This window comes from Aulonocara sp. 'chitande type north' Nkhata Bay, linkage group LG7 (genome assembly GCF_057382095.1).
Source record: "Aulonocara sp. 'chitande type north' Nkhata Bay isolate Kocher_YH1m ecotype deep benthic linkage group LG7, A_spYH_male_GT1.1, whole genome shotgun sequence".
NCBI lineage: Eukaryota > Metazoa > Chordata > Actinopteri > Cichliformes > Cichlidae > Aulonocara > Aulonocara sp. 'chitande type north' Nkhata Bay.
The window spans coordinates 543,575-687,753 of record NC_141350.1 but is presented as its reverse complement, the minus strand read 5'-3'; the positions used below and the strand labels follow the sequence as shown (position 1 = coordinate 687,753).

Genomic DNA, 144,179 nt, shown 5'->3' with positions numbered 1-144,179 from the left:
AACATTGAACAAAATACGCAAAACAAAACTAGAATTAAATGAGATAATTGATAAAAAAACAAAATTCTTAGTACAAAGACTACACTTACAAAATTATGAACATGGTAATAAATCCGGTCAATTTCTAGCAAACCAGCTAAAAATAAATAAAGAAAAAACAACTATATGTGCTGTTCAAGATTCATCTGGGAACACAATATATGACCCAATACAAATGAACAACATTTTCAGGGATTTCTATAAAACGTTGTATTCACCACAAATAACCCATCTAAAAAGGAAATTGATCAGTTTTTAGACAACATAACTCTTCCAAAATTATTGGACACTCAAGCAATGACACTGGATTCACCACTGACACCAGGTGAACTCCAGGAAGCCCTGATAAGTATGCCCAATAATAAGGCTCCAGGTCCAGACGGCTTTCCTGCAGAATTCTACAAAGAATTCTGGTCGATTCTAGCACCAGTTTTCTACAGAACGTTGTTGGAAAGCAAAGAAAAGGGCAGACTTCCATCAAATATGAATTCTGCAAACATTAATCTCCTGCTAAAACCAGGCAAAGACCCTGTATATCCCTCAAGCTATCGTCCAATATCCCTTATAAATGTAGACCTTAAAATAATCTGCAAAGCTCTCTCAAAGAGACTGGAGAAAATAACCCCCCTCTTAATTCATCCTGACCAAACTGGTTTCATAAAAGGTCGGCACTCATCAACAAATACACGTAGATTACTTAATTTGATAGACTACTCATACAGTAAAAACCTAGAAACTACAATATTCTCTTTAGACGCAGAAAAAGCATTCGACAGAGTTAACTGGAAATTTCTATTTGCAACTTTACACAAATTTGGTTTTTGATCCTCTTTCATAAACTGGTTAAAAATATTATATAATTCCCCAACAGCTTGTGTTAGAACAAATGACCAGACATCCTCCAGCTTCTGTCTCTTGAGGGGCACCAGGCAGGGATGCCCACTCTCCCCTTCACTGTTTGCAATTTTTATTGAACCACTAGCAGCAGCAATTAGACAGAATTCAATAATTAAGGGCATAAAATGCAAGACCGTGGAACATAAAATCAGCCTTTATGCGGATGATGTGTTACTCTTTCTCCAAAATTCACAAACCAATATCTCTGGGGTGATTGAATTGATAAACTCTTTTGCAAGAATATCAGATTACTCAATTAACTGGTCAAAATCTACAGTTCTACCGATTAATTGCTCCCTCCATAATTCCTCTTCTACACCACTGCAATCGGGAAATATAAAATATTTAGGTATTAATGTTTCTCCCAAGCTTGCAGATCTAACTAAATTAAACCATATCCCACTTTTAAAGAAAGTAGAAGGTGATCTGGCTAGATGGAAATGTCTACCCATATCACTCATGGGAAGCGTTGCCGCTATAAAAATGATGGTCTTACCAAAAATTAATTATTTATTATCAGTGATCCCAACTAAACCGCCACAAGATTGGTTCAGATCTCTAGATTCATGTATGTCCAAATTCCTTTGGAAAAATAAACCCCCACGTATAAGCTTAAAAACACTACAAAAGACCAAGGATAAAGGAGGATTAGAACTGCCTAACTTTCAGCACTACTTCTTAGCCAACAGGCTTCAGTTTATCTCAGGATGGCTAAAACATACCCTCTTAGATGAACCTTGGCTAGATGTAGAACAAGCACTTTGCAATAATCTGGAGATTTCAGACCTACCATTTATCAGCTCAAACATCCAACGACATGAATGCTTTAAAAGCATCAACATCAGCTCTTCTCTGACAGCATGGTGGGAGTTTCTAAAATTGACGGCGTCTTCATTAATCCCATGCAAACGTACACCTATCTGGAACAACCCTGACATATTACAAAACAATAATATGATAAACTTTTCAGATTGGAGTGATAAAGGAATCAAATATTTAGAACATATACTAGAAGGAACAGAATTTATCTCATTTGACGGACTAGTTACACAATATGGGATCAACAAGAAAAGATTTTTAGAATATCAACAAATTAAATCCATAGTAAAAAAGAAATTTAAACCGGGTCAAGTTGAACTACAAACACCACCAAGTGTGGTTCAATTTCTTACTCTTAAAACCCCCAAATTACTATCCAAAATATACAGAATGCTTTCTAAAACAGATGAATCAATATCACTTCCTATTGCAAAATGGGAAGCGGATTTATCAGTTAACTTAGACCTAAACTTCTGGTCTCAGATTTGCTTAAAAACCTTTCATCTAATTAGAAATCCCAGTCTTCAATTAATTCAATACAAAATATTACATAGAGTGCACTATACAGGTCATCGGATGTTCAAGATGGGCTTTACGTCTACCAACAACTGCTCACACTGCCAAACCAATTCACCGGACAATTATATTCACGCTCTTTGGTTCTGTCCACCGGTTCACAAGTTTTGGCGCGAGATATGTGAAGACTTATCAAAGTGTCTGAAATGTAACATTCCAACTTCCCTCTTAGTGTGTTTGTTGGGCAGCTTAGATAATGTCACTACAGATAAGAATATCGCCCATATGGTTTCCACTGCCCTATGCATAGCCAAGAAAACAGTCCTCATGAACTGGAAAAATAAAAACAATCTTAATTCTAACCAATATAGAAATTATCTATTAGATCACATTAGTCTCGATCAGTGTTGGGTAAGTTACTTTAAAATAGTAACTTAGTTACATTACTAGTTACTTCTCTCAAAAGTAACTCAGTTACTTCAAGTTACTCGTTACTTTCAAAGTAACTAGTTACTAGGGAAAGTAACTTCGGTTTTACTCAGAATTCTCTTGTTAATGTGTTTCTTCCATAACTTTGCCAGTCTTCTAGCTTGCTTACTTGCCACAAGTGCACTGTGCCACCTACCAATAGAAAGGAAAAGATAATGTGCATATTCCCACGAGAGAAATCCCACGCCTGGACCGTCATTGACTGCTGCCATGATTCTAGCCTACATCACAGAGTCATGTGCACCTTTTACATCCAACACAAAAACTGCAGTCGTGGTGCTTTCGATTGTACTCAGAACTCAGAAATTCTGCCTTCTGAATAGGAAGATGTAGGTAAATTCAAATTCAAATTCAAATTTCAAATTCAAATTTTTATTTGTCACGTACACAGTCATACACAGTACGATATGTAGTGAAATGCTTGGACAACTGCTCGTGACCTAAAGAAAACAAAAAAGGAAAAGGCTATGAATAAGATAGGAAATAAAGATTGATTGATGATTGATTGATTAAATATGAAAAATTAAAAAGGGTAAATTTAACTAAGGAATAGGAATTTAACTAGGAAGGAATAAAATATAAATTAAGGTTAAAAATGAAATAACTGTACAACACAAATTAGAATGAAGGGTAAATTTAACTGGGAGAATAAGATTAAATATATAAATTAAAGTTGAAAATAAAATAACTGTACAACAAAATACACAATATAGAACTATATAAGAATGTATGAAGAAATATAAATAAATATATACACAATAACAGCAGCATATACACAATAACAGCAGCGTGATTTAAGTAATGAAGTGAAACAATGTCCAGAATGTCCAGTGTGTGTAAGAACTGTATGTGTGGGTCAGTACTGTGTGGTGGTGTGATTGAGAGACCGTATCGCCTGCGGGAAGAAGCTCCTCCTCAGTCTCTCTGTGTTGGTCTTCAGGGAGCGGAATCGCTTTCCTGACCTCAGCAGAGAGAACAGTCCGTTGTTGGGATGGCTGAGGTCCTTCACGATCTTCCTGGCCTTGGTCCAGCACCGCCTGCTGTAGATTGAGTGCAGGTCAGGGAGCTCGGAGCGGATGGTGCGCTCAGCTGACCGCACAACCCTCTGTAGAGCTCGTCTGTCCTGCATGGTGCTGTTCCCGAACCAGGTTAAGATGTTTCCCGTCAGGATGCTCTCTATGGTGCAGGAGTAAAAGTTCCTGAGCACCTTGGAGGGCAGTTGGAAGTCTCTCAAGCGTCTGAGGTGGTAGAGACGCTGTCGGGCCTTTTTCACCACGGTGTTGATGTGACAGGACCATGACAGGTCCTGCGTGATGTGAACTCCGAGGTATTTGAAGCTGTCCACTCTCTCCACTGGGCACTCGTTGATGACAGGGGTCTGGTAGTTCCTCTCCTGCTTAGTGCTGAAGTCCACTATCAGCTCCTTTGTCTTACTGACGTTTAGAAGGAGGTTGTTCCTCTGGCACCAGTTCTCCAGATTCCTAATCTCCTTCAGGTAGGCCGTCTCGTTGTTATCAGAGATCAGGCCCACCACGATGGTGTCGTCAGCAAACTTGATGATGGTGGTGGAGCTGGTAGTGGCCACACAGTCATATGTGTACAAAGAGTACAGCAGGGGGCTCAGAACACACCCCTGGGGGGCTCCAGTGCTGAGAGTGGTGGAGGCTGAGACATGTCCGCCCATCCTTACTGCCTGTGGTCTGCCAGTTAGGAAGTTGGAGATCCACAGACACATAGATGAGCTGAGTCCCAGATGCTCCAGCTTGGTGGTGAGTGTGGAGGGAATTATGGTGTTAAATGCAGAGCTGTAGTCTATGAAGAGCATTTTAACATAATTCCCCCTTCTAGTGTCCAAGTGAGTGAGTGATGTGTGGAGGAGATGAGAGATGGCATCGTCTGTGGAACGATTTGGACGGTAAGCAAACTGTAGTGGGTCCAGTGTGTCTGGTAGTGAAGAAATGATGAAGTCTCTGACCAGGCGTTCAAAGCACTTCATCACTACTGAGGTGAGGGCTACAGGGCGATAGTCATTGAGAGAAGCAGGGTGGGGTTTCTTCGGGACAGGAACAATGATGGACTCTTTGAAGCATGTGGGGATCACCGACTGAGATAGAGAGATGTTGAATATCTCAGTGAACACAGGAGCTAGCTGGTATGCGCAGTCTCTGAGGATACGACCTGGGATGCCGTCTGGTCCTGCTGCTTTCCTGGTGTTCACTCTCTTGAAGGCTCTCCTTACTTCATGCTCGGAGATGACGAGCACGTTTCCGGTGCTGGCAGTATCTTCCTGTCTGCAGCCGTTAGCGCCGCTAACACTAGCATTGTTGGAGTCCTTAGCTGCAGCCTCGAAGCGAGCATAGAAAGTGTTCAGCTCGTCTGCCAGAGTCACGGCCGCGTTCGTCATACCGGTTGTTGGTGCTTTATAGTCCGTTATTGTCCTTAGTCCCCGCCACAGGCTCCTAGAGTCACTCTGTTGGAGTTGTGACTCTAGTTTCCTCCCGTAGCGCTGCTTCGCCTCTTTCACCGCCCTCCGCATGTTATATGACGCGGCTTTGTACGGGTCCATGTCCCCCGTCATGAGTCCCGTGTTGTAGGCAGCGGTGCGGGATCTCAGAGCGTCGCGGATGGTTTTATCCACCCACGGCTTCTGGTTGGGAAACGTTGTGATAGTCTTTGTCTCCACGGTATCATCCGCTAGTTTCCCGATGAATCCCACAACCGCTTCCGTAAACACGTTGACATCATCATCGGAGCTGTTTCTGAACATGCCCCAGTCTGCGTCATCGAGTGCGTCCTGTAACGCGGCCACCGATTGATCCGTCCAGCGCGCGACCTTCCTCTGAACCGGAACTTCCTGTTTCAGCCTTTGTTTGTATTTTGGGATGAGGAAGATGGCGGCGTGATCAGATTTGCCAAACGGGGGGCGGGATTGTGCCTTGTAGCCGTCCTTGACTGTAGTGTAGCAGTGGTCCAGTGTCCTTTCACCTCTGGTGGGGCAGGAGATGTGTTGATAAAAGTTCGGCGCTGCGCGTTTGAGGTTGGCGCTATTAAAGTCCCCCGTCACAATAAGCGCAGCGTCCCGGTGTTGTGTCTGGTGCTGTGTGAGTGCCTCATGCAGCTCGCATAAGGCGGTGACCGTGTCCGCTTGTGGTGGAATATAAACGGCACTTATAATGACCGATGTAAATTCCCGAGGTAGATAAAAAGGACGACACATGATGGACAGTAGTTCCAGATTTGGTGTGCAGGAGTGTGTGAGAGGTAACACCAGACTGCAGATGAGCTGCATACAGGGCTGGACTGGGACAGAAAATTGGCCCGGGCATTTTGACTAGATAAATGGTAAATGGCCTGTATTTATATAGCGCTTTACTAGTCCCTAAGGACCCCAAAGCGCTTTACATATCCAGTCATCCACCCATTCACACACACATTCACACACTGGTGATGGCAAGCTACATTGTAGCCACAGCCACCCTGGGGCGCACTGACAGAGGCGAGGCTGCCGGACACTGGCGCCACCGGGCCCTCTGACCACCACCAGTGGGCAACGGGTGAAGTGTCTTGCCCAAGGACAACTAGAGACTGGCCCACCATTATAGGAAAAATCATAAAGCCTTTGAATGAAAATAAACACTGTTGTGACAGTGATGTACACTGTTTTGATGGTATATATGCATCAATCTATCAATCGTTTGTTGAAAGATTCAGATAATTATTTTTTAAAAGCTAGGCATTTTAAATGAGAATAAGAAAGAAAAGTATTTCTTTGTGCCCCCCATTCCCTGTTAATGCCCCACATGGACCCCTGGCAACACTTTGCTAGATCCACACCTGCACAGTTACCAGCTGTCAGCTACCTAAAAAAGGATCCTGGTGTTATTTGTCTCTCAGAAACAGTTCATAACTTCCCTTCAACTCATTCATGTCACCTAAAAGGTAAACCTGTTTCTCCATCACCTGTTCAACTCTGATGATCCAGTAAGGACATCTCCTGGTTTCATCTTCATGTTTCCCTCTCACCAGATAACCAAACCATATCATGACCAGCAGGTTTACAGTTGTGGCTCCAGCAAACATCAGCTGATACTAGAAATGAATATTAAATAAATTCTAACAACAGCTGATCAAGCTTAAACGTGCTGCTGTTGTTTAGCGCGACATCGGCTGGTTTTCTCTTTCGGCGCAAAGTGGGCGATAAACAAACAAGAGAGACGATCAGCTGATCATTGATCAGTTTTCATGATTGAAGTAGAAACGGGAGAGGGAGGGGGAGAGGATGAGAGAAGAAGAGGCAGCTGTGCAACATAAAGACAGAATAACTCCAGCTTTGTGCCTTTTTCATTGTAGCTGAATTACGGGAAAAACTGTTCCTTTTCACCTCAATAAGAAACGCGTAATATTTTCTCTGAATACCAGACGGGACGGTTGGCAACTCTAATAACTTATGAACAAAATAAAGTTCAACATCATTAACTTCATAGCACCCACCCAGCTGTATAGAAACTCCGTCATGCTAGCTAGCACGCAGTACGGAAAAAGTCAGAATAATGAAAATAAACTCCACCTAAACTTGGTTCATATCTGACCCAGATAGACTGCAGGTCATAACTTCTTACCTGAAGTTCAGTTCACACTTGGACCTGCGGCCGCCTCGGGTCTCTTTTCCTTCTGCGTCCCTTTTCCTTCATCCACCTGCTGGCCTCCACCACTTGCTAATGTTACTGAATCTGTGGAAGCTCCGCGATAGCCACCACACGAAGTAACGAGTAACGACCCTATCTAAATCCCAGTAACGACTAACGCGTTCCTGATTTTGGCATAATAACTAGTTACCGTGCTCGTTACCACAATAATAATGTAGTTACTGTAACGCGTTACTTAATAACGCGTTAGTCCCAACACTGGTCTCGATACAGCCTCTGCCACCACATCAGATCAATTGCTCTGGGCTCCTTTGATCAGCTCCATCACCTAGTGGGGGGGTCATAGTTTAGTCCCACCTTCGCTGTTGTGATTGGTGTGGGGGTAGGGACAGGCTTAGGGCGTCGGGGGTTCCCCAGGAGCATCTTCCTTGGGGGGCTCAACCCGGGGTAGCGGTCATGGCCTATTAATTGCTCAGTTGGCTCTTAGGTGACGGTTTCCTCGTAGCTGCGTGCAGCGGGGCTAGGGGAGGGTCTGTGCTGATGGACGTGGGTTAGTGACCTGGTAGCCTGGCTGCCCCTGGGTGGGTCCGGGACGGGCGTGAGATTCTGGTGGCACTCCGTCTCTGGGCTGGGGCCCTGGCTGGGTCTCGGGGGCTTGGGTCATGGTTGGTGTGTTGCCGGGGTTGTGGGCGTGTGGGTGTATGGGGGCCCAGTACTGGCGCAGGTGCATCGAACTACCTGGGGGGCTCCTCAACTGGTGGGGGAGGTTGTTACATCTTGCAGGAGCTTTCCTCTCTTCAGGAACTGACTGCAGGAGGGGGAGATACAGGAGAGGTGGAGGAAGATCTCAGCCTGGGCGTCTATTGTCTTGTGTAGTCTGGAAGATGAGCGGATGATGGGGTGGGTGCAGCTTTCTCTGAGGTGGGGGTCGGGTGGGCTGTCCCGGGCTCTGTGGGGCCGGGCGGCGCTGCTGTACTGGGCCCCAGTCCGGATGGGCCTGGGCCCCCTTTCCCTGGCGGGTTGCAGAGTATGGGGGTGCCTACTGGGGTCAGCGGGGGAGCTGGCCCCAGGGAGGGGTCACTTGCCCCTCCCTTCTTTCCCTCCCCATCTCCAGCTGCCTCCCTCTTCCCACTCCACCACAACCACCCACACATGCAGGGCCTTGGGGTAAAGGTGTGTCACCAGGGTGCAGGGGAGGCATCATCAACACTACATATGAGCGGGTGGAGGGAGGTTTGGAGTTTTGGAGGTTTGGTGGGTCTTTGTGTCCGGGGGTGGGCGTCCAGGTACACACTGGCTCACTCCTTGGTGGCTGCTTATTGGGGCCTGGAGCCTGGGGCTCGCTCGGGCCACTTCAGGGGTGGGGTGCCCTCGGCCTCTCGGCCTGGGGCTCGGTCACTCTGGCACAGCTGGCTGCCGGCGGAGCTCACGGTTTTGATCTCCTCCATACCTGCTTCATGCCCTGGAGGACGGGGCTGTGGGCCCCCCACACCCTCTAGCAGATCATTACATGAAGGAACCTTTTAAAAACAAGCGCGTCCATGCTCACAGGTGTACACACGGGTGATCACACCCACAAACTACACCCTTTTTGGCTCCTACCTCAAAGCACACTGTGCACTGTCGATCTTACGTGCTGCACAATAATGTTTAATATTTAGTATTTACAGTTATATTCCCATATATCATCGTGATGTTGTTTATTATGTTGCTCTTTTTGTTTGCTTGTTTTTTTTTTTCTTTCTCAACAGGTGAAATTAAAAAAGGGGGAAAAAACAAAAAAACAATAACATGTAATATTTAGTATCTACTGTTATCTACTGTTAGCTAGTTTATTGTGATGGTATTGTTTTTATTATGTTGCTCTTTGTTGTTTGTTTTCTCTTCTGGTTTTTTCTCTCCATACAGGTGATCCAGGTGTTTTGTTTGTTTGTTTGTTTTTCTTCCCCCCTTCTCACCATCTCTTCTCCCCTCTGTTTCTCTTTCTCTCCCTCTCCTTCTTTCATTCTTTCTCCCTGTCCTATCCCCCAGTCATGTCTGCCCCATCTTTAAAAAACAAAAATAAAAAAAATACATAATTATAATAAAGGTCAATCAAATGGACCAATAAGGCCATGATGATCCACTTGGTAAAGTAAATCCACTTGGCATCTTTCTTGGCCTTCAGACAACAATTCTGATGGCTAAAGATCCAAACGAGACAGGCAAAAAAAACATTCCCATTGTTTCTTTGTCTTCCTCTTTTTTGATTTTTTTCAAGAACACAGTGAAATGCCATTCTTCTGCCACCATCTGTCAAATGAAAATATTTCCATGCCAGCAGCACGAGTTTGCTACTCAAACATGTGTTTAAAACATAATATCAATAACTGAAACCTGTTGGGTAATCAGTTCATAAACTGTAGTGACAGTGAACCGACATATATAACCTGAGTGTGGCACAAATATCTTCCCAGTAACCTCCTTTTGGATTAAAAGGACTTGTTCTTATTTCACCAATTTTTCAGTGCAACCAGTTATGAATATGGACAAAACGAGGAATTAAAGATTCTGTCATGCTCCCCACCTCCCCCAGCCCCACCCTGAGTGCCACTGCCTGGCCGAAATGGTCCAGAAATGTCATGTCCTGCTGCTAATGAGGTGGAGGCGTGTGTGGGGGTGTGTCTCTGTAGGGGTAAGAGGAGTTTAGGGCTTGCAGGAGGAGTGAGCCCGCGCGCGCGCACGCACACACACACACACACACACACACACACACACACACACTGACATTTAGCAGAACCATAGACTCTGATTTTTTTTTCAGTGTCTGGCCTTCAGACTGCCTGGCCCTAATTCTCTTTCACACACACACACACACACACACACACACACACACACACACCTTACATGTTCAGTATATTTTTTTCTTTAGTTTTCTCTGTCTTTAATATTCTCTTGGCTTTGTCTTAGCCCTCAGATTGAACTCAGTGACACATCCACTCAAATACCTACAAGCAATCTGGATACCGTAAATCAAGAATGTCAAACTCATTTTACATCATCATCAAATGTTCAAAATGCTTCCCCTTCTTCACATTTTCCAAAGCCTTCCAATGGACCAGATCAGTCTTTACTGGTCCAATTCAGGCCCACAGGCCTTATGTTTGACACCCCTGCCATAAACCTATAATAAGACAAAACAGCATGACCTTATTTAGTTCTCTTCTCCCATTTAGAGCCACCACATTCAAACAGCCCAGATGTGGCCATAACAGTGACTGTTTGCAGCTTGACCCTCTTCCTGTTAGCACGGGATTCTGATTTAGTTTCATGACCTCCTGAAACTCTTTATTTAGTTTAAGGTTGATTCCAAAGCTCCACAGAGCCTCGTGTCTGTACAGTGGACCCACTGCATGTGTCAACTGATGCCCTGCAGTAAAGCTCTAAATGTTACAGCAGACACATCTTCAACCTTTCCCTCTCTCTGTCTGTAGTCCCAGCCTGCTTCAAAATAGCCGCCATCGTCCCTCTACCCAAATCCTACCCCATCATCTCATCACTGAACGACTGGCGACCTGTAGCCCTGACCCCTATCATGAGCAAATGCTTCGAGAAGCTGGTCAGGGACTTCATCTGCTCTGCACTACCCGACTCACTGGACCCTCTACAGTTCGCATACCGCCACAACAGGTCCACTGATGATGCCATAGCCCTGACACTACATACTGCCCTGTCACACCTGGAGAAGAGAGACACGTATGTGAGAATGCTGTTTGTAGATTACAGCTCAGCATTCAATACCATCGTTCCCTCGAAGCTGGACAGGAAACTGCAGGATCTAGGACTGAGCAGCTCCCTCTGCAGCTGGATCCTTAGCTTCCTGTCTGACAGACGCCAAGTGGTCAGACTGGGCAGCATCACCTCATCCCCCGTCACACTGAACACTGGTGCTCCACAGGGGTGTGTACTGAGCCCTCTCCTGTACTCACTCTACACCTACGACTGCACGGCCACTAACAACTCCAACATCATTGTGAAGTTTGCGGACGACACTACAGTGGTGGGTCTTATCACCAATGGTGATGAGAGGGCTTACAGGGAGGAGGTCAGCGCCCTGACCCACTGGTGTCAAGACAACCATCTCACCCTCAACGTCGCAAAGACAAAGGAGTTGATAGTGGACTTCCGGAGGTGCAGAGAAGTACACACCCCCATCACCATCAACGGCGCTGCTGTGGAGAGAGTGAGCAGCTTCCGCTTCCTTGGTGTACATCTGGCTGAGGATCTCACGTGGTCAGTACACACAAACAAAACAGTGAAGAAGGCGCAGCAGCGCCTCTTCTTTCTCAGGAGACTGAAAAGATTCGGCATGAGCCCCCGCATCCTCAGGACCTTCTATCACTGTGCCATTGAGAGCATCCTCACTGGATGCATCACCACCTGGTACGGCAACAGCACCGCCTACAACTGCAAAGCTCTCCAGCGAGTAGTGCGGTGCTCTGAACGGATAATTGGAGGTGAGCTTCCCTCCCTCCAAGACATCTACAGGAAGCGCTGCCTGAGGAAAGCGGGGAGGATCATCAAGGACTCCAGTCACCCCAGCCATAAACTGTTCAGACTACTTCCATCAGGAAGGAGGTTCTGCAGCATCCGGTCCCGTAAACCTCTGTACATTTTATTTTATTGTTTATTCTATTTAATTTTTAAAATATTTATACACACGCACACACACACACACACACACACACACACACACGTAGATATACATATTTAGTATACACATTCAGTAATATGCATACACTCTTATATTGTACATATATTTATTCATATAACTCTCAGATTTACCCAATCTTATATTTTGCTTGTTCTTCTGTTTTTGTAATTTTTCCACACCTCTGTTGCTTGTGAAGCTCGCACACAAGAATTTCACTCGCATGTGCTGTACCAATGTACCTGCACATGTGATGTGACAATAGAAGTGAGTTGATTTGATTTGAATATTCAAACGCACTCATGGGAAACACCAGTAAAGCATTTCCTTTGTATCACTATATGTGCATGCATAAGTTTTCAGCCTGTTGAGTGCTTATGTTGCTATTGCTGTAAACAATGTGTTCTTAGCCAGCGCGCCCAGTTAAATGAGATGTAGAAGAAAGTTTGAGCTTCACAGTTATGAAATGCTTGACATCTGTCTTTTTGACAGTGTGTTCACTTTGCAGCAATCTGCACACACTCCCTCGTTTCTCACCACTGTTGTTTCGACTTTGTACAAACGCGTGCACACACGTGCACACTTTCACTCAAAGGGAAAATAAAAAAGACACTGGAAAACGCCTTCCTGCCTCTCTCCATATGCTTTGCCTGCCCTCATTAAAAGTGATGGGTACACATCACACACACACACACACACACACACACACACACACACACACACACACACATCATACCCAACTGTCATATTAGTAAAATATTAATGGAGAGCACGCCTGCTTGATATCCTCTTCTTGTGTGTGTTTGTGCATGAGTTCCCTGTCAGACAGAGGCTTTCTGTGTGTGTGTGTGTGTGTGTGTGTGTGTGTGTGTGTGTGTGTGTGTGTGTGTGTGTGTGTGTGTGTGTGTGTGTGTGTGTGTGTGTGAGAATTAGTGGAAAAAGAGAGACAAAGATCTGAAACCTGTGTGGCCATCTAACATGAAGGAAGCCTGAAGTAATTGGGCTGAGACAGGAGGACTAAGACAGAGAGAGAGAGAGAAACAATATGAGAAGGAAGATTCAAAGAAATCTGAAATAGAACAGAGGTAGAAACAGGGAAAAGGGAACTAAATGGGAACTGGTGGCAGAGAAAGCAAGTGCAGAATAAAAACAATAACACAAAGAAATCTAAAAGTCACAAGAGTTTTCACTTGTGAAAAACAGAAACCTGCAAACGCCAAAGTTTATAATGGACAATGTGTAATTGTGTGTAATAATAATAATAATGTGTATGTGTTAGTCCCCGTAGGGAAATTACTAATCTGCATTTAACCCATTCACCAGTGAAGCAGTGGGCATCCACCTATGCAGCGCCTGGGAAGCAGCGTGTAGGAACGGTACCTTGCTCAGGGGTACCTCAGGGTAGCTGTTCAGTGGAGTCTAACCCCCGACCTTCCAATCATGGGGCAACCACTCTACCTACTCAGCTATCCCTGCCCCAGCATTTTTGTTTTGTTTTGTTTTTGTTTAAAAAGTAATGTGTGTGTGTGTGTGTGTGTGTGTGTGTGTGTGTGTGTGTGTGTGTGTGTGTGTGTGTGAGAGAGAGAGAGAGAGAGAGAGAGAGCTCAAAGGTCCTTGTGGCCCAAGAATGCCGTTGCATTGCAACTGTTGTCGTCCCACAACAAAATAAACTGTAACTGCTGAGAATCAAAGTATGCAGGATGAACTTATTGGACACTGTTGCCAGTGTTGGGAAGGTTAATTTTAAAATGTATTCCACTACAGATTACAGATTACATGCCCCAATATGTAGTTTGTAACGTGTTCCATTAAGTTACTCAATGTATGAAGCTTATTATGAAACATTACGAAACAGATGATATGTAAAAATGTTGCCAAAGTGCTTAAGATAGTTTTTTAAATTATCTTTTTTTTTCTTAAAGAAATCTACTACATCGTGTAATTTTTTTATGTCATGCATAATTTCCATTGCAAATATTACTCACAGTTAAATTAAGAGGGTACGGCAGTAAAAACTCCGGAGCTGTGATATCATCAAGTACACCTCCGTTCCAGCTGTAGAACGATCGCACTGCATTCTCGGGAAGTCTGGACTCCACTGTGAACTTACGAAGTCTGGACTTGTGAGAACGCAAGTACGGACTTGTGTACTTGAGCATTTAGAAACGGCCCAGTCTGCAGTCTATGACCCAATCTCAGCTAACGCCAGCTAACAGTGTTAGCTCGGCGGCGAGTCGCCTTCATTAATAGTAATAAATCACACAGGAACAGTACATCGAAGATACTGAAGTTTCGCCCATCCCATACTTCTTATGAAGGGGTATCAGAATTTCCAAGTAACAAATGCATTCCTGCCATGCACTGCTGCCCCTTTGTGCTTTCTCTGGGTCCATTGTGCCACCAACATTAACAGGACGCTTACATTAGAGTGTTACGACTGTGGCCATAAGAAGTCTGTGTGAGCTGTTTGTTTCAGTGTCTCTTTGCTGTGCTTAAGACTCTCTGCAGGTCCTTCCCCTAATGAAGAGTAGTGAGCTGCTGATTGGACCGTGGAACACGTGACTGCGTTCAAAAGGCCGCTCTGACAGCTGCTGAAGGAGAGAGAGAAGCGAGCGAGCAGATTTGACAGCAGACGCAGACCTGGCCCTGGTTTCCAACTTTTAGCGTGATTTTGTATCTGTGTAAGCGCGCTCTGTGAGAGCCGCCACTGGTGTGTAAACTCAGTGCTTATGCGTGCCTAGGCTGAAGCTGAAAGGGTGAGCCGCCTTTTCCTTTGAACAGTTTTCTCCTGTTTTCTGGGCTAGGAAGCGAGGGATAGTATTGTCATTTGTTTGTTTTGTGTCTTTCTTAGGGCTTAGTTTCCTTTGGCGGGACTGAGTTGGTTTTGTTTATTATTTTGGCCTGGGTGCACCCTGGAGCTATTCTTCCTGACAATAAATAAAATCACATTTTTACGCATAACCGGTTTTGGATGTTTGGCTTGGGAACTAGGACGGGTACTTGCCTCTCTCTCCTCCAACCTTATGTGCGTCTCTACACGCCCAGACAAGGGGCGTAACATAAATAGGGGCTCGTCCGGGATAGATATAAAATTGAAAACCCTGGGGGGCAGGTACTTTGTGGAATGGTGTTTGCTTTGAATGGTCAAAAAGGACTGAAAAAGCATTGCACACACTTGAGTGCCTTTAATTTTGCAATTGTAACAATTTGTCACAGGTAAGATCTCCAATACTAGCTAAATTCCACAACTGTCGATCATCAGAGCCCATGTTTTCTAGTTTCATTCAGTTTTAAGCATAATGTCATAACAAAGATCCTGCTGCATGACACAGCAACAAAATCAGAGTTTTCCTGTGAGTTTTAAGCTTTTACAAAAACCAGAACAACTTGCTGGTTTTTGTAAAAGCTGGTTGAAACTACACTACACACCAAAATCCTATACAAATCTCCTTGCGTGTTTTGTTTGGGGTTACACCAGCATGGAATTACCAAAAATAAAGAGGGGATAGCCTAACATATGAAAAAGGAAAACACTGCCATGTAATCCATTTATTTCAACAAGGTAACTGTAGTCTGATTATCACCTATTTAAACTGTAAAGTTTCTCTTTACTCTTTCCATCTATCGTTTTTGCTCTGTGGTTCACTTCAGATTCTGTGGAGGGCAGTTGTCATTTAGAGAGGGCTGCTGGGACTCCACACACACGCACACATGGACACACACACACCCACATACACAGTCCTCCCACATAGGTGTGTTTTTTTGTAACTTGTTGTTTGATTAGACCTCTTGTCAGGATCATGTGGGCGTGTATGAACTGTACTTGCTTGGTGTTAGTAATTCTCCAGTTAGTTTTGTTGCACCTCTCAGGACAGAACAACTTACCCTGTTACCAAATGGGCACAGAGCCTCTTTGGCCTGCCTTCAATTCCTTTTCAACACAGAACACTAGCACACACATATTTTGCAGGCCTTGTAGAGGCTGAATGATAATAGAAAAGGTTGGTAGGAAGTCTCTGCTAACACCTAAAATCTGTGAAAGGATAAAATAAAGTTCATCATAACCTCTCAACCTCCTGCTGCTGTTTGATTATCACATGATAGAGATGCAGTGTCAGACTCACGGCCATTGTGCTTTACGGCTTATTGCTGGCTTTGCAAATCACATACACTACTGTTCACTCCACATGGCTCTAAGCATTCCCATTGGTTAGCTTTCATATATAAATATAAATCTTTGAAATGTGCACAATTGGTGTAACTCTAAGTATGAGCCAAAAGATGGGAACAGTGCACTGGACACAAGTGCCACAGAACTGGATGTTAACCTTTAAAGTTGAGTAAAGTCAGTAAAAGCAGAAACATGTCACCAGCTAAAATTAAAAAAAGAAGAAAAAGATCATTTAATGCCATTATAATGATCAAAACTGACTGGCTGTGTTACCACCAGTGTTGGGACTAACGCGTTATTAAGTAACGCGTTACAGTAACTACGTTATTATTGTGGTAACGAGCACGGTAACTAGTTATTATGCCAAAATCAGGAACGCGTTACTCGTTACTGGGATTTAGATAGGCTCGTTATTCGTTACTTCGTGTGGTGGCATCGCGGAGCTTCCACAGATTCAGTAACATTAGCAACTGGTGGAGGCCAGCAGGTGGATGAAGGAAAGGGGAGGTGAGAGGAAGAGAGACCCGAGGCGGCCGCCAGTCCGAGTGTGAACTGCACTTCAGGTAAGAAGTTATGACCTGCAGTCCATCTGGGTCAGATATGAACGAAGTTTAGGTGGAGTTTATTTTCGTTATTCTGACTTTTTCCTGCTGCGTACTAGCTAGCATGACGGAGTTTCTATACAGCTGGGTGGGTGCTATGTTATTGATGTTGAACTTTATTTTGTTCATAAGGTTAATTATCAGAGTTGCCAACCGTCCCGTAAAAAACAGAATCGTCTCGTATTCAGAGAAAATATTACGCGTTTATTAATGAGGTAAAAGGGAGCACTGTTTCTGAGAGACAAATAACACCAGGATCCTTTTCTAAGTAGCTGAAAGCGTGTGACTGTGCAGGGGCGGGTCTAGCAAAGTGTTGCCGAGGGGGGGGGGGCAGGTAGGGCATTAACAGGGAGAGGGGGGCACAAAGAAATACTTTTCTTTCTTATTCTCATTTAAAATATCTAGCTTTTAACAAATAATTATCTGAATCTTACAACAAACGATTGATAGATTGATGCATATTGTTAGATTTGTATTGTTGATTGTTATTTATGCTTAGAAATATTTACTTATATATGCTTAGAGTTTTGTAATTAGTTGTAGATTGGTAGAGGTTTTGATCCTTGATAGTCTGCAAACTTTGTGTGTATTAGACAGCACTCTGGGAGCATGAGAGGTCGTACCGTGTCTTATTGTTTTATGGTAGGATTAACGTAGTTGCGTCTGTTCTAGTCTAAGTGCTCTTTGTTTAGATGAACTGCAGGACTTCCTCACCGTGTTATCTAGGGTGAACCATCTAGGGTGAGGGGGAGGCTACCCTCTTCCTCACCAAGGATGTTTGACCCTTTGATCAGCAGTACACACACACACACACACACACACATACACCCACATACACAGGCAAGGTACTCTTTGTGTGTATGTAGACGTCATATGTTAATGAACCTATGCATATTCATGTAACCACAATAAATTTCACAAATTACAGGCCTGTTTCTTTACTACCACAATTCTCCAAAATCCTAGAAAACCTGTTTAATAAACGATTAGACAAATTCTTAGATAAATATAAATTACTCTCTGACAGTCAATATGGATTCAGATCAAAAAGATCAACATCTCTGGCATTAATCGAATCAATTGAGGAGATTACGAATGCTATAGATCAGAAACAGTATGCAGCTGGAGTATTTCTGGATCTCAAGAAAGCATTCGACACAATCAATCATGACATATTAATTAATAAACTGGAACGGTATGGGATTAGGGGGGTTGTACTGCAATGGGTGAAAAATTATTTAAGTGACCGGAAACAATTTGTGAAGCTGGGTGTCCATTCCTCATCATGCTTGGACATTGCTTGTGGTGTTCCACAAGGCTCTGTACTGGGTCCAAAATTATTTATTATTTATATAAATGATATTTGTAAGGCATCTGATATATTAAAATTAGTATTATTTGCAGATGACACAAATATTTTTTGTTCTGGGGGGAATCTAAAGGAGCTGCTGGATACAATTACTTCAGAAATGTGCAAAATTAAAAAATGGTTTAACAGGAACAAACTATCGCTAAATCTAAGTAAAACTAAAATTATCTTATTTGGGAATTCCCTTAGAAATGCACAAGTGCAGATTCATGTAGATGGTGTGGAAATTGAAAGAGTACTTGAACATAAGTTTCTTGGTGTGATTATAGATGATAAATTAAACTGGAAGTCTCATATAAATCATATACATAACAAAATTTCAAGAAGTGTCTCAATCTTGAGTAAAGTAAAACACATTCTGGACCACAAATCACTCCACATTCTCTATTGTTCCCTGATTGCACCGTATTTGAATTACTGTGCAGAGGTTTGGGGCAATACTTACAAATGTTCGCTATCATCAATCTTTATATTACAAAAAAGGGCCATAAGGATAATCCATAAAACTGGTTACAGAGATCATACAAATCCACTATTCTTAAAATCAAAAATTCTAAAATTCACAGATCTGGTTCATTTTCTCACAGCACAAATTATATATAAAGCAATAAATAACCTGCTTCCTGACAATATTCTAAAAATGTTTTCTAAAAGGGAACGGGGATACAATTTGAGGGGGGAATTACATTTAAAACATCCTCGTATCCGTACAACATTAAAAAGTTTTTGCATCTCTGTGTGTGGAGTGAAGCTGTGGAACAGACTAAGTAAAGATATGAAGCAATGTCCAAGCATGGCGCAGTTTAAAAAGCGGTTTAAGGATATGGTTTTTATAGGGTACAGGGAAAAGGTAGAGATTTGATAGGGTGTTCTTGTCTAATATTTTCATGTGTGTGCGCATGCACGGGTTTGTTGGTATGGGTATATATGTATGTGTATGTGTATGTATGTATGTATGTATATATATATGTGTGTATATGTATATGTATATATGTAGATATATATATATATATATATATATATATATATATATATATATATATATGTATATGTATATATATGTGTATGTGTGTGTGTGTATGTGTGTATGTGTGTATATATATATATATGTATATATATATATATATATATATATATATATATGTATATATATATATATATATATATATATATATATATATATGTATATGTATATATATGTGTATGTGTGTGTGTATGTATATATATATATATATATATATATATATATATATATATATATATATACATATATATATATATATATATATATATGTATATATATATATATATATATATATATATATTAAATATATATAAAATTGTAGGTTGTGTATCCTTCAGGTGTTAATGGGGTTATTGAAAATGTGTATATGTGCGTATGTGTGTATATACGTAGGTATGGATAGATAGAAACATATATGTGTATATATTTAAAAAAAAAAAAAAAAAAAAATTACACATAACATATAATGTAATTACAAGGAGGTATTTCTGTAGTCTATTGATACTAGATAGTGGAAAAGGGGTGGGATTAAATAAGCTTATGCTTCTTCCTGCTCCTTTTTGAACATGGACGTTATTTGGAGTTGTGGTTGCTCGTTTTCCTTTTGTTTGCTTTGTTCATTTGTCTCTTTTAATTCTATTTTTTTTTTTTTTATACTTTTTCAACATGTTCAAAATAAAGATTCAATCAATCAATCAATCAATCAAAGGAGTGCTATGGGGAGCCTGGCTGAGAGTCTGATGGAGGTCAAGTGGTGGGACGACGCTTGGCTCCAGCCAGATCTCCCTCATGCATGAGTAAACATGAAGAACCTTGCCTACTTGTGTCTTGCTTTGCAGTGTAATTATATTGTCTTCAACGTTCCAGCGGATAGGTTCAAGCTACAAACCTATCACATACAATGGGGCAAAAAAGTATTTAGTCAGTACCGATTGTGCAACTTCCCCCACTTAAAATGATGACAGAGGTCAGTAATTTGCACCAGAGGTACACTTCAACTGTGAGAGACAGAATGTGAAAAAAAAATCCATGAATTCACATGGTAGGATTTGTAAAGAATTTATTCGTAAATTAGGGTGGAAAATAAGTATTTGGTCACCTCAAACAAGGAAAATCTCTGGCTCTCACAGACCTGTAACGTCCTCTGTAAGAAGCTTTTCTGTCCCCCACTCGTTACCTGTATGAATGGCACCTGTTTGAACTCATCATCTGTATAAAAGACACCTGTCCATAGCCTCAAACAGTCAGACTCCAAACTCCGCCATGGCCAAGACCAAAGAGCTTTCGAAGGACACCAGGAAAAGTATTGTAGACCTGCACCAGACTGGGAAGAGTGAATCTACAATAGGCAAGCAGCTTGGTGTGAAAAAATCAACTGTGGGAGCAATCATCAGAAAATGGAAGACATACAAGACCACTGATAATCTCCCTCGATCTGGGGCTCCACGCAAGATCTCATCCCGTGGGGTCAAAATGATCATGAGAACGGTGAGCAAAGATCCCAGAACCACACGGGGGGACCTGGTGAATGACCTGCAGAGAGCTGGGACCAAAGTAACAAAGGTCACCATCAGTAACACACTACAACGGCAGGGAATCAAATCCCGCAGTGCCAGACGTGTTCCGCTGCTGAAGCCAGTGCATGTCCAGGCCCGTCTGAAGTTTGCCAGAGAGCACATGGATGATACAGCAGAGGATTGGGAGAATGTCATGTGGTCAGATGAAACCAAAGTAGAACTTTTTGGTATAAACTCAACTCGTCGTGTTTGGAGGAAGAAGAATACGGAGTTGCATCCCAAGAACACCATACCTACTGTGAAGCATGGGGGTGGAAACATCGTGCTATGGGGCTGTTTTTCTGCCAAGGGGACAGGACGACTGATCCGTGTTAAGGACAGAATGAATGGGGCCATGTATCGTGAGATTTTGAGCCAAAACCTCCTTCCATCAGTGAGAACTTTGAAGATGAAACGAGGCTGGGTCTTCCAACATGACAATGATCCAAAACACACCGCCCGGGCAACAAAGGAGTGGCTCCGTAAGAAGCATTTGAAAGTCCTGGAGTGGCCTAGCAGTCTCCAGACCTCAACCCCATAGAAAATCTGTGGCGGGAGTTGAAAGTCCGTGTTGCTCGGCGACAGCCCCAAAACATCACTGCTCTCGAGAAGATCTGCATGGAGGAATGGACCAAAATACCAGCTACTGTGTGTGCAAACCTGGTAAAGACCTATAGTAAACGTTTGACCTCTGTTATTGCCAACAAAGGTTATGTTACAAAGTATTGAGTTGTATTTTTGTTATTGACCAAATACTTATTTTCCACCCTGATTTACCAATAAATTCTTTACAAATCCTACCATGTGGATTCATGGATTTTTTTTCCACATTCTGTCTCTCACAGTTGAAGTGTACCTCTGGTGCAAATTACTGACCTCTGTCATCATTTTAGGTGGGGGAACTTGCACAATCGGTGGCTGACTAAATACTTTTTTGCCCCACTGTATATACCATCAGAACAGTGTACATCACTGTCACAACAGCGTTTGTTTTCATTCAAAGGCTTTATGATTTTTCCTATAATGGTGGGCCGGTCTCTAGTCAAAATGCCCGGGACTATTTTCTGTCCCAGTCCAGCCCTGTATGCAGCTCATCTGCAGTCTGGTGTTACCTACATCTTCCTATTCAGAAGGCAGAATTTCCGAGTTCTGAGTACAATCGAAAGCACCACGACTGCAGTTTTTGTGTTGGATGTAAAAAGCACACATGACGCAGTGACGTAGGCTAGAATCATGGCGGCGGTCAATGACAGTCCAGGCGTGGGATTTCTCTCGTGGAAATGTGCACATTATCTTTTCCTTTCTATTGGTAGGTGGCACAGTGCACTGTGGCAAGTAAGCAAGCTAGAAGACTGGCAGTCTGGCTGGGTATCCAGTTATGGAAGCAACACATTAACAAGAGAAGTCTGAGTAAAACCAAAGTTACTTTCCCTAGTAACTAGTTACTTTGAAAGTAACGAGTAACTTGAAGTAACTGAGTTACTTTAAGTAACTAGTAATGTAACTAAGTTACTAATTTAAAGTAAGTTACCCAACACTGGTTACCATATCATCAAATGGTGGCAATTAAATGTAAAAATCTCATCAGCAAGCTCAAATTTGGCATTTGCTTAGCGTTTAAAGATAACTATATGGGAAAATTATTATAAACAAATGATGAGCCTGGGATCAAAATGTTGGTCAAAATGAAAACCTTTCAACTTATTTGGATTTTCTTTTTCTCCATTGAATCACAAAAAAACTGTTAAAACATCCAAGACACCAGTGCTTGTTCCAGGGTAGACATTAAATTTGTGAGGTGAAGCCCAAAGTTTCAGCCCTAAAAATTTCATAACACTATTTGTGTGACTGTTCATGTGTATAATTGCTGCTATGTCTTGGTCAAGCCTTTACCTGAATAAATACAGCATATACTGATAAAATAGGCAGGATGCTTTAAACGGATTCAGACACTTTGCACTAAGTATCGAGTATTTGGCATAGGCAAAATGGAGTACTGTTATGTTAAGAAATGGTCAAGACAAACAAAGGTGATTTAAGTGACTTTGAATGTGGCATGGTTGTTGGAGGCACAAGGGCTGGTTGGAGTATTTTGAAAAATTGCTGGTCTGCTGTGTTTTTACTGCACAACCATCTGTGAGGTTTGCAGACAGTGGTCCAAAAAGAGAAAAATATATAGTAAATAGCAGTTCTCTGGGAAGAAATGCCTCATTGATGCCAAAGGTCAAAAGAGAAGGGCTGCAGACTGCTTCAAGTTGACAGGACGGCAACTGTAAGGCAAATAACAGCTCATTACAGAGTTGGCACAAGAACTCTGAATGCACAGCACATCAAACCTGGAATGAGATGAGGCTACAGAAGAGGACTAAACAGGCTCACCAAATATGGACAACAGAGAATCTGAAAATGGTTGCCTAATTTGAAGAGTTGCAGCTTCTGCAGAATGTACGTATTGATCTAACCTTCCTCAGATAGGCAGTTTAGGGTGGCGTTTGCACACTTTGGGGCTCTTAGCATGAATAGAATATCATTTAAAAGGCTATCTGAGCTTATCTGAGTATTACTGCAGATCTGCTCGTTGTTTTATAAGCACAGTGCACCCATCTTCTGATGGCTGCTTATCCGGTTGTTCAGTGATGACACAACAAATCCTACTTCCGGGCCTAAAGTAGTCTGCGTTTCATATGGCTTTTGTGTTGTTAACATGTTTAATGTTTTGTATTTTCTTCTATTTGATCTCAAAAAGCTCCTAAAACAGTCAGTGATCCCTGTTGACCTCCCTCGGCTTTTATTACCGCTAATCATTTATTTAAGCTCAGTTTTTAAACCCTTAGGATGTAACTACAGCCCAGCCCATGCAGCAGTATATGAATGACTAACCTCGTATTGTGGATGGATTATCTCAGTTGTTCTCCTGGCTGAAGTTTGGTCCTTTTACAGCATCCTGCCATGCGATTACATTTGTTCCTGACCACCGAGAACACTCACGTTAACTTTTATCCAGAGGAAAAAAGTTAGCTTGTTTTGGGAAACTCCCACTAGGTTTATATCTGGGACTCTCCACCATTTGACCTTAGAACTGAAGAAGCTTCTCGGATGAGAGGTGAAACGTCTTCAAGTAACTTAAAGAAGTCCAGACGCTTTTCTTTGCAAGCTCCTTTGACTACGATGACCTGGATAACGGAGAACCTTCACAGACTTAGCTTGTTTATATTATGCCAACATAACTGTGTCGCTAGCGGTCACGTAGCACATCATTATATACCAGCTAGCCCAACTTCAGTAACCCTACAAACGTCACTGCTTTTTAGTTTTCTGTCTTCATTTATGCTGGAAGTGATAGCAGAGCTGTACGTTTTAATTTGTTTCCAAAACCCCGCAGTCAGGATATGCTATATTGTATTTAGATAGAAGCTAGCGAGCTACCTCCCTAATAACTTCTAACTCCGTTAAATGTCATAAATTCCGTTTTCATGGATGCCTGGATGTTAAACTCAATTGTTACACCTGGTAGAGCAGAACGCTGATCATTTTATTAAAGATGAAAGACTTTAGACAGTTTTTCAACTCTCAGTAATGCCATAGTGATCGTTTGATATATGGACCTGCAGTGGCGTTTAGGCCCAGACACGGCTAGTGACATCAGACTTAACGACCGGATAGCAGAGTAATGCACCATGTCATGGAGGATGATGGTGAAGGTCAGTGACAGTGTTCTCAAATGGCCTCCAAAGTCATCCATCCATCCATCCATCCATCCATCTTCATCCGCTTTTCCGGGGACGGGTTGCGGGGGCAAAAGCCTAAGCAGAGAGGCCCAGACCTCCCTCTCCCCAGCCAACTCCTCCAGCTTATCCGGGGGAACACCAAGGTGTTCCCAGGCCAGCCGAGAGATATAATCTCTCCAGCGTGTCCTGGGTCTGCCCCGGGGCCTCCTCCCGGTGGGACATGCCTGGAACACCTCACCCAGGAGGCGCCCAGGAGGCATCCTTGTCAGATGCCCGAACCACCTCAGCTGGCTCCTTTCGATGTGGAGCAGCAGCGGCTCTACTCTGAGCCCCTCCCAGATGGCTGAACTTCTCACCCTATCTCTAAGGGAGAGGCCAGCCACCCTTCGGAGGAAGCTCATTTCTGCCGCTTGTATCCGCGATCTCGTTCTTTCGGTCACTACCCACAGCTCGTGGCCATAGGTGAGGGTAGGGACGTAGATCGACCGGTAAATTGAGAGCTTCGCTTTTACACTCAGCTCCCTCTTCACCACGACGGACTGGTGTCATCACAGCACCAATCCGTCTGTCGATCTCCGGCTCCCTTCTCCCATCACTCATGAACAAGACCCCAAGATACTTGAACTCTTCCACTTCGGGCAGGAACTCATCCCGGAGTGGGCACTCCAACCTTTTCTGGCTGAGAACCATGGCCTCAGATTTGGAGGTGCTGATCCTCATTCACACTCAGCTGCGAACCGTTCCAGTGCGAGCTGGAGGCCCTCACCCGATGAAGCCAACAGAACCACATCATCCGCAAAGAGCAGAGATGAGATTCTGAGGCCACCGAAGTGGTCATCCCCTCATCCCCAGACTCTGCTTCCTCCTCGGAAGACGTGTCAATGGGATTAAGGAGTTCCTCGAAGTATTCCTTCCACCGCCTGACAATTTTCTCAGTCGAAGTCAGCAGCGCTCCGCCAGCACTATACACAGTGCAGGTAGAGCACCGCTTTCCCCTCCTGAGACGCCTGACGGTTTGCCAGAATCTCTTCGAGGCAGTCCGAAAGTCTTTTTCCATGGCCTCCCCGAACTCCTCCCACACCCGAGTTTTTGCTTCAGCCACTGCCCGAGCCGCATTCTGCTTGGCCTGTCGGTACCTGTCAGATGCCTCCGAAGTCCCACAGCCTAACCAAGCCCGATAGGACTCCTTGTTCAGCCTGGTGGCTCCCTTCCCCTCTGGTGTCCACCATTTGGTTCGGGGATTACCACCACGGCAGGCACCAACCACCTTGTGGCCACAGCTCAATGCAGCAGCTTCGGCAATGGAGACGCTGAACATGGTCCATTCAGACTCAATGTCCCCAGTCTCCCTCGGAATGCTGTTGAAGCTCTGCCGGAGGTGTGCGTTGAAGATCTCGCGGTCTGAGGCCTCTGCTAGACGTTCCCAAAGTCACCAGATCTCAATATGTGTTGGAATGCAAGATTTGCATCACGGCTGTGCATTCGACAAATCTACACCAAATGTGCAATGCTGTGCAATGAGGAATGTTTCCAGCATCTTGTTTAGTCTTTACCATGAAGAATCAAGGCAGCTTTGAATGCAAAACAGGGTCTAACCCAGTACTGGGAAGGCGTATGTGATAAATTGCCTGTGAGTGTACCAACCTGATGGAAGAGGTAGAAGCAGGGCGTTGAGTAATTTGAAGATTGTTGGTTTAATCCCTGGCTGCTTCAGTCTGCATGCCAAAATATCCTTGTCAGGGTACTGAACTCCAAGTTTCTCCAAGTGCGTTCATTAGAGTGTGAATGTGTGTGAATATTAGATAGTAGTAGTGCTTGTATGAATGCGTGTGTGACTGAGTGAAGGAGACTAGTGGTGTAGCACTTTGAGTGTGCAGAGTAGAAAAGTTCTAAATAAGATCCGTTCCATTTTCAGCGTAAGGGTCTAATTTGCTTTCAAATGTGTAAAATGTGTGTTTGCAGGATCATCAGTTTAATTCTTTACTAATGATGATCGTCAGGCTAAAAGCAACAGCTAATCAAAGGAGGAACAAACCAACTGGAAACTAAATATGTCGGAAACATCCAATGAAGCCTAACACAAGAAAGGAAACGTTATAGAGTGCATTCAAATGTTTAAATTCTGTTGGGTACAATAATATCTTTATTTTTACTGTTGCTTTGTTTGTTTCTTTGTTCCTCAAAAGCATGGTTTGAGGTCTTATCCTCATGGATAATTTTGTGTACCCCGCACATATACATGTACATGTTTACAGTAATACTTTGCAAAGATAAATTATTTCAGTAGTTGTTCTGCTCTGTTTTGTGTAAAATTACACATTTACTGCCGTGAACCTTGTCTATTCTGTCTGCACTAAGGTAGGTGGTTCCTTTGACGCAAAGGAAGTGCTTCAGATGACAGGGTAGTAAACATACAGTACATAATAGTGCTGAACTCTATTTGACAAGCAACCTCTGGGACACATGCAATATCTCATCAATGGTTACCCAGCAACAACAATGGTACCACAAGTAATAACAAGCAACCTTTCCAAGAAGCCTGGCCACAGGGGAAGCACCGAACCAAAAGGCGGCTGGTCACAACGTGCTGTAGGCAGTGTGAAGACATCCGATATTTTTCAGTAAATGGGTTCGTCACACAGTTAGATTCAACGTCATTGATTTATTGCTTATATATTGATTTGTATTTTTATGGCATTTATAGATAGTATGCTGTGCAGATTTGGCAGCACAGGCCAGGCAACACATGCATGTTTCCTCAGATCTTGCTCCTCCAGCCTTTTTAACTTATCTTTCAATAAAGTAAATGCATAGGCATATTCAGATGAAACAATGACATGAAATTCACAGCATTATTCACCTTCAAGCATCTGGCATTTCTTATCTCTGCGTGACATACTGGTTTCAAGAAGTTTTCCATGTTTGTTGCTCTTGAGCGATATGCTAGTTTTTCTGCATTTAACTTTTTAAAAGACCTCCAGATTTCAAAGCCATGCTGTGTCTTTGGTCTGGTTTGGTTTGGACCAACTCTGCAGTGATAACAGGCAGGCAGAAAGACACTACTGTAAAATTGCTGAACAACTCCTGTGGTTCTGATTTTTTTTCCTCTGGTTAGATCTGTTAGATGCATTTTGTATGAAAATTAAATGAAACTGTGAGTAGAAAAGAAATATTGTATTTCTAACAAAACCTCCCAAACTTGATCAGAGCGAATATACATATAATTCCCTTTTTTTAGACACAGCATTTAAATAGCTATTACAACTTAATTACCTCATCACGATGCAGCTCTGTGCTGGCAAAGTCACTTACTTCCAAAAACACTGAACTGTTCATAAAAGTATAACTCTTCTCTTATCAGTTAACCAGAAGCACAACACACATTGTCACTTGGATCAACTGATGCTTTACTCCATCGGCGTGGGACTGAGGCTGAATATCTTTGACCGATACTTTGGAGCGCCTTCTTTCAGAGGCAGCCCTATAGAAAAATAATAAAATAACAATGGGAGAAGAAGACAAGTCAAGTAAAGTAGAAGAAATTAAGAGAAATGGACAAAGGAAAATAGTTCCAGGGGAAGACGGAGAGAGAAAGATGTAGGATACCTTGAAGAAGCAGCACAGTTAAAGAAGACAAAGTGTTATTGCTGCTTGGTTACACCGCAGTGAGCGGGGGCCTCTCTCTTTTTCCTCTATGTCACACACACAAGTACACACTCGGGGCAGAGGGGATGCCTCTGTGGGTACCAAGGTCTTTCCTCTCTGTAAATTAAAACCATTAATAACCAACTGGGAGAGGAGCGAGAGGGGGCAGGAGGGAGATTGATACAGGCCAGAGAGAGTACCAGAAAAAGTGAGACTTGGGAATGAAAGACTGGGGAATGCATGATAAGCTGATGGGCAACTTATATAACTACGAGAAAGTGTAGAAAAAAGTGAGAGCAAAACAGAGATAATAAATATTTTCTATTCATTACCAGAAGCAGCACATACTTGTAGGTGGCACATTACACAGGTCAGCCCAAAGAGTGGGTTAAACAGACGAGTGGAAAGTATCTTGTTCAGTGTGTATTTAAAAAAAAATACTTCATGTTTCAGGGACAACCTGAAACTTGAAGTATCTGTTCATCACCTTTGTGATGAGTGGAGGGTCCCTGCAGACATGGCGGTTAGGTTTTGCCAATTTCTTGCTTGTTTTCAGGTATTTAAAAAAAATAAAACATTTTAAATGAAAGTCTTTCTTTGAATGTTACTTCGGTGTAACTCCAGTATAAATATTTAGATAAATACATTTTTCAAGTGGTACAATTTATTTAATTTGTGTCTTGGTAACAAAAGATATTTAAGTTACAGCTGAATACCAACTTAAAATGAAGCCATGAGGGTTCACTGGACAAAAATACTGCAATATCTATTGAAGGACTACGGTTATTATTATACATAGTTTTCTTTTCTTTTCTTTCAGTTATCAAGTCAAGTCAAGTCAAGTCAACTTTATTTGTCAATTCTGCCACATGTACAGGACATACACAGAATAGAAATTGCGTTACTCTCAAACCCTAGTGATTAGAAAAATGCAAATAAAATAATTAAAAAGTAAAAATTTAAATAAATACAATACAATTTTACGTATAACAAAAAAAAGCTATGCAATATACAATATACAATATTCAAGTAAGAAGGCATAGTGGTGCAAAATAGGCAAATAGTGCAAATGGGGATTTAGTAGTGTACGGTAAGAGATAGTGTAAAGTAGTGTACGGTAAGAGATAGTGTAAATATTGTGTTATATTTCCTTGAAAAGCTTTTTCATTGGTAGTTGTGCAGTTACTGTTTTGTTATTTGCCACGTGCTTTAAACAGGTAAATGTTCTAATGGTGTGGCATCTCCATTTTGGAAATACAACTGAAACAAGTCACTTTCTGATTGCTACTCAAATTGATCACATAGATATCATATTTACGTAGGCTTTTTTTATATGATCCAGACAACCAGCTTTTCTCCCCAGAGCATGAAGTGCACAGCATCTCCTGCCCAGTTTTAAAGACATTCACAGACTTAAACTTCAAGGATCAATAACTCATAAGGGAGAAGCTATAAAAACACAAATGTTTCTTTCTTTTCAGCTGTAATAAGAAAGACAATGATCTATAAACTTCCGCGGGACCGTCATTCCACTGGAATTCAGCCATAACCCAGCGTGGACCATAACAACGCGGAAGGTCACCTTTCGCGTTCCTGAGGAACACCTTGGGACATGACAAAACATTGGTATACTACGCCCTGGGAGTGAGAATGGGCTGCGATACCAAGTCGGCATCGGTATCGGATCGATCCTAGCCTGGTGAGATCGATTCTTTACTTTAAGCTCCGCTTTTCTCTGCAATGCTGTGGTTTCGGCAAAGACAAAACAGCCAGATCGCTGGACTCACCGCTCCTGTGTCAGCGCAGAGCAGGCACACTTTGCCCCCCCCCCCCCCTTTTTTTGTGTTTAGGTGTTTTTGTTGTTGAGGATTTTAATTGTATTTTTGTATTGTAGTTTCTCAACAGTACTTGTTCATTTTAATTTGTTTACTGGTTTGCATGCACTTTTTAAGATTTTTCTAAAAAAACCACTTTTTTTAAAATTGATAACTAAACCACCACGGCAGACCCGACAGCATTTTCATGCTTCCCAGCATCATTGTCACGGGGTCCTCTCCTAAACTTCTCCCGAACAAATGCAGGCATAGACAGGAAGCGTTCAGTGTGTATAGTTTCATTCTGCCGCCCTCCCAGGTCCACAAAAGATTATTTACAAAGAAAATAATTGACTTAATGCAAAAAAAACCAAGAAAAAATCTACATACAAAACACAAGCGGCTGAGCTAGTCTGCATGTTACCCTCACTGTAACATCTCACAGAATGCCCAGGGAGGCTCTGACGGCCTCCTTTTATGCCCCCTTGCCCCTCCCACTAGGCATAATAGTCATTAGTCATCCCTTTATCATTTCTTTCCCCAAAACACTCTTTTTTCCTCAGCATATTTCCAGCTGTATTCCTACAATAATTAAAATTGTAAATATATATTTTAACTCAAACGTACAGTTTTTAAATTTAATGTTTCTGAAACAACAAAGGGATAAAAAAATAAATCTGATGGAGGAATCACTCATCTTTGGAAAAGAGAGTTTATTACAGAGAAATGGCTCTTTCAAAATAAAAGCTATACTATACGCTTCTTCTGGGCTATATTCTCAGCTCTCCAGCGAGTAGTGCGGTGCTCTGAACGGATAATTGGAGGTGAGCTTCCCTCCCTCCAAGACATCTACAGGAAGCGGTGCCTGAGGAAAGCGGGGAGGATCATCAAGGACTCCAGTCACCCCAGCCATAAACTGTTCAGACTGCTTCCATCAGGAAGGAGGTTCTGCAGCATCCGGTCCCGTACCAGCAGACTGAGAGACAGCTTTTTCCATCAGGCCATCAGACTGCTGAACACGTCATAGACACCTCAGCTTCACTACTGGAACTTCAACATTATGCACTCCACACTGTATATAAATGCCACTTGTTTTGCACATATTCAACTCTGTATATTTTATATATTTTATTATTATTATTATTATTATTATTTTATTTTATTTTTTTACTATTTAATTTGTAAAAATGTGTATACACACACACACACACACACACACACACACACACACACACACACACACGTAGGAAAATATTTAGTATACACATCCAGAAATGCATACACTATTATATATTGTACATATATTTATTAGTTTCAGGTTGGCCATTCTTGTATTTTGCTCGTTTGTGTTGTTGAAAAGAATATCGAGGGAACAGTTTACCCTGCCCGGGATAGGGTTACCGGGGCCCCGCCCTGGAGCCAGGCCCGGGGAGGGTGCCCGAGGGCGAGCGTCTGGTGGCCGGGCCTTAGTCCATGGGGCCCGGCCGGGCACAGCCCGAAGAGGAGACATGGGCCCATCCTCCCGCAGGCCCACCACCCGCAGGAGGCGCCATAGGGGTCGGGTGCATTGTGAGCCGGGTGGCGGCCAGGAGCGGAGGCCCTGGCGGACCGACCCCCGGCTGCCAAGACTGGCAATAGGGACATGGAATGTCACCTCTCTGGTGGGGAAGGAGCCTGAGTTGGTGCGTGAGGTTGAGAGGTACCGGCTAGATATAGTTGGGCTCACCTCTACGCATTGTCTGGGCTCTGGAACCAGTCTCCTGGAGAGGGGCTGGACTCTGTCTCAGTCTGGAGTTGCCCCTGGTGAGAGGCGGCGGGCTGGGGTGGGTATTCTTATATCCCCTCGGCTTGCTGCCGGTACGTTGGGGTTTTTCCCGGTGGACGAGAGGGTTTGTTCCCTGCGCCTTAGGGTCGGGGAACGGGTCCTGACTGTCATCTGCGCTTATGCGCCGAGTGGCAGTTCGGAGTACCCAGCCTTCTTAGAGTCCCTGGGGGGGGTGCTGGAAGGTGCTCCACCTGGAGACTCTGTTGTCCTGCTGGGAGACTTCAATGCTCACGTGGGTAACGACAGCGAGACCTGGAGGGGCGTGATTGGGAGGAACGGCCTCCCTGATCTGAACCCGAGCGGTGCTTTGTTATTGGACTTCTGTGCTAATCACAGTTTGGCCATAACGAACACCCTGTTCGAACATAAGAGTGTCCATAAGTGCACGTGGCACCAGGATGCTCTAGGCCGTAGGTCGATGATCGATTTTGTAATCGTATCACCAGACCTGCGACCATATGTTCTGGACACTCGGGTGAAGAGAGGGGCTGAGCTGTCAACTGATCACCACCTGGTGGTGAGTTGGATCAGGTGGCGGGGGAGGACGCTGGACAGACCTGGTGCACCTAAACGCGTAGTGAGGGTGTGCTGGGAACGTCTAGCAGAGGCCCCAGTCCGCGAGATCTTCAACGCACACCTCCGGCAGAGCTTCAACAGCATTCCGAGGGAGACTGGGGACATTGAGTCCGAATGGACCATGTTCAGCGTCTCCATTGCCGAAGCTGCTGCATTGAGCTGCGGCCGCAAGGTGGTCGGTGCCTGCCGTGGTGGTAATCCCCGAACCAAATGGTGGACACCAGAGGTGAAGGGAGCCACCAGGCTGAAGAAGGAGGCCTATCGGGCTTGGTTAGCCTGTGGGACTCCGGAGGCAGCCGACAGGTATCGACAGGCCAAGCGGAATGCGGCTCGGGCAGTGGCTGAAGCAAAAACTCGGGTGTGGGAGGAGTTCGGAGAGGCCATGGAAAAAGACTTTCGGACTGCCTCGAAGAGATTCTGGCAAACCGTCAGGCGTCTCAGGAGGGGAAAGCGGTGCTCTACCTGCACTGTGTATAGTGCTGGCGGAGCGCTGTTGACGTCGACTGAGAAAATTGTCGGGCGGTGGAAGGAATACTTCGAGGACCTCCTTAATCCCACTGACACGTCTTCCGGGGAGGAAGCAGAGTCTGGGGATGAGGGGTGTGACCCACCGATTTCCGGGGGCGAGGTCACTGAGGCAGTTAAACAACTCCTTGGTGGCAGAGCCCCTGGTGTCGATGAGGTCCGCCCCGAGTTCCTGAAGGCTCTGGACGTTGTAGGGCTGTCTTGGTTGACACGTCTCTGCAATGTTGCGTGGAGATCAGGGGCAGTACCTGTGGACTGGCAGACCGGGGTGGTGGTCCCCATCTTCAAGAAGGGGGACCGGAGGGTGTGTTCCAACTACAGGGGGATCACACTCCTCAGCCTCCCCGGGAAAGTCTATGCCAGGGTGCTGGAGAGGAGGGTTCGTCCGCTAGTCGAACCTCGGATACAGGAGGAACAATGCGGTTTTCGTCCTGGTCGCGGAACACTGGACCAGCTCTTTGTCCTCTCGAGGATACTTGAGGGTGCATGGGAGTTTGCCCAACCAGTCTACATGTGTTTTGTGGACCTGGAGAAGGCATTCGACCGTGTCCCTCGGGGCGTCCTGTGGGAGGTGTTGCGCGAGTATGGGGTGTCTGGCCCATTGCTACGGGCCATTCAATCCCTATACAACCGTTGCAAGAGCTTGGTTCGCATTGCCGGCAATAAGTCGGACTCGTTCCCGGTGGGTGATGGGCTCCGCCAGGGCTGCCCTTTGTCTCCGGTTCTGTTCATAATTTTTATGGACAGGATTTCTAGGCGCAGCCAAGTGGCGGAGGGCTTTCGCTTTGGTGGCCTCAGAATCTCATCTCTGATTTTTGCGGATGATGTGGTTCTGTTGGCTTCATCGGGTGAGGGCCTCCAGCTCGCACTGGAGCGGTTCGCAGCCGAGTGTAACGCAGCGGGAATGAGGATCAGCACCTCCAAATCTGAGGCCATGGTTCTCAGCCGGAAAAGGGTGGAGTGCCCACTCTGGGTCGGGGATGAGTTCCTGCCCCAAGTGGAGGAGTTCAAGTATCTCGGGGTCTTGTTCGCGAGTGATGGGAGAAGGGAGCTGGAGATCGACAGACGGATTGGGGCTGCGGCTGCAGTAATGCGGACACTGCACCGGTCAGTCGTGGTGAAGAGGGAGCTGAGTGTAAAAGCGAAGCTCTCAATTTACCGGTCGATCTACGTCCCTACCCTCACCTATGGCCACGAGCTGTGGGTAGTGACCGAAAGAACGAGATCGCGGATACAAGCGGCGGAAATGAGCTTCCTCCGAAGGGTGGCTGGCCTCTCCCTTAGAGATAGGGTGAGAAGTTCGGCCATCCGGGAGGGGCTTAGAGTAGAGCAGCTGCTGCTCCACATCGAAAGGAGCCAGCTGAGGTGGTTCGGGCATCTGGCAAGGATGCCCCCTGGGCGCCTCCTGGGCGAGGTGTTCCAGGCATGTCCCACCGGGAGGAGGCCCCGGGGCAGACCCAGGACACGCTGGAGAGATTATATCTCTCGGCTGGCCTGGGAACGCCTTGGTATTCCCCCGGACAAGCTGGAGGAGGTGGCTGGGGAGAGGGAGGTCTGGACCTCTTTGCTTAGGCTGCTACCCCCGCGACCCGACCTCGGATAAGCGGATGAAGATGGATGGATGGATGGATGGTGTTGTTGTGTTTGCACATCTCTGTTGCTTGTGGGGCTCGCACACAAGAATTTCACTCGCATGTGCTGTGCCAGTGTGCCTGCACATGTGATGTGACAATAAAAAGTGATTTGATTTGATTTGATTTGATATCAGGTCCCCATAAGGAGAATCCTGTGCTAACGGCTGTCTAAATGACTCGGCTAAAGTTTGTAGCATGCGTGCTTGTTGTTTTTGTCTGCTTCCACTTGTCTTTGCACTAGGATGATGTCGGCGTAAATGTGCAGTCATATTCGTTGTGTTCCCACTAGTGCTGTCAGCGTTAATCTGAAATGACGTTAAGGCCACAACACGGCAAATCTCTGTTAACAAGTTACCGTGGACATAATGAGACACAGGAAACAAAGCAGAATATACTGACATAGGACACAGACTGTCAAAATAAAACAGGAAGCATGAGGCATTCACAAGGATGCAGACTAGACAGAGATGTGGAAACATGACACACTCTGGAACAGCAGGAACATGAAGACAAAAGTAACAAGACACAGGGAAGACATGAAGACAGAAGACTAAACATACAGAACAGAATTAAACCTTCACCAAGGACACCGGGGAGGCACAGAGACAAAACAGAAACCTGAAAACCAGGAACTATAAATATAATACAAACAAAAAAACATAATTCAAAGACTATAGCTTAAACAAGAAACACCCAGTGCCGTGACACTTATAGTACCACGTGACCTCAGTGGGGCTCTTTGCTATCTAAATACTGACTTATTGGGTGGTATTTAAAAGTAGAATGTGTCTTTTGTCCTATCTCGCTTCCCTCACCCTCAACCAATCGCAGCAGATGGCCCCACCCCTCCCTGAGCCTGGTTCTGGTGGAGGTTTCTTCCTGTTAAAAGGGAGTTTGTCCTTCCCACTGTTACCAAGTGATTGCTCATAGCAGGTCATCTGTTTGTGGGGGTTTTCTCTGTAATAATGTAGAGTCTTTACCATACACTATAAAGCACCTCAAAGAAATGTTATGATTTAGCACTATATAAATAAATGAACTGAAATGAACTGAGAAAACTGCATGCATCTTTCACCATCCCGTTATCCCGAGGTGGAAAAGGAATGTCTCACATTTTTAATTATTACAAAGAGTAATGTACCTGCAGTATACAACTGCAGAAGGTACGCCACAGTCTTTGAGCATACTAATTAGAAAAGTACTGATGATATTATAACGTCAGAGTGAGTAGAAATGGCTTTGGCTTCTTTAAGTAAAAGCTACATCTGCCCATCAAGGATACCGATATTGCCTAGCAACAACTACATCAGTTGTTTCTTTCCCCTCTTTGTTGTTCACATGTTCATTTATGTTCATTGAAATCTGCCAGATAGTTCACCAGTTTCATAAGCAGCCACAGCCTTGAGTCAGCTCACTGAGTTTTTTAGCTACACACACACACAGATGCACTTATACATGACTATTTGTGCACAAGCACACACACCCATTCACAAATGCACATACACACACCTCTGAATGTGTGTGGCTCTCACAAAAAGATGTTACAGAGTGTCAAACCAATATCTGTCTCTTCACTGTAGCCTGCCTCTCCATTTTCAGCTCAAGGACAGAGAAAGGGAGGCAGCAGGAGAAAAAAAGAGTGAGAAAGTGATGGAGAGAGCAAGTGACAAGAAGAGAGAGATGACGCTTTAATCTTAACAGAGGAAAGCTTTTCAGAAATAGAGAACATCCGTAATCACATATAAATACATAAAGGGTGCTCTGGCAATGTCAAGACCCTGAACACTTACCATAAAATTATATATATCCAGCTTACACTTTACTGGAAATTTCAGTACATAAAACCACGAGTAAACCAGTGGTGTATTTATGAATGCCAGTATAGTTGGAACAGGTGAGACTCAAGTCGGTTAATAACGTACGGGCTGATATCATTCCCTAGTTGGGTTGCTTGAATTTGCTAATCATATGCATGTATAATTCTTTCAGCAAAAGTGACCTTGAACGGATCAGCTATAGACACACCGCAACTGCAGCAGTATTTATGCAGCCTGGGGAAGCTATATCTGCTAAGTTAGTTGGAAACGTAATAACTGAGTGTCTGTGAAGGTTCTCAGTCATCCAGGTCATCGTAGTTAAAGGAGCTTGCAAAGTAATAACTGAGTCTTTAAGATAACCAGATATCGCTTTTAACGCATTTAAATAATATGGAGCTCATATTAAACTGGAATCTAAATCATCTGAAAGTATTATTTTAAAATGCAGCGCACAGGTGTACAATATGCCATTGTTCTCTTTTTGCCAGTATATACTTTTACCTTCTCAAAGGCAAAGTTTGTGGTTTGGTTGTCTGTAAAACGTTAGTTTGGGGGTTTTGCAAGACAAGTGAGTTTTTTGTCAGGGCTAGTCACTTGTATTTTTTTAAAATAGGGATTTTGCGCAGGCCCGCATGGTGGCACAGTTGCCTCACAGCAAGAAGGTCCTGAGTTCGAATCCACCATGTGGTCAAAGGCCTTTCTGTGTGGTGTTTGCATGTAAACGTGCAGTTAGTTGGTTGGTCATTCTAAATTGCTCATAGGTGTCCTTTGACTGGTGACCTGTCCACAATGTCCCCCACCGCTTTACAGGCTTCAGTTAATAAAATAAATACATTTTAAAATCCATCAGAAAATATATATCTGTCCACATGAAAACAGAAAAAAGAGCAACAGGTGGTGATCTAACCTTACTGCACAGAAACGCTGGCCGAGCTCAGAGTTTGATATAAAAAGAGGAAGATAAAGGCACACCTTTGATGCTGTGTTTCCCATCTCCACACATAAATACAAAACAGAGTTTTTCAGAAGGGCTAGTTTCAAGCATGTTTTTCATTTAAGCTAAATTTCCAAAATACCCATGTACTTGTGGAAAGGGTTTTGGTAAACAGCACGGGCTGTGTAAGTGCTCAAACGTAAGGGAACTGTGCAATTGACACTGAATTAAAAATTCTGGCAGGCCTACGAGCCTGAAAGGCTTGCCAGTTCATCCCCTAACCCTCGGCCTAGAGGAGGCTTACAGATATGAATCAAAATGCAAATCAGGATAGCAGGGGGGGCTTCCGCTGGACAAGAGGTTACAGCTTTGTTCCTCAAAGGTACTGACTCCATTTTAGGATATTCTCTGATATAAATAGATCAGGCTTGGGTCAATTAGATACTCATTAATTGTAGCTTTAATAGATGAAAGCAAGCATTTAATGAAAGCAAGCATGCCACAAATAAGAGCAGTAACATTACTCTTACCCAAAGGTTTGGGACAAAGCTAAATAATAAAAATGGACCAAGTGGCAAACTTTAGACCCTATAAAAGAAAAGAAAGAAGATATAACTGAGTCCCATATTTTAAGAAATCATTGTAGTTTGGGAGACACGGAGGATTATCAGTTTCACCATATCTCACCTGTTTAAATGTGCTGTGCATAAATTAGGGGCGTGGCTGCCATACGTGTTGAGTTTCCCAGGTAAGTACACTTTGTGCCCCACTCAGCAGTCTTAACTGTAACTCATCAGCTGTGCTTTTGTGCGCAAATATATTAACATAAAAATAAATACACAGCATAAAAAGGTGACTCACAATGGTTAAAGATGAGTTACTGTGCTTTCATCTATCTTTTATATACAGCGTACACTGCAAAACCAGTGGAGGTTGTTTTTGTTTGTTTGTATTTCTGTAAATGTTAAAAATTCAATCCAAAGTTTACAACAACCTGACAAAAAATCCTTCATTTTAAAATAATAAATGGTACTGTAAAGCTTTTTCAGTTTTTAATGCACATGTCAGTAGACTGAAATATAGTTTAGTAAATAAATATAGTATAGTTTATATGTTTAGTTTGTTACATCTGGAACTGAATCCAGTGTTGGACTTTGAATTCTTTCTCCTGATATTTAAAATAAACACGAGATAGGAAAACCAAATCCTGCAGCACCCACACGTATTATTACAGTGAAAAATGATAGATTAGAAAACAGAAAACTCTAATTGTTGAAAAACATTCAAGTGAAATTTGACTTGGAGCAGCAATTAAAACTCATAGCTTTGTGATGTTTCTCATTAGGTTATAGACTCAAAAGAATTCATTTTATTTTCACATACGATTTTATATGAACTGTCTGCTTTTAGCTTTTAATTACATGTATTTATTTTTCCACTTTGATGGTTAAGAGTGATTGTTTACAGCGGTGAAACTTAAACAACAGCTGCTTGGTTCTACAGCGTGATAAGAAAAAGGTAAACGTTATGAAATGTGCAGTCAGTGAAGCTTTTATCTGTTTGCTGTCGTTAACATTATCAGGCGCCTACAGACAGCTGACAGAGAGGTGAGAAAATGAACGAAGGGAAAGAGATCAAGTGATGGGAAAAGAACAATGAAAAGAAGATTAGTGGAGCTGCACGACGTCCATTAGCATTCTGCCAGCATTGTTTAGCAGTGACAAGACGAGCTGTTGTGTTTCTAATTATGTTATTAGCTTTTTAATACACATCCACATGCAGTCATTTAATTCTAGTAGCGTTTCCCGTCCCAGTGATGGGTCGCTGATTGCTGCACTCAGCCGTTTTATTAGGCCTAATTAAATTAACGTTATTTTGGTCCTGCCGTCAGCTACACACTCAGAGTTGAGGCAGTGTCATAAGGGAACCAAGTGTGTTTCTATGGATTTAAAAATACAATCTTTATGGGTTTTTTAATTGTAGAATTCTTATGGGTCGGTCCTGAGGTGTGTATGTATGTCACACAGTATTGACCCAGCAATAAGAAATATTTCCCCTTAAAGTAAGTGTCTAAATGATTAGAAGTACACGAGCAGCAGCTCATCCATAATTAGGCACACACAGAGTTAAAGTCAGGTTTATCCTTGTAGTGTGATCTATCATGATGACTTTTTCAGCATTAAGATAAAATAAGAATTTGCACATTCACATTTGTGTGTGCGTGTGTGTGTGTGTGTGTGTGTGTGTGTGTGTGTGTGTGTGTGTGTGTGTGTGTGTGTGTGTGTGCGTGCGTGTGTGTGTGTATGTTCGGTCACAGTTATTTCTCTGTGTGAGCACTGCAGTGACGCGCCATCATTACTCACCACCTCTCTCTTTCTCCACTCCTTTCCCTCCATCCTGGAACCTTTCCATTTCTTATCTGCCCCCCATGTCTTCTTCTCAAACTCTCTTTCCTGAGTACACACATTTTACCGGTTTCCATGTTTCCCACCTGCTGACCGTCTTTCTCCACATGCCTCAGCTTCTTTCTTTCGGTTTTACTCTCTTCCTTCTGTGCCCTCGCACCAGGGGTGTTATAGTGAGCAGAATAGTGGGACTAAATTAGGGCCAAAACTGGCAAAAAGAACAAAGGCAGGGGCCTCAAAGAGTCTGAAATTAAAACAATTATTTTTAATTAAAATGTTGAGGTTTTTTTTATTATTAGGAATTCATGTGTTGGTTGAATTAATGCTTTGGCAGACTGTTGTCGAATATCAGAACATTCTACCCTTTTCAAATATGCACACAGTTAAATATAATCCATTATTAGGTTTAACAAAAACAGCTTTTTGTTCTGTCGCTTTCTCACTTTTATATATATTTGAATTGTGCCTTTTGATGTTTTATTATGCTGCTTCAGTGTCCCGACTGTCTAAGCGGGCGCTTTTTAGTAACTAATTAACATAAATTCTGCAAAGAGAAAACATGATTTCAGTGATGTCTTCCTTATTTGGCTTTTATTTTGATTGAAATACCTGACTCATTCTTCTCAGCATGGAGTCAGACTGATCCTCCTAGAGTGTTTAAAGTATAACTAAAACAGTGAAAGAAATAAGAATGACATGTAAAAACCTCATATAGCCAACCAGTTTGTGCTCACACACACGCGTAGATAAATGTCAGACAAGTACAGGCTCATATAGCCACTGAAGGCGCCGTGTCTCGTGGGTGTCCCTGCTCAGAGACAAATCCCACATTCATCACACGCACACAGACACACCTATGGCCCAGTGTTCGCCAATGAAATGTAGACGGAAGGTAATTAAACAGGGATCAGGCTGCTCTTTATCAAGGGCTCTTCACTGCTGGGCTAAATTAACCTCTGCCCACACACACACACACACACACGCACGCACACACATTTTGCCTTAAGAATCCATACACACACATTAACACATGCACATTTTCATGCATACAAAGACGGACATATGCAATGAAAATCACTGGGACACCTCTGAGTACTGCTTGCTTTGCTCTAATGTATTTTCTAATGTAAGCTCATGTAAATCCTTTGTTACTTTTTCTCATTTAAAAAAATAAAGGCATTGACTAGTTTGTTACATTTATAGCTCTGATAGTAAAAAACAAACAAACAAGAAGCCACGTGAAGTCTAAACAATAGTTTAGTTTTATTTGTTTAAATAAATTATGGTTTCTAATCAGCTCTGTTTTGTCCTTTAATTGGGAAAAATGATTTTTCCTTAACCTACTGCACGAACAAACAAGACAGCGGTGCAGCACTGGCTCTGATCGCTGCTGCATGCTCAGGGCAGCACAGTGCTGTTTTGTGAAGTCCATACATAACAGCAGTGATCCTGCTGTCAGAGCAGTGTGTGGTACAAACTCACAAAAATCACAAGCCCTAAAAGGGTGTCAGTACAAACACACAGAGTTATACTCGTTTAAAATTTGGCCAATAACCTTCAGTCAATCACAGTTTTGCCAGGGCAGGGGAAAATGCTGCAATTCTTTAAAATCCACACAATGCTTCAACACTTCACAGCTATGACATAAAATTCAATTTAATTAGTTTATGTACATTATATAGAAACACACAGTGAACATGGGTTGGTTTGTGATGCAGCCACACATTCAGTGAAACTAGACACCACCAAAAACTATTTTCTGCAGAGTCACACTGGGTACAGATCTCAACTTATTTCAGTCCAGCATCCATCTACCACCTACAGGCAGGGAATGTAACAGCCACACGATGCTCCAGTATTTTCCAGTATTTGTGTTGCTCGGACAATCGTTTAAAGGCGGCTGTCCCAAAGAGATTTTGTTTGCCCACAAAAAGGAAGATGCATCCCTCGGTTCTCATGCGGTGGCTTCACAGAGAGGGGACAACCCGAGTACTCAAAGTTACCACAAGAAAGAGCAAGGACATGGAAACAGATCCACTCTCAGTCCAACAGCTGCCTTCGTCAATGGTAATAGTGCAGCTGACACTGTAACCTTGTGATTGTTGTGGTTTAATATGACAGAGTTTCTTTAGGAAAACAGCATTTTGACTGCACAGCTATCCAGCATTCACCCTTTGTCTCTCCTTTGTTCTTGGTGTTGCTGTGGTTTGTCTTGTCTTGTCCAGGTGCTCGTCAGGATCAGAGTACTTTGCTTCTCTGCCCAGCTGTTCAGCCACCTGTGGAGGTGAGACCGAAACAGAGAGGGATGAGTGCTACGGAAGCACACAAGGATAAAGAGATGGGGATAAATACAAACAGTGAAACAAAAAGGGAAAACTGGTAACAGAAAGAAGTGAAGGCAAATTTTACCTTTTAAACCACACTACGGAAAACAGTTGCAGCCTCGGGCCTCTGCGCTGTGTTTTCTGGCTTGAACCTTTGTATTTTAGCAGCAGATGCTCACGCTCGTCAGGTGATCATGGACAGAAAACTGAACAGCAACCCTGCAGAGATTTTTTTGTTTATTTTAAAAGGACATATTAATCAAACTCAGTTTAACATGAATGACACTCATGACAGTTAGTGATAATAACTGAGCACAGCACTGCGGCAGATTGGCAGCCTATTCAGGGCGTGCCCTGCCGCTCCCCCTGTGACAGCGAGGAGGAGCTTCAGCCCAACTGAAACCAGCCACCTTTAAGCCGTCAGGAACATGAGCATGATTCTCTAAAGGTGCCAAGCTAATGACTATATGAGATTCACAGTAGGATCCATGTATTGTGCTAGATGCCATCAGCATACTAAAATGCTCAACTATATACGATACCTCAGGGAGCGATTTGCCGGGGGGGATTCCTTCCCAGGGGCTTTTCTCTGCTTAATTTCTTTTATCCCACGTGGTATCTCGAAACAGTCGACAGTCCAAACAACAGTAAATTCAGCTTTCAGAACAAATCTGTGACAGCAAACATGACACTGCTTGAGGCGGGGATTTGGAGGGGGGGATGTTTCTGATCCTGTTCATCTTTTCATGGAGTCACTAAGCTCCACTGTTTCAGAGTAAAAACTACCGATAATGAAATAACGATAATGAAATAAAAGAGACTCGAAATAATCTTCAGTCTAAGACTACGTCCACACGTGCACGGGTAGTTTTGACGGAGATTTTCTGTTTTCGCTTTTTTTTTAAATCCCGTTGTTAAGTCAAATTGTTGAATGTTGTCATTGTGTTTCTTAAATTTGTAAAGTCTTAGTTTAAACTATAGGATCAAAGACATTCCTTTGCCTGACCACCTCTCCAGCCTCTCGAGGTTCTGTTTTATCACAAGCACATCCCTTGTGAAGGTTTGTTTGATGCTTGGTCAGCTTCCTGCCCTTTTATGGCTTCACTGTGTTGTGTATGGTGAACCAATACAGGAATTGAACCATATATTGGGTGTGGGGGAGATTACCCCCTTATGACCAAGGATGTTGTGATCAGGACGTCACGCACACAGATACACACACACGCACACGCGGACACAGCCTAAGAGTTGACACATATGTTCCAAAGGTTTTGTGAGATTTTAGAAACCACAGATTACCACGAAGAACTCTTTCATGTGCATAACTGACACATTACAGCATTTCATGTTGCTCCCCTAATGACCATCTAAACTAGGACAAATCAGATTATTAGCAGATTCATGAAGAGGCAGCTTGGATTTAACTCCAGCAAACACTCACATCTTTGATGTTCCACATTCAGCCCGAACAGCTTCACCATCATAACACAACTCTCTATTTTTTACAACCAGGTACATAAATGAATAGGTGAATGTAAACTTTATATATATAAAAAAAAAAAAACACCCAGCACGCCCATGCGGGCGGTTTATCCTTCAAGCTCGGGTCCTCTACCAGAGGCCTGGGAGCTTGAGGGTCCTGCGCAGTATCTTAGCTGTTCCCAGGACTGCGCTCTTCTGGACAGAGATCTCCGATGTTGTTCCCGGGATCTGCTGGAGCCACTCGCCTAGCTTGGGAGTCACCGCACCTAGTGCTCCGATTACCACGGGGACCACCGTTACCTTCACCCTCCACATCCTCTCGAGCTCTTCTCTGAGCCCTTGGTATTTCTCCAGCTTCTCGTGTTCCTTCTTCCTGATATTGCTGTCATTCGGAACCGCTACATCGATCACTACGGCCGTCTTCTTCTGTTTGTCTACCACCACTATGTCCGGTTGGTTAGCCACCACCATTTTGTCCGTCTGTATCTGGAAGTCCCACAGGATCTTAGCTCGGTCATTCTCCACCACCCTTGGGGGCATCTCCCATTTTGACCTCGGGACTTCCAGGTTATACTCGGCACAGATGTTCCTGTACACTATGCCGGCCACTTGGTTATGGCGTTCCATGTATGCCTTGCCTGCTAGCATCTTGCACCCTGCTGTTATGTGCTGGATTGTCTCTGGGGCATCTTTACACAGCCTGCACCTGGGGTCTTGCCTGGTGTGATAGACCCCAGCCTCTATGGATCTTGTGCTCAGAGCTTGTTCTTGTGCTGCCATGATTAGTGCCTCTGTGCTGTCTTTCAGTCCAGCTTTGTCCAGCCACTGGTAGGATTTCTGGATATCAGCCACCTCCTCTATCTGCCGGTGGTACATACCGTGCAGGGGCCTGTCCTTCCATGATGGTTCCTCGTCTCCCTCCTCTTTCTTGGGTTTCTGCTGCCTGAGGTATTCACTGAGCACTCGGTCAGTTGGGGCCATCTTCCCAATGTATTCTTGGATGTTCCTTGTCTCATCCTGGACTGTGGTGCTGACACTCACCAGTCCCCGGCCCCCTTCCTTCCGCTTAGCGTACAGCCTCAGAAGAAGAAGAAGAAGAAAGTGTACTTTATTGGTCCCCGTGGGGAAAATCCCTCTCTGCATTTAACCCATTCACTCAGTGAAGCAGTGGGCAGCCATTGGGCGCCCGGGGAGCAGTGTGTAGGGACGGTACCTTGCTCAGGGGTACCTCAGGGTAGCTGTTCAGGGGAATTGAACCCCCGACCTTCCGATCATGGGGCCGCCACTCTACCTACTGAGCTATCCCTGCCATCCCTGCCTCAGGGTGCTGGACTTGGGGTGAAACCCTCCATGCATGGTAAGGAGCTTTCTTGTCTTTATGTCAGTGGCTTCTCAATGGGGATGTGGCGTACAACACTAGAGGCCAACTCCAAGCCCATAGCACAAGTCACCATCAAGTCTACCAAGGAGATGCTCTGTCCCCACTGCTGTTCTGCATAGGCCTGAACCCCCTCAGTGAGATCATTAACAAGACTGGCTACGGATACCGACTACGGAACGGAGCAGTTGTCAGCCACCTCCTGTACATGGATGACATCAAGCTGTATGCCAAGAGTGAACGAGACATCGATTCACTGATCCACACTACCAGGCTATACAGCAATGACATTGGAATGTCGTTCGGACTGGAGAAGTGTAGTCGGATGGTAACAAAGAGAGGGAAGGTAGTCAGAACTGAGGGGGTTGAACTACCAGAAGGCAACATTGCAGACATAGAGGACAGTTACAAGTACTTGGGGATCCCGCAGGCGAATGGGAACCATGAAGAGGCCGCTAGAAAAGCTGCAACCACCAAGTACCTGCAGAGGGTCAGGCAAGTCCTGAGGAGTCAGCTGAATGGTAAGAACAAGATCCGGGCCATCAACACGTACGCGTTTTGTCTGCAAAGTGGAACACCCCAATCCTGTTTTCTATTTTCAAAATAATGTATTATGCAGGCTTACAGTGCAAAATGTATTTGTTGTCATTTGACTGCTGTGAGTTGTTTTCTTGATTACAGAGTTAAAAAAAAGTTAAAGTTAAAAAATACATGGAAGTGGAAGAGAACGTCTGGTCAGTTGAGAATGTCAAGAGAAAAGATTAGCATTTGTAATGAATTTATTTTGTCAAACCAGCATAAAGCTGGTTTGATGTGTGCATAAAGCATAAAGCATAAAGCTGCTCTACGATCACGTTCACCAAAGAAAACCAACATTCAGAGAGGATGAGAAGAATGCCCTTAAAGTGTTCACAGTGGGAGATTTCTGTCAGCCGCAGGCCAGTCTGGGTTTCAGGTTTGGCTGAGGAAGACCCAAGAGAGACAAAAACAGAGGGAGGGTTAACACACTGAACATACTGGAGAGTATGAGGAAGGAGGAAGCAACAATAAAACCCCCTTTTGTTGTCTGAGAAGTTGTGACCATAGTTTTAACTGTGTGCGTGCGTGCGTGCGTGCGTTTTTCAGTATGACCGCTGAGAGATCGCATCCCACGCTGGGCATTTCTGCTGAATCAGTGACTAGTCACCTCTCTTAGGAAGATAAACAAAATATTAACGCACACATACACATGTGCACAGGAGTGCACTCACAGGCTATGATACACACACACCTACAGTTACGCATCTTCATTGTGCAGAATAACAAACCATACATATCTATAAAGACCCAGCCATACACACTGAAATAATGTGGATAGAGGTACACGTACATTTGTGAGTGTCTTCTCCTGAATACTCAAAGACAATGAATTCTTGGGCTTTTATTATGACTTTTGTTACCTGTGTATTTGTCTTGTATTGATTCAAAAGGCAAATATGAACAAAACATAGGAAATGTAGAACAGAAATGCACGCCATGCCATTGCAGAAAAGGGATGATCCCTTCATCACTGCATGGACACTACTGCTGTTAGCGTTAGTTTGGTGGTTTAAGTGAGCTTCAGTATAACCAATTTCTAGTAAAAACAGCTTTTGCATCAGTGTTAACAGCATGTATATAAAAGTAGAACAATTAATTAGCATTGTTTCCGTATTCTCACAGTGACTGTGCCCTTTCAAGCTGTAATGTGTGGTTAAAGGATGCTAATGTTGTAGATGTGGTTCACATATTCATCTAACAAGCAAAATGTCTGTGGTTCAGTGCTGCGGGAGACACAAATCCCTTTGGGGTTGTGTCGGAGAGGGCATCTGGACAATCTGCCAAGTCAAACATGTGCTACCTGTTGTGATGACCCTTTGTGTGAATAACGGGGCAGCTGAAAGTAGCATACCGCTGCTGTCAGACTTTTGCTGCTGATCAAACCCTCACACGTGCAATAAGACTGCTATCTGTGCAATTCTTCTTCTGACGAAGTTGTACTTTTGTATTTTCTTACTCAGTTGTATATAGCATTTGTATTTCTATTTTATTCTATTGTATATATTATTCTATTCTATTTTATTCTATTGTATATAGCATTTTATTTTATTTTATTTTATTGCATTCCAGTGTTTTCTAATTTCTGCTACATAACTTTGCACTTTTGCTGTAACAAAACAAATTTCCCACCTGTGGGACTAATAAAGGTCATCTTATCTTATCTTATTACAATTAAACAAATTAAAAAAATCAGTGGTGGATTGGAGACAAGGTAAAGTGGTTATTGAGCTTCCTTCAATGACGTGAATACCACATTGTTTATAAACTCCTTATTAGAGTTAAAGACTGTCCCTCTACTGGGTGACAGGAGTGTTGCATATATTCAATATTTATCCAGCTGCAAAGTAACAGTCATATATTCATTCACCCTTCTCCTGTGCTTGTTTACTGAAGATCATGAAAGGTAAATGTCAACTATGTCAGTGTTTCCATCCCATCTTTTCTCTTCATTCTTCAGTGCCTTACCCCAGGGAATATGTAAGTTATCTAGAAATCTGTGTGCTGAGTGACTCTCGATTAAACTTAAACTTTAATCAACTGTGGTAGTGATCTGGTGTTATATAAATAAAATAGAATTTTTGTTTTTGCATTGATTTAAATAGCCAGTAACTTGAATATTAAAGCCGTCTTTGTCACAGCAGCCACAGTAATTATAGCACCACCTCAGGGAACGCAGAGGGGAAAGAAGAACCCACATGTAGACTCTCTAACCCACCTTTAAACTGTCCAAATAAGTTCATACAAAAAGATAAAAAATATATAAAGCCACAAACAACATCCAAGCATGGACCACACAGAAAACACAACACAGACCAAAGGAAGGGCTGATCCATGACGAGAACGAGGTAATCAGGGGAAGTGAACACAGCTGGGGGAAACAAGGTAAACAGAATCTAGAGAGCAAGACATGGGGATGCAAAACTAAATCCAAGACACGACAGATGAATGACTACCAAATCAAATAAGGCAGTAACTTAGTAAACACAGAAAGGCACACAGAAACAAAAAAGGAGGAAGCAACAACAAAACACCTTTTCTTTTCTGAGAAACTGTCACCATGGTTTTAACTGTGTGTGTGTGTGTGTGTGTGTGTGTGTGTGTGTGTGTGTGTGTGTGTGTGTGTGTATGTGTGTGTGTGTGTGTGTGTGTGTGTGTGTTTCACCTTGACATACAAGGAAACACTCTGGAGACTAACCTCCAGTTAGCTATCCACAGTTTACAATAAATACCAAGGAAGAGTCCCGTGATGAGGTCTGTGAGAGGTCTAAGACCTGTGTGAGAGGTCTACCTATGACAGACAGTAATTAGCCAGGTGCACCTTCTGAATTTCTCATTTATGTTATCGCTGCGCTGATTAATCCTTACTTCATACTGTATACCAGACCCTAACCTTGTGCTCCAGAGTTCATCACTGCTCCTGGTTCAGTTGTCCTACAGTATACCCTGTACTATTTATAGGAAACATAATTATTTTTAAATACTGGTTGTTTTTAATTGTTCCTTATTTTCGGAGACATCCTCAGCACATTTGCTTGATATGTGAAAATACATTTTCTACCTCTTTCACTTCATTATGATCTTCTTATGTTTTTTAATTTTTATTTCTAAACTTTATATTTTTCTTATTACCTGTGCTCATTGTTTATATCTTCTTCTTATTACAGTCCCAGTTTGCTCCTCTGCTAATAATTACCCATCTCTGTTTTCTACTGATTTATCTGTCATTTTCACCACGCCTTGATCTTCTTTTGCTTTTCTCCTCTTCAAATCTTATTGTAGCTCTTTTTTTTTAATCTTGCCAATTTCATTTTTTTATGTCTGGCTTTCCAATTTTTCTTCCTGAAATAAAAAATTCTTACTCTTACTCTCTCATCCTGTTGGCAAGCCTTTGAACCTCAGAGAACCACCCTGCACACATGTTTTTTAATTTGAAAAGCAGACATTAAGAGAGATTTATTGGTTCCCCACTTATATCATATCACATCAGTGCAGTCTGCTACCAACAGACAGATTATTGGTCGAAGAAATCCCAATGGAGTGGTACTATGTTTTATTGCTTATGTAATGCTAATAATGATAATAATAATAATCTTTAACTATTTATTCAAAAATCTTTATCATGCATACTGAGATCCTAATCTCCAGTCCTTTAAAAAATCAACCAGTGTATACAGTCTGACCCATGTGGCTCAACTCTGTAGCTCAGATTTCGTAAGGGTCTGTGGGAGGTGCTCAGAGTGGGTGATGGTTGTACAAGGCACATTACTCAACTGCCTTAAACCTGCATTCGCTTTCAGTGACCAGCGAGGTGCAACTCTGGAAAGAAATCTGTGGATTGATATATTATATTCTTCATTCAGCAGATCCCTTTGGGGTAAATTGTCTCATTTAATCTCATCCTATCTCTTGGATCATCTTCTTTCACATGAACCTCCTGCACGTCTTCCTTTAATATATCCCTGAATCTTCTCGGTGGTCTCCCTTCTTTCCTCTTGCCTGGCAGCTTCATATTCACCATCCTTTTCCCAATATTCCTCTTCTGCACATGTCCAAGCTGTCACAGCCTTGCCTCCTGAACTTTGTCTCTAAAATGCTCCAAAAAGGTCCATTCTGGTTGCTCATAGTGAAAATCTTAACATCTTCAACTCTGCTGCCTCCAGTTCCACACCAGATACACTTCCTGACGCAGCCCTACCCTTTTATGCATGCTTTGGACTGGGACTACAGAACACTGGCATGCAGTGCTTGTATTTTGGTTATAGAGGCATGTTTTTTAACAGGCACAGATGTGCAGCGTTCATTGTTTTTGTTGCAGTAATTGTAGTTTGGCACCCAATAAAAATGAAAGTGCTATATTTATTTTTCCAATCAAGCCAACTACACGATAGCATTAAGACATTTTACACATTTCCCTAGCTGGGACCACATCCTCGGTAACAATGGACGATGAGGGAGTATGAACTGGTGCTGCGGTTTGGGGAAGGCCTCGAAGGGGACTGGCGACGGCTCCGGGGCCGGGCAGATCCCGTGTACTAACGAGAAGTGAATGAAGGAAAGGAAGAGAGGAGAAGAGGAGAAGAAAGGGAAAATGGGGGGGAAGGGTGGGGCATGCAAATGAGAACAGCAGGTGAAGGGGGGCTTTTATAGCCTGAGGCCAGAGGGGGCGTGAAGGAGGAGTGGTCCCGCTCCTGGAATTCAGATGATATTCAGGTAGCTCCATGCCCTCCTGGGTTTTAAATGCACCTTAGAACACACATGCATCAACACTACAATGAGCGGGTGGAGGGAGGTTTGGAGTCTTCTCTCACCCCCGTTCTCTGCGGCCTGCTGGAGCGGGGGGGCTAGGAGGAGTTGGCCATCCGACTGCGGTCTGGAGTGTGGGGCCTCCCTGCTGCTACGGAGTCGGGGCGGTCTGCCTCCCCCCACCGCAGGGAAAAGGGTAACACCACCTGGGTCTGGGTGCAGTTCCCCCCTCCAGGGGCAAGGGTACCTAGACCCGGTTTGTAGAGTACGCTTGGGGAGTGTGATCGTGTGTACAGCGTCTCTTTATGTCTGTCTCCACGTTGGTTGAGTGTGGAGTAAGTGTATATGAGAGCATGAGGGTGGGAATGGATGTTTGTGTCTGTGTGTGCCTGTATGTCTGTGTCTATATGTCAGGTTGGGTATCAGACGCCACCTCTCTGGGGACATCTCAGGCCCTCCAAGGTTTGGAGGCCTATCTCCACCCACCACCACTTCCCCTGCCAGTGGCGGACTCCCTCAGGTGTCGGTGCGTTGGTGGTTCTTTGTGTCCGGGGGTGGGCGTCCGGGTACACACCGGCTCACTCCTTGGCTGCCGCTTATCGGGGCCTGGAGCCTGGGGCTCGCTCGGGCCACTTCGGGGGTGGAGTGCCCCCGGCCTCTCAGCCTGGAGCTCGGTCACTCAGGCACGGCTGGCTGCCAGCGGAGCTCACGGGCGCGTCACTGCAACTCCCCCTGGCTTCTGCTCCGCGGCTGCTGAGTGAGCCCTCATCTGGGACTCTCCTCAGCTCTTTCTGGGACAGTGGTGCGGCTGCCCCTCTGTTGGTCTTCCTTGGTCTCTTGTGTTCTGGGGGCCTCTGGATGTCTGGAGTTTTGATCTCCTCCATACCTGCTTCATGCCCTGGAGGACGGGGCTGTGGCCCCCCCACACCCTCTAGCAGATCATTACATGGGGAAACCTTTGGAATGCAAGCATGCTGATCCACACAGGTGTGCACACAGGTGTACACACGGGTATTCACAGACGCGGACTACAGCTTTCTTGGCTGCTGCCTCAAAGCACATTGTGCGCTGTCTATCTTGCATGCTGCACAATATCGTTTATTATTTAGTATCTACTGATATCTACTGCTAGCTAGTTTATTGTGATGGTGCCGGTTTTTTTATTATGTTGCTCTTTGTTGTTTGCGTTCTCTTCTGTTTTTTTTCTCCATACAGGTGACCCAGGTGGTTTTTTTTTTGGTTTTTTTTTCTTTCTTCCCCCCCTTCTCACCGTCTCTTCACCCCTTTGGTTTTCTTTCTCTCCCTCTCTTTCTTTCATTCTTTCTCCCTGTCCTATCCCCCAGTCATGTCTGTCCCGTTTGTAGCAACTGAAAATAAAATAAATTCATAATTATAATAAAGGTCAATCAAATGGACCAATATGGCAAGGCCTGCAGTAAACGCCAGGACCGCCTCCTACAACGCGGGTCTCGCCACTGGCGATATGAGCGCCTACAAAGCGGCCTCATACGGTGTGCGGCGCGCGGTGAGAGATGCCAAACGCCGGTACCGGGAACGTGTGGAGTCCCGCTTCCACCAGGGCGACACACGGAGTATGTGGCACGGACTACGCACCATTACGGACTACAAAGCCAGGGACACTGCGCCGATCAACGCCGACTCTGCATTCACCAACGAGCTGAATCGGTTCTACGCCCGTTTCGAGGTTAGCCAGGCGGCTAATGCTATCTACCGCCTGACTACCGAGGACAGTGACGTCATCAGCGAGAGACCGGTGACCAGCATCGCGGAGCATGACGTCCGAGCGGCACTGAGGAGAGTGAACACAAGGAAAGCGGCGGGGCCAGACGGCATCACCGGCCGTCTGCTGCGCTGCTGTGCTGACCAGCTAGCAGGTGTGTTCACTTACATCTTCAACGAGTCCGTGGCGAAGTCTGTGGTCCCCACATGCTTCAAAAGATCCACCATCATCCCTGTGCCCAAGAACAGCAACCCCTCATCCCTGAACGATTACCGGCCAGTTGCACTGACCTCGGTAGTAATGAAGGTGTTTGAGAGGCTGCTGAAGAACATCATCTCCTCCTCCATCCCAGACACCACAGATCCGCTGCAGTTCGCCTACAGATCCAACAGATCCACAGAGGATGCCATCGCCCACGTCCTACACACCACTCTCAGCCACGTGGACAAGAAACAGGGTAACTATGTGCGAATGCTGTTTGTTGATTACAGTTCAGCGTTTAACACAATAGTGCCCTGCAGACTGTTCACAAAGCTGAGGGATCTGGGACTTAACAGCCGTCTGTGTGCATGGGTGTTGGACTTCCTCACTGGCAGAACTCAGGTGGTGAGGGTGGGCAGGTGCTTCTCCAACAGCATCACCATCAACACAGGAGCACCTCAGGGATGTGTCCTCTCGCCACTGCTCTACTCCCTCTACACTTCAGACTGTGTGGCCACCCATGGCTCCAACACCATTGTGAAGTTTGCTGACGACACAGTGGTGTTGGGTGCCATCTCCAACAACGATGAGGCGGCCTACATGGATGAAGTGAAGAATCTGGCATCGTGGTGCCAGGACAACCACCTCCAGCTGAACGTCAGCAAGACCAAGGAGCTGGTGGTGGACTTCAGAAGGGGTCAGCACAGAGACTACAAGCCCATCATCATCAATGGAGCTCCAGTGGAGAGGGTGCAGTCCTTCAAGTATCTTGGTGTCCACATCTCCTCAGACCTGACATGGGCTGCCCACATTCAGGTCCAGACCAAAAAGGCTAGGCAGCGCCTGTATCACCTACGACAACTGAAGAAGTTCAGGGTCTCTCCAAAGATCCTCAGGATTTTCTATACAGGCGCTGTGGAGAGCATCCTCACACAGAACATGACATCGTGATTTGGGAACAGCTGTGTGAAGGACCAAAAAGCTCTCCAGAGAGTGATCCGTACAGCAGAACGCTGCTGCAGGATTGCTCTCCCCCCGCTTCAGGACACCTACACCAGGAGATGCTGGACTAGAGCAGCGCAGATACTGAAGGACCCGTCCCATCCTGGCAACAAACTGTTCCAACTTCTGCAATCTGGTAGAAGGTTCCGCATCTTCCGGGCAAGGACAGAGAGACTCAAGAGGAGCTTCTATCCCCAAGCCATCCGTGCCCTAAACACACACACCCGCCCTCTCACATCATCTATAACTGACTGAGACAGGACTCTTCCAGACACTCTAAACCAAGGCACAATGTACATTTCAATTCCTTTAATTTTAAATATGTTTATATTGTCTATCCTGTAAAATAGTCAGATGTCTATTCATATTAATGTTCAGAATTCACCTGCTTGCTGCTACTACTGCACATTCACCCAGTGTATATACTATATGTATGTATATATATATATAATGTTCTTCCTCTACAGCCCCCCCCCCCCCAATTTTTGCACATGTCGAGGAGCGTGTCAGGCTACATTTCACTGTGTGTTATACTTGTATAACTATGCATGTGACAAATAAAGAACCTTGAACCTTGAACCATGATGATCCACTTGGTAAAATAAATCCGCTTGGCATCTTTCTTGGCCTTAAGACAACAATTCTGATGGCTAAAGATCCAAACGGGACACAAAAAAAAAAAAAAAAAAAAAAAAGAGAACAGCAGGTGAAGGGGGGCTTTTATAGCCTGAGGCCAGAGGGGGCGTGAAGGAGGAGTGGTCCCGCTCCTGGAATTCAGATGATATCGCCACTTAAATTTTCCTTAGGAATTAAAAGTCCTCTGGGAACTGATAAAAGTCCGGTCTTTTATCAGTTCCCAGAGTCAGAACCAGACACGGAGAAGCTGCATTCAGCTTTTATGCTCCTTATATCTGGAACAAACTCCCAGAAATCCTCAGATCAGCTGAAACACTCAGTTTATTTAAATCCAGGTTGAAGACTCACCTGTTCTCAGCTGCATTTGAATAAAGCACCAAATCCACACTTTTAAGCTTAAATTTTAAAACTAACATTTTAACTATTGATTTTATCTATTGTTCTGATTTTATCTGTTTTGATTTTATATACAGGTTTGTTTGTTTGTTTGTTTGTTTGTTAATTAGTTAGTTAGTTTGTTTGCTTGTTTAAATCAATTTTAAATCCTGCTTTTTATTTGTTTTTGTTTCTAATGTCTCTGTAAAGCACTTTGAATCACCTTGTTGTTGAATTGTGCTAAACAAATAAACTTGCCTTGCCTTGCCTTGCCTTGTGCGTCACTACTTTAGTAATCCAAAATATCTCTCTGTTAGCCTTCTTGGTTCCGAATCATCTTCAGCTTCTCATCAGCGGCGTCCCACAGGGCTCAATTTTAGGGCCACTGCTGTTTTTCCTGTATTTGTTGCCGCTGGGTTCCATCCTTAGAAGGCGTGGGATCTCTTTTCATTGTTATGCAAGTGACTGCCAAATTTATTTGCCACTAAAGCAGAAGGATGGCATCTCCATTAAACCTCTCTTGACATGTCTAGATGACATTAAAGCTTGGTTGGCTTTAAAGTTTTTACATTTTAATGAAAAGAAAACAGAGATGGTATTGTTTGGACCCAGTGGTCCCTGTGAGTCCTCCTCTGTTTGATTTGGGACCCCTGGAAGTTTATTTTAAACCTGTTGTTACTGACCTTGGTTTTAAGTTGGACAGTGATTTTAAGTTAGATAGCCAAATCAGAGCAGTGGTGAAGTCCAGTTTTTGTCATTTAAGGCGACTGGCAAGAGTAAACTTTTTTTTTCTTTCTAGGCAGCACTTTGAAACAGGATCAATGCTTTTATTTCTTCCTCTCTGGACGACTGTAACTCACTTTCTCAGCTGGTTCAAAATGCCGCTACACGACTGCTAACAGGAACTCATAAAAGAGAGCATATAATCCTGTGTTGGCTGCACTGGCTGCCTGTGTCTTTTAGAGTTCATTTTAAAATTCGCATGTTTTTTTTAAATGCTTTCACAGTCTTGCCCCGTCTTACCTCTCTGACCATCCCTACACACCCTGTTGGTCTCTTAGGTCAGCTGCCCAGCTGCTCCTGGAGGTACCAAGATCCAGGAGGAAGCTCAGAGGGGGCGGGGCATTTTCTATCGTGGCTCCTAAATCTTTTTTTTTTTTTTTTGCCTGTCCCGTTTGGCTCTTTTGCATCAGAATTATTGTCTAAAGGCAAAGAAAGATACCAAATTGACCATCCCAGCCTTGCCGTAATGGTCCATTTGATTCACCTTTTATTGTTTATTTTATTTTCACTTGCTGAATACGGGACAGACTTGACTGGAGGAAAGAAGGGGAGAAAGAAAGAGGGAAAGAGAAACAGCTGAGAAGAGGGACGGGGGAGAAGGGCAAAAACCAAAAACCAACAGAATGAGCAGAAAAAAAATGCATATATCAATCACCTGGGTCACCTGTTGAGAAAGAAAAAAGAAAACAAGCAATGATATATGGGAATATGACAGTAAATACTAAATATTAAACATTATTGTGCAGCACGTAAGATCAACAGAACACAGTGTGCTTTGAGGTAGGAGCCAAAAAGGGTGTAGTTTGTGGGTGTGATCACCCGTGTGTACACCTGTGAGCATGGACGTGCTTGTTTTTAAAAGATTCCTTCATGTAATGATCTGCTAGAGGGTGTGGGGGGGCCACAGCCCCGTCCTCCAGGGCATGAAGCAGGTATGGAGGAGATCAAAACTCCAGACATCCAGAGGCCCCCAGAGCACAAGAGACCAAGGAAGACCAACAGAGGGGCAGCCGCGCCACTGTCCCAGAAAGAGCTGAGGAGAGTCCCAGATGAGGGCTCACTCAGCAGCCGCGGAGCAGAAGCCAGGGGGGGTTGCAGTGACGCGCCCGTGAGCTCCGCCGGCAGCCAGCCGTGCCTGAGTGACCGAGCCCCAGGCCGAGAGGCCAGGGGCACCCCACCTCCGAAGTGGCCCGAGCGAGCCCCAGGCTCCAGGCCCCGATAAGCGGTCGCCAAGGAGTGAGCCGGTGTGTACCTGGACGCCCATCCCCGGACACAAAGAACCACCAACGCACCGATGTCTGAGGGAGTCCGCCACTGGCAGGGGAAGTGGTGGTAGGGGGAGATAGGCCTCCAAACCTTGGAGGGCCTGAGATGTCCCCAGAGAGGTGGCGCCTGACACCCAACCTGACATATAGACACAGACATACACAGATACAAACATCCATTCCCACCCTCATGCTCTCATATGCACTTACTCCACACTCAATCAACGTGGAGACAGACATAAAGAGACGCTGTACACACGATCACACTCCCCAAGCGTACTCTACAAACCGGGTCTAGGTACCCTTGCCCCTGGAGAGGGGAACTGCACCCAGACCCAGGTGGTGTTGTGGCTCCTAAATCATGGAATAACTTGCCCTTGCACGTTAGAAAGAATCATTCACTGTCCACTTTTAAAACATGTCTTAAAACTAGTGCTGTCAGCATTAATCTCATTCATACGACGTTAACACCATAACCACATTAACACAGCAAATCCCAGTTAGGGAGTTAACGCGGATCACCCCGTGCCAGCACTGCACGGCGCTAATGCATTAACAAGCTAACCGCATTAATGCGGCAAATCCCCGTTAACGTGGTATTAACGGCATTAACGCTGACAGCACTACTTAAAACCCATTTTCAGTCTGGCTTTTGACCTCAGTGAGACTTAGTTAATAACTAATTTAATTACAAGAGAAACTAACTAATTAATTTACTTTTTTCTTTTATTTGGCTTTTATTTCTATCTTATATAATTTTATTATTTAATTCCAGTGTACAGCACTTTGCGTTAGCTGTGGTTGTTTTAAAGTGCTCTATAAATAAAGGTGATGATGATGAAGTATGTCTTAAGTTAATGAAGTAATAAAATAAATAGATATGAGTCCGTTGTTTAGTTGTTTTTATTTAAACTTTTCATGCTTTCAGAAGCTATGCATGCCATCCTTTTTCTGTTGTTATTGTCATTGGCTTTATCATTTAACATGCTAACTAAGGCCTGTAGAGCTCTTGGGAATTTTATTTAAATCTCTCTGAGCAATGCATAATCTAACCTTGAGGAGAATTTGCTGGGACATCCACTTGTGGGAAGATTGGCAGCTGTCGCCAATGTTTTCACTTGTGAATTATCTTTCTTGCTGTAGATTGATGGACCTGAAATTGTTTGAAGATAGCCTTATAACCCTTTCAGCACTCATGGGCAGCAACAATTGCAATTAGTCAATACACACACTGCTCACAATGCTCCAGACCACCACTGCTTAACCAAGCACAGTTGATTAGCAGCACCAGACTGCTGCCTACCCTCTTTATTCCTCTGGGAACAACAAGGGGTTTACTTAGTTTTTCATACACTGTGTCTCCATTTTGAATTAATGTTTGTTAAATAAATTATTTCTTCCTTTCAGTTTTAGACTGCTCTATAAGTAAATGGACTGATTTGTATATAGCACTTTTCTACTCCCCCAGAGTACTCTAAGCGCTCAATACAACATGTCTCATTCACCCAATCACGCCCATTCTCACAAGCACTTTATCTATACATAGTGCTTTCTAAGTACATTCACACACATTCATACTCCGATGGATGCATTGGAGAGCAAGTTGGGGTTAGTATCTTGCCCAAGGAAACGTGACATGCAGACTGGAGGAGCCAGGGATCGAACCACCAACCTTCCGATCAGTAGGTGACCAGCTCTACCTCCTGAGCTACAGCCACCCTCTAGCATTTACCTTTTGGCAAGTTTACTTCATTAGAAATTACAGTGATTCAGTCGACATTTTAAGACAATAAGCAGAATTTAAATTTCACATTGTTTAAGACTTGTACTTGTTCACAGTAACAAATATTTGTCAGCTGTCAACAGTTATTTTGGGAAAATGACCTGGTAAGAAAACCATCCCAAACACCAAACAGGTACCAGTAGCTCTGATTTTATTCTAGGCGTCATTCATTGTCCTTTCATTGTTACTATTTTTGCTGGAAGACAGTGGCACAAATCATAACAACACCATCATTTTTTCCAAATGATTTGCTTGATTAGGCTGAACTTTCTCCTGTTTCATTTGATGGTACAGCTTGAGGGATGGAGTCAAATCCCTTCTGCAGCTTCCAGCTAATTGGGAATCAGTGACCTAGTGTAACAGAACTGATAAATATTGCATTTAGGAAGTTAATGTGAGCTGACAGAAACCAGCATTAATCAGCTGGACCGTGATCACTGTGTCATGCTGTCCTACAGGCAAAGAGCCTAAACATAAATGCACATGTGGAATACGATGTATGCATTCAGGCAGAATGGATGGATCACAGATGTTGTTCATATTTACTTGTATGTGTTTGGTATATCCCTTCCTAAACATGTTCTTAGACATATTTTGTAGGCTAGTTTTTAATCAAACACAGTACTACCTGAAACAATTTAAAAACGTTGAGTTTGTGGGTTTAAACACCATTTCAAATCAAATCAAATCAAATCACTTTTATTGTCACATCACATGTGCAGGTACATTGGTACAGCACATGTGAGTGAAATTCTTGTGTGCGAGCTTCACAAGCAACAGAGTTGTGCAAATGTCTTCACTGTAAATGGTAAACTACCATGTTAGCATGCTGGGAATCTTTGCTATAATCAGTCAGAAAAAGTTCTTCAAGCGTGATTTTCCTCTTTAATGTGGCATTTACTGCCCCCTGACATTTTTTCATCGTTTGATTCAATAAAAATGAATTGAAAAGGGAGAATAAGGCTCTCAAGCAGCTAGCTTCCTAAGTGTCATAAATAGCACTGGTAAGGTCATGGGCAGATTAACCTCCTAAGGGACCCCACTGTACACATCAGTTTCGTTATTTCTCCAGACACCCAGAAACCAAGAAATCTTCTAGAGGTGAAGAGACCAAGTTGATTAATTAATTAACAGTGTGTAACCCAGAGTAAAATCTGTTTTACTAGAATTTAGTAATTTCCTGCACTTATTGCCTGCCAATGAACGCATCACAAATACATGACTCCAACCACATGACTTTGCTCAGCCAATCGGATGGCATGTAGGTCATAGTAAGCCTGTCCCGGCTTTCTCCCGTCAGATGCGTGGAGGCAAGCCAGGTGACAGAGCTGTTGCAGGTTTGTATTGGCAAACACTTGCTTTTCCCGTTTTAACCCTCTGGGGTCCAGGGTATAATTGGCAAGTTTTTGACAAATTTTGATTTTAACTCTATATTTCACCTTTAAAATATGTTTTTCTTGCCTTGTTTGGTACCATTATTTTCAGCACAACCTCAAATATCTGAAATTTGAGTTATTTTTTTCATTTTAGTATACTATATTAGCACAGTTGATCTAAATTAAGACAGAAAATTCAAAATCCGAGTAGAAAAAAGTTATATTTCTTACTGTAAAACCCACAAACATGTTTAATGAATCATTGTCATAACTTGAAATGCAAATAGAAATTGTACATTTCTAAAAATTATGCACAAGTTTTGCAAACAACAAAGTTATATGATACTATTTACCTAAAAATGCAGCCAAGGCCTCAGGCGGTTTTTATATAACCATTTAAATCTATTTCCAGAACAATCAGGTGTGCTGCATCAAATAAGAAGGCACACAAATTATTTGTGCCAGTCCAAAAAATGTAGTTTGTGTTCAGTATAAGACAGAGGAGAACACCACAGGCCTAAACCTGCAGGTCTGACAGCAGGAGGTGCATCAGTCCAGTTTTCCATGTGGGAACAGCGTTTACACTGGAATCTGCCTTTGACGGCTTTTTTTTGGAGAAAATGTGAAATTCAGCAGTATAACTGACACACAATACAAAACCATAACTACATAACACACTAACTACAGCCTCCAAACACGCTAAACGTCACTAATGTCTCACATATGAAAACTCGCTTTCTCTCTGTCTTTCGCTCGCCCGCTTTCCGTCGCGGGTGTCACTCCTAAATCTGTCCCCTCTTCCTAAACAACCAAGTGTCACATGTTGCCATATCATTTTTTTGATTGGCTGACATAGTAAACTAACACCAATAGGGAAGAGGTGTTTTTTCTTTTTCTTTTTTCACTCGCAAGCGGAGAGTGTTTGCTAGCGCTGTCTGTAGAAAACGCCGTTTTTACCATTCTTCCTGCTGTAAACACTGTAATGATAAGCAGCTGTTTCTGTAAGTTAACGTAGTTTCATGCCATACCACAAGGTGGTTGTTGTTGGTTGTTTTTTGGCGTGGTGGACAGAAAAGTCAGGGAACGGCTGCTGAGAGACACTGACCTGACGCTAGAGGGAGCCATATGGATTTGTCAAGCGTGTGAGTTGTCACAGCAGCATGTTAAGACTTTCAGTGAAACGGGTGCCATTGCCATCGGTGACAGCGCTACTGTGGGAGCAGTTTCCAGTCAGAGAAAGAAACGCATACTGCCACAATCTGACAGCAGGATGTTGGATTGCAAGCGCTGTGGCCTGAAGCACATGCCCAAAAAGTGTCCAGCTTATGGTAAAATATGCTCCGCCTGCCACGGAAAGAACCACTTTGCCAAGCAATGCTTCTCAAAAGGTAAAGAGAACAAGACAAAACGACCAATAAACACAGTTGAAGATGCTGATCTCAGCGACACATTTTTTGTTGGTCTGGTTAACTGTGAAACTGAGCCAGACACAGAGATAAATGCCGTAGTGGAAGACAAATGGACAGTGCCACTGGCGATTAATGGGATGCTTGTCACATTGAAACTAGACACTGGTGCTAAAGCAAATCTGATCAGTTTATCTGACATCAAAGAAATGAAAGAAAAGCCCAAAATACAAAAAGCAAAATCGGCCCTGAAAGACTACAATGGACAGGAGATTGAGAGTTTTGGCACATGCAGACTAAAAGTGACAGTAAAGGATAAAGTGCACCACCTGTGCTTCTCTATCGTTGCTGAAGCACATGAGTCACTGCTTGGTGACAAAGCCTGTGAAGATCTTGGATTGGTGAGACACGTGTATTACATCAACGCAGATGTGGACTCGCCACCTGACTCTGTAGGCGACATAGTTCAGAGCTTTGCAGATGTTTTTAAAGGACTGGGCACCTTACCCTTCACATACAAAATCTCACTGAAGGAAAATGCAAAGCCAGTTGTGCATGCTGCCAGAAGAGTTCCTGTGCCACTGAAAGATAAGTTGAAGAAGGAATTGGACAGAATGACAGCCCTGGGAATGATAAGAAAGGTTGAAGAGCCAACCGACTGGGTCAACTCCATGGTGTGTGTAAAGAAAAAGAGTGGTGACCTGAGAATATGCATAGATCCGAAGGATCTAAATGAAAACATCAAACGGGAGCATTACCAAATACCTAAGAGGGAGGAGATTACCTGTGAAATGGCGGGTGCCAGGTACGAAACTCACAAGGTTACTGAACACAAAATGAAAAACTGCAAAGAATTGCAGTTTTTCAATGCAGTGCAGTCTTTGACTTCTCAATGAAACAGATGGGGGTTTTTTGGGGGGGTTTTTGTGTCCCGTTTGGATCTTTAGCCATCAGAATTGTTGTCTTAAGGCCAAGAAATATCCCAAGCGGATTTATTTTACCAAGCGGATCATCATGGCCTTGCCATATTGGTCCATTTGATTGACCTTTATTATAATTATGAATTGATTTTATTTTCAGTTGCTACAAACGGGACAGACATGACTGGGGGATAGGACAGGGAGAAAGAATGAAAGAAAGAGAGGGAGAGAAAGAAAACCAAAGGGGTGAAGAGACGGTGAGAAGGGGGGGAAGAAAGAAAGAAAAAAAAAAAAAAAACACCTGGATCACCTGTATGGAGAAAAAAAACAGAAGAGAAAGCAAACAACAAAGTGCAACATAGTAAAAAAAACCGGCACCATCACAATAAACTAGCTAGCAGTAGATATCAGTAGATACTAAATAATAAACGATATTGTGCAGCACGCAAAATAGACAGCGCACAATGTGCTTTGAGGCAGCAGCCAAGAAAGCTGTAGTCCGCGTCTGTGAATACCCGTATGTACACCTGTGTGCATACCTGTGTGGATCAGCATGCTTGCATTCCAAAGGTTTCCCCATGTAACGATCTGCTAGGGAGTGTGGGGGGGCCACAGCCCCGTCCACCAGGGTATGAAGCAGGTATGGAGGAGATCAAAACTCCAGACATCCAGAGGCCCCCAGAACACAAGAGACCAAGGAAGACCAACAGAGGGGCAGCCGCGCCACTGTCCCAGTAAGAGCTGAGGAGAGTCCCAGATGAGGGCTCACTCAGCAGCCGTGGAGCAGAAGCCAGGGGGAGTTGCAGTGACGCGCCCGTGAGCTCCGCCGGCAGCCAGCCGTGCCTGAGTGACCGAGCCCCCGGCCGAGAGGCCGGTGAGTGGAGATAGGCCTCCAAACCTTGGAGGGCCTGAGATGTCCCCAGAGAGGTGGCGTCTGATACTCAACCTGACATATAGACACAGACATACAGGCACACACAGACACAAACATCCATTCCCACCCTCATGCTCTCATATACACTTACTCCACACTCAACCAGCGTGGAGACAGACATAAAGAGACGCTGTACACACAATCACACTCCCCAAGCGTACTCTACAAACCGGGTCTAGGTACCCTTGCCCCTGGAGGGGGGAACTGCACCCAGACCCAGGTGGTGTTACCCTTTTCCCTGCAGTGGGGGGAGGCAGACCACCCCGACTCCGCCGCAGCAGGGAGGCCCCACACTCCAGACCGCAGTCGGACGGCCAACTCCTCCTAGCCCCCCCGCTCCAGCAGGCCGCAGAGAACGGGGGTGAGAGAAGACTCCAAACCTCCCTCCACTCGCTCATTGTAGTGTTGATGCATGTGTGTTCTAAGGTGCATTTAAAACCCAGGAGGACATGGAGCTACCTGCCAGAGAGCAGCAGGTAAGCGCATGGTCCCTCCTGCTAGCCCTCAATGTCTACGTGGAGATTATCCCCACTGCGAGAGTCACCACATTCCCAAACCAGAAACCGTGGATGGACAGATCGATCCGCACTGCAGTAAACGCCAGGACCGCCTCCTACAACGCGGGTCTCGCCACTGGCGATATGAGCGCCTACAAAGCGGCCTCATACGGCGTGCGGCGAGAGATGCCAAACGCAGGTACCGGGAACGTGTGGAGTCCCGCTTCCACCAGGGCGACACACGGAGTATGTGGCACGGATTACGCACCATTACGGACTACAAAGCCAGGGACACTGCGCCGATCAACGCCGACTCTGCATTCACCAACGAGCTGAATCGGTTCTACGCCCGTTTCGAGGTTAGCCAGGCGGCTAATTCAATTCAATTCAATTTTATTTATATAGCGCCAAATCACAACAAAAGTCGCCTCAAGGCGCTTCATAGATACAGAGAAAAACCCAACAATCATATGACCCCCTATGAGCAAGCACTTTGGCGACAGTGGGAAGGAAAAACTCCCTTTTAACAGGAAGAAACCTCCGGCAGAACCAGGCTCAGGGAGGGGCGGCCATCTGCTGCGACCGGTTGGGGTGAGAGAAGGAAGACAGGATAAAGACATGCTGTGGAAGAGAGACAGAGGTTAATAACAGATATGATTCAATGCAGAGAGGTCTATTAATACATAGTGAGTGAGAAAGGTGACTGGAAAGGAAAAACTCAATGCATCATGGGAATCCCCCGGCAGCCTACATCTATTGCAGCATAACAAAGGGAGGATTCAGGGTCACCTGGTCCAGCCCTAACTATATGCTTTAGAAAAAAGGAAAGTTTTAAGCCTAATCTTAAAAGTAGAGATAGTGTCTGTCTCCCGAATCCAAACTGGCTAATGCTATCTACCGCCTGACTACCGAGGACAGTGACGTCATCAGCGAGAGACCGGTGACCAGCATCGCGGAGCATGACGTCCGAGCGGCACTGAGGAGAGTGAACACAAGGAAAGCGGCGGGGCCAGACGGTATCACCGGCCGTCTGCTGCGCTGCTGTGCTGACCAGCTAGCAGGTGTGTTCACTTACATCTTCAACGAGTCCCTGGCGAAGTCTGTGGTCCCCACATGCTTCAAAAGATCCACCATCATCCCTGTGCCCAAGAACAGCAACCCCTCATCCCTGAACGATTACCGGCCAGTTGCACTGACCTCGGTAGTAATGAAGGTGTTTGAGAGGCTGCTGAAGAACATCATCTCCTCCTCCATCCCAGACACCACAGATCCGCTGCAGTTCGCCTACAGATCCAACAGATCCACAGAGGATGCCATCGCCCACGTCCTACACACCACTCTCAGCCACGTGGACAAGAAACAGGGTAACTATGTGCGAATGCTGTTTGTTGATTACAGTTCAGCGTTTAACACAATAGTGCCCTGCAGACTGTTCACAAAGCTGAGGGATCTGGGACTTAACAGCCGTCTGTGTGCATGGGTGTTGGACTTCCTCACTGGCAGAACTCAGGTGGTGAGGGTGGGCAGGTGCTTCTCCAACAGCATCACCATCAACACAGGAGCACCTCAGGGATGTGTCCTCTCGCCACTGCTCTACTCCCTCTACACTTCAGACTGTGTGGCCACCCATGGCTCCAACACCATTGTGAAGTTTGCTGACGACACAGTGGTGTTGGGTGCCATCTCCAACAACGATGAGGCGGCCTACATGGATGAAGTGAAGAATCTGGCATCGTGGTGCCAGGACAACCACCTCCAGCTGAACGTCAGCAAGACCAAGGAGCTGGTGGTGGACTTCAGAAGGGGTCAGCACAGAGACTACAAGCCCATCATCATCAATGGAGCTCCAGTGGAGAGGGTGCAGTCCTTCAAGTATCTTGGTGTCCACATCTCCTCAGACCTGACATGGGCTGCCCACATTCAGGTCCAGACCAAAAAGGCTAGGCAGCGCCTGTATCACCTACGACAACTGAAGAAGTTCAGGGTCTCTCCAAAGATCCTCAGGATTTTCTATACAGGCGCTGTGGAGAGCATCCTCACACAGAACATGACATCGTGGTTTGGGAACAGCTGTGTGAAGGACCAAAAAGCTCTCCAGAGAGTGATCCGTACAGCAGAACGCTGCTGCAGGATTGCTCTCCCCCCGCTTCAGGACACCTACACCAGGAGATGCTGGACTAGAGCAGCGCAGATACTGAAGGACCCGTCCCATCCTGGCAACAAACTGTTCCAACTTCTGCAATCTGGTAGAAGGTTCCGCATCTTCCGGGCAAGGACAGAGAGACTCAAGAGGAGCTTCTATCCCCAAGCCATCCGTGCCCTAAACACACACACCCACCCTCTCACATCATCTATAATTCAAATTCAAATTCAAATTCAAATTTTATTTGTCACGTACACAGTCATACACAGTACGATATGTAGTGAAATGCTTGGACAACTGCTCGTGACCTAAAGAAAACAAAAAAGGAAAGGCTATGAATAAGATTAAAAAGGGTAAATTTAACTAGGAAGGAATAAAATATAAATTAAGGTTAAAAATGAAATAACTGTACAACACAAATTAGAATGAAGGGTAAATTTAACTGGGAAGAATAAGATAAAATATATAAATTAAAGTTGAAAATAAAATAACTGTACAACAAAATACACAATACACAATATAGAACTATATAAGAATGTATGAAGAAATCTAAATATAAATAAATATATACACAATAACAGCAGCTGTACAAGTATTAACTGGAAATGAAGAATATAGTGACCAGTGTTGTGCAAAAACAATGTCCAGAAAGTCCAGTGTGTGTGTAAGAACCATATGTGTGGGTCAGTACTGTGTGGTGGTGTGATTGAGAGACCGTATCGCCTGCGGGAAGAAGCTCCTCCTCAGTCTCTCTGTGTTGGTCTTCAGGGAGCGGAATCGCTTTCCTGACCTCAACAGAGAGAACAGTCTGTTGTTGGGATGGCTGAGGTCCTTCACGATCTTCCTGGCCTTAGTCCGGCACCGCCTGCTGTAGATTGAGTGCAGGTCAGGGAGCTCGGAGCGGATGGTGCGCTCAGCTGACCGCACAACCCTCTGTAGAGCTCGTCTGTCCTGCATGGTGCTGTTCCCGAACCAGGTTAAGATGTTTCCCGCCAGGATGCTCTCTATGGTGCACGAGTAAAAGTTCCTGAGCACCTTGGAGGGCAGTTGGAAGTCTCTCAAGCGTCTGAGGTGGTAGAGACGCTGTCGGGCCTTTTTCACCACGGTGTTGATGTGACAGGACCATGACAGGTCCTGCGTGATGTGAACTCCGAGGTATTTGAAGCTGTCCACTCTCTCCACTGGGCACTCGTTGATGACGGGGGTCTGGTAGTTCCTCTCCTGCTCAGTGCTGAAGTCCACTATCAGCTCCTTTGTCTTACTGACGTTTAGAAGGAGGTTGTTCCTCTGGCACCAGTTCTCCAGATTCCTAATCTCCTTCACGTAGGCCGTCTCGTTGTTATCAGAGATCAGGCCCACCACGACGGTGTCGTCAGCAAACTTGATGATGGTGGTGGAGCTGGTAGTGGCCACACAGTCATATGTGTACAAAGAGTACAGCAGGGGGCTCAGAACACACCCCTGGGGGGCTCCAGTGCTGAGAGTGGTGGAGGCTGAGACATGTCCGCCCATCCTTACTGCCTGTGGTCTGCCAGTTAGGAAGTTGGAGATCCACTGACACATAGATGAGCTGAGTCCCAGATGCTCCAGCTTGGTGGTGAGTGTGGAGGGAATTATGGTATTAAATGCAGAGCTGTAGTCTATGAAGAGCATTTTAACATAATTCCCCCTTCTAGTGTCCAAGTGAGTGAGTGATGTGTGGAGGAGATGAGAGATGGCATCGTCTGTGGAACGATTTGGACGGTAAGCGAACTGTAGTGGGTCCAGTGTGTCTGGTAGTGAAGAAATGATGAAGTCTCTGACCAGGCGTTCAAAGCACTTCATCACTACTGAGGTGAGGGCTACAGGGCGATAGTCATTAATAATAAATCAAATCAATAATTGACTGAGACAGGACTCTTCCAGACACTAAACCAAGGCACAATGTACATTTCAATTCCTTTAATTTTAAATATGTTTATATTGTCTATCCTGTAAAATAGTCAGATATCTATTCATATTAATGTACAGAATTCACCTGCTTGCTGCTACTACTGCACATTCACCCAGTGTATATACTATATGTGTATATATATATATATATATATATATTAAAAAAAAACACCCAGCACGCCCCTGCGGGCGGTTTATCCTTCAAGCTCGGGTCCTCTACCAGAGGCCTGGGAGCTTGAGGGTCCTGCGCAGTATCTTAGCTGTTCCCAGGACTGCGCTCTTCTGGACAGAGATCTCCGATGTTGTTCCCGGGATCTGCTGGAGCCACTCGCCTAGCTTGGGAGTCACCGCACCTAGTGCTCCGATTACCACGGGGACCACCGTTACCTTCACCCTCCACATCCTCTCGAGCTCTTCTCTGAGCCCTTGGTATTTCTCCAGCTTCTCGTGTTCCTTCTTCCTGATATTGCTGTCATTCGGAACCGCTACATCGATCACTACGGCCGTCTTCTTCTGTTTGTCTACCACCACTATGTCCGGTTGGTTAGCCACCACCATTTTGTCCGTCTGTATCTGGAAGTCCCACAGGATCTTAGCTCGGTCATTCTCCACCACCCTTGGGGGCATCTCCCATTTTGACCTCGGGACTTCCAGGTTATACTCGGCACAGATGTTCCTGTACACTATGCCGGCCACTTGGTTATGGCGTTCCATGTATGCCTTGCCTGCTAGCATCTTGCACCCTGCTGTTATGTGCTGGATTGTCTCTGGGGCATCTTTACACAGCCTGCACCTGGGGTCTTGCCTGGTGTGATAGACCCCAGCCTCTATGGATCTTGTGCTCAGAGCTTGTTCTTGTGCTGCCATGATTAGTGCTTCTGTGCTGTCTTTCAGTCCAGCTTTGTCCAGCCACTGGTAGGATTTCTGGATATCAGCCACCTCCTCTATCTGCCGGTGGTACATACCGTGCAGGGGCCTGTCCTTCCATGATGGTTCCTCGTCTCCCTCCTCTTTCTTGGGTTTCTGCTGCCTGAGGTATTCACTGAGCACTCGGTCAGTTGGGGCCATCTTCCCAATGTATTCTTGGATGTTCGTTGTCTCATCCTGGACTGTGGTGCTGACACTCACCAGTCCCCGGCCCCCTTCCTTCCGCTTAGCGTACAGCCTCAGGGTGCTGGATTTGGGGTGAAACCCTCCATGCATGGTAAGGAGCTTTCTTGTCTTTATGTCAGTGGCTTCTATCTCCTCCTTTGGCCAGCCTATTACCCCAGCAGGGTACCTGATCACGGGCAGGGCGTACGTGTTGATGGCCCGGATCTTGTTCTTACCATTCAGCTGACTCCTCAGGACTTGCCTGACCCTCTGCAGGTACTTGGTGGTTGCAGCTTTTCTAGCGGCCTCTTCATGGTTCCCATTCGCCTGTGGGATCCCCAAGTACTTGTAACTGTCCTCTATGTCTGCAATGTTGCCTTCTGGTAGTTCAATCCCCTCAGTTCTGACTACCTTCCCTCTCTTTGTTACCATCCGACTACACTTCTCCAGTCCGAACGACATTCCAATGTCATTGCTGTATAGCCTGGTAGTGTGGATCAGTGAATCGATGTCTCGTTCACTCTTGGCATACAGCTTGATGTCATCCATGTACAGGAGGTGGCTGACAACTGCTCCGTTCCGTAGTCGGTATCCGTAGCCAGTCTTGTTAATGATCTCACTGAGGGGGTTTAGGCCTATGCAGAACAGCAGTGGGGACAGAGCATCTCCTTGGTAGATCCCGCACTTGATGGTGACTTGTGCTATGGGCTTGGAGTTGGCCTCTAGTGTTGTACGCCACATCCCCATTGAGTTCCTGATGAAGGCTCTTAGGGTCCCATTGATCTTGTACAATTCTAGGCATTCCAGTATCCAGCTGTGGGGCATTGAGTCATAGGCCTTCTTGTAATCAATCCAGGCAGTGCACAGGTTGGTCAGTCTGGTCTTGCAGTCTCGGCTGATTGTTCTGTCTACCAGTAGCTGGTGTTTTGCGCCTCTGGTATTCTTGCCAATTCCTTTCTGTGTCCCGCTCATGTATTGACCCATGTGCCTGTTCATCTTAGCCGATATGATGCCATGTAGTACTGAGGCAGGTTATTGGTCGGTAGTTGGAGGGGACCGGTCCCTTCTTGGGGTCCTTGGGGATCAGGACCGTCCGGCCTTCAGTTAGCCATTCCGGGTGTCTCTCGTTAACTAGCAGCTGGTTCATTTGTGCTGCCAGACGCTCGTGGAGTGCAGTCAGCTTCTTCAGCCAGTAGGCGTGAACCATGTCGGGCCCTGGTGCTGTCCAACTCTTCATACTGGAGACCCTTTCTTGGATATCTGCCACTGTGATGGTTACTGGACCCTGTTCAGGGAGGTCGCTGTGGTCTGCCCTCAGATCCTCTAGCCACTGAGCATTGCCGTTATGGGTTGCATCCTTCTCCCATATGCTCTTCCAGTATTGCTCCGTCTCCAGCCTTGGTGGTGCTGTTCTCTTATTGTTCCCTTGCCACTGAGAGTACACCTTTGCTGGTTCTGTGGAGAACAGCTGGTTTATTCTCCTGCCTTCTATCTCTCTGGTGTACCTCCTCAAGCGGCTGGCCAAGGCTGTGAGTCTTTGCTTGGCAGTTTCCAAGGCCTCAGGTATGGACAGCTTGCTGTATTTCTTAGGCACCTTATTTGTCGCACCTTTCTGCAACTCCGTTAGTTGGCTAACCTCCCTCCGTGCTACTTTGATCTTGCCCTCTAGCCTCCTTCTCCATGGAGGGTACTGCCCCTTGTCGCTGTTCAACTTGTAGCCAAGCATCTCACTGATCACTGTTGCCGTATTGTAGATGAGCTTGTTAGTGTCGGTAATCGTGGTTGTAGGTATTGCCCGTAGTGCTGCATTAACATCATCTAGCAGACCTTCTGAGGGTACTTCACGTAATCTTGGTAACCGGCTACGGGGGATCCAGGTTTCAAGCTTGGCCATGATCCTATTTTTCAGGTCAGTTCCTCTCGCACTCAACGATCCTTCTCCTATCGCACTTGGGGCTATGTACCCAATCTCGGGTGATGATATCTCCCCCCTGACCTGGCGTCCTGACTCCTCCTTGCCGTAGCATTTGTGTTGTACCTCGTCAATCTCTAGCTGTGAGAGCAGTCCCTTCTTTCGAATGTTGGAACACTGAGCTACTAGTTGTTTCGCCGTCATTGTGGATGTTGGGTATCGAAGAATCCATAGGTCCCTCATCCTATTCATGTAGCCCCTTCCGCCAGGGTTACTTGCGTAGTAGCATTCCAACAATGCCCTGTTTTCGTCTCTTGCCCACCGATGCCTTCTTGTTCCAGTAGCCCACTTTTCGTCAGGGTGCCCTGGTTCCTCAACACCTGACGCGGACCTTGTTGATCCGGGCGACGTCCGAGCCGGCATGCCTTCATATTTATCTGTCTCGCTCATGTCTGCGGTAGGCTTGCTTAGCATAGGGGGTCTAGCCTTAGGACCCTTACTGGATACAGACGCCCCAGGCAGGAATCGAACTTGCGATCCTCTGTTCCAAAGGCGTGTAGTTTAACCACTACGCTATCCAGCTGCTCTATATATATATATATATATATATATATATATATATACATACACACAATGTTCTTCCTCTACACCCCCCCCCCCCCCCCCCCAATTTTTGCACATGTCGAGGAGCGTGTCAGGCTACATTTCACTGTGTGTTATACTTGTATAACTATGCATGTGACAAATAATAAAGAACCTTGAACCTTGAACCTCTACGTGTATTTAACATTGGATTCCGTGTATCGTGCCCACCCCCAAGATCCTATATGTATGTGTAATGAGAGTGTGAGTAAGTAATGTGAATGTCTAAGTTGTGGGATAAAATTGTGGCAGAGGCAGCCAGAAGGGGACAGGGGGGGGGGGGGGGGGTAGCCTCCTCTGCACCCTGGTGACATACCCCTACTCCAAGGTCCTGCATGTGTGGGTGGTTGTGGTGGAGCGGGAAGGGGGAGGCAGCTGGAGATGGGGAGGGAAGGAAGGGAGGGGCAAGTGACCCCTCCCTGGGGCCAGCTCCCCCGCTGACCCCAGTAGGCACTCCCATACTCCGCGACCCGCCAGGGAAAGGGGGCCCAGGCCCATCCAGACCGGGGCCCAGCGCAGCAGCACCCCCCGGCCCCACAGATCCCGGGACAGTCCACCCAACCCCACCACAGAGAAAGCTGCACCCACCCCACCATCCACTCATCTTCCAGACTACATGAGACAATAGACGCCCAGGCTGAGATCTTCCTCCACCTCTCCTGTATCTCCCCCTCCTGCAGAGAGTTCCTGAGGAGAGGAAAGCTCCTGCAAGGTGTAACAACCTCCCCCACCAGTTGAAGAGCCCCCCAGGTGGCTCGACGCACCGGCGGCACCCTGCGCCAGGGCTGGGCCCCCATGCACCCACCCGCCCACAACCCCGGCAACACACAAACCAGGACCCAAGGCCCCGAGGCCCGGCCAGGGCCCCAGCCCAGAGACGGAGCGCCCCCAGAACCTCACGCCCATCCCGGACCCACCCAGGGGACAGCCAGGCTACCAGGTCAGTAACCCACGTCCGTCAGCACAGACCCTCCCCTAGCCCCGCTGCACGCAGCCATGAGGAAACAGTCACCCGAGAGCCAAAAGAGCCCCCAACCGGACATGACCGCTACCCCGGGTTGAGCCCCCCAAGGAAGATGCCTCCGGGGAACCCCCCGACGCCCTAAGCGTGTCCCTACCCCCACCCCAATCACAACAGTGAAGGCGGGACCAAACAGATGGTTTTTGAAAGCAAGAACTTTAGAGAGTTTAGCTCCATCCAGTTCCATGAAAACCTTCTGGAAAACGTCAACGTTGTAGCTCAGGTCCGCAGGGTAGGCAAGGTTTAATGCATACATGAGTCCAAATAGCATTATCACAGCAAATGCTACATTATCCAAATTCTTCGCCACCCTGATGCCTGCAAGGACAACTCTTGTTCATCTGCTGAAGCTTGCTCTTTAAGGAGATAAATTCAAACAGTGGTGTCTTCAACAGTCTCACTGATGGCACGTTCTTCCATGTTAGTCATTTCATGCCAAGCAAGTAATATGACACTGTGGAAAGTCCGAAAAAAAAGAAAAAAAAAGACAAGTACATACCACATACTCCCGGATAAGCATGCCAGGGTCTTCACCCATGTAGATTTCACTGTGTGTTATACTTGTATAACTATGCATGTGACAAATAAAGAACCTTGAACCATGAACCTTGATACACACTCCCTTGACACACTCAGCATCAACATCTTCACACTGAAATGAAATGTATGTAATTAGCATCTTCATTCAGCTCTTGTCCTTCATTTAAGTTTTAATAGTGTACTTTACATGAATGTTTTTAAAGTAAAGGCACACAAATTAATAATAGATTTACTGGCAATTAATAATAAGTTGACAAAGTGAAGGTTAAAAAAACAAGCAGATATAAAAATACAAAATGAGAGAATTTATCATGGGAAACATGTCTGTGAAGGTTCTCAGTCATCCAGGTCATCGTAGTCAAAGGAGCTTGCAAAGAAAAGCGTCTGGACTTCTTTATGTAGCCGGCGTATCAGAGAAACTCAGGAGAGTTTTCTCCAAGCATGACATCCCAGTGTATTTCAGACCCAGCAACACGCTCAGACAGAAACTGGTTCACCCGAAAGACAAAACGCCAAAACACAAACTTAACAATGTGGTGTATGCTGTACAGTGCAGCGAGGAATGCTCAGACCTCTACATTGGAGAGACCAAACAGCCACTTCACAAGCGCATGGCACAACACAGAAGAGCCACCTCCACAGGACAAGACTCAGCAGTCCATCTGCATCTTAAGGACAAAGGACACTCTTTCGAGGATGCCAATGTTCACATTTTGGACAGAGAGGACAGATGGTTTGAAAGAGGAGTGAAAGAAGCCATCTATGTCCACTGTGAGCGACCATCTTTGAACAGAGGCGGGGGTTTACGACACCAACTCTCTGCCATCTATAATCCAGTTTTGAGATCCCTTCCCAGACGCCTTAACGCCCACTCACATCCTGGGCCATCTGACCTCAGGAATTTGCATGATAAGGTGGGGCCAGGTTTCACAATGAACACACCCGAAACTCTGGCTGATTGGGACCCACGCCCAGTTTCCCACCTTGGCTCAGGCGATTAGAGGATCATCAGGGGGTCCTTTTGTCCCTCTGTGGGGGGTCACTCCCACTAGGTTTATATCTGGGACTCTCCACCATTTGACCTTAGAACTGAAGAAGCTTCTCGGATGAGAGGTGAAACGTCTTCAAGCAACTTAAAGAAGTCCAGGCGCTTTTCTTTGCAAGCTCCTTTGACTATCATGGGAAACATTTGAAATCTTCCACAATTATAAAGTTTCATCCAAAGAGGATCATGTTAAGTGAATGTTGAGGCTTAATCACTTACATTATCCATTCATGCCACAATTCTTTTCAGTATTAGTCCAAGCTCTGCTCTTCTGTTGACCAACTTCACCAGGTTGTCCAGGTGGAGAGCCAGCTGAGCCACGAACTTTGTCTGAGGGGGGATGGTGGCAATTCTCTTAAACTCAGTGTTGATCTGAAAACATGAGCACAGAGAAATGAGCTTTAAATCAGAATCAGAATCAGAAAGGGTTTTATTGCCAAATGTTGAGCAGGTTTACAACATTAGGAAATTGCTGCGGTGCTTCAGTGCAAACATACTGTCATAAAAATATAAAAATAAGAATAAGAATTAAAAGTGCTAAGTGGATAGATATATACATGATATATACATGAGTGCAGGTGGTGATCAGTGCCAAACATGGAATGATGCAGTGAACACAGCGTAGGGTCATGTGTTAGTGGTGGGAACAGTCATACGGTTATTGTTCATGTGTCCGACAGCAGAGGGGAAGAAACTGTTCTTATGGCGAGAGGTTCTGGTGCGAATGGACCGGAGCCTCCTGCCTGAGGGGAGCAGGTCAAACAGACTGTGTCCAGGGTGAGAAGGGTCAGCTGAGATCCGAGCTGCACGCCGCAGTGTCCTGGAGGTGTACAGGTCCTGCAGAGATGGGAGTCTGCAGCCAATCATCTTCTCAGCAGAGCGCACAACACGCTGCAGTCTCTGTTTGTCCCTGATAGTGGCTCCAGCGTACCACACGGTGATGGAGGAGGTGAGGATGGACTCGATGATTGCAGTGTAGAATTGCATCATCGTCCGTGTTGGCAGGTTGAATTTCTTCAGCTGCCTCAGGAAGTACATCCTCTGCTGGGCTTTCTTAATGACGGAATTGATGGTGGGCTCCCACTTCAGGTCCTGGGTGATGGTGGTACCCAGGAAGCGGAATGAGTCCACAGAGGTGATGGGGGTGTCAGTCAGGATGATGGGGGGGAGTGGGGCTGTGTGCTTCCTGAAGTCCACAATAATCTCCACTGTCTTCTGGGCATTCAGCACCAGGTTGTTGTGGCTGCACCAGGACACCAGACGTTCAACCTCCCTCCTGTAGGCAGACTCATCCCCGTCCGAGATGAGTCCGATAACGGTGGTGTCATCTGCAAACTTGATTAGCTTGACAGACTGGTGGGTGGAGGTGCAGCAGTTGGTGTACAGGGAGAAGAGCAGAGGAGAAAGAACACAGCCCTGAGGGGAGCCGGTGCTGATGGTCCGGGAGTCCGAGACATTCTTTCCCAGCCTCACGTGCTGCTTCCTGTCCGTCAGGAAGTCAGTGATCCACCGGCAGATGGGATCAGGCACATTCATCTGGGAAAGCTTGCCTCGGAGATGGTCTGGAAGGATGGTGTTGAAGGCAGAGCTGAAGTCCACAAACAGGATCCTGGCGTAGGTTCCTGGGGAGTCCAGATGCTGCAGGATGAAGTGTAGGGCCATGTTGATGGCGTCATCTACAGACCTGTTGGCTCTGTATGCAAACTGCAGGGGGTCCAGGAGGGGGGCCGTGAGGGTCTTGAGATGGGAGAGAACTAGGCGCTCAAATGACTTCATGACCACAGATGTCAGAGCCACGGGTCTGTAGTCATTTAGTCCAGTGATCCTAGGTTTCTTGGGGACAGGGATTATGGTAGAGGACTTGAAGCAGGCAGGCACATGACATGCCTGCAGTGAGGAGTTGATAATGCCAGAAAACACTGGGGCCAGCTCGTTTGCAGTGTCTGAGGGTGGCAGGAGACACACCGTCTGGGCCGGGAGCTTTTCGAGCATTCAGACTCTTAAACTGCTTCCTCACATCTGCTTCATGAATATGAAGAGTTGTGGTGGGAGGAGGTGGTGTGAAATCCTCTTTTGTGTGGGGTGAGGAGGGGGGTGTTGCAGGTGAAGTGATTGAAGGTGGTGATGGCTCTATGGAGGGGGGAGAGGTGGGGGAATGAGTGTCCAAAGTGTCTCTATTGTTGGGGCCGTTGGAGGTGTGAAGGCTGCCTGATGACTCGTCAAAACGGCAGTAAAAGTCGTTAAGGGTGTTGGCCAAGAGCAAGTCGTCAGTGGAGTGGGGGGTTTTAGGCTTGTAGTTGGTGATATTCCTAAAACCTTTCCACACAGAGGCCGAGTCATTCTCTGAGATCTGCTGCTGCATCTTCTCAGAGTGCTGATGTTTAGCAATGTCCACTTCTTTAGTGAACCTGTACTTGGCCTCTCTGTAGCAGTCCCTGTCTCCGCTTCTGAACGCCTTTCTCTTTTCAAGCCACAGCTTTTTGAGTTTAGGAGTAAACCAGGGTTTGTCATTGTTATAACTCACCCTGGTGCGTGATGGCACAATGCTGTCCTCACAGAAGTGGATATAGGAGGTGACAGTGTCCGTAAACTCGTCCAAGCTGTTAGAAGCAGCCTTCAATGTGTCCCAGTCTGTGGTCTCCAAACACGTGCGAAGCTCCTCCACAGCCTCGTTGCTCCACAGTTTTTTGGTCCTCACGACAGGTTTGGAGAGCTTCAGCCTCTGTCTGTACGCAGGGATTAGGTGGATCATGACGTGGTCAGAAAGTCCGAGTGAAGCGCGGGGCACCGCACGATAGGCCCCGCTGATCGTGCTGTAACAGTGGTCTAATGTCCTCTCCTCTCTGGTCGGGCATTTAATATACTGCTTGTATTTGGGAAGCTCATGGCTCAGATTGGCTTTGTTAAAGTCCCCAAGAGCAATGATGAGAGAGTCCGGGAATGTCCGCTCCATGTGCAGTATCTGCTCCGCGAGTGCGCACTGAGCTGCCTGCGCATCCGCATCTGGCGGGATGTAAACAGCGGCCAGGATGAATGAAGCAAACTCCCGCGGAGAATAAAACGGTTTAATACCTGGAAGAAGGCTGCAGTCACTCATGCTGAAGAAATGGGCTGTCAAATAACAACTGTGCCTTAACCATTTTAGGCTAATACCACAAGAACACCGTGTATGAGGCAAACCTTACCTCATGGAAATCAAATAGATCAGGCCATCTTGCCATGAAAGCCTCCACCATTGGTGCATCACGAACAACTTCATGTCTTCATGTCTTCTGTATGAAAAAGTTTTCTGTTACTCTTTTTTATGTCCATGTGGTGGGCTTTGGCATGTCAATAGCTTTAAGAGTCCCTTTGTCTGCTACTTCTGAAACTGAGGTGAGGTTAAGAAACTCATTCCCAAACAAGGAATCCATAAACTGAAGTCTGAAACTGCCCTGAAGACAACACTGTCTCTTGACTTCAACGATGAGATCCTCAGTTGATTCAGGCGCTCCATTAGAGAGTGAGCCTTCGACAGGTTCCGTCAGCCAAAACAGTCTTTAGGACCATAGGACTCCCCATAGGACTCTGTAGGCAAAAAAGAATTACATATTCAGAAAGAATCCTTTCAGTTTAGTTTTCATAAAGCTACCCATACCCAATAGTCAAAGTTATAAAGATCAGACGTAAAAAAAGAATTTATCTAATGAAATACATGCCACTGAACCTATTACACTTATATGAACACCTTTTAATTCTATATGCCTTTTTAAAGTCACAATGTGGACTGATCCAATCTCATAGTCAACCAATGGATAAGTATCAAGGAATTCACAGAGTGAAATGAGAGTGAATATTCTTGTGGATACTGGGCTGAGCTCAAAAGCTCTGTCGTGCTCTCTGTACCAGCCACCAAGCTCTCTGACAATGTAGAATATGCTGTGATACAATGCAGATATGGTTTTTCAGTATTCTGGCAATCCACCTGCTGCCCTTTAGGCCAGTACCATTCCATTTCTATAAGTTATGCCCTTTAATGTCACACACTGTGCAAGGTTGACCTCTAGAATGTCAGGGAATATGTACCTAATGACTTAAGCTATTTCCTCTTTAAGTCTTTAACTCTTTAAATCCACTAGAAAGGCCGATACAGCTGAGCCCTCTAATTCAGAATTGCCAAGAGATGGGGAGTTTAAATGGTAAGCTATCATCATCTGATGTTTTGACTTCTGTAATCATAAAGGTAAAAATTCCACCATCACAAAAAACATTAATTTTAATTGAAAAAAGGTATTCCAGTCCAGAAGAGCATCAATGGTTTTTTAAAGTACCAATTTCCCCCTCATTTATACATAATGTTTTGAGAAGCAGCTCACATATGTTCTACACAAAGTAGAAAAAAAAAAGGGGGGGGGGGGGGGTCCTAATTTTTGTTAGGACGATGTTGGAAAATTCACAATACATCACTTAATAAGACATAGTCTGTTGAACAAACGTATCTCCTTGTAGATATCTGCTGTATTATTTGGGCTTGACCAATAGAATAGTCAAGTAAGTGACACTTCACCTAAAACAATGACTAAATGGAAAAATGATTTGGCATTTATGGGCACAGGTTCTTAAACCCACGTCTAAGGTGGCAGGATCCTTATTATAACTCGAGTGTGTGTCAGCAGCAAGAATTAAGGTATGGCACTGTGGGGCTCTCAGCTTCTTAAACTCTGACGGTTACAGCCGGACTAATTAGCCACTGTAGCCATAACTAGCACGAGTAACACAAACACTACTGCGCTCTCTCAGTGACGTTTTAACTTGGTAAGCCATCAAAAACGTCAGTGCTATCTGCAGAGATGGGCAGTAACGCGTTACTTTTTTCAAGTAACGAGTAAAGTAAGGGATTACTATTGCAAAAACAGTAATTAGATTACCGTTACTTCCCGTAGGAATGCTGCGTTACTGCGTTACTAAAACCGTGATTTTTTGCGAGAATGTCTCATTACAGTGAGTGCGCCATTCGTGACAACAGCTGTGTGCAGATCAACAATGGATCACATATCGAGTGCGGGAGAGAGTATGAGCGTGCAGCGTTTAAAGCGTGGAAGTACTGACCCTACTTTGAGTTTGATTCCATAAAATGTGACAAAAACATTAGTGTCCGCTGTGCGTGGGAAGAAAACTTCTTTTTACAGCGAAAAAAACCCCTAAACTTCCAAGCAAGTACCGAGTAGCTACGACGTAATGGGAAACTCACAGAGAAACTCGCGGATTCTTCCACTGACCGCGGCACACCTGCACCAGGGTAAACCTCCGCCTGCCCCACTCCTGCTTTACAGGTGAAAATAGAGCAACAGGACCGCTGAGTCTTTGACTTTATTTATTTTCTGCTGTGTTTTACTTGCATCTATTTGAAAGACTGTGTGTAAACACAAAAAATATTTTGTTTTATGTGCTGGAATGTGCAGAAAATAGGTTTCAATGTTAAACTAATTTATTCAAGTCAGAGAATGTTGCATATAATTAAATTTTTGCTTGATGCATAAAGTTAAAAGATTAAAACTAATAAAACAAGTTAAAAAAGATACTTTTCCATTTGATTACATTTTGTATGATGGATTATGCAGAAAAAGTAGAATTGGGCTGAAAGATCTGTCACTTTATCACCTATTCAGGTTGTAAATCGGGTTTTTTAAAAGTAACTAAGTAACTAAATAATTAATTACTTTTGAAAATAAGTAATCAGTAAAGTAACGGGATTACTTTTTGGGGGAAGTAATCAGTAATTAGTTACTGATTACTTTTTTCAAGTAACTTGACCAACACTGGCTATCTGTCACATGCATAAATTTCGACCGGCAACAGCTGCAATTTGTTACTATTTTTCAGTTTTAGCCACAAAGCTAATACCAACTTTAGCTAGCACTGTAAAAACAACATGTAGATGCATTACAGATCACTTTTTATATAGCATGCACTACAACAATTCTGTGAAAACGTACCCAACTAAAACAAATGTATTTAAATTACTTACCTTCTCAGTATGCCTGACTCAGTGCCAAAGGTTGCATGTGGCTAAACAGTCTTCCAGAATCTGGCGGTCAATCGCGCTCTCCTTAAATTATGTTGTTGTCTTATTGGATAAGACTCTAGGTCTTATTATCCAATCATATTTAGTTGTTGTCTTTGAATAAATTGCATCATTTCCGGTTGTGGTCAAACATGATTACAATGGTTTTAGTATTCTAATTTAGTCACTTTAAATCAATGCAAGAAAAATGAGTAGTCTCAGTATTGTTTATAATCAAGTAAATGGTACTTTATTTAATAATGTAAATAAGAGAAACATGAAAGGCTTGTGTAGCATTAACTAAATTCATTTGTGCAAATTCAAAAGCCTGCCAATTCCCTTTTTTTCAGTGTGGTTTTACGTGGCCCATCGACACAATTCAAAAACTGGTATGTAGTTTGAAGTCTTTCGACCCAAGTTGAAATGGAGACTCTGACATGCTGCATCTTGTAGCTGTGCCGTCTTAAATTGGTCATGTGATTTTGAGGCGCCGGCGGGTCAGCTAACTTGTGCTGATTACGGTGAGCCAGAGCCATAATGTTGTTGTGCACTGAACAGAACGGAATTGGTGAGTTTGAACTTTTAATTGACTGTTTGTATTGCTACCAGCTGACGCTAATTGGCTGCTGCTGGTCCAAACAATTTGATTTTGATTTTTGATTTGACTGATAGTTGTTGAATAACAAATGTTGTGAAGCTATATAATATGTATATAGCAGTTGAAATGTTTTAGTTAAATCCTTATTGGTACTGTTTGTTTATTTATTTATAAATTGTGTACACAGGAACAAGAATAACTTAATGTATTTAGCTTAACTGACTGACATTTTGTATTATTCTTGTGATTTCTTATTGGCCTTGTTTATTTAATGCAGGCCAGTTGAACCTTTTTGGGTATGGAAAAGGATGGCGAGCCAATGAACGGCTAGGAGCAGGACTCATTCTGCATTGAAGCTTCCACTGGACTGGTAGGAAGCTATCAACGACGACGCTCTGTCCCCATTTTCTGAATACACTGATTTCCACAATCATACACTCCATTTCCCCCGTTTATGGACAACAGCGCTTGGTATGGAAGCCCGTTTCCGCCACTAAATAAAAACAAAACAGCTAGTATCCATAACTCGAGATTTTGAGTTATTTTTCTCAAAATTTCGAGTTAGCTTTGCCAATCAAAAATATACGTGAATGAGGTCGCTTTCTTGTTACCCGGAAGCATATGGCGCAGAGGAACGCGCACTCAAAAACGGATCCCAACAAATTGGCGCTTTCGCGAGTACGTTTGCTAATAGTAACACCATGTGATTCAGCTAATAACACAGGGATTTCATCATTTGTGAAGCCTGTGAAGCCTGTATTAATTCATTAGCGCTTCATCAGTGTTACAAGTGGTATAACAGGTCAAAACTAGAAATCAAATAGATAAAGACACACAACCCTCAGGGATGCACAAAATCACCAGGGATGGTGCAGAAAGTGTTCGGTGCATGTGAACAGTGGCTTTAAAGCCTTGTGTTAGGGGTTAACATGTGAGTCATAGCACAGGTGGGATCTACTGTACGCTTTCCTTCTTACCATTAACAGGCTGTGTTTTTACAGGGACTGGGTGATGGACTGATAGGAAAGAGAGATGAAAGATCAAAGACACACAGAGAAAGAGAGAGTGTGTACCTGTGACTGTGCAACAAAGAGATTTGGAGAGTAAGATGCTATCATTTAGAAACCACAGTGCAGGGAAGAAAAACTTTGGCAGATGGTCGCTCAGCATCAGCCAGTCTGCACTCTTCCCTGTCAAATATCCCTCTCTCTGTCATACTGTCAGCATCCTCCTGTCTTCTCTCGAGTGCACACTTCTGATTGCATTGACTCATTTAAATCTGTGTAAGAAAAAAATGTGCAACATCCCATAGATAGATGTACATGTGTGCGCGTGTGCTCGCATGTTCTAATGAGTTATTTCTGTCTCATGTATTTTTCTTTCTAAATTCATGCAATGACTCAAACCTTCAGATAAAGCCGGCAGCATAAATACTGCCCATGTAAGGTGACCAAAAATCTACTTATAAATGTTTAAGTCTAAACAACAAACAGTAGGAAGAAGAGCTCAAATGAAAGACATAAAGTCCATGAGCTGGTAGCTGTTAGCCTGAGGCCGACAGCAGCAGAGAGAATAAAACTAAAGACGTGGTCACGGCTGAGAGTGAGTGTGTATAAAGGAGAGCTGTAACCTTGTCTCTATGGGCAGTTTTAATAAAATCATTTATCTCTGTTCTTGAGGATGATAGCGCTCTGTGAAAATTTCATTCCCAGCTGATAAATGTTTGTTTGCTGCAGCAGAAATTCTAAAGATTTTATGTTTAAAACAGAAATAGAAACGTGAGCTCAAAAGGTTTCTCATTTTTGATTCTATGTTGTATTATGTGACTCACCAAGTTCATCAAAACATCTGTTAACAACCCTGTTTGTTGAGACCTTTGCTGAAAACAAATTAAACAGCAGCAAAAACTTTGTCTTCCGAAATGCTCCAATCATAACTGTACCACCGTTTTATGTGACAACCCTGCAGGAAACAGCTGGCATTTTCGAAACAGGAAACGAGAAGTTGTCTTGTGTGATAATCCTCAGCACTTTCCTCGCCCACTGATCCACCTTGACCTCCTCTGTACCCTTTGCTTTCACTTTTGCTGATGTCACATGTACTACTGCTTTAATTGGGGCACATACTGAAACAAGTGACTTTTTCATCTTGAAAGAATAGTGTCCAATTCCGTGTTTGTCTCATTTAGGGATAAAAAAAAAACATAAATGCAAAAACACGAAGGCACCGTCTTGTTCTCAGGAAGCTTACTCATCGTCCCTGCGCATGACCTATAATTCTCTGCGTGCTTTCACAGGCAGGTACAGCTCGTTCCCCCACCCACTTTCTCTCACACAAAACACAGGAACAAGGACGCCACATGAAAGCAGAAACAGCAACAAAGTGCTTGACATAAAAAAGAAAAATTAAATAGAGTAAACTTAATAGAATGGAGCAGCCTTAAACTGACTTTTCAAAGCAGAGGTTGTTGGTTTGCTTCCAAGTATCGAGAGTACTGAGAAGACAGTGCCGTCTTTCACTGACAGCCTGCAGATACACATAAAGTTTGGCTTCATACATAGATATGGATTCACAGTCCTCGCAGACCCAGACTTACTTTGTCGTGCTTCTTTCTTCATCGCAGTCGGGGTCACATCTAAATGGATTCATCAGTAGGAAATGTTGACAAGAGGTGCTGGCTGCTGTGTGCAGCTTTGTGTAGGTGTGTGATTAGATATTCAAGTACAATACATCTACCTTAAATTCTGTTTCACACTCAGTAATAAGTGCTTAACCTCTGGTATCTTTATGTGTTTCTGCAGTACAAGTAGTTTTGTTCATGTTGCATAAGAGAAATGTCTTTATATGAAATGTTTCAGGACACACACGTCATCAAATGATTTACTTATCAGATAAAACTGATGTTCTTATTCGAGATTCAAATGAATGTGTGTTTGTTTTCTCAGCTTACTGACTGCCTAACGGGATTTAAGTTTGTTTTCAGTGTAAACGGGTCCTGAATCTGCTCATGTGTTTATACTTTGTAGGAGTTGAAGATTAGACTTGCCTGCTCACCAACTCTGCCCCTCTGACTTCAGCAGAAGTGTTAATCCTTCTGTTTTGATTTGGGTGACATCTTTGGTGTCAAGCTGTCATTTATCAAAGCCCCGATAAACAGATGGTATAATGGGTGTCAGTGTGACGCGACAGATAACAGTATGAGTCACAGAGAATCTGATCGCTCTCACACACTGACCCACAGGCAATAGTCCACACACACACTCGCACACACGCCTGTATTTGACTGCAGCACTACAGTTGCTCACTCGTTCATCTTGTGTTTACTCTGACATATTGTCCAAAATAATACCGTCTTTCCTAGTTCGTCCTTGGTCACTATGACAACTGCCCAGGTAGCCTGCTACGTAGCACTGTGTGACTGTTTTTAAATCGATGCAAATAAAAAGTGCAGTAAACGGAAAAATCCTAGATCAAATTTTAGTGCGACTGCTTGTCACGGGTAAAATAGCACCGGTTCACAGTTCTTCAAACTACTTGGCTGGTAGCTTGTTTCAAGCATCTTGGAGGACTCGACACATTTTGCTTTATTTGCTGTCGAGCCATCTGTTGCAGGAATACTTGCTTTTAATCACGTAGTTCTTTATGGCTGCATTTGTGGTTGTTGTAACTACCAGGAATGACATTTTGGTAGAATGGCATCAGAAATCTGGACGTCCTTGATGTGACTGTACAACTTCAATTCAAATCTATACACTTTGATGTATTGTTGCTACAGATTCTGCTATAAAGTGGTCCATTAACTGAAGCATCTGGAACAAGAAGACATGTTTGAAATCGTTATAATTACAAAGACAATGCCAGTCTTCCTCCTTTTACCTTCGTCCTTATCTCTTTTATTTTCATATTCACAGTCATCTCTCATTCTTGCCCTCTCTATCCAGTTTTGTCACCCTCCCCGAGCTCTCACTGCCTCTGTTCTCATCGCTTTTCATCTCTGTCCTTCTACCCTGTTTCGCTCTCTTCATCTCTGCACTCTGTTCTCCAGCTGCTCACTGAGCTGGGTGTTTATTTGACATATTGAACTGTTTTGAAGCCAATAACCTTTCTGTGTATCTTGGACAGTAAGTACTGTTCAAGCTTGCGCACACACACATTTTATCTATAGATCATCATGTTATTGGCCATTACCACATATAAGCATTATAAAATCTTAGTACACATTTTATAGATTACATGTAACCAACACAGTTGTGCACAGTGTGAAAACGTATACACATAATCTTTCAGCGGGCAGGACTTATTTTCTTCCATCTAAAATCTAATTTTCATTTCCTTATGTTCTTTGGCATCACATCTGAAATCAAAGGCAGGCCCGTAATAGGATCATATGGTGAAAATATAACCAAATAATTTTCCTGCATAAAATTTTATGCATTTAATCAACACTATAGACTAAGACATTACTAATAAAGTGTTACAGAGTGTGATTCCAGTTATATTAAAAAATTAAAAATAGTAATAGTAGTTAGTGATAATCACGTGTTCACTTATTCTTAATTTTTCCATGTGTTTATTTGTGTTAGAGGTGGACAGATATAGCCCAAGGTATATTCACTTTACCCCAGATGATTATGATGGTGATGACGACAACAATGATACCTCCAATGACTCTGGTGGTAGGCCTGCTGAATGCACTTTGTCATGGCCCAATAACATGAGAATATAGAATTCCTCTGTGCATTTTTGCCAAGTACATCTGTGGTCCTAAAGAATAGGGATATAGGGACCCATCACAGGGAGACAGTTTTTTAAATTACTGTGATTAGCAAGTCCATCTAACCTTTCCTGCAACATATCCAGGTCTGGGTTGTGGGGGCAGCCAAAGAGATGCCCAAACCTCTCTTTTCCTGGCTTTCGCTCCTCTAGCTATTCCCTGGGGACGCTGATGCATTAGTGATAGCGGAGAGATGTAAACTTTTCACCATGTCCTGGGTCAACACCAGAGTTTCCGTCTGGAAGGAGGTGCCCAAAACACCTCACCTAAGCAGTGCCTAGGAGTATCCTAATTAGATGCTTGTCCCATCACATCTGGATCCTTTTGGTATGGAGAAGCAACTCTGAGCAGCTCCCAAATGACAGAGCTTATGATCTCAAAGGGTGAGCCAACACACCAAAGAAGGACATTTCAAGTGCTTATAGCCACAGTCTTATTTTTTCAGTTACTACCACGGCTCCTGGCCAGCTCCTTCACCACCACAAAAGACCAGTACAACATGTGCATGTCTGTAGATGCCACAGCAATCTGTCTTCCAAGATAGTTAAAGCTTGGGATAGAAACTCCTCACTGACCTGGAGTGGGCACTCCATCCTTTTTCTCCTGACGACCTCCTAGCCTCACCTTTGGCAGAGCTAATTCTCATTCTTTAACATTCCTATTGTTTGGCTTCAACATGCTCCAGTGAGCGCTCCATGTCCCTGGTGGATGAAAACAAAAGCACTACATCATCTGTAAAGTGCAAAGAGATAATCCTTGGGCCACCAAACTGGAAATCTTCCATCGCTTGGCTACATGTTGACAATGTGTCCCTAAAAGTTATGAAGCCAGTGATCGTAGTCAGTAGGTAGTCCGGGCTGAGTCCAACTGACTTCAAGCCAAGTCAGAGCTGGCTAGTAAGCTAAATGACTGAAGCACTGTGTGAGATTATTTCTGGTTTCTCCGGTCTTCCTGTTTCCCATTCGGCCTTTTAAAGAGTGTTTGCACTGTTCTTCACCTCCTGTTGTTTTTTTTACCATTCCCGTTGTGGAGCAGTTTGCACTTTGACTTACGGCGAAATAAAAATATTTTTTACAACACAGCAAATGTATTAAGTCCTGCAGCATCTTCCTTTCTGGACTTTCACACTTACCTCAATAATAGGTGCTGTCAAAACTGCTTGCTGTTGGGCAAGGTCATTATTTAGCAAAGCAGATTTTGGTGATAAATTCAGCAACTACCCACAACATGAAACGCTAGCAGCACTGAGTAGTGGTAAATAAACTGTGTATAATTATCTCATTACTCGATGGTTTATTAGTGTATTTGTAAATCAGATTTTCACTGACAGGAGAATTTCCTAGAATTATCTTGACTTTGCTGCATATTTTAAAATGCAAAAGTGACTCAGGTTTGTTGTTTGGGGGGGGCGGGGCAACCGTGGGACTACCTGCTTTTTTTTTCAAGATTCTTTATTCATCACATGCATAGTTATACAAGTATAACACGCAGTGAAATGTGCAAAAGGGGGAGAGAAGAAGAACATTATATATTATATACATTAGGTGAATGTGCAGTAGTAGCATTGTATGAAGCAAGCAGGTGAATTCTGTACATTAAGTGAATTAAATAAGAACAGACAATCTGAACATTTTACAAAATAGACAATATGAACATATTTAAAATTAAGAAAAAATTTGAAAAGTACATTTTGCCAGTGGGTTTAGAGTGTCTAGAAGAGAGCCCTGTCTGACATACTCTGAGAGAGCCCTGCAGTATAATGTTTCAGTCATGAGACCCGAGTGACATGAATATATGAATCCTGCTTTAGGGTGCAGTACAAATGAGGCTTACAGGTTTGTCTTTATTTCAAAGACACAGTATTTGAATAGTGGGACAGTGTGTCTCTGGCCGTAGATGCATTAATGTCTTCGTTGACACCCAAGGGCACCGTGCCTGCTGTATATCATTACTGTTAAGATCTGCATAAATCTAAATAAAGCTCTAATTTGATCTCTCAGCAACCAACAGGTCCAAGTTCAGTCCTGACCTCTCCCTCTCTCCCTGGAGCTCATTTTCTGCTGCACATTTGCATAAATGAAGGATGATTTTGAATATGTGGCAAATATGCAAATAAGCCAATTATGATTGATCAGCTGATTGATTGGTGTTGTCTTTGCCAGTGCAACCTGTCTGCATGTGCTGATTTTTCTCTCTTTGCAAGTAGACCTTAAATTAGCACAGCAGACGCTTTTGATGGTAGATGTCTCTGATTGACAGGTGTGTATGTGTGGCCAGAGGTTCGCGATGGTAGAGGTCGCGTGCACATGCCCATACTCTCGTAAACCCATCGTTTGGATTCAATACGGGTGACAGATCAACAAAAAATAATAACTCAGAGGGGAAAAATAGAGTAGGAATAAGAAAATGTTGGTTTTAATCTTGTAAGCATGACAAACACACACGTGCAAGCTAGAGTTATTGAAAACCTGTCTCTCATACTAATGCATTCAATCTGCAGAGGCTTTTGATTCTTTCAAGGACACACCTGAACACACGCCCCCGCACAGGCACACACAATGCATACTCATACACACAGTGAAAACGCTCTCGCTCAGTTCAGAGGAGAAGCCAGGCCAGTGTCTAGTCCTGGCCTGACAGTGGAGGGAGGGCCACAGAGGTGAGTGGGAGTTGATTGAGTTTGCTCAGCTACAGCCCATGGGACTACAAACAATATTACAGGACTCACACTCTCCCCCACACACACACACCTGAAAAGCGGCCAGCTACTACACACTCAATTTAATCAGGGCTTATGTCTATGGAAGTGAGCATATGTGACTTCCTCTGTTTCCACGCCCCCCCCTACACCTGCCTCTCTGTCATTCTATCTGTCTATCAATGTATCGTTCTGTCTTTCTCACGGTTTGCTTCTTCTGCTTTCTGTCTGACTGCCTGTCTGCTTTGAGACATTTTACCTTTTTCACAGTTCGTATAGATCCACCTTTAAGAGATGACAAGGGATGTGGTTTTCAGAAAGCAAAAGCAAAGCCCATTAACTCATAGATTTAACAGGAAAAGGTGCTGTGTGCTGAGGCAGGGCTCTTAGATCTTGGGCTGGCATGTTATATACTCAACAACGAATTTAAAGGTTCTCAGACATGGCTTGCATTGTGATTTCTCTGCTGTGCTCAATGAGAGAGCAGACAGTACATAAATTGAGAAGAGTTTGGACAATCAGTAATAATTCTAAAATCAGGGAATGAAAGCATATTAGTAAAATGTCTGATATAACAAATATAACGTTAGAGGAATTTACAGGTCAGCCAGACTCACAGACTGAGTTTCTGGTTCTGATCTGCACATTTCTAGGTTTTATAGCTTTATGTGCAGCTAATTCCTGTCTCACCTGATCTTTTAAAACAGGCTGAAAAATAGACATCTGTACTTTTGTAGTTCTCATGAATCAAACTGGTTGTTGTTTGCATAGCTACTGTAGTTGGGGGGGGGGGGGGGGGGTGTCAAAGCTGATTTAACATATATGTTTTTATTTTTATTTCTAAGATATACATGGGACTGTGTGACAGTGTGTAAGGATATCTGCTGCTTGTCTGTGCTAACACATACTCTCTGGAGGAACAGAATTGCAGCATTCAGGTTACTTTTCCCAAAAGCCTCCAATTAACAGAATCAGAGAGATGACCTCTCCTTCCTCTTATCTGCCCCTCTCTTTTTTATCATACACACAACACTGATCATCAGTAAGTGTGACCACATTTCTAAAAGCAGAACTCTTGGCAGTATGCTGGTCTGAAGCATTCAAATGATTGTTACGATGACACAATCTTCCCAGAAGTGGCGCCTCAGCAAATTCACAGTCTGACTTGTACAATGGTCAGAGTAACTGCAAAAACCTAATGTCTGCCTCTAGGACTGTACAGTCCTCAGTCAGCATGTAAATGTTAAAGTTCCCAAGAGTGCAATAAGAGAAAGGCTGAACATGTAAAGCTTATTTGGAAGGGTTGCCAGGATTAAGATTAGGTTTGCAAAGTTACATCTGAACAAACACAAGACATGTGCAGCAGTATCTTTTGGACTGATGAGTCCAAAAAGTAGAGATGTTTGGCCATAATGCCCAGCACCACACTGGTACAATGTCCATTTCCATCAAGAGTGATGCACAGTGATGAAGCAGTGATGATTTGAGCTTGTTTTTCAGTCAAAGAGTGACTGCACTTTGTTATTCAGAGGAGTTAATGGTTAAAAACAACAAAATACTGTAGAGTCAGTTCTACCGACATCTGTCTAACTGCTAAATCGTGGCTGAAATTGAGTCAGGACAGTAAGTGAAAGCACAGCATCATCTACAGGGTGGGCCATTTATATGGATACACCGTAATAACAGAGGAATGGGTGGTGATATTAAAGTCCTGTTTGTGGCACATTAGTATATGTGAGGGGGCAAACTCCTCAAGATGGGTGGTGACCATGGTGGCCATTTAGAAGTCGGCCATCTTGGATACAACTTTTGTTTTTTCAATAGGAAGAGGGCCATGTGACACATCAGACTTATTGGTAATGTCACAAGAGAAACAATGGTGTGCTTAGTTTCAACGTAACTTTATTCTTTCATGAGTTATTTACAAGTTTCTCTTTGTTCACAGCCATTGACATGTCGAAGAGGTTAACACGTGAGGAGCGGATCAAAATTGTGTTGATATCTGGTGAACGCAGTAACCGGGTCATTGCACCAGATTTCAATGCAAGACACCCTATGAGACCACCCATCTCCCATGCTACAGTTAGCAAACTGCTTGCTAAGTTTCGTGAAACTGGTTCAGTGTTGGATTTGCCAAAATGTGGACGCAAGAAAACTGTCACTAATGAAGAAACATCAGTGGCTGTCCTAGCTTCATTCAGCAAGAGCCCACAGCGCAGCACTCGCCGCATGTCACGAGAGATTGGCATTAGTCGAACATCCCTTCAGTGGATATTAGCTACTCACAAATGGCACCCTTACAAACTCCAGCTACTGCAGCATCTCAACGAGGATGACCCAGATCAGCGCACAGAATTTGCAGAATGGGCAAAACCAAAATTGGAACAGGACCCTCAGTTCACGCAGAAGATTTTGTTCAGTGATGAGGCAAACTTTTATGTGAATGGTGTTAACAAACAAAACCACCGCTATTGGTCTGACACTAACCCACATTGGATGGATCCCTCCAAGACTGTTGGCACAACAAAAATGATGGTTTGGTGTGGTATATGGGGAACAACGATAGTGGGTCCATTCTTCATCAGTGGAAACCTCAAGGCCACTGGATATTTGAAATTGCTACATGATGATGTGTTTCCCTCTTTATGCACTGAAGCTGGCACGTTCCCTGAGTTTTTCCAGCAGGATGGTGCACCACCACATTATGGGTGCAGGTCCGAGCATTCCTAGATGAGCAGTTTCCTGGAAAGTGGATTGGTCGTCGTGGGCCAGTTGAATGGCCCAGGTCTCCCGATCTGACCCCCTTAGACTTTTATCTTTGGGGTCATCTGAAGGCAATTGTCTATGGTGTGAAGATACGAGATGTGCAACACCTGAAACTACGTATACTGGATTCCTGTGCTGGCATTTCTCCTGCGGTGTTGCTATCAGTGTGTGAAGAGTGGGAGAAGAGGGTTGCATTGACAATCCAACACTTCTTCTTGTACTTAGCGGGCGACCAGCAGCGGTGGTCTGCCGCACAACCAGTACGCTGCTGTAGGTGCCGCAGGTTCTCTTGCTTGACCAACGATTATCTTCCACGCTTTTTGATCTAAGGCGATGGTTCTTGCCTGCTCGAGGTCAAGTCGAAGGGCCTTAAAATCATCCTGGATTTGTTTCATCCATGTCTTCTTTGGTGCATTTCGATGCACCCTCCAATCGGTGGGGCGGGTCAACCAGAGTAGGCCATGGGGTAGCGGCTCGGGTCCATTCGACAAATGTGGCCAAACCAACGGAGTCAGCGGCGCTGGATTAGGTCGCCGATCGTCAGTTTGCTGCCGCAGCTGGTGAGGATGGTGTTATTCGAATGATGGTCGCAAAGGGAAACGCAGAGAACGCATCTAAGGCAACGCATTTGGAAAACTTCGAGCTTGCTCAGGTCGTGTTTGAGCATTGTCCACGTCTCCGCGCTGTAAAGTAGAATGGGCAGGATCAGGGTTCGGTAAAGGCGGATCATTGTCGCCAATGAGATGTTCTTCTTCTTCTTCCAGACACACCAGCACAGGGAAGCGAATGCTGCCGCCGCCTGCCCAGTTCTGGAGCTTATCTCCACTGATGATGCCACTTTCTTCTCCTCGATGAGGGACCCCAGATGACAATCCAACACAATGAGCAGCACATTGAACACATTTTATAAGTGGTCAGAAACTTGTAAATAACTCATGAAAGAATAAAGTTACGTTGAAACTAAGCACACCAATTGTTGTTCTTGTGACATTACCAATAAGTTTGATGTGTCACATGGCCCTCTTCCTATTGAAAAAACAAAAGTTGTATCTAAGATGGCCGACTTCTAAATAGCCACCATGGTCACCACCCATCTTGAGGAGTTTGCCCCCTCACATATACTAATGTACCACAAACAGGACTTTAATATCACCAACCATTCCCATCATAGCTGGACTGGCCATCGGGAATACTGGACTGGGGGCATCGGGATTTTTTGTTTTTATGGGCCGATCGATTTTTTTTATTTTTTTTTGGAAGGGTATAAATAATGAAAGGTGTTGGATTGGCCAATTGGTCATGATCGACTCTCGGCTGGACCAATTACAGCCGAGGAGGTCCCCCCTTGTTTAGCAATCTTATAGACGAACTAAAGAAAATGGAGGTGCAGAAAAAATTAGGGCCAAAAAGAAACAAGCCCTTCAGGCAGACGTTGCCAAATGTGTAAAAATAACTGAATTGTTTGGTGGTAGCTATGGCATAGCTTCCACAGATTTAGCAACATCAGCAAGTGGTGGAGGCCAGCAGGTGGATAAGGGAAAGGGGAGTCAAGAGGAGGAAAGACCCGAGGCGGCCGACGGTCATAGTGGCAGAGGAACTGAACTTCACATAAGAAGTTATGACCTGCTGTCTCTCTGTGTCAGATATAAACCAAGTTTAGTTGTAGTTTGTTTTCGTTGTGCTGACTTTTTACAGTCGCTTAGAATAACTGGTACTGCGTACTAGCTAGCATGACGGAGTTTATATACTGCTGGGCCAGGTGCTATGAAGTTACTGATAGTAAATTTTATTTTATGCTTAAGGTTAGTTTCTCAAACTCCTCAAAACCTTAACAAATTGTGCCAATCCTTACATGTTGCACCAGGCTGATTTATCATCAAAAGTGGAGAAATCTGTGACAGAGGAGACAGAAGAGCAGCAGAGAGAGATGGAGAGATGACTTCATGTCATCCACGAGGGACGCATTTGACATATGTTTCACATATTATAGCCCAACAAGTTACTTACAGCAATTTAAATACGAGCAATCAGTTTTTGGCAAATACCGGAAATCAGTTTTTGGCAGACAATCACTTTTTGGCACAACACCGGCTATTGCAGTTAATAATACAACAGCTTCTTGCCATTTTTTGTGTTTCTTTTTATCGCTGTGTAACTGAGTTCAATTGAAAGCCTGCATGCGCTAGTACCTCTTGCCACAAGTTCCCAGAATCCTTTGCGGTTTTACCCCTGAATGACGTCACATTTTTGGTGGGCCGGTCTCTAGTCAAAATGCCCAGGCCGATTTTTTGTCCCAGTCCAGCCCTGATTCCCATGTTATTACGGTGTATCCATATAAATGACCCACCCTGTACATCTACAACATAATGAATCTGTGAAATAAAAGCTACATCCTAATCAAAGTCCAGACTTAAACCCGGCGGAAATGTTGTGGAGAGACCTTAAGAGAGCTTGCGTAAAGTTTTCACAGCGCTGCATAGAGTCCTCTGAAAACCTTTTTTTTCCAAATTTGCATTTAAAAAGCTAAAGGCTCCATTTATAATTAATAAAAAACAAGGAGCCAAGAAAGATCATAATAAGACAGTGCGTTAGACTTTTTTGCTTATTTGTTTTCAGAATTAAAGTATTACTTTTTTCTGTGCTTGCCCAGTGCTTTCTCTGGAGTAAACCCGAGTGTTGGCAGATTCTCCTTTCCATCCACTTCCCTTCAGGAATATTATTGGCACGCACCTTCATCCCACACCCCCAGCTAACTCTTGAAGTATGCAGCAACAGTCCAGGGTTTTTTTTTCCCTCACCCACTCTTTGCTTCTTCCACCCTGCCAAACCCAGCCATGCTCTCCCTGTCTCTCTCTTTCAGTCATTCTCAGTCATCCCTCTCTCACTCACATATTCTCCCTCTCTCTCCATCTAAAGGTGAATGTTAGCGGTCACTGGCGGCAGATTTGCCCAGAAAATTGAATCAGCCAGCAGGTTGGGGGCCAGAGAGGCACAAGTGCCAAGCTGTACACTAATTTAATTCAGTGTGTGTGTGTGTGTGTGTGTGTGTGTGTGTGTGTGTGTGTGTGCGAGGTAGAGATTGTAGTTGCTCTGTGTGTTTGTCTATAGATACAGTATGTGCTTACGTGTCTGTACTACATATGCAGCATTGGATACAGATTTGTGTATCCTTCAGAGAGAGTTCACCTCTTCGTGGCTACTATAGCTGCATGTGTTCACAGTTCTGTTAAGTCTAAGCTGAGCTGATTGTTATGAGACTGGCATGTGTTGTATTTTTGCACTGTTCTAGTTACAGTATATCATGTAAATGTGATTTTTACATAATTGAAAAAAAGTCTGGTCCCTTCAGGTCTTCAGATAAGTAATAAAACATGAGATATTACCCGATGAGATTTTTTATTTAACAAAAACTAAGTAAAAGTAGTAGTAGCAGCCATGATACAAGATTTCTTACTGAAGAAAATGAATAGCATTGTAAATCCTATGTTTCGCTGATAATTTTCCACCAATGGTCATAAAATACCAGTCTATTTTGACTAATGTGGTTCTATAAACAGTGTATTTTACAGTCATTTTATTTTTGGGTAAAATCATTTAGTTATACTTGTCAGTACAACAAATAATCAGTCAGTCAGCAAAAACTTCCTTGTTTATGTATTATATTTCCAAAAGATAAACAAATAGGACTCAGTTGTTGTCTATGTGCAGTGTGTATCCATAGCAGCTTTTTTATCTTTTCACATTAGTGTAGGCTTATAACATTTATAACATTATAACATTCTTGGAAAAGAAAAGGTGTATTTGTTCCAAGCCTATCAAGTAACTCCCTCAACATATGAATCAGAGAGATTAAAAATCAAACATGGACCATTTCTAATTTTCTCAAATCAAATGGCCAGAAGACACACAAATTCCCATCTATGGATCGTGCTGACTTTGAATTTTCCACCTCCACTGTAAAGATTTGGGAAAACGGGAACTGGCATACATAGGACTAAAGCAAGCTGTAGGGAGGTAGTTTTTCAAGTCTTGCCATTTTGTAGATGCTTGCTGTCTGACATCATCACCCAGCAAATTCAGCCACACTCTGCTGTTGTTCTTACAACAATATATAAACAAGAATATAAAGATGATTGCAAGTCATTTTAGTTTGACTCTTCATTGGCCCTTACAAATGACAGTGCCAGTGGGCTCATTAATGGGAAATATGGTGGTTTGAAATAAACTTTAAAAATGTAACTTTTTAGGAATGCTAGCAAATTTTGAGGTTAAAAATATTTCGTGGTACCTACCCTACCCCACCCTCGCATCCCTCCCTCTGCTGTACATGTAAGCCTCTGTGTTTAGAGTTCCAATACTTAAAGATCACACTTTATATTGCTAGAAATGAGAAGCCTGCTGCTATTGCTTGCTACTGTGTGAAATGAAAATCAGCTGTTTGAAAAATTAATGAGAGTTTTGAATGGTAAATCTAAAATCAATAAGTTTGTAAACTGCCTTGGAGCTCAATTCCTCTTATTAGGTTTCTTGAGATTGTTTTGGTAATTACATAAGACTCATTTCAGTAGACTCAAATGAAGGGAAAGGAGAAGGATCAAGAGAGACAGAAACAAAGGCATTCTCCTCTGTTCTAAAGATAGACAACAAAATGTGAGGTCAAACAGAAACAACAGGTGACAGCAGCAGAGGAAAAATGACTTTTAAACCCACAAAGATGTGACAAGAGACAGAAAGACAGTGAGAAAGAGAGATAAACAGAGGTGCCTCTGGCTGTCAGGTGGACCAAAACAAACACTGGGTGCCATGTTGCCAAAGGGCCTGATTCAGCCAGACTGACACTAAATTAGACCCTCTACTGTCTCGTTCAAAGCAGCAAAACACCAACACAACATCCAGTGTGAACCTCTGCCTGTTTGTTTGAAAACAATTCTCCTTCTGTCTCTCCTTTTCTTTCTTCCCCTAGCTTGTGATTTCAAACTCGTCCTTCTCTTTGATTTCCCCCTCCATCCCCTCTCTCATTTCTTTCTCTTATTTCTTATCCTTTATTATTCTGTCTTTGCACCAACCCTACGTCCATCCATACAACCTTCCCTCCCATTGATTGCACTGCCCTCTTCACCCCATCTTTCTCATTCATAATTGAAAAGCATTAACTGCTGCCGAGGCCAAGCATTCGTTTAATTAGCTGACCAGCATGCTGAGACTCTGTCTTCTCTGTACTGCAAAACATACATTAAACTCCTGCTCAGAATATTCACAATATAGAGAACTGGACCTTAGTGCGTTTGAAGATGGGTTTGGTGTTTTAGAGTCTAATTTTTCCACTAAACCTCCATTCTTTCCCTTCTAATAGGAAGAGGATCTCATTTGTCTAACCCATATTTTGTATGTGTACAGAGGTTGTGTGTCATGGTCTCTGCTGCATATTGTACACTGTTGTTGTTTCCACCCAGTAAACATGGCTTCCTTGTAGCCTACAGGCACATGTGTGGTGCCACTGTGGTCAAAGTGGGCTGTCTTCTTATTTTGATTGTCTGTAAACCAGGACCCTTGTGGCTGATTACTTAGACTACATAAGGTACCCTCTGAAAGTCTATTAGAAGATGTCAGTGCAGAATTACAGACAATTCCTAATGCGACCTTCACTGAAACCATCCAGCTGATCTACACCAGGCAACAGTGATCCTTAAGATGCTGGGCTAAGGTCAAAATGAAGGCAGCACAGAGGGAAGTTAGCCAATTATCGGAACTGCAGAAAGGTGTGATGAAGAAAGGAGTGCCTTAAAAACACAGCAAGGTGTCTATTCCTGAGGCCTTGGAAACAAGCAAAGAGTCGTAGCCTTGGTTACCCACCTGAAGAAGTATACCAGAGAGATAGAAGTCAGCAGAATAAACCAGTTGTTCTCCGCTGAACCATCCATTGTGTACTCTCAGCAGCAAGGGAACAATATGAGAACAGCCTTGCCAAGATGGGAGACAGAGCAATACTGGGACACCATATGGGAGAGCTAACAGCAGATCATAGCAACCTGCTTGAACAGGATCCAGTAGCTATCACAGTGACATCCAAGAAAAAGGCATTAAGTGTTGGACAGTGTCAGGTCATGATATGATAGCTAATTGCATTCCATGAGTGTCTAGCAGCACAAATGAACCAGCTGCTTATGGATGGGATGGACCCAGAATATTTAACTGAAGGCTGGACAGTCCTCCCCCATAAGGGACTAGTCCCATCCAACTACTGGCCAATACCCTGCCCCAGCACTACATGGAAGCTCCTGAAAGGCATCGTAGTGGCTAAAATGAACAATACACGAGCAGGGCCCAGAAAGGAATTGGGAGAAACACTTGAGGGGCTAAACACCAGCTCCTGGTAGACAGAGCAGTCACTCCAGACTGGTGCACTGTCTGGACTGACTACAAGAAACCTATAACTCAATGCCTCACACATGGATCCTGGTATGCCTAGAACTTTATAAGACCAAAACAACCCTACGAGCCTTCATTGGGAATATGACCAATCAATTCAACACCACTAGGATCTACAGTAATGACATCAGAATGTAATTCAGACTGACGATATGTAATCGGATGGTAACAAAGACAGGGAAGGTAGTCAGAACCGAAGGGGCGGCACTACCACCACCACTACGCTAGGAAAAGCCACAACAGCTAAATACATGCAGAGTGTAAGCCAAGTGCTGAGGAGTCAGAAGAATGGGAAGCACAAAATGCTTAAAGGATAAAGACCGCCAAGTCTTTACAGATGAATGGATAGATACCTAATCTGGCCATTCATTAAGAATCTAAAATAAGAAGACATCTGATTATAAAGTTAGTCCAAAACTGATTTGATTAATTTGATGGACTGCAACTTAATGAACTCTCGTTTGAAATACCATTACCTTATATTACATTATTTGACATTAGTTTTTTTCTCAGCACAGTGTTTGATGATATCTGATTTACAGTGGCATGGAGATTTTCAACTAAGCCTAACGATCAAACATAATAAAAATATTTTAACTAGAAAAACGTTTTCTAGATCTTTGTAAGTGTTAGGTGTGGCTGTGTGCAGACAGGAATAGGACCCAAGGTGCAGACTCCGGAGACAGAACTTAAACCAAAACAGCTTTAATGCTGAACTCAAACATAACATAACTGGGGAAAAAAGGTCAAAAATAAACTAACACCGGCGGACTGCCAAAACACACAGCAAAATAAACAGTAGATCGCGACACGGACACAGAGAAACACAGGGCTTAAATACACAGAAGGAGCAATCAGGGAATGAATAACAGGAGGGAAACACAGCTGGGGCAAATCAGAACTGACGAGACCAAAGAAGCGTAAACTGAAACACACTGAGATAAGACAGAGACCTTCAAAGTAAAACAGGAAACACATAACACAGACTGAACAAAGACACAGACTCACATGCAGGCACTACAGAGGGAACAGAGACGTGGGACCAGGGCAGACACAAACACTGACTGGACACGGGGATATAGGAACTAAGGATACACATAGACGCGAACTAGACAAGGGGATGCAGGTGATAGGGGAGACAGAGCAACTAAAGAAGACAGAGACATAAACCATAAGACAGAACTCAAAGAAACCAAAAACTAGAAAGTATAAATAATATCATAAACTCAAAAACCCTGGGTCAACGACCCAGGCATCCTAACAGTACCCCCCCCTTAAGGGCTGGCTTCCAGACAGCCCAAACCAAAAACAAAAAAAACAAAAACAACCAAACCAGGGTGGGCGGCGGGGGAAACAGGATGGAGGGCTCGAAACAAACCAAACAAAGAGCCAGAAACAACAAAACAAAACAAAAAAAAAATGCAAACACTGGAGCCCAGAAAGCAACAGAACAAAAAACAGGAACAAAGTCCAAAACAACAGCACCAAGGCCCAGGCAAAGTCCAAAAGCAAACAAACAAAAGAGCTCACGAAAGGCGCAGAGGCCCAGGCAATAGTCTCAAAAATGTTCAGGGGGGCCGGCCCGGAGGCTAACGGCACAACAGTCCAAACCCGGGCAGGTCAGAATCAGAATCAGAATCAGAATACTTTATTGATCCCTGGGGGAAATTATTTTTTGTTACAGTGCTCCATTTTAAACCAACATTAAGACAAGACAGACAATACGCTAACTAAGAATAGTACAATATATACATATATATACATACATACATACATAAGTCACTTATAAATAAATATTTGGAAAAGAAACATGTGTAGTTGTAGCAGCAAACAGTGTGTTAAGTGGATGCGTTGTACAGGGAGATGGCCACAGGCAGGAATGATTTCCTGTGTCGTTCAGTGGTGCTTTTCGGTAATCTCAGTCTCTCACTGAACGAGCTCCTGTGACTGACCAACATGTCATGGAGTGGGTGGGAGGTGTTATCCAACATTGTCTTTATCTTGGACAGCATCCGCCTCTCCGACACCACCTTGAGGGAGTCCAGCTCCATCCCCACAACATTGCTGGCCTTACGGATCAGTTTATTAAGTCTGTTGGCATCTGCGACCCTCAGCCTGCTCCCCCAGCATGCAACAGCATAGAGGATCGCACTGGCCACCACAGACTCATAGAAAATCCTCAGCATTTTCTGGCAGATGTTGAAGGACCTCAGTCGCCTCAAAAAATAGAGACGACTCTGGCCCTTCCTGTAAAGTGCTGTGGTGTTTTTAGCCCAGTCCAGTTTATTGTCAATGTGTACTCCAAGGTATTTATAGTCCTCCACAATGTCAACACTGACCCCCTGGATTGAAACAGGGGTCAAGTGTTTCCTGGTCTTCCTGAAGTCCACGATCAGTTCCTTGGTCTTTGCCACGTTGAGCTGCAGATGATTCTGCTCACACCACGTGACAAAGGAGTCGACCACAGCCCGGTACTCTGTCTCATCATCCCTGCTGATGCATCCAACCACCGCAGAGTCATCAGAAAACTTCTGAAGATGGCAGGTCTCTGTGCAGTGGCTGAAGTCTGTGGTGTAGAGGGTGAAGAGGAAGGGGGAGAGGACAGTCCCCTGTGGTGCCCCTGTGTTGCTAATCACCTTGTCAGACACACACTGTGGGAGACGTACATATTGTGGTCTTCCTGTCAGGTAATCAACAATCCAGGACACCAGAGAAGCATCCACCTGCATCGCTGCTAACTTATCACCCAGGAGGGTCGGCCTGATGGTGTTGAAAGCACTGGAAAAGTCAAAAAACATGACCCTCACAGTGCTCGCCGGCTGGTCCAGATGGGTGTAGACACGATTGAGCAGGTAGATGATGGCGTCCTCTGTTCCGAGACGAGGCTGATAAGCGAACTGAAGGGGATCCAGATGTGGTCTTACTATGGGTCGCAGCTGGTCCAGGATGAGCCTTTCCAGGGTCTTCATGATGTGGGAGGTCAGTGCCACGGACCTATAATCCTGGGGGCCACTGGGACGAGGCGTCTTTGGTACAGGGACGAGGCATGATGTCTTCCACATCACCGGGACCCTCTGCAGACTCAGACTCAGCATAAACAGTTTATGAAAGACTCCACACAGCTGGGGGGCACAGGCCTTGAGGACAAGGGGACTCACTCCGTCTGGTCCAGCAGACTTGCCTGAGTGAAGTCTCCTCATTTGCATCTCAACCTGGTATTGAGTGAAGGTGATGGGTGGGGGAGGGGTGTCAGGAATCTCACAGGAGGCAACATGTGAAGAGAGAGGCTGGCACAGTGGTGTGGCTCTGGATTCCAGGCTGACTGCAGGTGAGGTTGTGGGGGTGGGAGCAGACACTGTGGTGTCGAATCTATTGAAAAACAGATTCAACTCGTCGGCTCTATTCTCACCTCCCTCAGGTCAGGGGGGCGGCCCGGAGGCTGATGGTCCAATAGCCCAGAAAACAGGTCAGGAGACCGGCCAGGCGGGAGGCACCGGTGGCGACGGAGCAGATCAGGAGGCCGGCCGGGCGGGAGGCACCGACTGCGACCGAGCAGGTCAGGAGGCCAGCCGGGCGGGAGGCAGCGGCGTGGTTCAGGGGGCCGTCCATGACAGCAATGACGTCCAGTCATCGGCCGGACAGGACGTGCAGGACGAGCAGGCCGGACGGGACGAGCAGGACGTGCAGGCCGGACAGGACGTGCAGGCCGGACGGGACGTGCAGGACGAGCAGGCCGGACGGGACGAGCAGGCGGTGCAGGACGAGCAGGCCGGACCGGACGTGCAGGAACAGACAGCATGGAGACCTCAGGAGCAGACGAAGCTGAACACTCGGAGGCCGGACCAGGCGGAGCTGCAGACTCGGGGGCCGGACCAGGCGGAGCCGGTGGTGGCTGAACGGCCCCCTCGGACCCTCCAGCGGAGACAGGCGGCTGAACGGGCCCCCCCTCGGACCCTCCAGCGGAGACAGGAGGCTGAAGCGGTTCCTCGGACCCCCCAGCAGGAAGAGACAGCTGAAGCGGTTCCTCGGACCCTCCAGCGGAGACAGGAGGCTGAAGCGGTTCCTCGGACCCCCCAGCAGGAAGAGACGGCTGAAGCGGTTCTCCAGAACCCCCAGCGGGAACAGACGGTGGAGTGAATGACTGAGGTGAGAACTGAGCAGGTGACTGAGCTGATAGGTGAGCTAAAGTCTGAGCTATGGAGAGAAGTTTAATGTGTATTGACTCTTGTAAGAATGGTAGTAATGGTGCGTGAGGTGGTGGATTAGCAGACGGTTGGGCTAGGTTGTCTGAGCTTACGGATCCTAAAGAAAACTGCTGGACGGGCTCACATGAGCCTCCAGCGAGGTCAGAAACAGGTGCAGGTACCTGCCAGACACCAGCCACTCCCACCCGAGGAGAAGGTACAGGTGCAGGAGCTAACTGGTTGCCGGTCATCCTAACCCTGGGAGCCGGGACAGGCACAGTCAACGGCTGGGCAGCTGCTGTCCCCACCCGAGGAGCTGGTACGGTAGCAGCGACAGGCAGAGGCTCAGCCAGCCTAGACACCAGAGCAGGGACCAGCTGGACCTCAGCCTCCCTCACCTGAAGCACTGAAACAGGTGCAGGGGAATGCTGGGCCCGAGCTGCCCTGGGAGCAGGAACACAACGGTGCGAAGGAGCAGGCTCAGCAAACACAGACTCCTCTAAAATGTTTTTTTAGCTTCCTACCACCACCACGTCTAACAGTCTTAATAGTCTCAGTCTTAGCAGTGTTCATATGATAGTTTCTTTCCAGCTCAGAGGAACGAAAGCAATCATCACTCACCACCGGGAGTTGCTCCGCAGAAAAAGAGTGGTGACGGTGTGAGCGTCGCCTCCTCCGGGAAGTGGGGGGTGGCAAACTGGGCTGTAAATCCTCCAACGGACCGGGCTGCGATGAGGAATCAGAGAGTTTGTGAAGCTCAGAACGTGGCAGACCCAAAAACAGAGCGAAGGACTGCAGCGGAGTGAGTCTAACGTCCGGCGTCACATAATCTTTCTTCCTCCGCCGCTTAACCCTCTTGTCGGACTGGTAATCCAGGGGTGAAGGCGGAGGTGTAGCGACCGGAGAGAATGAGCACGTGCTCAACCTGATCGCCCGAGACATAGGCGCTGGCTCGGCCGTAGCCATGGCAGTTTGGAGGCTGCGGGGCCCTCCCGAAGCCAAACGTGACCCATAGAAAGGTGACTGGAGCTCCTGGGCATGCTCAGCTTCCTCCCTCACGATCTCCTTGAGGAAGGCAGAAACTGCGGGTCGCTGATACCACATGGAGTCTGCTGGGTCCATGTTCTGGTCGCGATCTTCTGTTAGGTGTGGCTGTGTGCAGACAGGAATAGGACCCAAGATGCAGACTCCGGAGACAGAACTTAAACCAAAACAGCTTTAATGCTGAACTCAAACATAACATAACTGGGGAAAAAAGGTCAAAGATAAACTAACACCGGCGGATTGCCAAAACACACAGCAAAATAAACAGTAGATCGCGACACGGACACAGAGAAACACAGGGCTTAAATACACAGAAGGAGCAATCAGGGAATGAATAACAGGAGGGAAACACAGCTGGGGCAAATCAGAACTGACGAGACCAAAGAAGCGTAAACTGAAACACACTGAGATAAGACAGAGACCTTCAAAGTAAAACAGGAAATACATAACACAGACTGAACAAAGACACAGACTCACATGCAGGCACTACAGAGGGAACAGAGACGTGGGACCAGGGCAGACACAAACACTGACTGGACACGGGGATATAGGAACTAAGGATACACATAGACGCGAACTAGACAAGGGGATGCAGGTGATAGGGGAGACAGAGCAACTAAAGAAGACAGAGACATAAACCATAAGACAGAACTCAAAGAAACCAAAAACTAGAAAGTATAAATAATATCATAAACTCAAAAACCCTGGGTCAACGACCCAGGCATCCTAACAGTAAGCAAGGACAGTGTCTCAAAGCAAAAAGCAACAATTCAAATCTCAAGACACACACAGCTGGGGGGGGGGGGGGGCTTTTAAATGAGCAAAGAGCTCCAAACCTTGTTAAATTAGGAACTGTTGCTGAATTAAGCAGCAAAAGTTCTGTCTCGGATATTCGAGGATTTTAAGAGTCATATATATAAAAATTCCCCTCTTGCCCCTGCGGGTGATCTATCCTTCAAGTTCGGGTCCTCTACCGATGGCCAGGGAGCTTGAGGGTCCTGCGCAGTATCTTAGCTTTCCGTAGGGCTGTGCTATATATAAAACGATGAAGTTTTCCCAAAGACATTTAGCCACAGTTTTTGCCTTTTGGTTTGGTATTGGAATGGCAAGGGCATATTTGGTGAAATGATCTGTCAGTACCAGGATGTCTTTGGTGTTGCTGGTATCGGGCTCGAGACTGAGGAAATCCATACAATTGAGTTCAAGTGGACGTGATGTCCGAATGTTAACCAGAGGAGCAGTTCTCTCTGGCAAGCTTTTCCGGCGAATACACCGGCCACAGGTCTTTATTTTATTTTCCATATCCACTGCCATTCTTGGCCAATAGAACCGAGTCCTGGCCAGGTCAAGGGTCTGTTCCACTCCCAGGTGGCCCATATCATTGTGGAGGCTGTGGAGAACAGTTTGCCGCAGTTCTTTTTTTTTTTTGTGTGTGTCCCGTTTGGATCTTTAGCCATCAGAATTGTTGTCTTAAGGCCAAGAAAGATGCCAAGCGGATTTATTTTACCAAGTGGATCATCATGGCCTTGCCATATTGGTCCATTTGATTGACCTTTATTATAATTATGAATTTATTTTATTTTCAGTTGCTACAAACGGGACAGACGTGACTGGGGGACAGGACAGGGAGAAAGAATGAAAGAAAGAGAGGGAGAGAAAGAAAACCCAAGGGGGTGAAGAGACGGTGAGAAGGGGGGGAAGAAAGAAAAAAAAAAACAAACAAAAAAAACAAAACACCTGGGTCACCTGTATGGAGAAAAAAAACAGAAGAGAACGCAAACAACAAAGAGCAACATAATAAAAAAAACAGCACCATCACAATAAACTAGCTAGCAGTAGATATCAGTAGATACTAAGTAATAAACGATATTGTGCAGCACGCAAGATAGACACCACACAATGTGCTTTGAGGCAGCAGCCAAGAAATGTAGTCCGCGTCTGTGAATACCCGTGTGTACACCTGTGTGCATACCTGTGTGGATCAGCATGCTTGCATTCCAAAGGTTTCTCCATGTAACGATCTGCTAGGGAGTGTGGGGAGCCACAGCCCCGTCCTCCAGGGTATGAAGCAGGTATGGAGGAGATCAAAACTCCAGACATCCAGAGGCCCCCAGAACACAAGAGACCAAGGAAGACCAACAGAGGGGCAGCCGCGCCACTGTCCCAGAAAGAGCTGAGGAGAGTCCCAGATGAGGGCTCACTCAGCAGCCGCGGAGCAGAAGCCAGGGGGAGTTGCAGTGACGCGCCCGTGAGCTCCGCCGGCAGCCAGCTGTGCCTGAGTGACCGAGCCCCAGGCCGAGAGGCCGGGGGCACCCCACCTCCGAAGTGGCCCGAGCGAGCCCCAGGCTCCAGGCCCCGATAAGCGGCCGCCAAGGAGTGAGCCGGTGTGTACCCGGACGCCCACCCCCGACACAAAGAACCAGGTGCACCGACACCTGAGGGAGTCCGCCACTGGCAGGGGAGGTGGTGGTGGGTGGAGATAGGCCTCCAAATCTCTGTGGAGAATGCAAGGCAGTGCCGGATCAGCAAAACCTAGAACTGGTGCAGTGGTAAGTTTGTCAATGAGAGTATCAAAAGCCAACTGACATTCAGGACTCCACCTGGAACCAAAGGAGTGCTTGGGATCAAACTGTGAGCTCTCAGAAGTCTCATTTTTAGAACTTTTGTGTGAGGATGGGTACCCACGTGTGAGGTTGTTGAGTGGCTTGGCGATCATGGCATATCCCTTAATAAAATGCCTATAGATTAGATTAGATTAGATAGAACTTTATTAATCCCTCGGGTGGGTTCCTCTGGGAAATTCGATTTCCAAAAAAGCACAGCACCGACAGAAGTTACAGAGTTACAGAATATTATATATATATATATATATATATATATATATATATATATATATATATATATATATATATATATATATATATATATACACACACACACACACATATATATAAATACAGAGACAATATAAATAAAATATACGAAGGGGATAAATAGAATAAATAGGAATAAAAAATAAAAATACAAGTGAATTGCACATTTCAAGTATTGAGGTCTATTGCACTGTTGACTATTTACAAAAGTATTGCACAAAAGGTATTGCACAGTGAGGTGAAGAGGCACTACAGCTTAGTTGTTCCCCCCTCCTTTGTCCTCCTGTTTCCCCTCCCTCTCCCCTCCAGAGAGGAATTAAACAGTTTGATGGCGTGTGGGACAAAGGAGTTTTTAAGTCTGTTAGTTCTTGTCTTTGGGAGAAGCAACCTGTCACTGAACAGACTCTTCTGGTTGTTAATGGCCGTGTGCAGAGGATGCCCAGCATTGTCCATAATGTCCATCAGTTTCTTTAATGTCCTTTTCTCTGCCACTGTCACCAGAGTGTCCAGCTTCATGCCGACCACAGAGCTAGCCTTCCTGATCAGTTTCTCCAGCCTGGATGAGTCCCTCTTTGCTGTGCTGCTCCCCCAGCACACCACAGCATAGAAAAGTACTCCAGCAACCACCGACTGGTAAAACATCCTCAGGAGCTTCCTGCAGATGTTAAAAGACCTCAGCCTCCTGAGGAAGTACAGTCGGCTTTGGGCTTTTTTATACAGGTGCTCTGTGTTGCATGACCAGTCCAGTTTATTGTCCACCCACAGCCCGAGGTACTTGTACTTGTTGACCACCTCCACCTCCTATAGTAGCCAGCGAATCCCAGAAAAGATTTCAAGGTCTTCAAGTTGGTTGGAATTGGCCAGGATTTCAAGGTGGCAACCTTTTCTGGGTCTGTCTCAACACCATTTTCTGAAACAATGTGGCCCACGTGATCAGGTACCCTGCTGGGATAATAGGCTGGCCAAAGGAGGAGATAGAAGCCACTGACATAAAGACAAGAAAGCTCCTTACCATGCATGGAGGGTTTCACCCCAAGTCCAGCACCCTGAGGCTGTACGCTAAGCGGAAGGAAGGGGGCCGGGGACTGGTGAGTGTCAGCACCACAATCCAGGATGAGACAACGAACATCCAAGAATACATTGGGAAGATGGCCCCAACTGACCGAGTGCTCAGTGAATACCTCAGGCAGCAGAAACCCAAGAAAGAGGAGGGAGACGAGGAACCATCATGGAAGGACAGGCCCCTGCACGGTATGTACCACCGGCAGATAGAGGAGGTGGCTGATATCCAGAAATCCTACCAGTGGCTGGACAAAGCTGGACTGAAAGACAGCACAGAGGCACTAATCATGGCAGCACAAGAACAAGCTCTGAGTACAAGATCCATAGAGGCTGGGGTCTATCACACCAGGCAAGACCCCAGGTGCAGGCTGTGTAAAGATGCCCCAGAGACAATCCAGCACATAACAGCAGGGTGCAAGATGCTAGCAGGCAAGGCATACATGGAACGCCATAACCAAGTGGCCAGCATAGTGTACAGGAACATCTGTGCCGAGTATAACCTGGAAGTCCCGAGGTCAAAATGGGAGATGCCCCCAAGGGTGGTGGAGAATGACCGAGCTAAGATCCTGTGGGACTTCCAGATACAGACGGACAAAATGGTGGTGGCTAACCAACCGGACATAGTGGTGGTAGACAAACAGAAGAAGACGGCCGTAGTGATCGATGTAGCGGTTCCGAATGACAGCAATATCAGGAAGAAGGAACACGAGAAGCTGGAGAAATACCAAGGGCTCAGAGAAGAGCTCGAGAGGATGTGGAGGGTGAAGGTAACGGTGGTCCCCGTGGTAATCGGAGCACTAGGTGCGGTGACTCCCAAGCTAGGCAAGTGGCTCCAGCAGATCCCGGGAATAACATCGGAGATCTCTGTCCAGAAGAGCGCAGTCCTGGGAACAGCTAAGATACTGCGCAGGACCCTCAAGCTCCCAGGCCTCTGGTAGAGGACCCGAGCTTGAAGGATAAACCGCCCGCAGGGGCGTGCTGGGTGTTTTTATATATATATATATATATATATATATATATATATTAGGGGTGAATGTAACATATCAATCAATCAATCAATCAATCTTTATTTATAAAGCACTTTTCATACAGAGAAAATGTAGCACAAAGTGCTTTACATAGTTAAAAGCAGCCCACCCCACCCTCCAACTCACTCCCCACACTCTCAATACACATATATCCCCCCACCCACACACACATACACACACGCGCACACTTAAAGAGTAAAAATTGGGCTGGGCTCGCATGAGCCAAGTGAGGAAACACTATAACAGGGAGCCGTCTGCACCGGGAGCCGGTCACAGACCGCAGCCTCCAGGCTGGGCACACAGCAGGAGGGAGGCAAAGGAGCCCTCCAGCCAGGCTGAGAGGACCCCAGAGACCCAGCAGCCACGGTCAATAACAGCCCCGGTGCAGAGAGCGCCCTCCGAGGAAACACTGGAGATATGACGCAATACAATATATATAGGGTAAGATGATAAAATAAATAAGAACAGGATACAATATAAATATAAATAGAATAAGAAGATTAAAAAATGAATAAGAATAAAATCAAACAAATATTAGGTAAATCCTAAATTAATAATAGAATAACAGGATAGAATAAATAAGCATAAAATAAATAAACGCTAAGTAAAAGCTAAATTAAAAAGGTGGGTCTTGAGCCTGTTCTTGAAAACATGTACGTTCTCTGCGGCCCTGAGCTCCTCCGGCAGGCTGTTCCACAGACGAGGACCATACCACTGAAAAGCTGCCTCTCCGTGAGTATGTGTCCTGACTTTAGGGACAATTAAAAGGCCAGCACCAGAGGACCTCAGGGTCCGCGAGGGTTCGTATGGTAAAAGCAGATCTGAGAGATAGGAAGGCCCAAGACCATTAAGACATTTAAAAACCAATAAAAGAACTTTAAAATCGATCCTGAAATACACGGGGAGCCAGTGCAGCGATTCTAAAACCGGTGTAATATGTGTTAAATACTTGTGAATTTCACCCAAAACACATTTTTTTTTGGATTAAATATGTCATTTTTGCATCTCAATCTCCTACCTGTGTGACCTGAGTCTGTGTGCGTTCGTGTGTGTGTGCGCGCTGCGTGGTGACGTAGGCGCGTGCATGTGTGCCCCGGTCACAGCTCCTTTCAGCATGGCCGGAGGAGAGGTGTACTGGCAGGCGCGTGACACACACAGATCAGACACATATTTCTATGTTGCAGATGTGCAGTAAACAGCCAAAGACGTAGTACTGTCTCCTGCCTCTTACTTTCACGCCAGAACACAACGCAAGAACAACAGGCGTAACACATGAACGGGTTACAGGTGCAATGACACTCGTATCGATATTGAACCGTTCGATACAGTGCTTTCGGTTCGGTACGCATATGTATCGAACAATACAAAATTACAATGAATATGACTGCACATTTACTCCGACATCATCCTAGTGCAAAGACAAGTGGAAGCAGACAAAAACAACAAGCATGCATGCTACAAACTTTACCCGAGTCATTTAGACAGCCGTTAGCACATGATTCTCCTTATGGGGACCTGATGTGTTTAATGTGCTGCTGAGAATATAGCCCAGAAGAAGCGTATAGTAGAGCTTTTATTTTGGAAAGAGCCATTTCTCTGTAATAAACTCTCTTTTCCAAAGATGAGAGATTCCTCAATCAGATACAGGGCTCGCAAAATCGCTAGCCCGACGTCCTGGGGCTATCGATTTTTCCAGTCGGGCTACCAAAATCTATCGTAGGAAGGAAAAATATATGTCAATGCTTTTGCATTCTTTCGGAAATGTAACTGGGTAATTATGTCATTGGCATCGGTGAGCCACTGTCAATATGTGACATATTGAAGTCGCGTTTGAATTTGCGCTTGGTTTTTGCTTTCACTCTGCAATCGTGCGAACTGTGTATAGAGAGCGACAGCACTGATTGGTGAGTGATGATAATTTGCACACCAATTCCTCTGACATCGTCTTATTAATCGTTAGCTTACTATGCAAACATGACAAGTGAACTCTCCCGCAGCAAGCTTAAACATGTGAGAGGTTGATTGCACAGAGAATCGCTGAGCGTTATGTGAGTGTGTGTGTAAAAGAAGCAGGATATATATTTTAGTTCTGCTGAGCCAAATAAGACAGGTCAGGGTGAAGAAGTGACAGCAAAAGAAAAGCTTACCACAAAACAGAAAAGTTATGACAAATCAGACTATAAGGCAAAAAGAAAGTGCAGCTTTATGGTTTCATGGACAAAAGAATTTCTGTGGCTGCAATATGACGAGCTAAATAACCAGGGCTGCACATAAGTGGTCCGCAGGTGCACATTCGCTGTCGAAATAAAAAAGGTGCACAAGATAAGAAGTTGCAATGCGTGTTTGCTTACATAAGATTTTCAGGAGGAGGACAGACATTTGTTTAGAACTCTTAAAGATGTCGAAGAAGCAAGCTCCTTTAAGCAATTACTGTGATGTTCCTCCACCTCCAAAGAAATGTCAGAAGGAGTCCGAACCACAAAAGAAGCACGTATTCTCGGAAAAGTAGTTGCAGGAGGTGAGCTGTCTTCAAATGATGAACGCACAGAGATGTGGTGCGGAATGTGCCGTGAAAATTTAATAAATGACAAATTAAAAAGGCATGAACATTTTTTTTTGTATCGAAAAAATATCGAACCGTGACACCAAAGTATCCTGCCTAGAAGATCAACAGGACCCTGAGAGCCTTCATCAGGAACTCAATGGGGATGTGGCGGACAACACTGAAGGTTGCCAGTTCGAGCCCCGGCTTGGACAGTCTCGGTTGTTGTGTCCTTGGGCAAGACACTTCACCTGTTGCCTGCTGGTGGTGGTCAGAGGGCCCGGTGGCGCCAGTGTCCGGCAGCCTCGCCTCTGTCAGTGCGCCCCAGGGTGGCTGTGGCTACAATGTAGCTTGCCATCACCAGTGTGTGAATGTGTGCGTGAATGGGTGGATGACTGGATATGTAAAGCGCTTTGGGGTCCTTAGGTACCGTGGCCCCTAGAGACAAAGCACGTACAAACTCCAAAACACTTGCAAACTCCAAAACACTTGCAAATTCCAAAACACTTGCAAAATCCAAAACACTTGCAAACTCCAAAACTCATGCAAATTCCAAAACACAACAGAAGTGCTCCAGGACGCCAGGGGCAGTGTTGAGCTCGATTTGCAAAATAAACGGCAAGTTTGTCTGTATGGGACGGTCTAGTCTCCGTCGCGCTTCCCAGGTTGCCTAGCAACCATGATACTAACCGCTGGAAACGTGTCATACAACTTTGTTTGACAGAAATGAGGGAGAACATATTTTGTTAATTTGTTTGTTTGTTTCTACAAGAGCTTTGTGTGATTTGATAAGTATCTGAGGCTGAGACCACAGGACAGTAAAACATGATTTTTGGGCTTCATTTCTGTACTGAACAGTTATTTAAGATTAGCTAGTAAATAACAATTAGCTAATGTTGTTCATGAGACTAAAGTCATATCACTTTGGTAATGTAAATATAATATGGCCAATATTATAGTTATTATATTAATCATTATTAGCTATTACAGCAGTGAACATGAACTCTGTGTCAGCCTCAGTACAGATTCAAGTTGCAGTTATTTATATGTCTTATCACCTTAAATCTTCACTCAAAGACAAGTATCTTTGACAGTGCATATATAGGTGTATCATATATAAGAGACAAATGTTGTTCCTTCAGTATGTTGGCATTACTAAATTTGGCTCATTGCTTACATATATTTATAAAAAGAAAATGTACAAGCTGTGATAACTGTTTCTGATAAAATGAAGAGTAGACTGATATATGAAATATTCCTTTATTGGGTGAGAAAATCAGACCATGTCATAACTGCTTTAAGTCATACAGAATAGATATCAGAGCCTTAAACAGGCTGACTTCTGCTAAATCTGTCACGGTCTGGCTGGCCGACCGTGGGGCTATGGGGGAATGAGGACCCAAAACGCAGACTCTGCGATGCAAACAGTGCACTTTATTTACAGTGAAGATAACAGATGCCCAATAAATCCCCTTTGCTCCCTAGACTCCCATATGTGTGTTCCCCTCCGACGTCCGTGCTCGTGCTCCCGGCAGTTGTGTTTCTGCACACCCTGTGCGTGCTGCCCTTCTGGTCCCTCGTTCCACCTGCAGGACAATACAGAAGCAGCCGTTAAACACTGAACCCGCGCGCACACACAATGCGCACTTCCTACTACACACTCAGAAATTAAAGTACAGAAATGTACCTATAAGGGTACAATGGCTTGTCACTGGGGTGGTACCCTCTAAGGTACCGTTCTGTACCCTAAACTGTGGGTACTGATTTGTACCCTTGTAATTTGTACCTTTTACACGTCAAACCTGTACTTTAAAGGGCAAAGTTGTACCCTTAGTATAAAGTACAAAAAAGAACCCTTAAAAGGAGTACAAAAATGTCTTTCTAAAGGTTCAGTATCTACACACAGATTTCCTATATTTTTCCTCTCAAGATTTGAAAAATTGAAGATACAAAGTCAAAAATACTTGTCACATTTATTACCTTCTTAAATACATTGCTTAACTGTTACATACAAACTGTTATCAACACAGTATGTGTCATAAGCTGCAACATCAATTTCCTGTCCAGGTTTTAGCAACGTCCATTCACTATCAACTCTAACACTGTATGAATGAAAATGGTTGTCATATAACAGAGGAATGAGAATTTTTCCACAAAAGACCCACATTGTGTCAATATTAACACAACACCTGTTCTCTGTGTTTCCTATACACATGTCGTCTGAAAGATTCATATTTTTTGAAGGAAGAACAGCAGTCACTGAGTCCACAGGTTATATCAAAATTGGCATCACCTATGTGCTGAATAAGCTTTGTCAAACTAAAGGTTCTTCTGCCACATTTGGAGCACTGATATGGCTGAGGCATGGTGGTCAATACAGAAGATTTATTTGTCTGGTGACTGTGATTGGTAGAGGCCGGTCCTCACCCTCATCTATTTTCACAATGTACTTTTGGAGAAAAATCAGGGTGTTCTTCAGATGTTTTGGGTAAGCAAGGTTGAAGACAAAATACAAGCAGAAAGAAGAGATGATTGCTTCAAAAATACACGAGCTTCTGCACACTTCACTGCCATCCAACTTCACAATGTTTGGAGCGCTTCTGGAGAACACTGGTTTCCAGTCTTCATAAAGTAGCTGAACAGTTGGATAGGGGGTTTTAGGATGAACCTTTGAAGTCAAAAGAGAAGGTAGAGGAAAGCAATATCTTAGTCTCTTAACAAAAGATACATTTGTTTTCCTTTTATATAGACTAAATATTTTAATACACACACCTCTCCAAGTATGACAAAGAGATCCAGTTTCTCCTTGAAGACGTATGGCAGGAATAAAAGTGCAGCCCTTGTGTCAAGATCTGCCAAAAAAACCCAAAAACAACACAAGATCACCCATGCATTTTATCTGGCATTTCCAGTTACCTATAAAAATTATATAAAATGGAAGCCTTGAAGTTAAAAAAAAAAAAAAAAAAGCAAATACCTGGTAGGTCATCAGTGAGAGCCTCCTCTCTTGCATCAAGGTAGAGCTGGTAGAGTGGGGTTTTCCCTCGTGTAACGTCAATCACCTTTGCTGCAACACATGAGAGCCCTTCACGAAATCGCTGGCTTACATTACCCGTTGTTGGTTAATTAATTTTCAGTACAAAATAACAGTGTATGAAAATGAAATAATCTAAAGTTGATATTAATTATGTATGGTGCTGCATAATTATTTTTTTATAGAATTTAACAACAATACTGTAAGAAGTTACATGAACATAAAAAAAAAAGGAAAGAGGGACAGATGAAGAAAACAAGGTCAAGGGCAAATAAAATTTACTACTATAAACATGTTAAATGTGACAGCTATTTCCAAGTTCAATTCAGCTTTCTGACTTACACCAGTAGGCATCCCTAAGAAGGGGTACTTCTTCAACACATCCTCCACAGGCATACCATTTGCAATTTCTTTCTGCCGCCAAGCAAACGTTTGCTGCATATGGTTATGAACCACCATGGTATCTGGTTGCATCTTCTGATATTGGCACTGTAAGACCTTTAAGTGGGCGTCTATGGATAATAAATCCTCTCCTTGGACGCATGGTCCCTTGAAAGAAAGCAAGAGTGAGAAGAGAAAGTCAAAACAGATTAGAAACCCAACATAAGACTAAATATACAATTAGAGCTGACACGATCTGTGCATCACAAAGAACTCGTATCGGTTAAAGTCTCAAAGTATTTTCATTGCTGTGAAAACAGTTAAGTGTTTGTTTTTATTGCATGAATTGAAGTATAAAACACTACAGTAACAATACATATGGTAGAAACAATGATCATATTAACTAAATCCTAAAAGTGCATAACGGCCAACATGTATGTTTCAGACATACTAACTTCATTATAAATAAGAAAATACCTTATTGAAGTTGACGAAGTAGATGGTTGCCAGTCTTCTGGAGAGACAGTCTGTAGAGTCAGCGTCACTGAAGATTCCTTCATCCTTGACACAAATTGGTTGAATTTAACCTGCTTTTTGAAGGATCCTTGGAAAAGGTATGCAACCATAGTCTCAGTAAGACCGCAGTCAACTGTGTCACCATCAACCTCATTGTCTGCAAGATAAATGGTAGTACAAACTCTAAATTCCATGTAAGAATATTTATCACCACATTTTTACATGGGTAAAAACCGTATATCACACACATTAAAACCTTTTGTAATACTTCTTTCAGTTCAAAGAAATATTCATTAAAAAAAAATAAGTAAATTAAATAAAATAAACCAAATCTTTAGAGTGAATCCTCTCGATATGCAAAGTTTTCATTTTTAAATTTAGATGTTTGTTTGGGACTACTGGACACAGGAGAGCAGAGTCTGAGCATGCTTTTGTGCCCTTTCAAGTTTGGAAGAAAAAAAAAGACTAGAATGCTGTAATTTGTTAATATTCACTACTAAGGTGACTCCTTTCTCCAGATTTCCGACAGTTTCTGCCGTCTGTTCTTTCAGACCGATTACTTATAGCGATAACACCCGGAGGACCGTATTACAAGCTCAGATTACATGCTGAAAAAGTTCCCACATTGCTTAAAACGCGACTATCAAACCCCACTAAAAAAGGTACAGATAGTTACCCCGAGGTCCAATATTTGTCCTTAGACTGTATTAATGTCATTTTTGTACCTTGGGGCACAGTAATGTACCCCTTCCGTACCCCTATTTCTGACTGTGTACTACACACTGACTTGGAGTCTTAGCTTAATGATCCCGCGCCGGTGGGAGCTCCAACACTCTCCTAAGTAGCTCCCCCGACGAGCCCTGATCACCAACAGGTGTGTGGCAGGAACTTCAGGTGTGGCCAGTCCTCCTGCAGGGCCACACCCATCAGGCCTGCATGTGGCTGTTCTCCATCCTCCAGCCACACATGTACACACCGTGCCTCTACATATGAGTGGAAACAGCATAGTGCAGAAAAACAGATCCCCAAATAACAACAACACTAATAATAATAATAATAATAATAATAATAATAATAATAATAATACATCCTGCTATACTATTATATATTGTACATATATTTATTAGTTTCAGATGTAGCCATTCTTTTATTTTGCTTGTTTACATTATTGTATTTTGCACAACTCTGTTGCTTGTGAAGCTCGCACACAAGAATTTCACTCACATGTGCTGTACCAATGTACCTGCACATGTGATGTGACAATAAAAGTGATTTGATTTGATTTGATTTGATTTGCTCACGGACCCCTGAGTCCTCCAGAGCCGGGTCCGTGACAAAATGGGTCAAACTGGGCAGAAAGTCTACAAACACATAACATCCTTATAGAATAAGATGTAACACTATAGATCAACTTACCTCAGAATATATAAAGAATATATAAAGCATATATTACAATTACAGCAATATGATGCAACAAACACAGCAGCTGCTGATCCAAAATACTCAAAGCTTCATAGAACTGAAACCAACATTTATTTTTAGCTCCATTCTGCTGCTGATACATACTTTAGGTTTCTGAACATTAAACTTGTTGCTGCCTTTCATAGTGTGTAACTTGAAGGCGCTGAGTACTTCCTCCCACACTGAAAACACTGGGAGGATAAAATTATTTGAACATTACCTAATAAGACTGATTCAGGACAGACAATTAGTGATTCTAAACTTTTCTAGCAGTCCTTCACAAACAGGGAACAGTCTGTCTATTCTCTCCATCTGTCAGCTGCTGCTGGCTCTTCCTCCTCCTCTTCCTCACACACTGCTGAGTTTGTCCTGGTGGATCATCAGGGGTGCAAAGCCTCACAGATGATGTGCAGCAGTGGGTCCCTCAGTCTGTCCTCACTCTGGACACTTGCAGTCGTCACACATGGAAATCAAATGTGTGATAAGCTGCAGGATTCAAACACAAGTGTAACTTATAAATGAATGTTCATACTTTTATTACACAATCAGAGAGAAAGAAACAGAGAGAGAGTGCAGGACAGACAGACAGGTGACAGTCTCAGGTGTACACACTGCTGCAAAACAGCACAAAAGAAGGAGGATTTAGTGTTTGTGTTATTACGAAACAAAAAGAGTTCCCAGATGGTACAGTGGACACATGTGTGACTCCTGTGATTAAAGCATCTTTCTTTCAGCTTAACGAGTGAACCGTCAGCTCGTTCAAACACACGTTAAAGTCCGTTTGGCTCAACACCACCGAACAGAGGCAGCAATATAACGTAGCTAACATTAACAGTGCAGTGAATCCTGCTTGTGCCGTGATATTCAGGACTGCAAACCGAGCAGCATCACTGACTTTCAGCCTGTTGTGTTTGTGGATATATGACTGACTTTAATTATCCATAAAATCATCACATTCTCAATAAGATTAAGGTCAACTATTGAACGGCGTATATTTTGAAGTAAAGGCTTTAAAACCAAGTTAGTACAAACATCGCTAATGTCACATAACTTTCCCGATATGTGGCCAACAGTAATGTTTTAATGTTCTTCATTATAAAAACATTTGCGCATAAATAAGTGACATAATATTCAGTACTTACTTCTGAAAGTTTACTCTTCAGCGGCTCCGCTTCCGCCGTTTTTTTGGCAAAATTATCCACACCACCACCGCGCTGTGAAATCTGGGATATGTTGGGCCCATCCTTAAATCCTTAGATCATAATTTTGCCCTGGAGGACGGGGCTGTGGCCCCCCCACACCCTCTAGCAGATCATTACATGAAGGAACCTTTAAAAAAAACAAAAAAACAAGCGCGTCCATGCTCACAGGTGTACACACGGGTGATCACACCCACAAACTACACCCTTTTTGGCTCCTACCTCAAAGCACACTGTGTTCTGTTGATCTTACGTGCTGCACAATAATGTTTAATATTTAGTATTTACTGTCATATTCCCATATATCATTGTGATGTTGTTTATTCTATTACTCTTGTTCTCTTCTGCTTGTTTTCTTTTTTCTTTCTCAACAGGTGATCCAGGTGATTGATGGATGCATTTTTTTTTTTTTTTTTTTTTTTGTCTGCTCATTCTGTTGGTTTTTGGTTTTTGCCCTTCTCCCCCGTCCCTCTTCTCAGCTGTTTCTCTTTCCCTCTTTCTTTCTCCCCTTCTTTCCCCCAGTCAAGTCTGTCCCGTATTCAGTAAGTGAAAATAAAATAAACAATAAAAGGTGAATCAAATGGACCATTACGGCAAGGCTGGGATGGTCAATTTGGTAAAGTAAATCCGTTGGGCATCTTTCTTTGCCTTTAGACAACAATTCTGATGGCAAAAGAGCCAAACGGGACAGGCAAAAAAAAAAAAAAGAAAAAAAAAAAGAAGTTATGACCTGCAGTCTCTCTTGGTCAGATATAAACCAAGTTTAGGTGGAGTTTATTTTCATTATTCTGACTTTTTCCGTACTGCGTGCTAGCTAGCATGACGGAGTTTCTATACAGCTGGGTGGGTGCTATGAAGTTAATGATGTTGAACTTTATTTTGTTCATAAGTTATTAGAGTTGCCAACCGTCCCGTCTGGTATTCAGAGAAAATATTACGCGTTTCTTATTGAGGTGAAAAGGAACAGTTTGTCACCTGTTCATCAGAGCTGAACAGGTGATGGAGAAACAGGTTTACCTTTTAGGTGACCTGAATGAGTTGAAGGGAAGTTATGAACTGTTTCTAAGAGACAAATAACACCAGGATCCTTTTCTAAGTGTCACGGTCTGCAGAGACAGGCCGTGCGGTGGTGTGTGTGATGGACCCAGGTGCATACACAAGCTAGTAGACGGGAGTGGACTTAACAGAAAGCGAGCCTTTATTATGGCGTGAAAACATGGAGGTGAGAACACAGACGACGCGACACAGACTGTACGAAACACAGAGACTAAATACACATGAGGGAAGATCAGGGGAAGTGGATGCACACGGGGAACACAGGTGACACTGATAATCATAACAAGACACGGCAGGAGTGAACGTAACACTGATGGGAGATGGGCAAAGTAAAGCAGGAAGTACACAGAGGTTCAAACAGGAGGAGAGAGAGCACGGGGAGAACGCAGACATAACGGGCTGGGGAAAACATAGAATAAAGCACAAAGAGAGACGAGGGCTCATAAATACACAGAGGGGCACACAGGGGGTAAGAGTCACGAAGGGAAAACACATAAGGAACAACGTAACAGATCAACCCAGGAAGCATGGCCTAAATAAAGAACAAAATACAAAAATACATGAAAACTAAGAATACTGGGCCCACATGGCCCAGGACCATGACACTAAGTAGCTGACAGCTGGTAACTGTGCAGGTGCGGATCTAGCAAAGTGTTGCCAGGGGTCCATGTGGGGCATTAACAGGCAAAGGGGGGCACAAAGAAATACTTTTCTTTCTTATTCTCATTTAAAATGTCTCGCTTTTAAAAAATAATTATCTGAATCTTACAACAAACGATTGATAGATTGATGCATATATACCATCAAAACAGTGAACATCACTGTCACAACAGTGTTTATTTTCATTCAAAGGCTTTATGATTTTTCCTATAATGGTTGGCTAGTCTCTGGTCAAAATGCCCGGGACTATTTTCTGTCCCAGTCCAGCCCTGTATGCAGCTCATCTGCAGTCTGGTGTTGCCTACATCTTCCTATTCAGAGGGCAGAATTTTCGAGTTCTGAGTACAATCGAAAGCACCACGACTGCAGTTTTTGTGTTGGATGTAAAAGGCGCACATGACGCTGTGACGTAGGCTAGAATCATGGCAGCAGTCAATGACGGTCCAGGCGTGGGATTTCTCTCGTGGAAATATGCACATTATCTTTTCCTTTCTGTTGGTAGGTGGCACAGTGCACTGTGGCAAGTAAGCAAGCTAGGTCCTTCAACATCTGCCAGAAAATGCTGAGGATTTTCTATGAGTCTGTTGTGGCCAGTGCGATCCTCTATGCTGTTGCATGCTGGGGGAGCAGGCTGAGGGTCGCAGATGCCAACAGACTTAATAAACTGATCCGTAAGGCCAGCAATGTTGTGGGGATGGAGCTGGACTCCCTCAAGGTGGTGTCGGAGAGGCGGATGCTGTCCAAGATAAAGACAATGTTGGATAACACCTCCCACCCACTCCATGACATGCTGGTCAGTCACAGGAGCTCGTTCAGTGAGAGACTGAGATTACCGAAAAGCACCACTGAACGACACAGGAAATCATTCCTGCCTGTGGCCATCTCCCTGTACAACGCATCCACTTAACACACTGTTTGCTGCTACAGCTACACATGTTTCTTTTCCAAATATTTATTTATAAGTGACTTATGTATGTATGTATGTATATATATGTATATATTGTACTATTCTTAGTTAGCGTATTGTCTGTCTTGTCTTAATGTTGGTTTAAAATGGAGCACTGTAACAAAAAATAATTTCCCCCAGGGATCAATAAAGTATTCTGATTCTGATTCTGATTCTGATTCTTTAGAAGACTGGCAAAGTTATGGAAGAAACACCTTAACAAGAGAATTCTGAGTAAAACCAAAGTTACTTTCCCTAGTAACTAGTTACTTTGAAAGTAACGAGTAACTTGAAGTAACTGAGTTACTTTTGAGAGAAGTAATAATAATAATAATAATGGATTGGATTTATATAGCGCTTTTCAAGGCACCCAAAGCGCTTTACAATACCACTATTCATTCACTCTCACATTCACACACTGGTGGAGGCAGCTACAGTTGTAGCCACAGCTGCCCTGGGGCAGACTGACAGAAGCGAGGCTGCCATATCGCGCCATCGGCCCCTCTGGCCAACACCAGTAGGCAAGTAACTAGTAATGTAACTAAGTTACTATTTTAAAGTAACTTACCCAACACTGTTAACAAGACTGGCTACGGATACCGACTACAGAACGGAGCAGTTGTCAGCCACCTCCTGTACATGGATGACATCAAGCTGTATGCCAAGAGTGAACAAGACATCGATTCACTGATCCACACTACCAGGCTATACAGCAATGACATTGGAATGTCGTTCGTACTGGAGAAATGTAGTCGAATGGTAACAAAGAGAGGGAAGGTAGTCAGAACTGAGGGGATCAAACTACCAGAAGGCAACATTGCAGACATAGAGGACAGTTACAAGTACCTGGGGATCCCGCAGGCAAATGGGAACCAGGAAGAGGTCGCTAGGAAAACTGCAACCACCAAGTACCTGCAGAGGGTCAGGCAAGTCCTGAGGAGTCAGCTGAACGGTAAGAACAAGATCCGGGCTATCAAGACCTACGCCCTGCCCGTGATCAAGTACCCTGCTGGTATAAGTTGGCCAAAGGAGGAGATAGAAGCCACTGACATAAAGACAAGAAAGCGCCTCTTCTTTCTCAGGAGACTGAAAAGATTCGGCATGAGCCCCCGCATCCTCAGGACCTTCTATCGCTGTGCCACTGAGAGCATCCTCACTGGATGCATCACCACCTGGTACGGCAACAGCACCGCTTACAACGGGGAAGCTCTCCAGACAGTAGTGCGGTGCTCTGAACGGATAATTGGAGGTGAGCTTCCCTCCCTCCAAGACATCTACAGGAAGCGGTGCCTGAGGAAAGCGGGGAGGATCATCAAGGACTCCAGTCACCCCAGCCATAAACTGTTCAGACTGCTTCCATCAGGAAGGAGGTTCTGCAGCATCCGGTCCCGAACCAGCAGACTGAGAGACAGCTTCTTCCACCAGGCCATCAGACTGCTGAACACGTCATATATGTTCAGCATATGTATACACACACACACACACACACACACACACACACACACACACACGTAGAAAAACATATTTAGTATACACATCCAGTAATGCATACAATCTTATCTCATATTTCTGTATAGTTCTTTATTTCATATTCTGTATAGGTTTTTTTTTTCATATTTATATCCTGTTCATATCCTGTACATAGCTTGTACTCACTACAGCCTGTACATACTTATAGTTATAGCACATTCATAACATACTTCATACCGTGTACATTATAACATACCACAATAGACCCATTTCTGTAATATACTTACATATCTATAATATTGCAAATATATATTGTAATATATCTATATCATGGCTAAAGCACTTCTGGAAAAGCTGTGGCTGGAAAAGAGAAAGGCGTTCAGAAGCGGAGACAGGGACTGCTACAGAGAGGCCAAGTACAGGTTCACTAAAGAAGTGGACATTGCTAAACATCAGCGCTCTGAGAAGATGCAGCAGCAGATCTCAGAGAATGACTCGGCCTCTGTGTGGAAAGGTTTTAGGAATATCACAAACTACAAGCCTAAAACCCCCCACTCCACTGATGACTTGCTCTTAGCCAACACCCTTAACGACTTCTACTGCCGTTTTGACGAGCCATCGGGCAGCCTTCACACCTCCAACGGCCCCAACAATAGAGGCACTTTGGACACTAATTCCCCCACCTCTCCCCCCTCCATAGAGCCATCACCACCTTCAAACTGTTCACCTACAACACCCCCCTCCTCACCCCACACAAAAGAGGATTTCACACCACCTCCTCCCACCACAACTCTTCATATTCATGAAGCAGATGTGAGGAAGCAGTTTAAGAACCTGAATGCTCGGAAAGCTCCCGGCCCAGACGGCGTGTCTCCTGCCACCCTCAGACACTGTGCAAACGAGCTGGCCCCAGTGTTTTCTGGCATTTTCAACTCCTCACTGCAGGCATGTCATGTGCCTGCCTGCTTCAAGTCCTCCACCATAATCCCTGTCCCCAAGAAACCTAGGATCACTGGACTAAATGACTACAGACCCGTGGCTCTGACATCTGTGGTCATGAAGTCTTTTGAGCGCCTAGTTCTCTCCCATCTCAGGACCCTTACGGCCCCCCTCCTGGACCCCCTGCAGTTTGCATACAGAGCCAACAGGTCTGTAGACGACGCCATCAACATGGCCCTACACTTCATCCTGCAGCATCTGGACTCCCCAGGAACCTACGCCAGGATCCTGTTTGTGGACTTCAGCTCTGCCTTCAACACCATCCTTCCAGACCATCTCCGAGACAAGCTTTCCCAGATGAATGTGCCTGATCCCATCTGCCAGTGGATCACTGACTTCCTGACGGACAGGAAGCAGCATGTGAGGCTGGGAAAGAATGTCTCGGACTCCTGGACCATCAGCACCGGCTCCCCTCAGGGCTGTGTTCTTTCTCCTCTACTCTTCTCCCTGTACACCAACTGCTGCACCTCCACCCACCAGTCTGTCAAGCTAATCAAGTTTGCAGATGACACCACCGTTATTGGGCTCATCTCTGACGGGGATGAGTCTGCCTACAGGAGGGAGGTTGAACGTCTGGTGTCCTGGTGCAGCCACAACAACCTGGTGCTGAATGCCCAGAAGACAGTGGAGATTATTGTGGACTTCAGGAAGCACACAGCTCCACTCCCCCCCATCATCCTGACTGACACCCCCATCACCTCTGTGGACTCATTCCGCTTCCTGGGTACCACCATCACCCAGGACCTGAAGTGGGAGCCCACCATCAATTCCGTCATCAAGAAAGCCCAGCAGAGGATGTACTTCCTGAGGCAGCTGAAGAAATTCAACCTGCCAACACGGACGATGATGCAGTTCTACACTGCAATCATCGAGTCCATCCTCACCTCCTCCATCACCGTGTGGTACGCTGGAGCCACTATCAGGGACAAACAGAGACTGCAGCGTGTTGTGCGCTCTGCTGAGAAGGTGATTGGCTGCAGACTCCCATCTCTGCAGGACCTGTACACCTCCAGGACATTGCGGCGTGCAGCTCGGATCTCAGCTGACCCTTCTCACCCTGGACACAGTCTGTTTGACCTGCTCCCCTCAGGCAGGAGGCTCCGGTCCATTCGCACCAGAACCTCTCGCCATAAGAACAGTTTCTTCCCCTCTGCTGTTGGACACATGAACAATAACCATATGACTGTACCCGCCACTAACACATGACCCTACGCTGTGTTCACTGCATCATTCCATGATTGGCACTGATCACCACCTGCACTCATGTATATATCTTTCTACGTAGCACTCTTAATTCTTATTCTCATGTATATATCTCATGTATAGCTCATGCACATATCTTTCTACGTAGCACTTTTAATTCTTATCCCTACTTTTATTTTTTCATGTCTATTTAAGTGCTATTTATGACACTATTTAAGTGCTATTTATTCAAATTCAAATTCAAATTCAAATTCAAATTTTATTTGTCACGTACACAGTCATACACAGTACGATATGTAGTGAAATGCTTGGACAACTACTCGTGACCTAAAGAAAACAAAAAAAGGAAAGGCTATGAATAAGATAGGAAATAAATATGAAAAATTAAAAAGGGTAAATTTAACTAGGAAGGAATAAAATATAAATTAAGTTTAAAAATGAAATAACTGTACAACACAAATTAGAATGAAGGGTAAATTTAACTGGGAAGAATAAGATAAAATATATAAATTAAAGTTGAAAATAAAATAACTGTACAACAAAATACACAATACACAATATGTATTATGTATTATGACACTATGTTTGCACTGAAGCACCGCAGCAATTTCCTAATCTTGTAAACCTGCTCAACATTTGGCAATAAACCCCTTTCTGATTCTGATTCTGATTCGGATGGATGCAAACTGCATTTCGTTGCCCTGTACCTGTGACATGTGCAATGACAATAAAGTTGAATTCTATTCTATTCTGTTCCGCATATTACCAACTCCGTAACCTTAATTGTCTCCGCCCTTTTCTCTCCCCACATGCCGCTGCCATCCTTGTTCATAACCCGGTCACTTCCCGGATCGATTACTGCAACTCTCTTCTTTTTGGTCTTAGTCAAAAATCTATCCATCAGCTTCAACATGTCCAGAACTCTGCTGCTCAGATCATCACCAGGACCCCTTCTATGCACCACATCACTCCTGCTCTGCAGCAGCTTCACTGGCTTCCAGTTAAATACCGCATCAATTTCAAGATACTTTTGTACACATTCAAGGCTACCCATCATCTCTCGCCTTCATACCTCTCTGACATGGTTCATATCACCATTCCTTGTCTGTGTCTCAGATCCTCCTCCGCTCTTTCTCTTTCCGTCCCTTCCCTCCGGCTAGTGTTATGGTTCAAAAATATTGGAGATGGACACCAGAGGAAAAACCCACAATAACAACACTGGTCCGGTCGGGTTGAGTCAAACGATGATTTAATGATCACACACGTGGGAGATGGACACTGTATGCAGACAGTCTCAGATCTCATCTTAAAAAACACATTTCCATAGTTTTATGAAATCAGGGTATTAGAACGCCCCCTCATGCGTAGTGACAGGTGTAATACAATCAATGTTGACAATTTTATTTAACACAAAGAATAACATTGTCTCCTTCCCGAGGGCAGACGCTAACTGCCCCCCTTCTCCTGGAACCGTCTGTACCCTGCTGAGACACAACATGGCAGCTACAAGGACTCTTTCATTTATTAAGACCATCAGTGTGTATTGCTCTAAATCAAGTATATAATATTAAATGAATATTGCTGGATCAGCTACTTCTACTTAAAACATATTAAAACATGACTAAGCACAAAATCACCAAGAATGACATCTTATAAGTGCTGTGTAAGCGCGTGCGGCCTTCCAAGCTCAAAGCCTTTGCCCTCCATAGATCAGCCAGACTCACGCTGGCTGTAGCTTTTAACCTTTAATTACCTTGAGCACAACTCTAGAATGAGCAACAAACTGCAATGTGTATGGAATGATCATGGTTACATCTGCAATGGAAAATCATGTTATTATTCTGGTACCTGTAAGAAAGATCAAATTAAAGTTATCACCATCACTGTAATGCAAAGAATAATGTAAGATCAAAAACTTCAATTTATGCTTAATGCAAAGCTGGTTATATACTTCTAAGGAACTAATAATGGCATATTAAAATATTAAATGATAATGAGAAAAACATCCCCTCCTTATTCTACACTAGCCACCGTGGGGCGCAGGGCTTTCTGCTGCTCTGCCCCCCATCTTTGGAACTCCCTTCCTCCTGAGATAAGAAATATCACTTCCCTCCCTCTTTTTACGTCCAGACTCAAAACTCACCTGTTCACATTAGCCTATTCCACATAAATTTTTCCATCCTGCTACTTTAATTTATTTTATTTATTTGCTCAACGTTTTATCCTTATTATTTTGTAAATTGCTATGTTTGTTGTTGTTATTGCTTGTGTACAGTGTCCTCCATTATTATTATTGTTATTACTAAGAGTCCCACCAGAAATGTCATCTAAGCATAGCAATAGTTCTACTCATGTCCAGGTGTCATGAAAACCGTGCAATGTGGGCCGCTGTGAATGACCGCTTCCCAGGCGGGGCAAGGAACAAAACATTGACTGTAGGGACCAGTACCAGGGTCAGGGTGCCCTGGGAGGACCTCCTCAATGTCGCAAGTGAGGGAGCCCACCCTGCAGGTGGCAGGAAGGATGGTGGTTGGTTCTGGTTATTCAGAATCGGAGGAATATTGGCGGAAGAGAGCATCAGGCTTGATGTTCCAGGAGCCTGGATGATAGGAAAGGGAGAAGTTAAGGTTTTAATCCACAGTCACACAAACCATAACTAGGGAGACTTTAAAAGATAAAAAAACAAACAAACAAAGCAAATAAAATTAAAGTAACTTAAGATGTAAATAGAAGCTTTATTTATTAACAAATTCCCTATTTCTATGGACAATGATTGACTTTATACCACATGACCTAGTCCCCATCCTTGCTGATGCCTCATTGATGGAGTTGTATGTTGGATGAATACCATGATTGAAAGTTTAAACATGCCTTCAGATCAAATACATATGCTATTTAAGATACTGTCTATGATATGTTCTGTGATTACCTCGATGAAGGCTACTAGCCCAAACGTGTTAAAGTCAGCAGCAAGGTTGTTCTTGATAAATGTGTTGCTGGATTTTCAACCTCCTAAATTTTATGTTTTTCTCATTGGACCTTGAAAGTAGGTGAAGTTGTGCCAGAAATCCCCACTCTGTTTCTACAACAAGTCTTACTGCAACATATTGGCAACGTACGAGCATTTACACTTTCAGTACTCAGTACTCCATTAAGGAAACCCTTGGGTTAGTTTGTTACAATAACAGCTTTTTCAGCTTCCTCCAGAAAATTGGCTATTACTGATAATTGCCATAAAATGAAAAGAGACATTATTATGCTGAAATTCTTATTTACTGCAATCTCAGTAGTTCTCTCACTGGTGACAAAACCACCTTGCGTCTCACTTGACCCATTCATTTAGAAACATTCATCAATTTGCAAACATACACCCACACCCACACAATCCCTCATGCCTCTGGGAAAAAACAGACATGAGGCAGGTGTAAAATGAAGGCAAGTATAACTGACACTTCAAGATCACAAAGATGCAGGAAAATAAATGCACACATTGTGACAACAGTGACAGGGTGTCAATCTAAGAGCACCAGCAATATTTTCAGGGGTAGCGCACGCTTGAAAACACAAAAAAGTAATAAATCATGAAAGAGAACCTGCATGTGTAATTTTAACCAGGATCAAGACAAACTACTCATCTAAAGGTCTATTATCCCTCGCCTCATTCTCCAACAATTTTACAAGAAGCAAAAGCAGTGCTATAACTAAAATACCAGCAATTAGGGATACACGCAAATAAAGACCTGGAAGGTTAACTGGAAAGTTTGGATTTGGCGTTTTTATCAAATCTCTCAATCTCATCTAATTCTCCTTAGCTTGTGGTAGAAGGAGAAGAAGAAACAATATGAAGATCTCAGAGCTTAGATAAAGCCTCGTATAAAGCTCAGTTAATGTTTCAGTCCATTAGCCGTTCCTCACTTTTCTTTGGTGAAATGAATAAAATACTTCATACACACAGACAGACAAAAAAATGCATTCATTTGTGTCCTGAAGTTTGAGGAGCAGACTGCTCTACTTTTTAGATGTTTTATATATCCATAGGTAAGGTCATAGACACAGTAGTCCCTATTAGGTTGCTGACAGTATATAGATACTGAGGTTCGGTATATATGAGCATTGCTGTCCATCATTGTGTGGCTATTGCCTTTCTAGGTTTTTTAGCTGTGAAAACTAATGCAAGTATTTTTGAACCATCCAGTTTTCGTCACGTACTTAAGAGTGTTTCCGCTCTAATTGCTGACACTTTGACACACCATGTAATTATTGGTAAGGTGTTAAAACAATAGGTGTCCCATAATGCCTCAGGAACATGGTGTCAGGGTTCCTGGGTCGGTGACCCAGTGTTTTCAGTTCATACTCACTGTTTATCTACTGCCTGTTCCACTTCCTGTTTTATTGTGTTAGCCTTGGTCTGTGTGTATTATGTTCAATCCTCTTCCCATTATCATTAGTTCATTATGTTCAGCTGTGTACTCACCGGTCCCTCATTATCATCATTATCACCAGTCTGTGTATTTAAGCCCTCTGTTCTACCCATTCAGTGTCGGGTCATTGATGATGTTGTTTCTGTCGTGTGTTCCGTCCAGTCAGTCAGTTAGCCAGCCAGCCAGTCTACCAGTCCGCTAAGTCCAGCCAGCCAGCCATCCATCCTATCATCTGTTGTCTACATATTCAATAAACCTTGTTCTGCACCACGAGTCCTGCATGTGGGTCATCCCTTCCTCGCCTCCGCACACGAGCCCTGACAGAATGACCCGACCCGTGCCAAGAAGACACGCTTTTGACCCAGCGGACTCGGACCTCTACGAGTGGCAGGAGGTAGCGCTCTCCTTGTGGGCTGAAAAACTCAAGGAGAGACAGCGGCTCTTCGCGGAGCGAGAGCACGTCTTCGAGGGCACTCGCTTGGCTCTGGGCGGGCCTCGGAGACGCCGCGTTCCCCCACCTGCTGCCTCACCTGCACCGGAGCATCTGCCGCGGAGAGTGGACGTTTCACGCCGCGCTTCGGCCGCTCCCTCTCTCGCCACTCCGCTCCACGCTCACACATCACCTGCCTCATTCACCGGACCTTCAACCTCGCCACGGCACAGCGGCTCCGTCTTCCACCTCGGCTCAACAGAGGCTCCCGTGCCAGAGGCTCGGACGTGTACCCCGTCCGCTTCCTCCTCCCGGAGAAATCGGCGCACACGCCGCCATAAAACGGACCACTTTCAGCCACTCCCGATGGTGAGCTCCAGTGACTGTTTTTTGCACTCACCATCTGATTATTCACTCAAAACGCACAATAACCCCATCTCTGATTCGTGGGATGTTTCCCTCCTGGAAGATTCTGTGGACTGGGAAGATTTGTTCTGCTCTGCTCTCCCAAAGACTGTAAATAGTGGTGGCAGGAAAACCAGAACAATCCCCAATAAACCTGCTAACATCACACACCCAGTCATTATCTCCACTCCCGTCAGTCAGTCTACCCCCACACCAGTGCCAGCTCCCAGGAGGAGGGCAGCTGCGACCCAGTCTACCGCCACACCCGCTTCGGTTTCTCGAGTGGGGGTGACTGGTGTCCAGCCACCTCCCGTGCCTGTCCCAGCACCTAGGCTGAGGACGGCCAGGATCCAGCCTGACCCCCCTAGAGACTCAGCTGAGGCTCTCCAGCCAGTGCCCTCACGCTCTGGAGGCACGGAAGAGCTAATCAGTCCACCACTTCATCCACCTCCTGACCCAGCCTTTCACGCACTAGCTTTATCCCTGGTTAGGCTGGCTGAAGTGTCCCCTGCTCAGGCACCGGCCTTACTAGCTCAGGCTGTAGCTTTATCTCCCTCATTAGCTCAGTCTGTAGCCCAGCCATTAGCCACACCAACCTCAGCTCCGTCGTCAGCCTCACCTACTGTTCAGCTTCCAGCCCCGTCAGTTCACTCACCTGCTCTCCAGTCCGCTCCTGTCCAGTCACCCGTAGCTCAGTCGCCTCCTGTCCAGTCACCCGTAGCCCAGTCGCCTCCTGTCCAGTCACCAGTAGCCCAGTCGCCTCCTGTCCAGTCACCAGTAGTCCAGTCGCCTCCTGTCCAGTCACCAGTAGTCCAGTCGCCCGTCCACCAACCTGTTCAGTACCCAGAGCCTGCTGTGAGCTACCCTGCTGCCCAGCCAGGGGTTTCCGCACCCGCTGGCCCGGCCGCTCCTCAGCCAGGGGTTTCCGCACCCGCTGGCCCGGCCGCTCCTCAGCCAGGGGTTTCCGCACCCGCTGGCCCTGTCCTGTGTGTGCCAGGGGCTCCAGTGCCCACTGGTTCTGAGACCGTTTTCGCTGGAGGGCCCGAGGAGCCCGTCCGGCAACCTTCCTCGTCAGCTGGGGGTTCAGGAGAACCGCACCAGCCTCATGCCTTGTCAGCTGGAGGGCCCGAGGAGCCCGTCCGGCAACCTTCCTCGTCAGCTGGGGGTTCAGGAGAACCGCACCAGCCTCATGCCTCGTCAGCTGGAGGGCCCGAGGAGCCCGTCCGGCAACCTTCCTCGTCAGCTGGGGGTTCAGGAGAACCACACCAGCCTCATGCCTCGTCGGCTGGAGGGCCCGAGGAGCCCGTCCGGCAACCTTCTTTGTCAACTGGGGGTTCAGGGGAACCGCACCAGCCTCATGCCTCGCCTGGCCCGGCCTCAGACCCTGCCTCTGCCTCGCCTGGCCCGGCCTCAGACCCTGCCTCTGCCTCGCCTGGCCCAGCCTCGGAGCCTTCGTCCTCGCCTGGCCCAGCCTCGGAGCCTTCATCCTCGTCTGGCCCGGCCTCGGAGCCTTCGTCCTCGTCTGGCCCAGCCTCGACTTTGGCTTTTATTTCGCCTGCTGCAGCTCCGGCCTGTGCTTCGCCTGATCCTGCCTCGTCTGGTCCTGTGCCCACCGGGCCATGGCCAGCACGCCTAAAACTGGAGAGCCGCCGCTGCCTTCCGCGCGGCCGGCCCCCTGAACTGCTCCGTCTCCTTCGCCGCCGCCGCTGCCTTCCGCGCGGCCGGCCCCCGGACCGCCTTCGCCTGAGTGGCCGCCGTTGCCTTCCGCACGGCCGGCCTCCGGACCGCCTTCGCCTGAGTGGCCGCCGTTGCCTTCCGCACGGCCGGCCTCCGGACCGCCTTCGCCTGAGTGGCCGCCATTGCCTTCCGCACGGCCGGCCTCCGGACCGCCTTCGCCTGGGTGGCCGCCATTGCCTTCCGCACTGCCGGCCTCCCGAACTGTGTCCACGTCACCGCCGTTGCCTTCCGCACGGCCGGCCTCCGGACCGCCTTCGCCTGACTGGCCGCCGTTGCCTTCCGCACTGCCAGCCTCCCGAACTGTGTCCACGTCACCGCCGTTGCCTTCCGCACGGTCGGTCCACCGGAACAGTCTCGCCTCGGGCCACGTGGCCGCCCACCCGAACTGTCTCTGTGTGGCCTCCGTCCCTCCGTCCTGGGCCCCCTCCGCCCGCCCTGTTCTGGTTCTTTTTCGTTTGGCCGTCGGGTGCCGGCCTTTGAAGGGGGGGGTCCTTTCAGGGTTCCTGGGTCGGTGACCCAGTGTTTTCAGTTCACACTCACTGTTTATCTACTGCCTGTTCCACTTCCTGTTTTATTGTGTTAGCCTTGGTCTGTGTGTATTATGTTCAATCCTCTTCCCATTATCATTAGTTCATTATGTTCAGCTGTGTACTCACCGGTCCCTCATTATCATCATTATCACCAGTCTGTGTATTTAAGCCCTCTGTTCTACCCATTCAGTGTCGGGTCATTGATGATGTTGTTTCTGTCGTGTGTTCCGTCCAGTCAGTCAGTTAGCCAGCCAGCCAGTCTACCAGTCCGCTAAGTCCAGCCAGCCAGCCATCCATCCTATCATCTGTTGTCTACATATTCAATAAACCTCGTTCTGCACCACGAGTCCTGCATGTGGGTCATCCCTTCCTCGCCTCCGCACACGAGCCCTGACACATGGATGCCAATTTGCAAGTAAAATATATTTCTATTCTATTTTTCCACTTCTTAGTACACAGCATTAGGTTTACATTAGGATATTAATGTTATTACTTAACCCCCAACATTACACAGCTCAGTGAGACGTGCGTTACCCAACAGCTCCAACAATCTGATGCTGCATTGCATGGACACATTTCCATTAAAGCCAAGACTTAAGATGGGGTGAATGTTATGACTGAACTGGAAGATTGTCAGGAAGTTGAGGGTTTGTGGTTAGCAAAAATATGAAGTCTCTATAACATAGGTGTCAAACTCTGGCCCGCGGGCCAAATTTGGCCCGCAGCCTAATTACATTTGGCCTGCGAAGCCATACCAAATTACTATTAGAGCTGGCCTACTGGTATTATACAGCTAATATATATATTGTTTAGTATTAAGCTTTGCTTGTTCCATATTTAGTTTTTCAGCTAAACTTGTTTGAGTCCATAAGAAAAGAATCATTCTTATATCTGGAGGAAGATTTTTTTTCAATAAATATTAACGTTAGCCCGCGACTTTGTTCCATTTTGAATTTTGGCCCACTGTGTATTTCAGTTTGACACCCCTGCTCTATAAGCTGTAGCCACTTGTAAAAACCATTTACATTACAAGATATATTTATGAATGTGGACAAAAGCAGCACTAAGTTATCAACTCTGTCCTTATCACCGAACATGGATATAAAAACATCCTGGTTGCTGCTTGCATCTCCGAAGTAAATTTACCTCTAAAGGTGCATCATCTGGTGCACCAGAAGACTTGCAGGGGCATTCTGCAATTTCAGTACGATGCTCAAATTTTTGCGGAGTGAAAACATGAAAATTCTGTACCTGCAATGACCCTCAATGACCAAGCCAAGGAAGGCGCATCAGGCTGGGAGCATGCTTGAGGCCTCTGAGTGAGAACATTTGGTGCAAATGAACTGTGGCTCATGCCAGCATGTACCTGTTCACAGCGTAGTGAATAACTTCCCCTAAATGACAGTCAAATTATCTAATCCAGTGCGTGACATACTGGGGAGGATCCAATAGGAGAGGCAAATCATCACCTCCATGTGCTCTGAGACTTGCAGGGAGTGATGCAGACAGTCTTGAACAAACCTAACGGGGATATCAGCAAAATACAAGGTTTCTGCTTTTTACAGGCACAGTTAAGAAACTCATAACTCGCAACTTTACAAAAGCTCATGTGTGCAGCCCAGATATTAAATCAAGACTTTGGCTCCTTATATCAAATACAGTAGAGTCTACCAATGATATTGTAGTTGATATGAGACCTAAATATCAATATATTGGTTCTTTAAATTGATAGCAGAAAATATGCAAAAATGTTTCTGCACCCATTATTTCTCTGCCACGTCAGTTTTGCATGGATAAATATTTGAAAACAGGTCAATGAGAAGGTCAACATTTCGTTTTAAAATCGTTCAGATTGTTATTTAAGAGATGAGACCAGAATCTCAAAATCAGCGCATCTCTAAATAGCATGTATGTTTGTACGAGGGAATATAACATAAGATAAGATAAGATAAGATAAGATAGAACTTTATTAATCCCTCGGGTGGGTTCCTCTGGGAAATTCGATTTCCAAAAAAGCACAGCACCGACAGAAGTTACAGAGTTATACACACACACATATATATAAATACAGAGACAATATAAATAAAATATACGAAGGGGATAAATAGAATAAATAGGAATAAAAATAAAAATACAAGTGAATTGCACATTTCAAGTATTGAGTCTAACATTTGACTGAACAGAGCTTTGCAAAGAGTCAGTGAATGGTGATAGAGTTAGAAAAATAGTCCATGAATCTTCCACAGTTTTGGACATTACCTTCTAATTTCCCCAACATGTTTTGGGAATTCTTGGATTTCACTTTTCACATTTTGCCCTGCAAAATATATGCATGATGGAAACTATGCAGAAATAATTCAGAAGGCATATTCATGTAAAGATGAATACTGCATTTTGCCATTGTGTTCCAGGTTTCTTAAAAACATCACGTACTTTGTTTAAAGAGAAATGTTAACCGGTAATGTTCAAACTGTGTGTAATGCCAGTGTCTTGTGTTTTCATAGCCACAGAATGTAGTTTTACAAATCATGTCTCCATTTTTCTAGCAGGAGAACAGGCTTCCCACCCTCTGTTATTAGTTTAGTTCCAGCACGCAGAAAGAAGGATTCACATTTATCTTTATAAGTGGAGCCAGTACAGCACATACAGAGCACCTACTGCGCACATACTGTAAATGTATATGTGTGATTGGATAGAGGGAGCTGGCATATGGGTGGAAAGGTTATGTCTGTATTTGTATGTGCTTGAATGTGTGGAGGAGTGTGTGTGTGTGTGTGTGTGTGTGTGTGTGTGTGTGTGTGTGTGTGTGTGTGTCTGGTCCTCTAAACACCAATGAAAAGAGTTTGTCCTTCATGCAAGGCAGACAGGGACAGAATTGAATCCTTCTCTTTCGTTCCTACTGAATGTTTGAATAGAGTAATATGCTTCGCGCTTTCTTTTTCTCTCCTCAACAGTATGCCAAACAAAAACTGCTTTCAGCCTTTAATTGAAATGCTGGGTTACATAAAAGGTGACACACACACACAGAAACACACACACAAGTGTACTCCGACATACAAAAAGCATGCAACACAGCACACGTTCAGCCCTATCCCACACATGCACAGATAAAAATGACAAGATATAGCTTGCAGATATGAGAAATGCATAACTGCTACAGTGAGGCTGACTTCCTTCATTCCCCAAGCCCCCTCCTCCTGTCCTCTCTTTGACCTGTTAAAATCCCCTTTCAGTTCTCATATTTTTGAACATACACATATTTTACATAAAATCTGCCCTTTGGTCCAACTTGTTCACTTTCTTTAACTCTTTTTCCTAAAACTATTTCCTTCCCATCTTCCTCCTCATCCCTCTGATACCTTCTTCCCTCTCTCCTCATTATCCTCCACTGCCACAGCAACTGCAGAAGAAAAACAGGGTGAGGACACACTCTGTGACCCTCCTCTCCTCTTCATCCGTCTTGCTTCCTCCTCCTCCTGTTCTCTCTTCCATCTTCTGCTTCTCTTTTTAAGGATTTTAAAGGAATCGCTTACTGTGGACCTTTGGTTTCAATGTGGCATTCTAGTGATGCTAACAAGCCGTTTTTAGGGAAAGTGAAACTTTTTCCCTCCACAATATGACAAATGTCTGGTGACAGAAAATAACCAGGCAAAAATTCAAAATGCCAAGGTGTAGCTTTAAGAAGACAAGGCTAAATTGGCTATTATTTTTCCTTCCTGTCTGCGCTGTCCTGTCCCTCTCTACATCTCCTCCTTCTCCCAGTCATTCTCTTTATTAATGACTGCAGGTAGCCACACTTATCTATGTGCAGGTGTGTGTTTCAACTTAACTCTTGCATATTCATCAGTGAGCTTATAGTGGCAGACTTACCTTAAGTATGCTGATGCAGATACACTAAATAAACTCATAACTAAAAATTCATAGAGAAAATAGATAAAAGTGAAAAAGGATTGTTATAAACCAGATGCATTTCACTGGTGGAATAGAGAGGCATATTTGTTTTGTGAAGAAGCACGGCTGTATTTTACAGTTTTAGAGTTTCTGTCTGAAGCTTTATCACCTTCATACAGAAATACTTCAGTGAAATGCAGTTTTTCATTTGATTTGGGGAGAATTGTAAATTATTCACAAATGGATAAGAGTCTCTCAAATGAAAGTTCAGTCGTGCGGCGCTGGGATTTTGCTTCCAAATGTGATGGGTGAACTGATTGATTAATTAATTGATTGAACTAAACAATCATTCTTTTGTTGTATGAATCCATTAGGGTCCAACCAAAGTAGACCCAGTTAGACCCATTTTGACACATTGTTTCTTTTCTTTTTGTATCTTATAGTGTTTCTTGTGATATTTATTCAATTGTGTGTCACAAAACCATATCTTTGTCTGTGTCCAAATATAACTGTGTCAAGAGACCATATATCCATTTTGACCTCTGCACCTTTAACCCTTGACCGTTTGATATTTGACCTCAGCAGTGCTGCATCAGATTCAGAAGTCACAAAGAGCAAACAGAGGGATGACAGCAAGCCCGCCGAGGAAAGGACAGAACTGTAAAGGCTGGGCAAGAGACAAGTGCTGAGGAGAAGAAAGGAGGACTACTGTACACATTTACATATTTACAACCCCCACACCACTACACAGTGTGTATGCAAGTATGCATGTTCAGAAACTAAGAACTAGTGACTCATGAGTTACTGACATTTCCATCTCCCCAAACCGAGACAAACTGACCCACGTCTGCCACTATTTTATTATAAGTAAATTCAGTTGTGAGCTGAGGGACAAGCAATTCAAGTTCAAACCCTGGAAACTCTGCTCCTTTAACTTTATTCACTCTTGTTAACCAAATATTCATTTTTGCCTGACCTATGAAAAGCTTAATGAGACAGACATCTCTCCACTGCGCTGCACTGACCCAAAAGTAAAGATCCTGTCATCCAGCAGCAGTCCTAGCTAACCACCGTAACAGTAATGCATATATAAGAGCCAGTGTGGGACAGCTGGCACACAGATGCAGTAAGGCCATTTGGCAAAATCCACAGTGACCCTAACCCTAACCCTTATTTTAGGCTCTATGGAGTTTTTCCAATCTTACTGACTGTGCAAAGTGCTTAAACACACACAGGCTGCAGCTGTATTGGTTTTAGCCATATATTATGTGATTTTTCTAATATTATAGTTTTCATGTGTGCAGTCCCATGTTTTGATGCTGTGACTGGTCATAAGAGTCCACTAGAAACTCAGTGAACAACACAAGGAATATGAGCTATGAAACTGGTTTGAAAGCTTGACTGAAGATGACGAGATGATCTGGTAGAGAAGAAATGAAAGTAATGGAGCACGTGGTGTGTGTGTGTGTGTGTGTGTGATCAGCTGATTAGGTAAAGGTCTGCCAGGAAAAAAAAACATAGGTGACAATGAACTAGAAACTGCTCCAGGATTTAAAAGTTTTGAATTAAACTAGCCTAACCCTTCTTTAAATAGGCAGTGTTAAAAGCAGAGATGAGTGAAAATTCAAAACAATCATGACTCTGTGCACAAACTAACAGCACACCATGTGGTGAAGAGGGGCGTTTTCACAAAGGGCAAATGTGTGAAAGATGTTTGTTAGATTTCATCGAACTACACCTCTGTGAAACCTCATCTTAAACGAGAACACTCACAGCACTTCCCAGTGTCTTGTAAATGTGTCAGCATGTCAGTTTTGTCAAAAATAAATTAGCGTCACACACTCCTTTGATTTGTCTCTTGCCTGAATTTGTAATTTGAGAAATTCTTACGACAGACGAGCTAAACGGTGAAATGTCAAATGTATTGTGTCGTCACACTGATGGCTTCAAGTCCATCTCCTTGTCGTATGGTACCTCAAGTTTTAGGTACATTTCCTGGGAGAAGAAGTGGCTCAACTTCGTTCCAACATCACAAATCATTCTTAATTATTATCCCGTGGATCCACAACAAAGAGAAAATATTGTAATGAGGCACTTCGCTTCTTTCCTCTGCACATTGCTACCGAGGTGAACGCTCATTTTTCAGCCCCACATTTGCATAAATTCTGTTCTTTTTTAAGTTGGTGCTGCCAAAAGTGATAAAGTGTATGCAGCACCAGGGAGGAGAATCGGGGAGAGGGAGTGGGTAGCAAAGGAGGAAAGGGGGGAATGGGGTTATAGGTAGAAGAAGAGGAAAAGAAAGTTTAAAATAACAGAGAATGCACACAATCTGCATATGCTGTCTTCAAAGCGACAAAAATAGGTGGGCAAGAAAAGCGTAGTGACCACGAGAGCATGAATCGATGGCAGTGAAAACCAAAAACAAGTTATGGACAAAGAACATCAGATCTGATTTTACCGATATAATGAAGAGAGAGAGGAGAGGCAGAGATAATGTGAGTGGGACAGATAACAAACAGAGAGAGCTGCAGGCAGGGGGCTATAATGGACTTGTGAGTGGAGAGAACAAGAGATAGATTTACGAGGAGAGAGGGACGAGTGCGGGGAAACAGAGATAGTCTGATAGACTGCTAAGTGGAAGGGGTAAATTGTCGCCCTGCCTGTGCTCTGTTTTCACAAAGCCCGTCATGAAAACGGTGTTTAAATTTAATAGGCAGCTGCATTAGTGCGTGCAAACACACACACAACCTGAAACACTCAGACATATATTTTTTCACTGTGGTGCAGGACGACTCTGAGGAGCTCGCAGGATCTACGCTGCATTCGACACACATTCATTCGTCCGTAGCAAAGTTTGTTCATGTAATACATTATTCAACTTTGTTGTGTTAAATAATAAATTCACATTATTAATGTCTCAATATACCCTCTGATGACTGAGTGATGTAAGGTTAGCAGTATAAACATATTAGATAGCTATAGCACTAAGTTTTTGTTCAAGCCTCTCTGGAAATAGCTCTGCATGTGCACCACATTTTAGTGTGATTAACTTTAACTCGTTCAAATTGAGTCTTTATTTAAAGTCAACAAGCATGCAATATTTGGCGACTGTGTTGATTAGCTACAGATAAACATACACATATGCGTAAGTTAGCAAGATATTCAAAGAACGAGATTTAAAACAGTATATCTGCAGTAGTTTGAATGGATCTGTTCATTTATGCTCTGGTCACACAGACCATATTTGTGACAATCTGGCAACGACCAGTTACCCATCAAAATCAACTTATCCAGTTCACAGGGAAGGGCTGAATCCTAGCCCAGCCGCCATCGTACAATGGGCGGGGTACACCCTGGAGAGGTCACCAGTCATTCGAAGGGCTAACACAGAGACACAGACATTTACACCTATAGGCAATTTAGAATCACAAATTAACCTAACAGCACTAACTGAATATCTTTGAATTGTCAGATTGCCTGAAGACAACTACCTCCAGCAACCAGTCAAAGAATACACATTCTCGCTAGCAACTGAAGACCCATGTGACTGAGGCTTAGAAATTTAATTGGATCTCTATTTCTTAAGTTCTCATATTCTAAATAATGGCTTCTTGGCAGAAAGAAATAAAACCCCTCTGAATACAATCGGTTTTTCAAAGTCAAAAATAACTTTATTGTTATCTCAGGCATACGCAAGAATACAAAGCTCAGGGTCCAAAAAATAATGGAATGTGCTTCAGGAGTGCAAATACAACAAATACAAGTAAATAAGCAATATGCCAGTAAAATTAAGCTCCATGTTTAATCTATGACATACTGTTCATACATATGAGAACATAGAATGACACGTGTCCTGAGTATATGGAGTGCACAGTACAGGATATAAATATGTGTGCTGCAACATGTGCAACACAGTTCAGCTGCCCGAATCTACAGCATGTGTACTTTAATACAGATACTGATATTAGCTTTGTATAACAAAGATACGTTTACTTACCTTTTTCAAGGCAACCTGTTCAAGCAAAGTAGCCTCAGGCTGTCTGATCACGGTGGGGATAAAAGCTTTGGTCTAAAAGCAAAAATTGACTCTACAGAAAACATGAACAAGGCTAAAATATACATCAAAAAAAAAATTAAAATGTGTTTAATGTTATTGTTTCAGCAAGTGCACCAAATACAACAATATCTGACAGGAAAAAGGAAACGTTACTAACGCTGCCTTATAACCCTTATAACCATCAATACTGACCAGAAAAAATAGCCAACACTGAAGGACTTCTACATTCGGCCATATGAGCCTCTGCAGTGCTTACACACACACACACACACGTCCCACAAAGACGTGAAGGCAGAAAACACACCCGTGCCATCTATTCTCATGAACGTTCATATGTAGTGCACACGTATACACACATATAGAAACAGAAAACTCAGAGCCTGGCCTTGTCTGGTGCAGTCATGGCTGGCTGTTGTCTAACAGAGATATATGACAGAAGCTAGCTGTGTGGAGAACAACATTTATCTACAACTCCTCACCTTTAGTATGCAAGGACAGCTACCAGCAGAAACACTTGGCTCTCTCTCCATCTTTTCCCCTCTCCGCTCAGCTTTGTGAATATTATTGTACGGAAAGCAGCAAATTAATGTATGTTGATATTTGTATCTACCTTTGTGCTTCTGTATTAATATTTGGACAGTATATATATGTGTTGCAATACAGTACTGTGCAAAAGTGTTGAGCCACCCGGTATTTCTTTATATTTTGCTTCCCAAGAGCCAGACTTATTTTCAGTCCTGACCTTGTGTGTTTGTTAAGCCACTCAACACAGACCTATGAATCGTTGAAGCATAAACAGCCACCTAGGTCAAGACACGAGCCAGTGTTGTGGCTACAGATTTTTAAAGAACCCATTTTAAAATGTTTCTTTGTGAACTTTGTTACTATCAGCCTGTTTCAAACATAAATAGCTGAAACCTGGCATATCTTGGCATCATGTGCAGTGTGTCCTTAAAAAGATAAGGAAACTAGACAAGTGGAAGTAGCAGCTCTAAAAAGCCCATCTACAGCAGAGGAAAAGTATTTGTTATATCCTTAAGAAACAGGAAAAAAGTCAGCCAAGACCTGACACAGGATTTGAGACATGCATTTGGACCTTCAGATGATCCATCTACTGTTTGTTGAAGCCTCATCAGAAATCATCTCGATGGAAGGGTAGCTGTCAAGTAGGCATTCTTAAGGAAGGGAAACAGGGAGAAAAGGCTGAAGTACGCACAATTACACACAAGACCTGGACTGAATATCACTGGCAACAGGTATTGTGGAGCAGTGAATCCAAATGTGACTCTTTTGTTGTTGCTGTCAAAATGTATTGAGGACATCATGGTTTCGAGCCGCATTTCTTGTCAAAATGGATGGAATAAGAACATGTCACTGATATTAAACACTGCCAATGAAGTAAAAGCATACCTGGATAGAAAAAACGAAAAAACAACAACAATGGAAACGTATCATGTAGTCGTTGATTGGCTTCCCCACAGCCTGGGGATAGAGTCAGTGATATCAGCAGCGGATCACTCCAGTTAGTATCCAGTTCCCCATGTTTGCAGGCAGTCCAGGCTATAGCTGACAAAGTGATAAAAAAAAAGTTTAAAGGTTTTTAGTTAAGCTAACTAAGGTTAGCTCGCGCTGATCACTGTTGGCAGAGGAAGAGAGTCGCTAAAGCAACTGGTGTTCTGAAGCTAGAAAACATCACATTTTTCTAATCTTTACATATAAATCAATCCAAAGACTCTTAGATAAAATTCATAATTTAAGTGTTGAAGAGAAAGCTTACGGCTCATCTTTTAAGTTAGATTAAAATTCACTCAGACTTAAACATGTACTCTGCTTCTTCTGTGACCACATCACTGTGACAGGGTTGAGATATCTGCCATCTTGCATAATAACAAATCATGTTTGTGGTATATTTGCACCACCTGAAATGACTCTTGTTTTTACATTAGCACAAACACGTGCAACTTTCAAGTAGGAGGCTGGAACTATTGTAAAGCTTTGTCTTTACTTTCTCCGTGCTTTTGTTCTCACTTTCTTAAGAGGTGGAGATATCAGCCACATTATACATGCACTAGTTCACACAGTCACTACAGGTAACTGGATTTAAAAATGTTTTTGTTGATATTTAGTCAGTTGAGTGACCTGATAATGCCACCAAATTCAATGTTGAAAAGCCACAAATGTTACCCACTTCATTTTGAATTGAACACGTGGGGAAATGGCCAAAGTCTGTTCATCCTGTTCAACCTTTTAGCTCAGTACAATGGGTTTGCTATGGAGGTGGTAGAGCAAACGACCAAACTTCCTTCACAACGGTCAGACTGACTGAAAACCACACTAAATGATGGATTTCTGCATTATAGCAGCTATATTGACTGAAAATTCATACATGGCATTCAAGTGCCAAGCTAAGAGTTTCTTTTTTATGGTAATGGGTATTTACAAAGCTGCTGAGAGCAAATCTTTCAGTGGAATGTGAACAATATTTTCAGCACAACAAATGCAGCGAGGGAGGTGAGGCAGATGTCTCCACTTTCTGTCTCTTAGGAGTATGACAAGTTAACGGGTGGTGGTGAGGAATAAACACCTTGTAAGGTAAAGTAAGACAAATTATTGAAGTGGAGGATGTAAAATCACAGCCACACTTTTACAGCTGAGCGAATGTCACTGCCACCTCTTATTTTACAGCTGAAATACAAAAAATGAAGGGGAGAAAAAAAAAAAGGAAATTTCTTCTGGTGGCTGGAAAGTCAAACGAGGAAAAAATGCCAGGCTTGATCTCGAGCTGTCGAATCATCCTTTTTCATGAATACACACATTTTCATTACATATCTGTTTAGTACAGTGGCTAGAGTGAGTTCCTTCTGATACTGAAGTTACTGGGTGTTTTCCTGATGTTGTGAGTGAAGTGGGGCCTTTTTAAATTAATGTTGACCCAATTACACAACAGACACCCAGCAGTAGAAACTCTAGTTTTAAGTACCTTGAGTATTACTCTTTAATAGATCAGCTATTTAGTAGGGCTGGGTTTTGATTATCGAGTTATCGATTAAAATCGATTCTGGCTTGGATAACGTGATATCGATTCATTAAAATCCTGAAGCGATTTTTAAATATAAATGAATTTTGCCCAAACGCCAGAATCTCAGGTTAAACCTCACAAAATTTCTACAACCACTAAACAGATAAAACAGTAAATGAGAGCAGGTACACGGATTCTGCACAAAGACGTAAACACAAAACGCAGACCCAACGCATCCGAATCAGTGAGCTGTTGCCTTTCTCACCCGACGGCACGTACGCGGACACGGACACGCTGTCGGGGCTGAAAGCCAACAGCTCGCTGATTTTAAAGCATCAGCGGGTTAGCTATAAAAACCCAGACCAGGAAAACCGCCGTCATGTTTTTCTATGTTTTATCCTCAGTTACTTTGACACAAAGGAATCTGCTGTGATGTTCACACATTTGATAAAGTCTCACAAGTGTCAGGTTTCTTTTTATAGATATAAAAATATAGATATGCACTGATAAGTGATCAGAATTATAATAATTCTGACTGTCTGAGGCAAAATTTCTGAGATTCAAATCGAATCGAATCGTGGATTGAATCGATTCGGGACCTTGTGAATCGGAATCGAATTGATTCTAGAAATCAGTGACGATAACCAGCCCTACTATTTAGGTCTGTAATTTTTTCCACTGACATATTATTACTAAAGCATGGTCCAGTCATCTTTCAGTTGTTTCTCATACCTTTACCTCTTTTATTCTGACATAAACCTAAAATCCCCTTAAAACATGAAATTAGTACTGAGCAGTGTATTTTAACCTCCTACGACCTGCGTCCACATATGTGGACATCACATTTTGGGTTATTTAGACCAAAATACTCAATTTTGCTCTACCAGGGCCTGATATCCACTTACATTATGCTGCTACTGTTCTATCGAAATTTTAAATAAATATCCTCAGATGTGGCTCTCATTTTTCTTAGGAACAAAAATTAGGTATAAAAAATTAATAAATCTGCTAATTCTTTGTTTTTCAATTTATCAGGCCCCAATCAGCCCAAATATCGACGAGAAATTTAAAATGCATGCTGTGGAGGAGTTCGGGCCTTACGAGGTTAAGGCACTTTGCAGAATCTTCACATGTTGTGTATCACAGGGCTCTGAGCTTCATCAGCAGCTGTGGTCCCCTCTTTTCTTAAGTAATGTTTTTATGTATCCGACACCTCCGTCGCAGGTATGTGTTTATTTATAAAATCATTTTGGGCATTGTTTCTTCTTATTTTTGTCTGTTAACATCAAAGTCACACTCTCAGATCTATGGATGTTGAGCCATTTGTAGCCCCCACTATACAGACTAAATTAGGCAAAAAAAGCAGTAAGATTTTTGGCTTCACATCGTTGGAATAAGTTACAATGTGAACATCATCTTCACACACTTGTTACATTAAAGTTATGGGGAGATCATTACGGTTTACCTTGTCTGTGTTTTGGTGAGTAAGTTTTAATGTTCTTAAATTAATCTGATGTTTGAGCTCAATGGGAATGGATAATTAAAGCTTAAATACAATGATACATAATGCAAAACATAGCTAAGTCTTGGATCCAGATGATCTCTTGCTTTTAGGCCTTACAGTTTTTGTGTGGCATCTCTCAGAAGCTGTGATCTACACTGCTTTCACACAATACTGTGTGCATCTGAAAATTTAACAAAACCACTTCAACTCCCTCATTCAAGTTCCCCACTGTTACACTGTCAGTCACACATGCACACACACAGTGGTAGGCTCGCAGTGTGTGAGTGACCCAGACATTTGGCATCTTTCACATCAGGGTGCAATCTCTTTCTTTCCTCTCATTTTCCTCATCAAACAGAGAGGACGGTGGGGAGAGGGAAAGAAGAGGGAGGCAGAAGGTCAGCAGAAACGGAAAAGACGGATAGGGCGTAATGATGATCCACCAAAAAAAAAAGAAAAACAAAATAACAAAGACGGAGGACAAGCACTGAGGGAGGTGGAAGAAGGTGGTAGAGCAATGGAGAATGGGAGGGAAAGCATTTGGGCTCAGGAAGGGAAAAATATGGTTACGCATTGAAGCAGGTGACAAGAACGATATTATAAAAGACAGATAGAGGAGAAATGTGGAGAACAGAGACAAAGTGGGAGGTTGTTTTCCTTTATCTTTATCAAGTGCAGAAACAAAAAAAGGCATTCTGCCCAAGTGAAGTGATGCTGTGGTTTCAAATCTGGACAATCATCTTCTGCTCATGTTATCACCTACTTTCTCCCATCAGTCCTTCTTATTGTTATCATTCATACAGTCACAAGGAAACTAAATTAGTAAATCAATAAATATAATACTAATTTTGCCAGGTAGACAGTATCTGTGGAAACAGTCTAGTTAAAATAAGAAAAAGAGTGTGGATACTCAAATATTTCACACTCAGTGATTAGGAAAATTAATGGAAATGAATGAAATATTCCTCGTCTACCCTTCTTGTTAGCATTTTGTGATAATAAACCGGTTTGGAAGTTCTAACCAATCAGCATTGGACAGTGTGGGAGCGTCAGTACAGAGCGAGAGTGTACAAAGAATCATGCTATTGTGGCAGACCCAGCATGCATCTCACTGATAGCAGCTCCAACAGTAGTGACTGCTGAGAGACAAAAAATCTTGGATTAGAGACCAAGAGATTAGAGACTGGATTAGATTAAGAAAATGGAAGTGTGCCAGTGGCACAAGTTGCATTGGAAGCAAACACAAGACTTCTGGGATAATGATTTTTGGACAGACGAGACAAAAGTGGAAATGTTTAGTCAGAAGAAAGACCTCAACCTAATTAACCTGAATTAAATGGACTGGCAGAAACGTAAGAGAGTTGCTGCTAATCTAGAAATTCACCTACCTGAATTTGCTATGCAGTGAAAAGTTAGAAACTCATCTCTACCAGTCATCTATATCTTCACGCCCTGAGATTGTAGACCTAGTTAAGTGTGCCTATGCCAAAAGGCACACTTATTACTATTGCTCGGATTTATTAGTAACTCGCCCCACAGTTTTGAGACAAGGTTCACATATGTTATATCATTTTGTGCGGCTGGAGCTGAAATGAGTTGCTATGACTTTTGGTGTTTATTACTTCTATAGTTTTTTAAATATGAATATTTTAATGCAAGTTTTTGCCCATTGAAATGAATGGGAAGCAAAGTGAAACTTAGCAAAGTGAAACTTAACTTCAAATGTAAGTGAAACTTAATTTGTGG

At 44.2% G+C, this 144,179-nt stretch overlaps 2 pseudogenes; both read right to left on the bottom strand.

Moving 5' to 3' along the window:
- Positions 1–41,877: 41,877 nt before the first annotated feature.
- On the bottom strand, positions 41,878–93,188 carry LOC147324222 (uncharacterized; annotated as a pseudogene).
- An 18,114-nt stretch (positions 93,189–111,302) lies between these two features.
- On the bottom strand, positions 111,303–114,085 carry LOC147324221 (sterile alpha motif domain-containing protein 3-like; annotated as a pseudogene).
- Positions 114,086–144,179: the final 30,094 nt, after the last annotated feature.